Source organism: Callospermophilus lateralis, chromosome 3 (assembly GCF_048772815.1).
Source record: "Callospermophilus lateralis isolate mCalLat2 chromosome 3, mCalLat2.hap1, whole genome shotgun sequence".
Lineage (NCBI taxonomy): Eukaryota > Metazoa > Chordata > Mammalia > Rodentia > Sciuridae > Callospermophilus > Callospermophilus lateralis.
In genome coordinates, this window is record NC_135307.1 from 79,948,069 (window position 1) to 80,092,247 (window position 144,179).

The following is a 144,179-nucleotide window of genomic DNA, read 5'->3' on the forward strand; positions in this document are numbered from 1 at the left end:
TTGGATAAGAGATATAAATCTACAAATCCAAACTTTAAGAAGCTCAACAAATTCCAAAAAAAAGATTTATATAAATATTATTTTAGACCCTTATCTCAAACTATGGATAGCAAAATGAATCAAATAACTAAATATAAGAGCTAAAAGTTGAAACCTTCCAAAGAAAACATAGAGAATCACTTTGTGACCATGAACCAGGCAAAGAGTTTTAAATAAGACATCAAAATAATGATCAATATAAAAAAATGACAAAATGAACTACATCAAAACTAGAAATACTTGCGATTCAAAAAGCATCATAAACAAAGTGAAAAGAGAAGCCACTGACCTGCATAAGTATTTTTTTAAGTTATATCTACCCAGGTGCAGTGGTGCATACCTGTAATCACAGTGGCCGGGGAGACTGAGTCAGGAGGATTGTGAGTTCAATACAGCTTCAGCAACTTAATAAGGCTCTAAGTAACTCAGTGAGACCCTATCTTCAAATAAAATTTAAAAAGGGATGGGGATATGGCTCAGTAATTAAGTGCCACTGAATTTAATTCCTGGTACAAAAAAAAATGTGATATCTAAGACAGATCATGTATCAAGATACATAAAGAATGCTATAAAGGAACAAAAAATCTAATTTTTCAAATGAGCAAAAATTTCAATATGCATTTCATCAAAGAAAATATAAGAATAAAATCAATAACCCTAACAAAAGATGTTGGGCATAAATACTTATTAGGGAAATGCAAATCATGACTACAATATCACTCACAGTTTCCAGAATCAAAGATACACAATAATGATTGGTGCTGAAACTGTCAAGAAATAAGAAATCTAATTCAATGCTGATTGGAATGTAAAATGGAACAACCATTTTGGAATACAGTGACAGTTTCTTTAAAATATTAACCATAGACCAACATGAAGCTGACAATCTCCTCCCAGCCACTGGTGGCCAGAAACTAATTGGATGATGAAAGCAAACTTTGTATTTTTTATGAGAAGGATATAGCCACAGAAGTTGCTGCTGATGCTCTGGGTAAGGAATGGAAGAGTTATGTGATCTAAATTGGTGACAGAAATGACAACAGACAAGTTCTACCCATGAAGCAGGGTGTCTTGTCCCATGACCATGTTCACCTGCTACTAAGAAAGGGACATTCCCTTTATAAACCATGGAAATCTGCAGAATCTATTGTGGATGCCAATATGAGTGTTCTCTACTTAGTTATTGTAAAAAGAGATGAATATTCCTGGCTTTGCAGTCTACTGTGCCTTGTAGACTGGAATCCAAAAAAGCTAGTAAAATCCACAAACTTTTCAATCTCTCTAAGGAAGATGCTGTTTACCAACATATTGTCAGAAAACCCTTAGCAAGGAAGGTTAAAAAAAAACAGGACCACAATAGAATGAATTGCACATAACTTTCTTAGATTCACATATGAATACACCACCAGTGAAACTTCACTTCATGTAAAACCACAAGAATGGGATCCTAATTAGAATAAGTTATACTCTATGTATTTATAGTATGTCAAAATACATTCTACTATCATGTGTGCCTAAAAAGAACAAATGAAATAAAATAATCTAATTTAATTAGAAAGAAAAGAACTCCAAAGATTCAGTCCCTTGTTTCTCCACAAGTCCTGCAACACAAGTGCCCAGCCCAGTGTATTGCTCTGAATAAACCAAATACTAAGAAGGATAAGAAAGAGACTGCAGAATATGCCAAATTTTGGACCAAGAGAATGAAAGAAGCCAAAGGAAAATTCTAGGGACAGATCACCAAAATACACAGGCTTCTGAGTCCAATCAAAGATAAAAAAATTAAGAATAAGAATAAATACGTTCAGAACACTAAAAACATTAACCATAAGCTTATCATATGACCCAGCAATTCCATTGCTAAGTATACCTAAGAAAAAAATGCAAAATTAAAAATATTAACCATCTTAAACATTAATATTCATGCAGCATCATTCATAATTAATCAAAACTGGAAATATTCTAAATGCCCTCATGTGAAAAATAATAAATAAAATGAAGCATAAGATGAATGGGATACAAAGTAATAAAAATTAATGGATATCAAAAATAGGATATTAAAATTTCTTAACATTTTACCTAATTTCAACTCTTACATTCTCATTTTGCTTAGCAGAAAATTCAAGCACAATGATGGTGAAAATGTAACTCTCTAGAATGTTAGATAGTGCTGATTTCCAGGCAGCCTGGTTCTGGAGTAAACACTATTCAATCTGTGTTATTACACCTCTTATTACAAAAACAGGAAAATGGTAAGTGTAAAACTCTTCTCAAAAGTGAGAACTGGCTCTGTTGAACGTGTTAAAAACTATTGAATTGTACATTTTAAGGGATTAAACTTCTGTCTATATGAGCTATAGCTCAATAGTTACTACTTAAAAAAATTTAAAAATAGTATATTAAGTGAAACAAGCTAGTCACAGAAGATATTGCATGTTCCATTTATATGATATATAGAGAGAAAGTAAATGTATAAAGGCCAGAAATAAATTGTTTCTGCCTATTCTGGGAGTGGAAGTGAAGATTAACTACAAATAAGTACAAAGGATCTTTATGCTCCAATAAAATCGTTCTAAAATTGAATTGGATAATGGTTACCTAGTTATATAAATTTACTAAAAATTATTGAATCGTGCACTTAAAATGGATGAATTCTGTAGCATATAAATTAAATTTCCATGAAGCTATGAAAAAAATGGATAAATTCCCCCTCTAATTTTATACTACTTTTGCAGCTCCCATGATTGATTCAATAATTGATTCATTATTTCTCAAAAATGTATGGGAGACAAATAAAGTTTTCTGATACTTGGAATAACTAAGTTCACATCTAAAGTAAACCGAAATTTTTCTTTGCTTGAAAAAATATCAAAGCACAGAATGACTGATCACACTAAACTATTTAACTTCCTTATGACATTTTCTGCAAATCATGATAATTTACCATTAGGAAAATGGTGAGCACAGAAAACCTGGCTTCTTCGAGAAGCAATTATAGATTATATCCAATCCTACTCTACAGTCCTGGTAATTGGCTTCCTTCCTAACCATCTGAATTATTTACAATCATTTTTCTTAATAAACAGTGGCAATTCAAATGAAGGTGCTAATCGTTGTGTGCATCTCCATCTCTTGAAATTTTCCTTGAGTAACTCCTGAACAGGGACAGAGGAAATCTGCTCTTCGACTCTCTGGCAACTGGTTACATTGCTACCTCTCCTCTTAATTCTTTTCATTCCTAATTATCCTTTTTCTATTTCCAGTTCCCTTTTTCTAGGGCCTCCTATTTAAATCAGATATAGATAGACGGTAGGTAGGTTGATAGATGATAGATAGATAGATAGATACTATAATATATATGTATATATGTATATCCTTATGTTCTTATTTTCATAATTTCAACTCTATTATGAGATTATTATCTCTTCAAAGATCCATTATTTTTATTAAATTGAAATATGAAGTCATTTTTTCATCCTTTTCTATGAAACTACAATCATAGATATAGCAAATGATATCTAAGTCTTAGCTTTTTTATTCTGAGTACAATCTGGCAGACCAAGATATCTCTACATTCTGGACAAAATTGAATCACCCAGTGTTTTATGCCTAAAGGAAAGAGAAACAGTAAGAAACCACATCCCAGAGTTCCCTCTTGATGTCTCCCCTTCCATGGGGGTGGGGAGAAAACAGAGCAAGCCTGGGCCAGAAAATCCAGGTACATATTATCTTGAAGGACACTGTCTTTCTCTCGTGCACACTGGGAATTAAGGCAAGTTAGTATTGTCTGTGGAAAGCTACTTTCTTGCACGTGATCTATGACAGCTGCTCTTGGGGATGTTGGTCATAGAAGCAGACTAAGTAAGCTAATGCTGATTATGTCACTGCTTCTGCAACCTAACGTATAAACTCTTCCAAATTGTAAGGACCTGGACTATCTGCCAAGTACTCAGGGGTTATCTGGTTGGGCAATACTGTGATAGACAAAGTTCAAGTTTTTTAAACAGTCACAAACCTTCTTTGGATTATTGAGATGCTGGTGTTCTTCCATTCCATACTTAGCACCAATGTTAGAACTATTGTTTAACTTAGTAAAAAGAAAAGCCTGATGGAACTGGCAATATCAAGATCTCAAGGCCTTTTCTCAAGCAAAATTATCTGTGGATCAATTTCAAGCTTTGGGCATATTAGTCCAGGAGCACCTATGAATTGGATGTTGTTAGCTGCCCTGATAGGTATGAGTGGGTTCTGTTGCAACATCAGGGTGATAAACAAGTTCCCTTAGGAACATAGTTTTAGCTATGGAAGGGGACAAAGATATGAAGGCATTTGGAAACAATTGCCACATTTGGAACTGACTGTGCATTGAGTAGCAAAACATAGCCATGTTTCCCCACCAGATAATCAGGAAGCAGATGATCTAACTAAAGTTAAATGGCTGGAAGACGTGTATGCTGAAGATGTTATTGCTTGGCTACATGGGAAGACGTGTCACAAGACAAAATAGCTCTCTGGCCTACAGCAAAGCAAGGGGAGCTCCAATACACTCAGACATTGTGTGTGTGTGTGTGTGTGTGTGTGTGTGTGGTGCGCGCCTGCACATGCCTCTTACTCTGCCTGTTGAAGCAGATATGGGCAATGCCTTTTGTAGATAGCTCAGAGAGAGCAACTTGCACAATGGTAACAGGTTGACTTAATAGTACCCTTTCTCCTACCAGAAGGCTGCAAGTTTTCTTCAAATGCTTGGTACTATGGAGGGCATTCCTATGGACAAAAGACCATGACATGGAAGCACACTCTACTGGCCACATGGTAGAAAAATGGCCAAAATTTTGAACATACATTGGCACTTCCACTTGCCTTATAACTACAGAAATATTAACTGCATGAATAAATGGCCCACTATAACAAAAACTAAGTGTGGAAGGTATATCCTTGGCAGCATGAAGCTCAAGGAACATCAATGAACATGACTGCAGCACTCGCCCTAGTGTCTGTCTGGTGTTGATGCAAGAACCTGATGACATCACTTGGATACAAATGATGAAAGACCCTTGTGCTCCACAAATGCGAATTTAGGATAATTTGCTGTTACTGTTACCACAGTACCAGCCACAAGTGGGCCAGACAGTCTATTAACCATGAGAATGACAAATAGGTCTTTAACGGTGTGGTTCCTAGTCCATGGGCAAAGGGACAAGAACAAAACATAGAAATAAGAAAAAAAGTACTAATCCAGGCCTATTAATCTCTAAAGGGGAATGCTCATTTCCTCATGATCTGTAACAACCTCACTGTTATACTTTTATTTGCCAAAACCACAGGGATCACTTAGAGAAGAGATATGGGATTGCAAACCTGGGGTTGAGCCATAGGCTGGTACTATTCTCAGAATTATCAGGTTCCTTATATATTATTGAATAAGCAAGACTGGCCTGTATTAATACCAGTTAAAAATATCTTAATACCTGTTAAAAATATTCTTAAAGCTAATCTATTTACAGAATTAGCCAACACCATTGCAGAGGTGCAAAATAGAGTAACAGACTGCTGATCATACAACAAGCTGCCTCTTTCCTCCTCCTCTGGTCTCCCATGGCATTTTCAACCAGCCACCTGGATGCAACGGATGTGATGTTAAAGTAGAGAAATATCCACCACTCACAGACACAGATGAATGTCTACCCTATGGAATTGAATGTAAACTTACTTTCTCTTATAGACAGGCATCAAATATCATATCTTCCACTTTGTTCTGAAACAAATGACTATAGCTAAGCCTGTGTGTGCTGTGATACACTGTGTTTGACAGCTTGAGGTGGCTCAGTTCAACACAGGTATAAATGAGAAGGAAAGTTCCTCTCTGCATAGAATTAAATAATGCAGTAATACCTCTCTACACTCTGTATATATAGGCTGGTCCCATGTTAACGTAATTTACTCCTTAGGATGGCACAGTCAAACAGCAAGTAGGGAAGCATATTCATCCCCTTGGGGTGGTTATGGGAAAAGTGGTGCCCATGAGTGGCCATACTTGCTTTATAACTGGATTGGTCTTTCTAAAGACCTTATATACCAGCCTGCATACTCCTCACATGGTCTACAACCCCTACTAATTGGGACCTTGTAAAAAGAAATAGGCACAGAGAATTCAAACTGCCTGGGAATTTTACTCACTTTGCCATACTTTGTCAAAGAGATAAATTAAGAAAGTAACAAGTAAAAAGTTATTATACCTTAATTACTATAAAGAATATATAAGATATAACAATAGCTCATTGATTTTATTTACTCTGCTTGGGTCTTTAATGAGTATTTCAGAGAAAGTAATATTTGATTTCTTGAAGGATAAAAGGAAAAGGGAAGAAACATCTACACCAGTTTTGCTGATGTCATTCAAATACTCATCAGACGTCAGAAATAAGTTATATTTTCCCATTTTATGGACGAATAAATACCATCAGTATCATTTTGTATCTTGCCCCAGTTAATACAGCTCTGAATGGCAGAATGGTATGGTAGCCATATATTTGATATTTAGGTAGATGGATCTGAAAACAGTATAGAATAGACAGAACTTAGGTAAGATAGCTGATAGACCATTCAGAAGGCTTTTGGCCATCCACATTAAAAAGTACTAAACATAGAGTAAGAATTGATAGTGAAAATAGAAGGAAACAAACATAATAAATATTCAGGAGATATAATTATCCACCCAAGAGGACAAAAGGTGCAACATAAATTCCTGAATTGGGCAATCTAAGACAATGGTCTTTCAATTTCTTAAGGAATTTAAACAGATGATAGAATACTATCAGCCATGTGCATTCTAACATTGTACATCCATGTGGGGTGTCTATTTATGTGCTCTAGTACAGATTTGGATACAGATACAGGGATAGAGATAAAGATACAGAAGTATTCAACAAATAAGGAGCACATTTAACAATAAAGCATACTAGAAATGGAAAAAACTATTTAGAAAAGACTTCTAAGTTTCTTCAACAATCAAGGTTAAACAGGAGAAAATGAATCTGTATTTTAAAGATAAATTCATTAATGTAGATGAAAAATTAAAAAGTGTTGCTGTACAAATATTACAAATATAGCTGCAAGCAACACTGTCTCATGTACAATCTTATAAGCAAATGGAAAAAAAATTTTCTCAAGTTAGAGATTTCAGAAGGTACACCTTTGCTGACTTCAGTGAGACTTCTGAAACCTAAGGTTCTCTTGCTATCTTTTCACATTATCATCTTTAACGCAAGGGCTCTTAGAGTTCATGGTTGTTACACCATTAGACATCACATTAATACTGGTGCAGGAATAAATGGGCCAGGAAAAGATTCTTCTTCAAATGGCACTTCTTAAAGAATCTAAATAAGAAATCCTTCACAAAAGACATACTGTCTAGGTTATATGCTTTTCTTAAACTAATCCATGGCCACATGAAATTATTTTTTCATGTTTCATCCTGGGATTAAGATAAGGCTCTCCCCCAAACTGAGAGCTCTCTACCAAATGCCTAAACAGATAGGTATTCTGTTAATTGGAAGTGGTGTTGAAAAGGCTATGGGATACACAACATAGCAGCCAATGGCAGAAGAAGTTTCCAAATTAAAAAAAAATGATCAACAGTATCAAATATGAGACCCAGCGTGGAGCACAGGCAGGCTCAAGACAGCCCTGCCAACACCCACTGAGACCTGCACTGGGTCTGGAGACAGCCAACAGCCACAACACAGCTTGCCACCGAGCTGCATCATTGAACAAGTTGTTCAACGCCCAGCCCCACTCACACTGATACCTCATCGCTGAAAGCAGCTGTCTACATCTTGGGACACTTTTGTCGCCATCTTTAGTGGGCAACTCTGTAAGGATGTCCCTAGCCTAACTGTAAGGATGGTCTTAGCCTAAGCAACTCCATTTTAACTCCATTCAGTCCCATCAGGCACAAGTCTACAGAGCCCACCAGGCACAAGTCTACAGAGCCCTCAATATGTCAATCAGGCATAGCCTAATAAAAACAAATCACTTTCCACAACCCTGATAAGAGTCAGGGTGAAGTCACATGTCATTTGCCTTCACCCTCATAAGAGTCAGAGTTATAATATCAGGGCAGAAACCATCAGAAAATATATCCTCTGTAAGATGTAAGATGTCACTAAGAAACCTGGTAACAGCGAATAGAGACCTAAAGGGCGAGCAGAAGCCCAAAATGTAGTATAAATGATGGAGCGAATGAACAGACATTACAACCAGCTGATACTGATGCACTCATGCTGGAGAGCTTGATGAGAACCTAGACTGACACCCCAATTCTCCTCATCATCTGCCTGCTCCTCTGCATCATGCTCACCACTCTCAAACTCTACAGCAGTCTCTCAACTATGGTGAGAATGGCAATGTCTCCTTACAACCCTCCTCAACCTGCCATCAACTCCACATCAGGAGAATCCTACATTGGTTCCTGACCTGATCACTGCAGTCTGAGTGAATCTGCATCTGCTGGACTTAAGGTCTAAGACATGAGACTCTGGATCTGGCACTTGAACTTAGCATGCAGAGGGAACGTCTGTAATAAGTCTGTCATGATTAAGTGTGTTTGCATTGCTTAGAATTAACTTAGAATTGTTTGCTTGGATTGAATATCTCTATTGCAGTGCCCAGCATTAAGGAGTGTCATTTTATTGATTAAGAACCTATAGAGTAAAATTGTCTTGAATGATTTGAGTGAATAAAAACACTGAAAAGGGCAGAAGTGCATGGACATTCTTTATTTCTGATCCTTGACTGCATAAGTCTCACCTTTGCCCACCATGAACAAAATCCCAGCTTGGGACACTGGCTGGGCAGGAGAGGTATTGGAACCCTACAGGGCTTTATAAGCCTATAGGGTAAAAATAGTAATGACTTGGATCCTCAGTGTTAGAAGGGAAACACATGAACAACATGAAAAAAATAAAGAAAAACAGTGCCTCCACACAAATCAAGATACCACATTATTAGAATCCATGGCCAGCACAGCAGAAAAAATAACAAAGGAGGAGTTCAGGATGTACATAATTAAAATGTTCTCTGAATTAAAGGATGATGTAAGAGAGCAAATACAAGCAGCAAAAGACCATTTTGATAAAGAGCTCCATAAGCAAACACAGGAAGCAGGAGATTATTTAAATAAGGAGATAGAGGTTCTAAAAACAAAAAAGAAAACAGAAATCCTTGAAATGAAAGAAATAATAAACCAAATTAAAAGCATCGCCAACAGATTAAATCAGTTGGAATACAGAACCTCAGATAATGAAGACAAAATATATAATCTTGAAAAGAATGTTGACCACACAGTGAAGATGGTAAGAACAATGAACAGAACATTCAAGAATTATGGGATAACATAAACAGACCAAATTTAAGAGTTTTTTGGATCAAGGATAGCATAAAGTTCCAAACCAAAGGGATGAAAAATCTACCCAATGAAATAATATCAGAAAAATTTCCAAACATAAAGAATGAATTGGAAAATCAAATACAAGAGGCTTATAGGACACCACATATACAAAATCACAACAGATCCACACCAAAGCATATTATAATGAAAATGCCTAGCATACAGAAAAAGAAGAAAATCTTAAAACCCATGAGAGAAAGAAATCAGATTACATATAGTGGGAAACTGATTAGAATATTTGCAGATCTTTCAAGCCAGACCCTGAAAACTAGAAGATCCTGGAACAACATATACCAACCTTTCAAATAAAATTGATACCAACCAAGAATCTTATATCCAGCAAAATTAAGCTTTAGATTTGATGATAAAATAAAAACCTTCCATGATGAACAAAAGTTAAAAAAAATTACACCTACAAAGTCTCCATTGTAGAACATTCTTGGCAAAATATTCCATGAAGAGGAAATGAAAAGCAACAATAAAAATCAGCAAAGGGAGGTATTACATGAAAGGAAAAACTAATCAAAGGGAGAAAGCAAGTCAGGTTAAATAACAAAAATGACTGGGAATACAAATCATGTTTCAATAATAACCCTGAATTTTAATGTCCTAAACTCACCAATCAAGAGACATAGATTGGCAGATTGAATTTAAAAGAACAAAAAGACCCAACAATGTGATGCCTTGAAAAGACTTATCTCAAAGGAAAAGACATCCACAGACAGAGGGTAATAGGTTAGAAAAAAAACATACCACTCACATGGAATTCAGAAATAAGCAGGGGTTTTCACCCTCAAATCAAGTAAAGTAGACTTCAAGCCAAAGTTAATCAAAAAGGATAAAGAAGGACATTTCATAATGCTCAAAGAAACCATACACCAACAAGATATAACAGTTATAAATATATATGCCCCCAAACAATAGAGCGTCTACATTCATCAAACTCTTCTCAAGTTTAAGAGTCAAATATACCACAACACAATAATTCTGGGTGACTTTAACACAGCTCTTTCACCACTAGATAGATCTTCCAAACAAAAGCTGAATAAATAAACTATAGAACTCAATAATACAATCAATATCTTAGAGTTAACTGATATATAGAGAATATTTCATCTGAAAATGAACAAATATACTTTCTTCTCAGCAGCACATGGATTCTCCTCTAAAACAGACCATATATTATACCACAAAGCAACTCTTTGCAAATACAAACAAGTAGAGATATTACCCTGCATTCTATCAGATCATAATGGAGTGAAATTAGAAATCAATGATTAAAATAAAAAATAGAAGTTACTCCAACAACTGAAGACTAAATAATATGCTACTGAATGAACAATGGGTTGCAAAAGACATCAAGGAGGAGATTAAAAAATTTCTAGAGGTAAATGAGAACACTGACAAAACATATCAAAATCTCTGAGACACTAAAAAGACAGTAGTAAAAAGAAAGATCATTGCATGGAGTTCATTCCTTAAAAGAAGAAAAAGTCAACAAATAAATGAACTAACATTATATCTCAAAGCCCTACAAAAAGAAGAATGAATCAAAACCAAAAGCAGTAGAAGACAGGAATGACTAAAATCAGAGCTGAAATCAATAAAATTGAAACAAAAGAAACAATTGAAAAATTGACAAAACAAAGAGTTGGTTCTTTGAAAAAATAAATAAAATTGACAAACTCTTAGCCATGTTAACAAAAAGAAGAAAGAAAAAAACTCAAATTATTAACACCCATGATGAAAAAGGAAATATCACAACAGACACTAGAGAAATACAGAAGACAATTAGAAATTATTTTGAAAATTTGTACTCCAATAAAATAGAAAATATTGAAGGCATCAACAAATCTCTTGTCATATGATTTGCCCAAACTGAATCAGGATGATATACACAAGTTAAACACATCAATTTCAAGCAATGAAATAGCCATGAGAAGCCTATCAATGAAAAAAAGCCCAGGACCAGATGGATACACAGCTGAATTCTACAAGACCTTTAAAAAAGAACTAATACCAATACTCCTCGAGTTATTTTGTGAAATAGAAAAATAGGGAACACTTCCAAACTAGTTCTATGAGGCCAATATCACCCCGGTTTCAAAACCAGACAAAGACACATCAAAGAAAGAAAAATTCAGACTAATATCTCTAATGAACATAGATGAAAAATTCTCAATAAAATCCTGCCAAAACAAATAAAAAACATGCAAAAAATAGTGCACCACTATCGAGTGGGGTTCATCCCAGGGATACAGGGTTGGTACAACATATGGCAATCAATATAATTGTAATTCATCACATCAATAGACTTAAAGATAAGAATGATTTGATGCAGAAAAAGCATTTGACAAAATATAGCACCCTTCATGTTCAAAACATAGAAAAATCTAGAAATAACAGAAACATATCTCAACATTGTAAAAGCTATGTATGCTACGCCCCAGGTCAACATCATTTTAAATGGAGAAAAATTGAAAGCATTCCCTATAATAACTGGAACAAGACAGGAATGACCTCTTTCACCATTTCTATTTAACATAATTCTTGATATCTAGCCAGAGCAATTAGACAGATGAAAGAAATTAAAGGAATAGGTATAGAAAAAGAAAAACTCAAATTAGCACTATTTGCTGATGACAAGATTCTATGCATAGAAGACTCCCAAAAAAATCCGCCAGAAAATTTATAGAACTAATAAGTGAATTCAGCAAAGTAGCAGGACATAAAATCAACACCCATAAAGCAAAGACATTTCTGTACATCAGTGATAAATCCTCTGAAAGAGAAACTAGAAAAACTACCCCATTTACAATAGCTTCAAAAACATAAAATAAAATACTTGGAAACCAACTTAACAAAAGAGGTGAAAGACCTCTACAATGAAAACTACAGAACGCTAAAAAAGAAATTAAAGAAGACCTTAGAAGATGGAAAGATCTCTCTTGTTCTTGGATAGGCAGAATTAATATCATTAAAATGACCATACAATCAAAACCACTATACAGATTTAATGCAATTCCAATCAAAATCCCAATGACATTCCTCATAGAAATAGAAAAATCAGTCATGAAATTTATCTGGAAAAAGGAGAGACCCAGAACAGCTATAGCAATCCTTAGCAATAAGAGTGAATGAAGCAGGTGACACCATAATATCAGACCTTAAACTATAATACAGAGCAATTTTAACAAAAACAGCATGGTATTGGCACCAAAATAGACTTGTAGACCAAACATACAGAATAGAGGACACAGAGATAAACCCACACAAATACTGTTATCTTATATTAGACAAAGGCACCAAAAACAAATATTGGAGAAAAGATAGCCTCTTCGACAAAAATGGAAAAATGAAAATCCATATGCAGTAAAATGAAATTAAACCCCTATCTCAGACCATGCACAAAACTCACTCAAAGTAGATTAAGGACCTAGGATTTAAACCAGAGACCCTGAGTCTAAGAAGAAAAAGTAGCCTCAAATCTTCATCATGTGGGATTAGACCCTGAATTCCTTAAGACTCCTATAGTACAAAAAGTAAAATCAAGAATCAATAAATGGGATGGATTCAAACTAAAAAGCTTCTTCTCAGCAAAAGGAACAATCAGTGAGGTGCATAGAAAGCCTACATTTTGGAAACAAATTTTTACTACATGCACATCAGATAGAGCATTAATCTCAAGGATATACAAAGAACTCAAAAATCTTAACACAAAAAAGACAAATAACCCAATCAATAAATTGACCAAGGAACTGAACAGACACTTCTCAGAAGATAATATATAATCGACAAATATATGAAAAAATCTTCAACATCTCTAGTAATTAGAGAAATGCAAACCAAAACTATTCTAAGATTCCATCTCACTCCAGTCAGAATGGCAGCTATTAAGAATACAAACAAAAATAAGTGTTGGTGAGGTTGTGGGGGAAAAAGACACACTCATATATATTTGTTGGTGGGACTGCAAATTGGTGAAACCAATATGGAAAGTAGTATGGAGATTCCTTGGAAAACTTGGGATGGAACCACCATTGGCCCAGATGTCCCATTCCTCAGTTTATACCCTAAGGACTTAAAAACAACATACTACAGGGACACAGCCACATTGATGTTTATAGCAGCACAATTCACAATAGCCAAACCATGGAACCAATCTAGATGCCCTTTCATATATAAATGGATAAAGAAACTGTGGTATATATAGACAATGGAATATTATTCATAATTAAAAGACAATAAAATCATGGCATTTGCAGGTAAATGGAAGGAGTTGGAAAATATAATGCTGAATGATATAAGCCAATCCCCAAAAACCAAATGCCGAATGTTTTCTCTGACATGAGGATGCTGATCCATAATGGGGATGGTAGGAGAGCATAGCTGTAGTATAAGTAGCCCATTAGCAGGAGGAATTAACAGAAACTGTCCCTGGGGAAGCACAGAAGTTAGGATTCCTGAGGAGAAAAATAAAAACTTCAAATATTTCATTCAACAGCTGCTGAATACACATTCTTTTCATTAACATATACAAAATAGATCACATGATAGGCCACAAAAGAAGTCTCAATAATTTCTTTTCAGGCTGGGGATGTGGTTCAGGCAGTAGCGTGCTCGCCTGGCATGCGTGCGGCCCGGGTTCGATCCTCAGCACCACATACAAACAAAGATGTTGTGTCTGCCGAAAACTAAAAATAAATATTAAAAAATTCTCTCTCTCTCTCTCTCTCTCTCTCTCTCTCTCTCTCTCTCTCTCTTAAAAAAATAATTTCTTTTCTGACAACAAAGTAATACAACTGGGGATCAATAATAAGAAACACATTGGAAACTACAAATGCATGAAAATTAAACAATTTACTTCTGAAAAACCAAAAGATCCAGGAATAAATGAAGAAAGAGATTTAAAAACTCCAGAAAAAGTAAAATGGAGACATAACATAGCAAAAAACAAAAGCAGTACTTTTTAGAGTAATCATTGCTCATATCAAAAACAAGTATAAAGATTTCAAATAAAGATCATATCACTGTTCTAAAAGAACTAGAAAACAAGGATGAACTAAACCCAAAATTAGTATAAGGAAAGAAATAATAAAGATCAGAGCAGAATAAAGATTTTAAAAAACACAAAGAAACAAAAAAATGCAAAGAATTGATAAATAAACAAAATACACAAACTTTTAGCTGGATAAAGAAAAGGAAAGAGAATAATCAAATAAATAAAATTAGAAATGAAAAGGAACAGATTTTAACTGACATCACAGAAATATAAAAGTTCATTGGAAATTATTATGAACAACAATATGCCAACAAATCTGATAATCTAAAAAAGATGAGAAAATTTCCAGACACATACATTACCCAGACTGAATCATAAAGAAAATAAAAACTTTAATAGACCAATAATAATAAATGAGACTGAGTCAATAATAAAAAGTCTCCCATCAAAGAAAATCTCAGAATCAGAGGAAGTCACTAGTGAATTCTACCAAACATTTAAATTATAACAAATACAAATTTTTCTTAAGTTATTCCAAAACATGAAAAAGGAATGAATTCTTCCAAAAACATTCTATGAAGCCAGTAGTTCCCTAATACCAAACCATACCAGGAAACATAAGAAAGAAAGAAAACTACAACCCAATATCCTTCATGAACATACTTGCAAAAATCTTCAATAAAATAGAATACTTAATCCAACAGCACATTGAACAGATTATTTACCATGATCAAGTTGTATTCATCCCAGGAATGCAAGAATGGTTTGATCACATAAATTAGTAAACCATATCAACAGAATGAATGGCAAAACAATACAGTTATTACTACAGAAAAGGCATTCAATAAAAATTTAACATCCCTTCATAATGAAAAACACTGAACAAATTAGGTATGGAATGTATCTAAACATAATAAAGGCCATTTATAGGAAGACAACACTTAACATTACACTGACTGGGGAAAAGTTGAAAGCATTCTCTCTGAGATATAGAAAAAGACAAGGATACCAACTTCTACCACTTTCATTCAACATAGCCCTAGCCAGAGAAATCATACAAGAGAAAGAAATAAAGCAGGCATCCGAATTGGAAATGAAGTCAAGTAACCACAGTTTGTAGATGACATGATCTTATATACAAAAACCTGAAAAACTTCACCCAAAGACTAAGGGACCTAATAAATGAATTCATCTAAGAATACAAAATCAACATAAAAAAATCAGAGGTGTGGCTATATGTCAATAGCAAATTACTTGATGTGGAAATCAAGCAATCAATACCAGGGGCTAGGGTTGTGGCTCAGTGGTAGAGCATTTGCTTAGCACATGTGAGGCCCTGGGTTTGATCCTCAGCACCACATAAAAATGAATAAACAAATAAAGGTATTGTGTCCATCTGGAACTAAGAAAATTTTAAAAAGTAATCAATACCATTCAACAAAATAATTAAAAGATCTCTATAATATAAATTATCAAAAATTGATCAAAGAAATTGAAGAGAACACAAAAATTTGCAAGATATCCTGTGTTCAAAGATTGAAAGAATCAACATGGTTGAAGTGTACCTATTACCAAAGTGATTTATAAATTCAATGCAATCCCTATCAAAATATCAATGACATTCTTCCTGGACACAGGAGACTTCACTTCTTTAGAGCTCTTTTTGAAGATCAGAGATCTTTTCATTGATTATAATATCATTTCTTTTCCCAAATTCATGATACAGATATTTTTAACTTATATCACGGAGTTGACATGGTGTTGTGCATTGCCCTGGCATATGACTGGGACACTACAAGCTGTAATCCCTTTCATCATGAGCCCCAAAATGTGTGTATCTTTTGTAGCATCAACATGGACATTGGGGATAATCCATATTGTTTATCTGTTTGGTTTTACAATAAGCTTTCCCTTATGTGAATCTAAAAGGAAGATGATATTATACAGAGATTTTTCTTGGGCCATAAAACTTGCTTATGAAGACATTTACAGGCTAGTGTTTATATCACTGCTAAAAATGGGCTTATATCCATGGCTACCTTCTTATTTTTAATTATAAGCTATGTCTTCACTTTGATCACCATCTGGATACATTATTCAGGAGACTTCACAAGAGCATTTATCACATTGTCAGTTCACATCACATTAGTGATTTGGTTTTTATACCGTGGATATTTTTTTATGTGCAGACTTTCCTAACAGCTCAAAATAAATATTCATTTTGGACTTTGCTATTATCCCTCTCTTAAATCCTGTCATCTAGAAATTAAAAAATATATATATATAAAATTTACCATTAGAAAACTGGGCAAATAGATTGTGGATTCCAGCAGAAACTCTTAATAATAACCGCTAGTGCAAATCTAGAGTAAAAGGTTTTTCAGTTTCACCAAGAACAGTGAGAGCCATGTGACTGTTTTCACTACTATGAAAACAGTCATATAGAACCACTATATGGGGAGATAGTTCGTCAAAGGTCCACCTGTAGAAATTGATTTTTAAGTCAAAGGTGACTTCAATTTGCCAATCACAGAGGATAATTTTGTATACTTTCATTGAGAAGAGTGATAGAAAGAGAAAACAGCTGATTTTCTGGACTAAAATTGATATTTACACATCATTTTCCTGATAACATTTTCTGGAACATACTAATTATAATTACTTTTAGTTGGTAATAAATACCTGAAACTAATATATCTTATAATAAGCTTATGAACAAAATATATAACATATGAGAGTAAATAAATTATAAACCAGCAAAACATTTTTAAATTTCTATTTTAACTTTAGTTTAAAATAGTATAAGAGGAAAATCTACCATATATTACCTATATAACACCTTGAATTCAGATTTATTTCATCTTGAACTTTGTTGTTTTGGATGATATTCCATATTTGTGTTCACATTTGAGTGATTACAGATAAATAATGAATTGTTTATCAACATTTTAGGTAGAAAAAGTGTTTTTGCAATATTTTTTCTCTCTCTCTGTTATTCTTTAAAATTAGTACCTTCCAATATTCAAGCATCCCAGTTTATTCTAAAAATATTCACAGTCGAATATCATCACCCAAGTACGTGACCCTTATATTGGAGGTCCTGATTTCCTATTTCTGTGCTTTCCTGTTTCTTGCAGTTTTATATCTATGATTGACATTTTGGATCAAAGTGAAACCAAAAATGGTGAGACATATTCAGTTTTAATTTAGAATTTCTATATTTGGAATAAAAACTTTATTGAAGTTATGTATACTTTTTCATATATTGTTTCTATTACTTTGTCAATGAAAATTACTCAATTAAAAAAAACAAATATTATGTTATTTTATGCTGATTTCCAAGAAACATCCAATAATAATCTCTGTGTTTTTTTCTGTGTAAATAAATCAATTATAACTCTTTCTACATTTTTTTCTTATTTACATGTTTTGTACTTTCATCTCTTAATCATTACCCTCCATCAAGTACTCTACCAGTCTTCTGGTTTTTCCTATCTCTTGGGCAATCCCTCCCAGTGTCCTTTGTTGAGTTTCCTTTATCTGCTCCATTACTGATCCTGATATTTCTCAGAATTTCATCTTTGGTCTGTTTTGACTTGTATTCTGTCCCTAGGTGTTATCCATTCCCACGACTTTAATTACCACCTGAACACTAGGGGCTCCCAAACAGGTTTCTATTTCTTGGGTTCTTAATCCACAAATATAAGTACCTACTTACCTGGATGTCTCATAGGCACCTTCCACTCAACAGGTATAAAACTAAACTAGCCATCTCCTTCTCAAGCTTGCTCTTCTTTCAGTGTCTCCCATCACAATAAGTGGCACCAAATTTTACCTAGTTGCACAAACCAAAATCTGGAAATAATGATGGATCCCCTGAATGCCAATTAGTCAATAAATCATCAAGTCCTATTAAATCCACTTTCTGAACATCCCTTAAATAGGTTTCCTTGTGTTCATCTGAAATACTGCCATTCTTGTCTAAAATTTCACATGTCATTTGTGGAAAAGAATATTATAATCTATAAAGTCTTTCTGCTTTCAATCCTGTTTTCCTAAATTTCCATTATCAACACTGAAGTAATTAGAGATTTTTTAAACCGAAACATCTGAGTCTTTTGCTAAAGACATGCTTATATCAAAATACAAACTCCTTTTCAGGATGTATCACACTAACCAAGAACCAGCTTTTATCCCCATTTTCCAGCTTCAGAGAACAACATACAGTCTCCCTGCAATTACAGAGCAACTTAGATTTTCCCTTACTTGCTCAAAAACTTCAAACTCTCTCCTCTGAGGATTATATAGACTAATCATTCTGTAGGAAACATCTGTCCTCCTGTTTTGCCTATTGACACCTCTTCATTCTTCAGATCATCAGTTTCATCATTTTACTAGGGAAGGCTTCCCTAAACCTGAGTTCAGGAGAGCTCTTCTCATTGTGTATTACTCTAGCACTCACTATAATCACTTTTTTAACATTAATCTTAATTTCCTACTAAAAATATATCTTCCTCATTATATTTTAAGTTCCATGAGAGCAAGAACTGTGTCTGTTACTGCTATAAAATCATAGACCCAACAAAAAATTTTTAAAAATTGCAAGATGAATAATTTAGCAAATGGGCTTGGACTTTCCTTGTACATTCAATCAATGGTCATATGATTAAAGATGTTCCCTTGTCATTTTGCTTTCCTCTTTTCAGTTAAAATTCTCTACCTTTATCTTTTCAAGTTTTGAAATCCTTTTGCAAGATTAGTCTAACTCAAAATTAAACCAACCTCAGCTGAAATACTCTTCAATTATTGTTCTCTACATTCTCTGCTTCTTCTTGGCCTCATGAACTCAACATTGGCAGTTTCTGCTCCACTGTTAACACAAAAAGCCTCTGGTTCTAAGAAAATTCATGAACCATGTCCAAGGTGATAGCCTTCAAACTACAGTATGCACTGTACCTGTCTGGCAACTCTCTAAAACTTTATTTCTGCCTAGATCCTCCTTTATTCATCTTAATATGCTATTCTGTTGGGTATCCCAATCTCCCACTTAGAACAAAGACACATGAGGATAGAAGCACATTTATATGGTAGAATGATTTAAGGGGCTCTGTACTGCTCACAGTGACTTCTATAGAGTAGTTGTGCTTCCCCTGAGCAATGAAATTGTGTTACTTAATTTTACATATATAAATATACATGTAATTAAATATGCATTCTTATTTTTCTAATACATTTGCCTACATTATTCTCCACTTTTTGTCTTTCTTGTAAATTTTAAGAATGTCATTAGTTTTCTAAAATTAATTTGCTAATTTCTCCTAATTTTTCTGCTGATTTAAAGATTTCTCATTCCTCATTTCTGAACAAGAGAAAATTATATGCAGCTCTAAGGATGGGGTTGTAGCTCAATGGTAGAGTGCTTGCCTAGCATGTGTGAGGCACTGGGCTTGATCCTCAGCACCACATAAAAATAAACAAAATAAAGGTATCATGTCCATCTATTAAAAAAATTAAAGAAAATTATATACAGCTTTAAATGAATACAATTCTAAACAAAGACAGACAGTGCCTTCACATTTTCCTCCATGAAAACTTGAAGATCAGCTCTCTATATACATACATTAACGATAAAAGCTGGTCTCCAGGGAGACCCACTAGGCTTGTCTCAATGGCTTGACACAGGTCCTTATAAATGATTATCTTCCTCTCAGGTAACTATACTTCTATTGCATACAACTGAAAACAACTCTATACATATTCTTCTTTTACATTTATGTCTCTTTTCCCAAAATCACTTAAAAAATTGATCAGATTATCTACAAGATTTACTTTAATCAGTCAACTCAAAAAGGATAAAGGTTAAGCAAGAGCTTTCAAAGAGACCTTCATCCCCAACACTTTGAAATTTGAAAACAAAAGTAGGCATCCAGTAGCAACATTTACTGTTTGAAAACTGGATAAAGTTTTGTTTATTCCCCTATTATCAATTATAAACAATTAATTTACAGATTAGGAGTTTTATTTTTATTTCTTCAACTTCTTTTATTTCTTCAATTTTTGGTATCATGGGTGAGGTTATGCCTGCCCTGGATATATTTTCTATCCCTCATCTCAATGATTCTAAGCAATTCATACTCCAAGATTATCTACTCTCAGTGGGGATTATTATTTTTTAAAAGAGAGAGAGAGAGAGAAGAGAGAGAGAGAGAATTTTTTAATATTTATTTTTCAGTTTTCTGTGGACACAACATCTTTATTTTATTTTATGTGGTGCTGAGGATCAAACCCAGAGCCCCGCGCATGCCAGATGAGCGCATTACTGCTTGGGCCACATCCCCCGCCCAGTGGGGATTATTTTCTATTAGACAATATATTACCTTAAAATCATCCCATTTCCCCATTGTTCTATAACCGGGCAATTCTTTTGAGGCTTTTCTCTCGGGGAAACCAGTGTGACTCAAAGATTTAGTTCCCAGGAGACACTAATAACGAGATGAGTGTTAGCAATCTCAGCACCATCAGTGGGTCACTCTCATGTGCAGCTAATTTACTTCTTTCCCCTTATTAAAAAAAAAAAAAACTTATATATAGCTTTGTCTTTTAGGGTATTGTTTACAGTAATGTAAGCTATCTGAATTTCTCCTTTTTCTAAAAATGCATCTCCTCTGACTTGACTGGTAAGAAAGAAGCTTTAAATGACAAAATTGCCCTCTATTATCATTGCTTTCATTTCTCAATCCCTTTCAACATCCTTTCAATTTCTGTCTTTCTGTAAAATATTGGTATCAGTAATTCTCCTTTCTGAAATATTTTGTCCTTCTATTCCATACTCTCTTTCTCCTAGTTTGAAATTTCAGTCACTTAGTTGCATTGTCTTATTGAATTAATTCCATACATATTCGCTTTCGATATTTTTTATTCATGTCCTGGTATGAAGAGTTTTCCAGATTCTTGTGCTTCTGTCTTTTGTACTTTCCCACTCATTGTAAACTTGATTTTCAATTCTACAAAGCCGACATCCGGTCTCAGATGTTCCCACCCTATTGGGAGTCCAGATTCTTTTTTAAGTCAGAGGAAAATAATCTCAAGCATTGACCTCTGATATTCTGGCATGGTTCTCTCAGCTTGGGCATCACTTTCCCCATGTTCGTAGGCTCCAGACAATATCTGAACTGAAGGGCTACGCTCAGATTCAGAAATATTCTGGCCCATGCCCAGGCATGGTAGAGAGAAGCTGGTGGCCCTGGGTTCTAAAATGAAATCTTTCCAGAACAAGGCAGGTTGTTGGAGAAATAATCAAAGAAATTTGGAAAAGCAATGTTCGTGTACAGGGGTAAGGGAGTGAGGGGGGGATCAAAAATATTCATTTAGGAATGGAAGGCTAATTTTGTGTTAAACAAAATAAGAACTCAAGGAATAGGGTCTTCTCAATAAATTAGAGTAATCTATCAAATATAAATTAATCTAGCTTTTTTTATGACTGTTTCTACTGTGCAGATAAGAGCATTATTGAAAACCAACAGACTGGAGCTTAGGACATTTGACATCTGACATCTGGCTAGTCATTTAATCATACTGAATTATTTCTCTACCTTTAGAATGAAGTGATTAGATGAGTTCATTTCAAAGGTCTTTCCCACTTCTATACAATTTTGATAATCCTTTTTCTTCAATATGTGTCCACATTCCCTCCTTGAAGATATGTGTACCCAAGCCCTGAATGACTGACAAATTTTAAATCTTCAATAGGAAAAATGACAAACTCTATGGGGACTTGGCTCCTGAAGAACTCCTAGGAGCTCAACAAAACCTGCAGTGTTTCCTGAGAAGGGAGAGAAACTAAATACTGGTCTTTTCCTCCAAACAAGTTCTCCTAGACCATCAGATTCCTTCAGCAATAATATATAATATACCAGATGTTTACAAAAAAAGAGTGAAACTTTCTTGACTTACTTAAATATTCAGCTTTTTATAACTAGATTGCCATCAAGAAGTATAAGCTCGAAAAGAAGTATTATTAAATGCAATTTCCCAGACTGGAGATGTAACTCAGTGGTGAAGTGTTGCCTAACATGCATGAGACCCTGGGTTCAATCCCCAGCATTGGAAAAAAAAAAGGTAATTTCCCTCTCTATATATTTGTGGGAGCTATGATTCTGTTTGTATGAGAACAATTTTGTTGGTACTTTTAGAAATACATTCATAAACTTATTTTGTGAGCATTGTCTATATGCTTTGAACTGTTTTAGCCAAGTAATATATATCTAGACACTGCAGAGAAATCCCCTGAACTCCTGAACTTTAATTTTACATTTATGAACAGCTACAAATGTTAAAACAAGGTAAGTAAAATGTTGCCTGGAGGATAAAGGCATTATTTTGATCAGTTGCTTTCTAATGTTTTTTTAGGAGATATCTCACTGGTCATTGGGCTAAACCAGCATTGTCCAATTATCCACTCTTTTCCACCATACCTCAGAGTCACATCCAGTCACTCATATGCTTACATTTTTAACTTTTCTTCACATCAGCAAATAGTCTCCCTATAGCTAGCTATTCTATTATTTTTCAAACCTCCAGCGTAAATATACATAAACAGTATTTCAAAATCCAAGCAAATTCCACTCTCTCAGGTATTCACATTCATCAACACATATTGTTTTACACCATGACAGGCAACTACACAAAGATGTACACTGTTCCATCAGTGCTTCCTTTGATCACGGTTTTATCCTCCTTGTTTCTCCCCTGGGGATCTTTCTTATTCCTTCTCCTGCCATTCCTTTTATTCTCTAATTCCCTTTTAAGTTCACCTTACTCCTTTCTGTAGATCCTCTTCTATCTGTTCTGAAAACGTGCTATTGATTCCAACACCACTGCCATCTATCACACTCATAGTCCCATATTTTGGCTTATAATTATCCCTTTTCAGAATGATTAAATTATATGTTTATAAATGTAATTTTTGAGTCTTTAGGCTTAAAAGTTCATGTAGTTTGGGGTTTTCTTCTTTAAAAAACTTAATTATCACTTACACTCTAAAACAAATACCTCTTCAGCAGTATTAACCTAACAGTGAAATGAATTTCTAACTTACAAAATAACTCAAATACTTCCATTATTTTTAGTTGCTTTATAATTGTATTTATAAGCTGAAAGGCCACTTTCGTGATGGGAATCCTAGAGTATTTGGGTTGTATGTTGTGTCTGAGTTTAATGGAATAAAACATTTGATTTTAAGCAGTCAACATGATTCTTCAACTTTATTCCTCAAACAATACAAAATTGAACTTAATAAGTCACCAAACACATTCTGCTCAGCAGAATAGGGGTAATCAGCATGAATCCTTCCAGCAATGGTCTCTTACTCAGGGGAATCCTTTTTCCTCAAGCCCCCATGATCCCAATGATTGAAATATGGATGGGAACTCCAAGGAAAGTAGTATGAATGAACTGAAAGTGGTAAGCATAGTTTTTAAATGTACATAATACAATGAGAAAATGTTAGAAAGAGAATTTAGGAGAATATCTAGGTGGGAGAAGATAGGAAACAATACAGAAATTAAGAGGCCACAAAAAAATAATTGTGTATTGTAGAAATAGGAAAGAAAGCAAATCAATTTGCTTCCATATGTCATATTCTTACTAAAAGATTCTCTCTTCTTATTCCATTGCACCTTACTGCCTCCATTTATTTGACAAGTTAGTGTGTCTCTCTTAATATCCCCACTGCAACATCACTAACTTTCTTTACTCTCAACTTGATGAAAGTACTGGAACATCCATTATCCTTCTATTTATTTCATTATTACCAGAAGTTATTCAGAATGGCCAACTCTGGTCAAAGTAAAGGAGAGGAGAGATTTTTCCAGTGGAAGTTCCAAGAAGGTTTAAGAAGTTTAAACCCTTATTTAACTATATGTACTCACTAGATAATCTTGACTATGAAAAATGGGATTATGTAAAAGGTAGTATTAGAATCCTTTATTCTTCCATCAGTTTGTCCTCTTCTGAGTCAATCCTGATTTTTAAGAATTTTTGATAAACCATTCATTCCTTCATCTTTCCTTCCATTGGATGTGTTTGAAAAAAATTAGCATGAATATAATATAATAATTGAAAAACATTTCAAAATCTAAAAGCAGACTTTAAAACTCTTAAATAATCAAAAGCAATTACTGTTATCTGAAAAGTTGGACTATGAAATTTGTTTATCTTTATTATACTTAATATATTAAAGCAGTCTTCCTGATGCTATTGTAAATTCTTCTGTCAATAATTAGTTTAATAGATGTATTACAGTTCATCATGTGAATATATTATAACATACTTAAACCTAATGTTTGGTATTTAAATTGATTCAAGCTTTTACCACTATCAATAAAGTACAATGAATATTGTTGTCTTGAAGACATCATCTGTATAAATAGAATTCCAGAAGAAATAGTTTTGCACTAAATAAGTATGGATCAAGATTCTTGATAACTGACTTCAAAATTTTCTTCAAGGTTTGAAATCACTCTCTATCTCCTCCAACAATGTATGAAAGTGCTATTTCACTGAGCCTTTGACAGTCTTGATAATAATAATTGTAAGTTTTTTTTCTAATTAAAAAGAAAATAATAGTATTACATTTTATCATATTTCTTTGATTTATAAGATACACATACAAACATATGAACATATGTACTATATATGTGCATATATGTATATGTTTATAGCTTACATTTCTCAATTATTTCTTTGCATCATCATTCACTCATTTATTTATTAGATATTTTTATGTTTTCCTGAATGGTTTTAACTCTTTTTCATACTGTGAATATCCAACCTTTTGTCCCTTTATGGAATTCAAATTCAAGTACAAAATGATTCATGAGTTGGTTTCAGGTACATTATTTCAGGTATAGGCAGAAGTCAGTTTTTAGAAATGTCTTAGGTATTATTATGCAATTATGTTCTAATGTATAATTTTTATTTAAATTTATCATTATTGTTATATTTTTAATGTGTTTATTTTTTAATTTTTGAAAAGCATTTTTATGTGTTCATATACAATCTTCCCAATTATTTGTGATTCTATATTCATTAATGTTTATTTTCAAACTATTTTTTTCTTTTCCCTGAATTCCTTGAGTTTGTTTTATGCATTTTTCCAACCTCTTTGTTTTTCTCCTCCTTCAGTACTGGGAATTGAATTCAGGAGAACTCTACTTCTGAGCTACATATGCAGCCATTTTTATTTTTTATTTTGAGACAGGGTCTTGATAAATTTCCAAGGTCGACTTCAAATTTGTAATCCTTCTGCTTCAACTTCTGGAATTGCTAGTATTACAGGCTAAACAACCACATATGGCTTCTTTCCAGCTTCTTAAATTAACTGAGAATTTATGAATTTGAACAAATAAGAGCCTTAACAACAATAAATTTGCTCTAAGTGCAGTCTTGTCTGTGTTACATAAATCTTTTATACCCTGGGTTCCCATTATTTTGTAAATGGTCTACTATCAACTAAATAAAAATTTTGTTAGTAATCAAATTAAAATTATCAACTTTTAACACATTATTTTTAGTGCCTCTAAGTTGATTCCTTCTTTTCTTTCAGGTCATTTCATTGTCTTCCCTTCTTTCTGATTCAATGGACCAAGTAAATGCCTCTGTGATAACTGAATTTGTGTTACTAGGACTTGCACAATCCTTGGGAATGCAGTTTTTCCTTCTTTTTGTCTTTTCTTTATTTTATATGGGAATTATTCTGGGAAACCTCTTCATTGTGTTCACAGTGATTTTTGATCCTCACTTACACTCCCCCATGTATATATTTCTGGCCAACCTATCACTCATTGACTTAGGCCTTTCATCTACCACAGTTCCTAGGATGATCTCTGATCTTTTCACTGACTATAAAGTCATTTCCTTCCAAGATTGCATGATACAGATGTTCTTTATCCATGTTACGGGGGGAGTGGAGATGGTGCTGCTCATAGCCATGGCATATGACAGGTACACAGCCATCTGCAAGCCTCTGCATTACCTAACCATTATGAACTCCAAAACATGCACACTTTTGGTAATAGCTGCTTGGGTCACTGGAGTGATTCATGCTGTGTCTCAGTTTGTTTTTGTCATAAATTTACCCTTCTGTGGCCCCAATAATGTGGGGAGTTTTTATTGTGATTTGCCTAGGGTTATTAAACTTGCATGCATGGACACTTATAGACTAGAATTTGTAGTCACTGCCAACAGTGGCTTTATATCTATGGGCACCTTCTTTTTCTTAATTATTTCCTACATCTTTATTCTGGTCACTGTCCAACAACATTCTTCAAATGATTTATCCAAAGCCTTCTTCACCTTGTCAGCTCACATCACTGTAGTAGTGATGTTTTTTGTTCCATGCATGTTTCTCTATGTGTGGCCTTTCCCTACTAGGTCATTGGATAATTTTTTTGCTATTGTGGACTTTGTTGTCACCCCTGTCTTAAATCCTGTCATCTACACTTTAAGAAATAAAGATATGAAATTGGCAATGAGAAGGCTGAGTAGACGGGTTTCAAGTTCTAGGGAGAGGACATAGTACATTTCTTTGACAAGAGCACAGGATGAATATCACAGACTATCAAGATCCCCATGTAAATAATAACACTATGGAATGCATACATTTTTTTATTTCCTTTAAAACTCTTGGGAAGTTTGTAGAACAGAAGCTATTAAAATCAAAGAATTTTATTTCAGATGGAGTTGTAACAACTTTTGTTAATCATTTAAAAAACTAAGTGTTACATATTTCCATCTAACCTGCATACCTAAATTGTAGCTACCATCAATGACCATATTTAGTTTTCATATGGTTATTTTATATCTTTGTATAAATGCATATACATACACATGATTTAACTTCATCAGCATCTTTTTACTAATAATAGACATCACTGGTCATTAGTACATATTTCTCATGGAAATTATGTGGATCCAATGGATAATCTATGGGTTTATATAAACCAAGACATTTTTAAAAATAATATCTTACTTTTATCATATTTTATTTGTTCTAATTAATTATACATGACAGCAGAATGCACTTTAACACAGTGTACACATATGGAGCACAACTTTTCACTCCTCTGACTGTACATGATCCAGAGTCACACAAGTTGTGAGATACATACATGTATCTATAGTACTAATGTCCATCTCATTCCATCATCCTTCCAGCCTTCACACCTCCTCACTTCCAGCCCTCACTCACTCTCCTCTGCCCAATTCAAAGTTCCTCCATTCTTCTCTGTTCCCTGACCCCATTATGGATCAGCATTCACTTACCAGAGAAAACATTCACCCTTTGGTTTTATGGGATTAGTTTATTTCACTTAGCATGATATTCTCCCACTTCAACCATTTACCAGCAAATGCCATAATTTCATTTTTCTTTAAGGCTGAGTCATATTCTATTTTGTATATATACCCACTTTCTTTATCCGTTCATCTGTTAAAGGGCATCTAGTTTGGTTCCATAGTTTGGCTATTGTGAATTGAGCTGATATAAACATTGATGTGGCCACGTCACTGTGGTATGCTGATTTTAAGTCCTTTGGGTATAAACTGAGGAGTGAGATAGCTGGGCCAAATGATGGTTCCATCCCAAGTTTTCCAAGGAATCGCCATACTGCTTTCCATATTGGTTTCACCAATTTTCAGTCCCACAAGCAATTTCTGAATGTACCTTTTTCCCCACAGACTCGCCAACACTGATTTTTGCTTGTGTTAACCAATAAATACTTAAATTGAGGGAAAAATGATTCCTAGATAAATAGGAAGATAAACACTATGTTACAACTCTTAATTATTCTCTGCAATTTGATTTTCAGTGTGTTTTGCAGAATGTTTTTAGAATAGACTAGAACCAGGCATGATGCAAAATTTGTGAATGTTTCACATTTTTAACAGCACAAGTCTATTCTATTACTCTTAAATTATTTGATTTGAAAAAAAAAAAAAACCTCTTCTATTCTACAAGTCTTTGTAGGAACTTATTTCTAGAGAAAAAATACCACAATGAGATCTCAAAAGCTTACTAATTGTGCCTACTCTTAAGCTAGGTTGTTTAAGACAGAGAAGGTATTTGACATCTTTAAGACCAAATCTGGAGGGGATCCGAGATGGTGGGCTAGAGAGACGCTGCATTCTGTGTTGCCCTGGACCTGGAATTCAAAAAGTGGGAATACTGTTTCTCTGTGAGTGACTAGAGGACCCCCAAAAAGCTGCTTCCATGCAGGAAACATGGCTGCTATGCCACTCAGGTCTCCAGGCCTCAGCGTCAGCACAGGACTCCCAGCCACTCATCCACACAGGTCCTCTGGTGCCCAAGTAGGACCACCACCATCAGCACCAGCACAGGGACTGCTGGCCACCCACCCACACAGGATTCCCAGCCGCTGCCCACATGCAGGAACCCCAGCCGCCACTCACATGTGGACCCCAGTCTACCAACATGGGGGTCCTCTGGTCGCTTCCAACTCGGGACATTGAACTACTGTCACAGTCCCCTACACATAGTAGCCTGCACCTGGGGACACTGCACTGGATCCAGAGACTTTCACCAGTCACAATACTGCAGGCCACCAAGCTGCATCTCTGAACACACCACTCAACCCCTCAGCCCAGCCCCCGTCCCCACCCCACACCCCATCACTAAAAGAAGCTGCCTTCATCTTGGGACACCTTTGTCACCATTTTTAACTGGGGCAACACCCATCTTGGAACACTGGCTGGGGCTTATAAGCATTATAAGGTACTGAAAGTTCTCAACTTCCCTCCTCCCCGGCAGTCTCTCACCTGGCACAGCACCTGTGACTATGCAGCCAGTCCATTGCTCAGAAAACTGGGTCACAAAACTGTCTCCTGAGCTGCCCAATATAAAAGAGCTCTCCATGATGGGTGTGCAGCTCCCAGATTCAGCCCATAAGACGTCTGGAGAGAAATGTTCCTGATTGGGAAGTAGAAATGGAGGGGAAGAGCAAGATACAGTTTGGAAACTAAATTGGAGACCAGGAATTACAAGGTCTACAGGTAATGTAAGGAGATAAGACCAAGCGCCCACATCACAAGAGCAGGCCCCAAAGGAGATCCTTAGGCCAACCCTCCCACCCTAATAACCTTCACCATCCTTAGGGTGGAGATACCAGATAACAACTGACAACCTCTCCTATTGGATGAGAAGGGAAACCGGAAAGATACTTATCTCCAACAGAAATAATTCTTCTATCTTCCTCAGATTTTCTCTCTCTCTCTCTCTCTCTCTCTCTCTCTCTCTCTCTCTCTCTATTCTCCTGTCATCACTTCTATCTTTCTTAGATATTTTTTTCTCTCTCTCTTCTCCTGCTATCACATCCCCAATATTTGTAAAACTTTTCATGAATTAGATTACTAAGGACTGGGATATCTGAATCGTATTTAACAGTAGTGTTGTGTTGCAAGCCATCCATGATCTGGGTGTGTGAGCCATGAGCATTTGAGTATATGAGGGCACTGGTCTGGTATTGGGTGCTAATTGGGCTGTGCGACACAAGAGTGCCTTTCCTCTGGTTCTGCCTGTGATCTCACACAGCACCTGAGATAGGTATGAATAGCCAAGATGTCAATCAATCTCCTGCCCACAAGACATCACAAAGACTTCACCTTCAAAACCTGATTCCCTGACTTATTTGGTGAAGAACATTCCATCAACTCTCCCTTGTGTGAGTCCCCCCTATAAAATAAAAAGAATCCAGGTGCACGTTCTCTCTTTCCAGTGCTGCTCAGTATGGAACTGACCCTTGGGGTCACCAAGCAGTCCTGCCCTCCACCTTAGAAACTCATTTTCTTTTGTTGCATGGTTTCTTCACCGTTTTCTTAGTTATTGATACAGTCAGCTCCTTTGAACCCAGCTCCCCTCACCAGTCCAGCCAACTGGCGACACAGTGTTGTATATTCTTTTATCTCCTATTCTAAATTTTTTTTTACTTCTCTTAATATATATGTTTGTTTGTTTTCTGTATTCTACTGTCTTCCCACTTCCTTGTCTCCCCCTAATCATCTGTCTCTTCTTCTGCTACTAACCAACTTCTTTAGATTCCTTTTTCACGCTTTCTAAAATCTAATAATACTATATCCTCATTCCTACCCCCTCAACGTCTCATCCTACACCTTACCCCTGGTTCTTTGTCCACCAGTGGAAACTATAGACCCTTTTACAAACCTACTGTTTATATTGCAGATAATAATTGAATTAATTTCAGTATATTGTAATAAACCTACAAATATCTTAATAGCAGCTATTTGGTTTAGGCTGTATATTGTTTGCATTGTATTTGTATTTATTCACATTGTTCTCTCCCTAAAGGAGAGGTATTGTAAACCTGCAGGAACACTATAAAAATGGTAACACTTCAGAACAAAAGTGCTATAAAGGAAGACACAAACAACATGAAGAAAACAAGGGAAGAAAATGGCCCCCCAAAATAAGATATTACATTATTAGAATCCAGACAGATGGAGTTTAGGGTGTACATAATTAAAATGTTCTCTGAAATGATAATATATGAGAGCAAATACAGGCAGCAAAAGATCATTTCAATAAAGAGCTGCATGAGCAAATACAGGAAGCAAAAGATTACTTTAATAAGGAGATAGAAGTTCTGAAAAATAAAACAGAAACCCTTGAAATGAAAGAAACAAGAAATCAAATTAAAAGTTCAATAGAAAGCATCATCAACAGATTAGATCACTTGGAATACAGAACCTCAGACAATGAAGACAAAATACATAGTCTAGAAAAGAATGCTGAGCACACAGTGAAGATGGTAAGTAACAATGAGCAGAACATTCAAGAATTATAGGATAACATAAAATGACCAAATTTAAGGGTCATTAGGATCAAGGAAGGCATAGAGTTTCAAACCAAATGAATGAACAATCTATTCAATGAAAAAATATTAGAAAAATTACCAAACATAAAGAATGAATTGGAAAATCAAATATAAGAGGCTTACAGGACACAAAATGTACAAAATCACAACAGATCTATATCAAGTCACATTACAATGAAAATGCGTAGCATATAGAATAAGGAGAGAATTTTAATAGTCACAAGAGAAAGGAATCAGAATACATATGGGGGAAAAATTTAGGATCTCTGCAGATTTTTCAACCCAGACTCTGAAAGCTAGAAGATCCTGGAACAACATATACCGATCTCTGAAAGAAAATGGATGTCAACCAAGACTATTATATTCAGCAAAATTAGGCTTTAGATTTGATGATGAAATAAAAACCTTCTATGATAAATTAAAGTTAAAAGAATTTACAATTAGAAAGCCTGCACTACAAAACATCCTTGGCAAAATATCCCATGAGGAAGAAATGAAAAACAACAATGAAAATCAGCAAAGGGAAGCATACACTAAAGAAAATACTAATCAAAGGAGAAACCAAGTCAAATTAAATACCAAAATGAATACCAAAAATACCAAATATAAATAAATATGACTGGGACTACAAATCATGTCTCAATAATAATTCTGGATGTTAATGGTCTAAACTCACCAATCAAAAGACATAGACTGACAGATTGCACTTTTTTAAAAAAAAGACTCAACAATATGCTTCCTTCAAGAGATTCATCCCATAGGACAATCCATCCACAGACTGAAGGTGAGGGTTGGGAAAAACATACCACTCACATAGACAGCGGAAACAAGCAAGGATTTCCACCTTCATATCAAACAAAGTAGACTTCAAGCTAAAGTTACTCAAAAGGGATAAATAAGGACATTTCATACTGTTCAAAGGAACCATGCACTAATAAAACATAACAATTATAAATATATATGCCCCAAATAATGGAGAATATAAAATTATCAAACTCTTCTCAAGTTCAAGAGTCAAACAGACCACAACACAATAATTCTGGGTAAAAATAATAATAATAATAATAATTCTGGGTAACTTTAACACAACTCTTCACCTCTGGACATATCTTCCAAACCAAAGCTGAACAAATCAACTATAGAACTCAATAAAACGATTAATGACTTAGACTTAACTGATATATATAGAATATTTCATCCATCAATGAGCAAATACACTTTTTTCTCAGCAGCACATGAATTCTTCTCTAAAATAGATCATATATTATGCAAAAAAGCAACTCTTAACAAATACGAAAAAGTAGATATTCTACCCTGCATTCTATCAGATCATAATGGAATGAAATTAGAAATCAACAATAAAATAAAAAATAAAAACTACTCCAATACCTGGAGAATAAAGAATGCTCTACTGAATGAACAATGGATTACAAGACATCAAGGAGGAGATTAAAAAATTCCTAGAGGTAAATTTAAGAATGCTGACAAAACATATTAAAATCTCTGAGACACTATGAAGACAATAGTAAAAGTAAAGATCATTGCATGGAGTTCATTCCTTAAAAGAAAAAAATCAACAAATAAATGACCTAACATTATATCTCAAAGTCCTAGAAAAAAAATAAAAGAACAAATCAAAACCAAAAGCAGTAGAAGACAGGAAACAACTAAAATCAGAACTGAAATCAATGAAATTGAAACAAAAGAAACAATATTTACAAAACAAAAAGTTGGTTTTTTGAAAAAATAAATAAAATTGATAAACTCTTAGCCATGCTAACAAAAAGAAGGAGAGAGAAAACTCAAACTATTAACATCCATGATGAAAAAGGAAATATCAAAACAAACACTAGAGAAATATAGAAGACAATTAGAAATTATTTTGAAAATTTGTACTTCAATAAAATAGAAAATATCAAAATCATTGACCAATTTCTAGAGTCATATGATTTGACCAAACTGAATCAGGATGATATATATATATAAGTTAAACAGATCAATTTCAAGCAATGAAATAGAAGATGCCATCAGAAGCCTACCAACCAAAACAAGCCCAGGACCAGATCATACAAAGCTGAGTTCTACAAGACCTCCAAATAAGGACTAATACCAATACTCCTCAAACTATTTCATAAAATAGAAAAAGAGGAAACATTTCCAAACTTATTCTATGAGGCTAATATCACCCTGATACCAAAAGAAGACAGACATATCAAAGAAAGAAAACTTCAGACTAATATCTCTAATGAACATAGATGCAAAAATTTTCAATAAAACTCTGTCAAGTCGAATAAAAAACATATCAAAAGATAGTTCCCCATGATCAAATGGGGTTCATCTCAGGGATGCAATGTTGATTCTACATAAGGAAATCAATAAGTATAATTTATCACATCAATAGACTTAAAGAGAAAATTCATATGATCACCTTGATTCATGCAGAAAAAGCATTTGACAAAATACAACAACTCTTCATGTTCAAAACACTAGAAAAACTATGAATAATCAGAACATATTCCATTGTAAAAGCTATGTATGCTAAGCCTCAGGCCAACATCATTCTAAATAGAGAAAAATTAAAAGCATTTCCTCTAATAACTGGAACAAGACAGAGATGCCCTCTTCTATTTAACATAGTTCTTGATACTCTAGCCAGAGCAATTAGAAGAAAGAAATTAGGATAGGCAAAACTAATATCATCAAAATGGCAATATTACCAAAAGTTCTCTATAGGTTCAATGCAATGCCAATCAAAATCCCAATGGCATTTCTTGTAGAAATAGAGAAAGCAATCATGAAATTCATATGGAAAAATAAAAGACCCAGAATAGCAAAAGCAATTCTAAGCAGGAAGTGTGAATCAGGAGGTGTAGCGATACCAGATTTCAAACTGTACTACAAAGCAATAGTAACAAAAACAGCATGGTACTGGTACCAAAACAGGCGGGTGGACCAATGGTATAGAACAGAGGACACAGAAACCAATCCACAAAATTACAACTATCTTATATTCGATAAAGGGGCTAAAAGCATGCAATGGAGGAAGGATAGCATCTTCAACAAATGGTGCTGGGAAAACTGGAAATCCATATGCAACAAAATGAAACTGAATCCCCTCCTCTCGCCATGCACAAAAGTTAACTCAAAATGGATCAAGGACCTTGATATCAAATCAGAGACTATGCGTCTGATAGATGAAAAGGTTGGCTCCGATCTACATATTGTGGGGTCGGGCTCCAAATTCCTTAATAGGACACCCATAGCACACTTACTTAAACTAAAAAGTTTTTTCTCAGCAAGAGAAATAATGAGAGGTAAATAGGGAGCCTACATCATGGGAACAAATTTTTACTCCTCACACTTCAGATAGAGCCCTAATATCCAGAGTATACAAAGAACTCAAAAAATTAAACAATAAGAAAACAAATAACCCAATCAACAAATGGGCCAAAGACCTGAACAGACACTTCTCAGAGGAGGACATACAATCAATCAACAAGTACATGAAAAAATGCTCACTATCTCTAGCAGTCAGAGAAATGCAAATCAAAACCACCCTAAGATACCATCTCACTCCAGTAAGATTGGCAGCCATTATGAAGTCAAGTAACAATAAGTGCTGGCGAGGATGTGGGGAAAAGGGTACTCTTGTACATTGCTGGTGGGACTGCAAAATGTTGAGGCCAATATGGAAAGCAGTATGGAGATTCCTGGGAAAGCTGGGAATAGAACCACCATTTGACCCAGCTATTGCCCTTCTCGGACTATTCCCTGAAGACCTCAAAAGAGCGTACTACAGGGATAGTGCCACATCGATGTTCTTAGCAGCACAATTCACAATAGCTAGACTGTGGAACCAACCCCAATGCCCCTCAATAGATGAATGGATAAAAAAAAATGTGGCATTTATACACAATGGAGTACTACGCAGCACTAAGAAATGACAAAATCATGGAATTTGCAGGGAAATGGATGGCATTAGAGCAGATTATGCTAAGTGAAGCTAGCCAATCCCTAAAAAACAAATGCCAAATGTCTTCTTTGATATAATGAGAGCAACCAAGAACAGAGCAGGGAGGAAGAGCAGGAGGAAAAGATTAACATTAAGCAGAGTCATGAAGTGGGAGGGAAAGGGAGAGAAAAGGGAAATTGCATGGAAATGGAAGGAGACCCTCATTGTTATACAAAATTACATATAAGAGTTTGTGAGGGGAATGGGAAAAAATAAGGAGAGAAATGATTTACAGTAGATGGGGTAGAGAGAGAAGATGGGAGGGAAGGGGAGGGGGGATAGTAGAGGATAGGAAAGGTAGCAGAATACAACAGTTACTATTATGGTATTATGTAAAAAGTGGATGTGTAACCGATGTGATTCTGCAATCTTTGTAATGTTTTGAATAACCAATAAAAAAAGAAGAAGAAAGAAATTAAAGGGATACAGATAGGAAAAAAAGATCTCAAGTTATCACTATTTGCCAATGATATGATTCTATACATAGAAGACCAAAAAAATTCCACCAGAAAACTTCCATAACTAATAAATAAATTCAGCAAAGTAGCCTGATATAAAATCAATACCCATAAGTCAAAGGCATTTCTGTACATCAGTGATAAATCCTCTGAAAGAGAAATTAGGAAAACTAGCCAATTTACAATAGCCTCAAAAACATAAAATAAAATACTTGGGAATCAACATAACAAAAGAGGTAAAAGACCTCTACAATGAAAATTACAGAATTTTAAAGAAAGAAATTAAAGAAGACCTTAGAAGATGGAAAAATCTCTCTTATTCTTGGATAGGCAGAATTAATATTGTCAAAATGACCATACTACCAAAATCACGATTCAGATTTAATGCAATTCCAATCAAAATCACAATGACATTCCACATAGAAATAGAAAAGGCAGTTATGAAATTCATCTGGAAAAAAAGAGACAACAGCTAAAGCAATCCTTATCAAGAAGAGCAAAGCAAGTGGCATCATTATACCAGAACTTAAACTATACTATAGAGCAATAGTAACAAAAACAGCATGATACTGGCACCAAAATAGACTTATAGACCAATAGTACGGAATAGAGGACCCAGAGAGAAATCCACATAATTACAGTTATCTTATATAAGACAAAGTTTCCAAAAACATATATTGGAGAAAAGATTGCCTCTTCAATAAATAGTGCTGGGAAAAATTGAAATCCATATGCAACAAAATGAAATTAAGTCCCCTTATCTCAACTATGCACAAAACCCAATGAAAATTAGATCGAGGTCCTAGGAATTAAACCAGAGACCCTGTGCCTAATAGAAGAAAAAGTAGGCCCAAATTTCCATCATGTCAGATTAGGCCCTGACATCCTTTATAAGACTTCTATTAAAACAAAATCAAGAATCAATAAATGGGATGGATTCAAACTAAAAAGCTTCTTCTCAACAAAAGAAACAACGAGTGAGGTGAATAGAGAGCCTACATTTTGGGAACAAATTTTTACCACACACACATCAGGTAGAGCACTAATCTCTAGGATATATAAAGAACTCAAAAATCTTAACACCAAAAAAAAAATAACCCAATCAATAAATTGGCTAAGGAACTGAACAGATACTTCTCAGAAGATAATACACAATCAATCAACAAATATATAAAAAATGTACAACATCTCTAGCAATTAGAGAAATGCAAACCAAAACTACTCTAAAATTTCATCTCACTCCAGTCAGAATGGCAGCTATTAAGAATACAAACACAAATAAGTGTTGGTGATGTTGTGGGGAAAAACACACACTCGTATATTGTTGATGGGAGTACAAATTGGTGAAACCAATATGGAAAGTAGTATGGAGATTCCTTGAAAAACTTGTGATGGAACCACCATTTGGCCCACCTATCCCACTCCTCGGTTTATATCCAAAGGACTTAAAATAACATACTACAGGGACACAGCCACATCGATGTTTATAGCAGCACAATTCACAATAGCCAAACCATGGAACCAATCTAGATGCCCTTTTATATATATATGAATGGATAAAGAAACTGAGGTATATATAGACAATAGAATATTATTCATAATTAAAAGAGAATAAAATCATGGCATTTGCAGGTAAGTGGAAGGAGTTGGAATATATAATGCTAAATGATATAAGCCAATCCCAAAAATCAAGTGCTGAACGTTTTCTCTGACATGAGGATGCTGATCCATAATGGGGATGGTAGGGGAGCATGGGAGAATGGAGGAACTTTAGATAGGGCAAAGGGGAGGAAGATGGAGGGATGGGGCAGGAGATGGACATCATTACACAAGTACCTGTATGAAGACATGAATGGTGTGACTCTACTTTGTGTACAACCAGAGACATAAAAAATTCTGCCCTATATATGTACAATGAATTGAAATGCATTCTGCTGTCATATATATTAGATTAGAATAAATAATTTTAAAACAAAGATTAAATCTGAAAACCGTGGTGGTCAAGAAACACAATTGATATGTCAGTTAAATGCATTCCTAAGACAGATTTAATAAACATTAATTTTTAGATCGCCACTCGTTTTTATCTTCAATATAGTAATTAAAGTTATAAAATAAATAAAATAAGTGATAAAAAGTGACGCTTTCTATTCTTGGTCAAGGTGTTTTTCCTATATGTTCTCCACAACTTGGTCACCAATGTTCTAAGCTATTCTCTTTTTATAGAATTCAAGTGTTATTACTCATTATCTTACTAACCTATCTATATTTTAATTTCATAACTTTATCTCATTTGTTTTACTATAATTGTTTTAAAAATCACCTTTAGACTCAGTGAAATAGTAAAAATATTCATATGCACCAAGAAATTACTGTGATATCCCTTAACTCAAGAAGATTCTGTTTCCTCTAATGACCCAGGGAAAACCTGTGAGACTATAAGAATAAGTCTCAGTACTCAAAGCTCAGCCTCACTACTTTCAGATCCTTTTGGCTGATTCTGGTCACTTTCAGAAAGGGATCATAATTAACCAGGTAGTTTGCTAAGGAGAATAATTCATATAAATGGTATTCTCTTAGTAATTTTTAACAATTTGAGAGAGTACAAATAAAATGAAATTTGTACTACTCTTTTTCTGAAAAGTGCTGTACTCTCTTCCAGTTATGAAAGAGGTAGGTGGATTGATGAAACTGAAATACATTAGTATAACTAACCAAATTGTAACATTTTATTGACAATGATATACTTCTATCTGTAGAAATTCATTTTATAGAATTTAATCAGGTGTTTATTTTCAGGAAAATGGAAGGATTGTGAAGGGTTGGCTTAAATTCTTAGAAGAAATAATGTGAAAAATTTAAGAAAAGATAACACTTATTATATTTAGTGTTCTACTGGCATCAATTGTTGAGTTCTTCTCCTGAATTTTCTGGGCTATTGTATTCTACCCTCCTTACTTGGTGAACCTAGCCTTATTTTCCCCAAATATAGTGTTATATTTTGTTTTTGTTTTTGTTTTGTTTTGTTTTGTTTTGTTTTGTTTTGTTTTGTTTTGTTTTGTTTTGTTTTGTTGCCCAGCTCCTTATAATCCCAATGAAAGTTGATTTGGGACATTTCTTTCATATAAAGGTGCAAATCATACTATTAAAAGGGGAAAGATTTTGACAGCTTTTGATTGACTGAATTCATTTTTAAAACACAAAAACTAAGAATCAAAGATTTTGAATGCCCTGTCCAAGATCATGCAGTGAATTTGTTCTAGAAAACAAGTTCCTGATTTCCATCTCAATGACACCTTATAAAGACATATGGTATTTATATATAAAGAAGGGTAAAAAAATTTAAGAAAAAAAAAGTTTTAATGGGGGAAGATTTTCATTTTTAGATGTGTCTAGTGATCAACATAATCAGTGTTATTTTAAAAATTAAGATTCCAAAAACTCCTCCAATTAGCTTACCATTACAATCAGTACACTGCTTCTAAAACTGCATGACCAATGTGATTCTGCAACATGTATACTTAGAAAAATGAGAAAATATATCCTATCTGATTCAAATGTATGATATGTCAAGATCATTGTACTGTCATGTGTAACTAAGTAAAACAATTTAAAAAATAAATAAAAAATAAAACTTCATGAATCACTTTTGAAGAGTCATAAATGAGCTTTGAAAGGATTATGGTGAAGGATCTCCTACAACTGAGAGTCCCCTATTATTGCTCTAGTCGGAGCAGCATAAGCTTAGGTTATGTGATGTTTTAAATAAATAAGAAATTTCTTTTGTTAGAGAATAGCATTCCTGAATTCTTACTTACTATTATGATAGAAAATATTTTTGCCACACAGAAGAAACCTTGGGCCAACCATCCTTGGCATATCTCCCGTGGAGACATAATTTCAAGTATGCACTTTTCAATCTATTAATTGAGTTTCACATCAATAAAAACTAAAGTCAATTCTAAATTGCATATTTTGACTCTAAGAAAATCCCAAACAATTCATCACATCAGAAATGATCTCACAATCAGAAATTCTACCACTTGTATTGTCATTTAATTAGTACAATTTTATTTATAATTGTGTTAGAAGAAGGGAACTAAAATGAATATTCATGACTTATTTCATCATTAGGTTCTCTATGCTTGGGGAAATTAGAATTATTAAATCTTTATTGGACTTTGTAAACAGTAATTTGCTGTTTGAGTGAGTAGAACTAAGAAATAGAATTAAGGATAATGGAAAGTATAATTTCCAAGGACAATGGAAAACTACAAGTAAATAAATATCCAAATAAATAATAGTATTCCTCTGAGAAATTTGGCAAGTGTGACTTTGTATATCTTCACGTCTGTCCATTTACCTCTTTTACATTTTACTTCCACCCAATCCGACAAGTATTCTCAGGGCTATTTTTCACATACAGGATACATTACACTCCCTACTTTACTGCAATACTTCTTGAAACTGTATTTATTTTCTCTCCTAGGTATATAATTGAAATGACTCTCTCAAATCATGTCCAGGAATCACCATTTGACCTCTAACCTAGGAGAGAAAAACTTACAAAGATGCCCCAATAGCTCCTCTTTGTGTATAGATGACTACCATTATTCTTTACCTCATTTCCAAATTTATTTCTACTCCTAAAAGATCCTTATGTTAAACATTGCTACTTTAAAGTTATTGTAATTATTATCAAGGTGAAATCCATCACAATGCTCAAAATGAAAATATCTGAATAATATTTTATCATCTCCTACATACTGTTGACATTTTCTATTATTTTCCCTGAACAATGACTTCTATATATTGACCAGTTACTATATGATAGAAAATTTATATTCATGGCCACATCTAATCCTTTTAGCAAGCCTTGTCCAGATGACCCCAAGCATCTACATGGCTTGTCCAAGGTCATTCAGCAACATAATAGATACAGCCTGGACTGGAATCTAGGCCTCCTGGCACAGAAGCTCCCATCTTACCTACCCTGAGTATTGCTGGATGGACACTCACAAATCTTCCCACCTTGTTTCTGTTCACACAACCACAACCTGCACTTATTACCTATGATTGGGCTTAAAACAATCAGTTTTACTTCCAGTCTCCCCCCTTTCAGTTCACATTGAGAGGAGTTAATTTACTAAACAGTTGTTCATACGTCTTCAACATCTCTTCAATGTTTTCCAGAATCCCTTTTGAATGTGATCTCCCATTAAATTTCACACTTTCTCTCATGTAAACTTGGTCACATTTCCTTCTTTCTTGCTTCACCTTTGGATATCCCATCCTTTTACCCTCTCTCACTTTTAAAATTTTATATCTTGATATTTTCACTTTTTTGTTCTATTTTTCATCATGCATTTTATTTTAGCATATGTCTTTTTCTTCCAAGAGCTGTAATATCATCAAGTGATGGAAAATATGTGCTAGAGAATTTGAACAGTTTTTGAAGTTGAGAGAAAAATGAGATGAATGTAGGTAACAGTACAGACAACCTGGCAGAGAGGGTAACAGAGTCACTCGTATTTTATTAGAAATAAGCAATATGAGTAGAGATACTGTAAAGACTTAGATAACCTAACTATAAGGTATAACCAGGGAAGTGGTGTGAGATAAAGTTCTAACTTTAGATTTTAAATTATAAAACCTTTATGTAGTGAACCACTCATTCTATGAGTGAGGAGAGTGCACAGAATGAGGCTTTGGATTGAATATAACAATTCTGATTTCCTTTTCATTCTCTTCTCCAAGGGAATTGTAGAGACCATCTCCTGGAATGAATCAATAAGTGAAGCAAACCACTCTGTGGTGACTGAGTTCATTTTCCTTGGACTCTCCAATTCTCAGGAACTCCAGATTTTCCTGTTTCTGTTCTTCTTTGTTTTCTATGTAGGAATTGTGTTTGGAAACCTTCTTATTGTCGTAACGGTGGCTTCAGACTCACACCTTCACTCACCCATGTACTTCTTGCTGGCCAACCTCTCACTCATTGATCTGTCTCTGTCTTCAGTCACAGCCCCCAAGATGATTGCTGACTTTTTCAGAACACGTAAAGTCATCTCTTTCAAGGGCTGTCTGGCACAGATATTTCTCCTTCACCTCTTTGGTGGGAGTGAATTGGTGATCCTCATCGCCATGGCCTTTGACAGATACACAGCAATTTGTAAACCCCTACGCTACACTACAATTATGTGTGGCAATGTGTGTGTTGGCATTGTAACTGCTGCATGGGGGATTGGTTTCCTTCACTCAGTGAGCCAGTTGGCCTTTGCAGTGAACTTACCCTTCTGTGGTCCCAATGAGGTGGATAGCTTTTACTGTGACCTTCCTCGGGTAATCAAACTTGCCTGTACAGACACTTACAGGTTGGATATAATGGTCATTGCTAACAGTGGTGTGCTCACTGTGTGTTCTTTTGTTCTCCTAATCATCTCCTACACCATCATCCTAATGACCATCCAGCATCGCCCTTCAGATAGGTCATCCAAGGCTTTGTCCACTTTGACTGCTCACATCACAGTAGTTCTTTTGTTTTTTGGACCATGCATCTTCATTTATGCCTGGCCATTCCCTGTCAAGTCATTAGATAAATTCCTTGCTGTGTTTTATTCTGTGGTCACTCCCCTCTTGAACCCAATTATATACACGCTGAGAAACAAAGACATGAAGACTGCAATGAGACGGCTGGGAAAATGGAATGGGAATTCAGGGATAACATCTTAGGTCTTCTGTAACTGAGAGATTGATTTGATATAATGATATAATATATAGTAAATTTTGTAAGTTATTTAGAAAAGCACACGAAAATTGTTACTTCCATTCCCATATCATTTAATAATTGTTAAACACATATGCTGCATCAATTTAGCTTTCAACATCTTTGTGTGCTTGATGTTTGGATACAAATGCAAAATTAATATCATGCTATCAAAAGACATTACAAATTTTTACAACAATGGAAGGCTTAAATCCATTAGTATCTGGGAGCCTTCATGGGTAATTTTGTGTTAAACAGAGGTCAAGATGAAAACTAGCCTGGCTTATACAAAAATTTTTCAATTTTATATGTCTCATTTACACTAAAAACATCAATAAAGGAATTACCACATGACTATCTCAAAAAAGTATGCTTAGTGATACGGATTTATGTAAATTTTTAAAAGGTTAAAAAATTATAAGAGGCCTAACAATTTATATTTGCTTCCTGCCACTATAACAATCCTTACTCTATGAGTGAATTATCAGAGAGTGATAGGAAGAGTGGACTACCAACATGAAATTTACCTTGAAGGTACTTGATATCCTGTGGTATATGACAACACCTTATAAGCAACAAAAATAATTTAAAGGGATCCAGTGTCTTGGTATGTTGGCATGAAGTGTATTGCTTGAATCCACCTGTATCCTTTTTTCATGATTAGCTTTTTAAAGTAAAAAAATAAAAATAACTAGGATCAACTCTACTTACTTCTTACTAACCACGTCTTAATGTACATTATTTAGCTATTGTAGCTTTAGTTTCCATATTTTAAAACAAAAAAAATAATAATACTTGTTGCATATGGTTATTATAAGAGATAATGAGCTGGGCACAATAGCACATGCCTGTAATGTCTACATTAGTAGACATGCATGTAGACTAAGAGAGGAGAATTACAAGTTCAAAGCCAGCCTCATCAATGGTGAGGCCCTAAGCAACTCAGTGAGACCCTGTCTCTAAATAAAATATAAGGGCTGGGGATATAGCTCAGTTGGTAGAGTGCTTGCCTTGCATGCACAGGGTCCTGGGGTCCTGGGTTCAATCCCCAGCACCACACAAAGAAAGAAAGAAAGAAAGGGCTGGGAATATGGCTCAGTGGTCCAGCCAGTGCCCCTGAGTTCAATCCCCATTACTAAAAAAAAAAAAAAAAAAAAAAAAGAATGAAATAATAAATAAATAATAAATATATATCAGATAACACAATTTGTGGCATATTCATCACTCAATAAATATTAAGTAATTTTATAATTATTATATAAATGCTATATATCAACAAAGTCAAAAGTTCTCAACCATTATTTTTTCCCTGACACAACTGAGGAATGCAGTATGTTCCAGTCTTAGCAAATGTTCATTGAGAGCACAGCAGTCCTAAGAGGAAGGATGTGTGTTTATGTGTCAGGGTGTGTATTTATGTGTGCACTCCTGCACTCAGACTTTGCCATCCTCAGAAGGCACTCTAAACAATCAGGATGGAAGAAGATAAGAATACCAGTTGAAAAAAGACACTTAAATAATGATTCCGACAACTCTCTCCTCTTCCCAGTGAGAATCCTAAGGAAAAAGGAATGTATTGTCAAAGTTTGGCTTGAATTAATAGATAAGGAGAGTCAGATAATAAAAGGGTTAGATTATTTCTACTCCAGGAAAAAAAAAAGATGAGATTTATAGGCATATTTAAAACACCTAAGAAAATTAGTATATGTTAATGACAGTATTTCAAATCAGTGAGAAAAGGAAGGACCCATTAAACTGACAGTGAAAAAAAATGTATAGCAATATGGAAAAAAACAGTTCAAATATTAAAAGAAAATATGAATTAGTGTCTTTATAATCTATAAATGTGATAAAGATTAATACTATTGACTATGTAGAATTAGTTTTTAATGATTGATAAAATATCTAAAAAAATAAGAAGATAATGAGAAGGTATTTGCAATTCACATCACAAGGAGTAACAGTACTAATATGTAAAGAACTTCCAAATTTCTAACAAACTAATAGAAAAATGGACAACCAATATAAGCTTACAGCTCATACTTAAAAAGATGAACACCATCTTTAAATACATGATAAAATGTTCAAGCTCTCTTAGGTTGAGATATATGCAAAGTACAGAGATACTTAATATAAGGAATCTCAAAGAAAGGAGATACAGAGACAAGGTGCAGGGGCAGGGAAGGTGGCAGAGTAGTTCTTTGTCCAAGCAGCCACATTTATTTATACCAATAGATTACATTAGGTCATCAGCCAAAACCACAATATTATTATTGTTTAGAGTATCAGTAAAGTTGCTTATGCTGCAGTTACATTTCACAGTTACAATATGCCATGTTAGGAGCTTTGTGCAGTTCTCAAGAAAGTCCAATGTTTGAAGTTACTATTAGGCAGGCAGCTCCAGGAGCACCAGAGCTTGATGAAACATTGTAGTTATCAAGCAAGCAACTTCCTTTATTCCCAGGCGCTATGTGCCCAAGGTCAAGGTGGAAACCCTCTTGAAGAGCATTGCTACAATGGCCAGGTATCCCACGTCTTTGATAGGGAAGATTCCCAGTGGCCAGGCATTCTGCACCTTTGCACAAGCAGCCAGTCATTCTGTACCTTTGCACAGAAACTTCCTAGCCACCAAGCATGCCACAGTCACCAAGAGTATCAGAGACCCAATCCCAAACACAGAACTCCTCCAATTTAAATGTGAAATCTGGTCTACATGGTATCAAATATGACCTAAGTATAAGATAAAACAACCTGAGGATGAACCTATAAAGAGGTACTCATGCCTTGTTGGTGAAAAAAATATGGTAAAACTTCTTAGCACTACCTATAAAAATTAACATTCCATTTATTTTTTATCTGGAAATCTTCTAAGGATATATTAACAAAAATACAAAACAACCAACCATAAGACTTAAAGCATGAGATGTTGTTTTAAATAGCAAGAAATGAGAAATACCTAAGATAAGATCAGTAAAAATGAACTCCTCACAAAATTATATATTAATGCAGTTTTAAGCAACTAATATCTCCAAATACTTTTCTGGAATAATAGACAAGATATTTCATAAGTGAAAAATAATAAAGTGCCAAAGAGTGTCTCTACAATGCTGATTTCTATGTTAAAATGGAGATACATATATATTAGATTTATATGTATATGTAGATGTATAAATATTTAAGTAAGCATTTTAAATAGAACATGAAAACAGCAAAAAGTTTTCTTTTGGTAGGATGAAGAAACAAGGCAAGGCACAGGGATAAAAGCTGGGTTTTTCTGAATATATCTTATCTTATGGTTTGGCTTTGGAATCATATAACTATTTTCCATATACTTAAAATTAAATTAAATCAACAGGAAAAGAAACTTCACTCTCAAAAAGAATCACATTAAAACCAAAACAAGTAATTTAGTAGCATTTTAATTGAGTAGTATAACATCAAAGAAAATAATCATTTCATTAGACACTAAGACAAAGTCAAAGTGATGTGGAATATATTCTGAGAATGGAAAACATAAAAAGAATCAAAACTTCTTACTTGCTACTAGTAAAAATATTAGTTTTACTGTTATAGAAATATTTTGAGATAAAGTAAGTAATTGTGTTAATAGCAATAAGAGTCAAAATTGTCAGCATTAAAGAAGATACTAATTAAAACAGCCAAATAATCTTTTCTTATTTGAATTAGAAATATGAAGTATTAACTTAGTTTTCTTTTACTAATAAGTATTTCTTAACTCTATCCACTGAAAAGACCTTGAAGCAATGACAGCCTAGTAGCAATGAATTCACCTTATGGCCTTGTGCAGCATTCAAATGCTATTTTCCACTAAGAATCAGGGATTCTTAGATAAATAATTCATTATATATCTGAAGCAGAAACACACATGATTGTTCTGGAACATTTTTTTCAGGTGTCAATGAAAGGAAGCTAAATAAAACTATTGGGATCATGTCAAAAAACCACAGGAGCCAACTTCAACAGTTAATAGTTAACCAGAAATGAAACCATATGAGCATAAATAATAAAAATGATGATTTAACAGATTGAAGCCTCAGTACATAAAAATATCTATAAAAATCACAATAATTCTCAAAATAAAATATAGTATATTTCCATCCTTTGGAAGTAATTAATATGTCTACTAAATATTCTGAAACTTGATGACAAAAAAGAAAGACCCAAGTAATATATTATGTCCTTCCTATATGATAATTTTGAGAGGAGGTAAATACATTGTTGATGAAAAACTATTTGTAAAGAAATTCAAGATACTGGGGCTGGGTTTGTGGCTCAGTGGCAGAACACTTGCCTAGCACGTGTGAGGTGCTGGGTTCGATCCTCGGCACCACATAAAAATAAATAAAATAAAGCCATTTTGTCCAACTACAACTAACAAAATATTTTAAAAAAAAAAGAAATGAAGGTCATAATCTCCATGACGCAGGAGGGGAGGCAAGAGGATGGCAAATCTGAGCCAGCCTCAGTAACTTAGTGAGACCCTCTCTCAAAATAAAAGATTTTAAAAAAAAAAAAAAAGAAATTCAAGATACTCATTGCAATGAGAACTGTAGGACTAAAAAAAATCAATATTTTGCAATTCATAATAAATTAATGGATCTAAAGCAATCAATAGACACTAAGATGATTGATTAACAGTTTTCAGAAAAAAAAACTTATAAGAAAAAGATAGGCTGACAATACCTTAACACATTGGTCAATATTTATATCACATGGAGGAAATATGAAAAAATATAACACAAAGTATAAAAATGAGCCTGATTAATAAAAGCTCTCTAATGCCAGTCTATAGGAAATCTATAGCAGAGAGAAATATGTGAGAACACTACATGAATTCAATGACAGATACAAAGCATGGATTCCTCAGATCCATTTCTGGACCTCCTCTCCTACGCTCTGGAGCTTGAGGTTTCTGTGCTATACAGGTACTGAAAGAACCACGGGAGAATGCTGGGCATCCTGAAAACTAGGAAACGATATGTCTTCTCATCAAACCCAAGAATCCTCACCAGAGGAGAAAACAAAAAGTTTATTATTCCAAAAGCTGAGCTTCATTCATTTTGTTAGTACAGAGTTTGGATATTGTCAAAACCTGCTCATTCTGATTGTTGACCTTCGAAGATGTCCTACCATAACTCATTTTCTTCAAATCTGGAGTTCTCAGTCCTGAGAAATGAAGATAATAATCTTGGAGGCCATTAAAGTTATCATCCATGATTGAAAGATATTCCTGTGGACCCACAGAGCAAAGACCTAAGTCAACCTGACAAAAAGGACATTTTGTACATGTGCTCCAGCCCCTCAGAGGAAACCCAGATTTCCATCACCAGTAAAAACCATACCTACAGTTTTTGTTTATTTGTTTGTTTGTTTGGTACTGGGGATTGAATTTAGGGGCACTTGACCACTGAGCCACATCCCCAGCTTTATTTTTGTATTTTATTTAGAGACAGAGTCTCACTGAGTTGCTCAGTGCTTTGCCTTTGCTTAGGCTGGCTTTGAACTTGCAATCCTTCTGTCTCAGCCTACAGTTTTTTCCTGACAGAGATTGGTGGTGCACACCTATAATTCCAGGAAGTCAGAGGAACACAAGTTCAAAGTCACCCTCAGAAATATGTCTCTCAAACTTTTTATAAGAGGAGAAAATAGTGCAAAGAAGCACAAAAGACCCTGGGAGTTAGACCACAGAGGTAGAAAATCACAATCTATAAGCCCAGGTGAAAATACTCAGAAGAAACCCTTCCAGTTAATATCTTCATATCTGGCCTCCATAACTGATAAAATAAATGTCTGTTGTTAAAGCTACTGTCTGGTGACCTGTGGTATGACAGCCCCTATAAATTGACACAGTGACTTTCCCCAGATCATTACTGAATAAAATACAATTGAATCACATCACACTCCAGCAGCATTGAGAGGCTGAACTGCTGTAAGAAATGACCTTTGAGTGTACCTTTTTGCCCACATTCTCGTCAACACTTATTATTGCTTGTGTTCTTGATAATTGACATTCTGATGGAGTGAGATGAAATCTTAGAGTAGTTTTTATTTGCATTTCTCTAATTGCTAGTGGTGATGAATATTTTTTCATATGTTTATTGATCAGTTGTATTTCTTCTTCTGTGGAGTGTCTCTCAGTCCCTTAGCCCATCTATTGATTGCATTATTTTATTTATTTATTTGTTTGTTTGTGTTAAGATTTTTGACTTGGGGGGAAAAGGTACCCTCATACATTGCTGGTGGGACTGAAAATTGGTACAGTCACTCTGGAAACCAGTATGGAGATTCCTCAGAAAACTTGAAATCAAACCACCATTTGACCCAGCTATCTCTCTCCTCAGCTTATACACAAGGGGCTTAAAATCAGCATACTACAGTGAAACAGCCTCATCAATGTTTATAGCAGCTCAATTCACAATGGCTAAACTGTAGAACCAACCTAGATGCCCTTCAAAAGATGAATGGATTAAAAATGTGGTACATATACACAACGTAATACTACTCAACCTTAAAGAAGAATGAAATCGTGTCATTTGTAGGTAAATGGATGGAACTAGAGAATAGCATGCTAAGGGAAATGGGCCCATCCCCAAAAACAAAAGGCTAAATGTTTTCTCTGATAAGTGTATGCTTATCCACCGTGGGAGAAGGGGTAGAGAAGAATGAAGAAACTTTGGATTGTGCAGAGGGGACTGAGAGGAGGGGTGGGGCAGTGGAAATGGGAAGGACAGTAGAATGCAAGAGGCATCATTGCCCTATATACATGTATGATTACACTGCCCATGTAACTCAGCACCACATGCAGCCAGAGGAATGAGAAGTTGTGCTCCATTTGAGTACAATGTGTCCGAATGCACTCTACTGTCACATATAACTAATTAGAATCAAATTTTTTAAAAAGAAATGACCTTTGAGAGATCAGTAGAGAAAAGCAACTAAAGGGTAGGAAGCAGAGAGGAAATGAGAAGTTTTGGGGCATGATATTGGCCAAATTATATGTTGTTATGTGCATGTAAAAAAATGTAACAATAAATCCCATCATAATGCCCAATTATAATGCATCAGTGAAAATGTAGGAAAATAATAAATACAAAGCATAGAATATTCAACAGGACAAATACTCTGGATTATTCAGCAAATAAATTCATGGAGTTAAAAAGCAGAAGTGAGGAAATGAGAGAAGTCAACAGATTGAAAAGACAACACAACCAAAGCAGTGCTGACATCATCTGAACATACTCTAGCAAAAGTGTTTGACAGAACCAGGAAAAGTGAATAAGGACTAAGTATTTGATTCTCATAGAAAATGAGTGAGTGAGGGAGAGAGAGAGAGAGAGAGAGAGAGAGAGAGAGAGAGAGATTTGAAAATATCAGAAGCAGCTAGGAATTGAGAAATTAAGAAAAGAAAAGTTCACTGAGATAAGCCCAACTTTTGCATATTATTTTCTACCATTTATCAATTCTTGGTGTAGTCAAAAGGCTGAAAAATCAGTCAGAGAGAAGCTGCTGAAAGACAACACAGCAGAGCCTCTGACAACCTCATGAGCTAAAAGAGGCAAAAGTGAGAGCTGAATTCTACTGAGGCATCAAGGAAATGACAGAGTGGTTTTCTTTTTGTTTTTATTTGTTTGTTTGTTTATTTCTTCAGGGTTTTTTTTGGGGGGGAGGGTACCAGTGAGAAACAGAGTTTTCTAATTGAAACTTGTAATGGCCAGCTGAGTATTCCAATGTGTATCTCTCTGATTACTTGGCTCTTCCTTCATTTCTTTCAGTAGTGTTATATAATTTTCACTACACAATTTTGTGAAAAGATAATCCTACAACTATATGATTTTTATGAATATCATGTTCTAATAAGTTTATTAAATTCATACATTTTTTCTAGCGATTGCTTTGTAGGATTTTTAATAATGCCAAACCGGTAATGCTGTCATCTATAAGTGGAAACAATTCTAAGATTTTTTATCATTTTCTTCCTTTTACTTCTCTTATTGCAATGCCTAAGATTTCCAGTACAATGAAGAACAGATTCTTGAGAGAAGATATTTTTGCCTTGTTCCAAGAGAAAAATGCTTTTTGACAAATTTGTCAATTCCACTAAACTGTTAAATGTATTAGCATAGAATTCTTTTCAATATTACTTTATAATTTTTAACATCATTAGTATCTTCATTGATATTTCCTCTTTCATTCTAATTCAGTCACTTTTTTTCTATTTTATTGATCAACCTAACTAAGGACTTGATGAAATTTACTAAACATTTCAAAGATTTAAGCTTTGATAGAGTTGTTTGTTGTTTTTTTTTTTATATATAGTGGTTAATTTTATGGGTCAACTTAAGCTATAATACCCAGCTATTTTGGCAAATGCTAGTCTAGATAGTCCTTTTAAGGTATTCTTATTAGATGAAATTAGCATCTAAATCAATAGACTTTAAATAAAATAAAAGAACCTCTATAGGGTAGAGAGGACTCCTTCAATCACTTGAAGTCCTTAAGCAAAGAAAGAAAGAAAGAAAGAAAGAAAGAAAGAAAGAAAGAAAGAAAGAAAGAAAGAAAAAAGGAAGAAAGAAAGAAAGAAGATGAGATTCTACCTCTAGACTCTAGTCTTTCAAACTCACCAGCTGCAACATCTATTCTTTCCTGGGTCTCCAGCCTGCTGGATTTACATTTGCCAGACTCCACACTTGCTTGAGTTAATTCTTTAAAATAGAAGCACATAAAATTATCCACATGCTATTGTTTCAGTCTCTATGGAGAGCCCTAATGCATTAATTTAATATATTTTGTCTACTTTCTATTTTATTGATTTCTGCTCTTATCTGTCATGCTTCTTTCTTTCTGTTCATTTGAGTTTAATTTGCTTGTCTTTTTCTAACTTCTTTTTCATCTCTATTGATATATAATTGACAAATAAAAATTGCATGTACTTAAGCTGTATGGCTGTATGTTTCAATATACATGGACACTGTGAAATAACCTCTACAATTGAACTAATTAGCATGCATCATCTTACATAGTTACCAGTATGCATATGTATGTGCATATCACCAGTGTGACATGTAGAACACTTCAGGTCTCCCCCGAGTTTTACCACCTTAGATTCCACATGTAAGTAGATGCTGCAGTCTTCCTCCAGACTGTCACTTATAGCATAAAGCTCCAGTTTCATCCACATGTAACATGAGGCAAGATCTTCTTTTTAAGGCTGAATATTATCCTGCTTTGTGTATGTGTCATATATTTTTTATCCATTCATCTGTCAGTAGACTCTTTTGCTATTTCCATGTCTTAGCTATTGTAACTAATGCTGTAGAGAACATGGGAATGCAGATATCTCTTGGACATACTGATTTAATTTCCTTCAAATATAGACCAAGGTATAGAATCATATGATAAGTCTTATTAATTGTTTGAGATATATACTAATTCTATGATTGTTATATCAATATACAGTCCCAGCAACAGTGTACAAAGATTTCCATTTTTCTGCATCTTAACCATTTGTTATCTTTTGTCTTTTCTTGTAATAGAGACTTTTTAACAGAATTTTTGGTGTCATTGTGGTATCGATTTGAATTTTTCTGGTAATTAATGATGATGAGCATCTTTTAATATGTCTATTTGGTATTTATATCATCTTTCAAGAAATGTCTCTTCAGGTTCTATACCCATTTTATAGTTTTTGCATGTATGTACTATTAAATAGCATGATTTCCTTATAAATTTAGCATATAAGCCCCTTATCAGATGTATAATTTAAAAGTATTTTCTACAAAACCTTAAGATGTATTATTACTCTGTTAATTGTTTGCCATGCAGAATGTTTTAGTTTAACACACCTATCCTTGTCTATTTTTGCTTTGGTTCTTTATTCTTTGGGTGTCTCTTGGTCAGCTTTTCTTTATCGACACAAAACACCTGAGGTAATCAACTTTAAATGAGAAAGATTTACTTTGACTTATAGTTTTGAAGGTTTAAGTCCATGATCAATTGGTTCTATTGCTTGGAAGGCTGTGGCAATGCAGTATATCATGGTATCATGGTCAATCACTAAAACAGTGACAAAATACCAACCATGGACTCACCGTAAACTTGGAATTAGGGCACCATCTAGTGCTGAAATAGTGGAAGTCAATGCAAGTTGAAGAAATAAGAAACCTGATTAGAATTTCTGGAAAGATGGGAACAAACCAAGCCAGATTATAAACTGGAATGAATACCTAATCCTTCAGTGCACAGCCAACATTGCACACCAATAAGCATCCAGAACTTTCAGGGAACCATGACCTCATCAAACAGTCAAAATAAGGCACCAAAACTAACCAGATAGCAAACATTATGAGCAAATGCTTGGGAGGATCATTTACAACAGCTGTTTTAAGGAAACTAAGTGAACTTTAAGAGAACATAGATAAATGTTTTAATATTATAACAGAAAAACTCCACAAAAAATGGAAGCAACTAGAAAATCAAATCAAAATTTTGAAGTTGAAAATACAACAAAATTTAAAATATGATAGAAGGCGTTAGCAGCAGGATAGATGAAGAGGAAGTTACTCAAAAGTACACAGATGAAGAGGAAGTTACTCAAAAGTTACTCAAAAGCAATTCACAATAACTAAACTATGAAATCAGCCTAGGTGCCCTTAAACAGATGAATGGATAAAAAAGATGGGGCAAATATATATGATGGAATGTTACTCAGCTTTAAAAAAGAATGAAATTATGGCATTTGCTGGTAAATGGATGGAGCTGATAAATATCATGCTAAGTAAAATAAGTCAATCCCAAAAAAACAAAAGCTGAATGTTTTCTCTGATATGCAAATGATAACTCACAATGATGGCAGGGGCGGAGTGGGGGGACCCACCCACCCACCCCCTCTAGGGAAGAATAAAGTACATTTAGGTAGAGGGGAGTGAAGGGAGGGGATGGGGTATGGGGATAGGAAGGGTAATAGAATACAGACATTATTACCCTATGTACATATATAATTATACATATATAATTATGCATGTGATTCTACGTCATGTACAATCAAAGAATGAGAATTTATACTCCATTATATATGATGTATCAAAGTGCATCCTACTGTCATGTATAAATAATTAAAACAAATTTAATTTTTAAAAAAAGGTACACAGAGAAGGAAAACAAGAATGTAGAGGAATGAAAAAAGCTTTAGGAACATTAGGAGAGCATAGATGGATAACAACAGAAAACTTTCCAACCCTAAAAGAGGATACAAATACCAGGTACAGAGAGGTCTAAAGTCATTAGTCAAATTTAACTCAACCAAGTCTGCCCCAAGATAGCTTATAATAAAGAGCAGATTCTCAAAGGTGCAATGAAAAAGAAACAAACAACACATAGGGGGTCTCAACTGGTCTGACAAGTGATTTCTCAGCAGAAATCTTACAAGCCAGAAGAGTGGAATGAAATTTTCACAGTACTAAAGCGAGGGGAAGTCCACTGAGAGCTCTGTACCCAGTAAAGCTATCCTTTAGAAATAAAGAGAGAAATCATATCCAGAGAAGCAAATGCACAGAAAATGTATGTCCTCCAGATCTGTCCTATATGAAATTCTGAAGGAAGTTTTCCAAACTGAAAGGAAGAAACACTAATGGATAAGAAGAAAACATGGAAAGGCATAAAACTTGTTGGTAATAGAAAGTACACAAATTCAGAATGTCTTAAGGTAACAATGGTATACAAATCATTCACATTAAAAGGAAATGAAAACATAAAATAATTAAAGTAATAATAACTACATTAACATATTGAGATGGACAATACAGAAAGATGTAAAATGAGATATAAAAAATTCAAAAATGAAGGGATAAATGGATGCAAGTGTAGAGGTTTTCCATTAGTATATCCACGCCTTTCTCTGTCTTCTTCCCTCTATTTCATTCCCTACCTTAAAGATCATATTCTGTTGCTATCATTTCAAAATGAGGTGTTAAATCAGTCAGTAAATTTTTTGCAAAACTCATGATAACCACAAAGCAAAAATCTATAAAAGACAAAGCAAAAATAATAAGCAAAGAATCAAAACACACTACTAGAGTAAATCACTTAACTACAAAGGAAGACTATGAGAGAAGAGAAAAAGAGAAAGAAAGAAAGAAAGAAAGAAAGAAAGAAAGAAAGAAAGAGAAAGAGAGAGAGAAAGGAACAAGAGGGAGGGAGGGAGGAGGAAGGAATTAAATTTCTCCAATTAAAAGATATAGAAACACTGAATGGATAAAAATCAAAATGTAGCTTTGTTGTTTAAAAAAAAACAACTCACTTCTCTAAGATTATGCATAGACTAAAAGCAAAGGGATAGAAAAAGATACTCCATGAGAATGAAATCCAAAAGAAAGCAGGAGTAGCCATACCTATATAAAATAGACTTTAAATCAAAAGCAGTAAAAAGAGATAATGAAGGTCATTATGTAATTATAAAGGAGTTAATCCAACAATAGGAAGTAACAAATATATATTATATATTACATATTTGTGTGTATATATACATACACACACACACACACACACACACACACACACGTATATGACCAATACAGGAGCAGCCAAATATATAAAGCAAATATTAATAGACCTAAATGGAGAGATAGACTCCAATATATTAACAGTAAGGGATTTTGGCACCCCACTTTCAGCAATAGACAAATCATCCAGGCAGAATATCAATAAAGTAACAGCAGAATTAAATTGTATTCTAAACCAAGGAACTTAATAGACATCTACAGAACCATCCATCCAATAAATGCAGCATAAACACTCTTCCTAACAGCACAAGAAAATTTTATCAGAATAGATCAGATGATAGGCCACAAACAAGTCTCAACAAATTTTTAAAAATTGAGATTGTGGTATGCTATGGTTTGGATCTGGAATGACCTCTAAAAGATCCTGTGTTAAAGGCTTGTTTTTCAAGTGGCACAATTGAAAGGTGAGGAACATTTAAGACAAGGGTCCTAAGAGAGGTCTTCAAGTCAATGGAGCATATCTTTGAAAGGGATTGTTTGATCCCTGTCTCTTCCTCTTTCTTGGTCCCTAGCCATGAGGTAAGCAGTTCTGTCTGTCACACAGTCTCACCATGATGATCCACCTTACCAAATTCTAAAAGCAACAAGGCTAAATATTCGTGAACTTGAATCTCCAAAATCACAAACCAAAATGAAACTTTTCCCTTTACAAGTTGATTATTTTAGGCATTTGCTACAGTAGTGGAAAATTGACAAGAACATATTGAGTATCTTTTCTGACCACAGTGCAATCTAACTATACAACAATAAAATAAAATAAAAAATAGCAAGGACGCATTTAGAAAATATCCAAATCATATACATGGAAATTAAATAAATTCTTCTTGACAAACCAATGTCTCAATAGCATAAGAAATTCTAACAGAAAAGCTTATCAGAAAATATTTAAATCAGAAAATTCAGAAAGACTTAAAATAAATCAGTTTTTGCTGCACCTCAGTAACTAGAAAAGTAAGAAAATATCAAATCCAAAAGTAATAGGAAAAAATTAACAGAGATGAGAGAAGAAACTAAAAAAGTATAAAATATCAACAAATTTGAGTTATTTTTTAAAAGATAAACAAAAATGGCAAATCTTTAGCTAGACTAAGAAAAAAAGACTCTGATAAATAGAATTAGAGATGAAAACAGAGACATTACAACTGAAACTACAGAAATAAAAAGGAGCATTAGGGATTATTGTGAAACAAGCATATGCCAACAAATTTGAAAACATAGAAGGAATGGATAAAATTCTGAACACATATAATCTACCAAAATTGAACCATGAAGACATTGGAAACCTGAAAACTAGTAACAATGAGATTGAATCAGTAATAAAGTCTCCTAAAAAGAAAATCTGATGACCAGATAGCTTCACTACTAGATGCTACCAATCATTTAAACTAACACCAATTTTTCCTAAACTATTCCAAGATATTGAAAGGGAGAGAATTCTTCCAAACTTATCCTGTGAGGCTAGAACAACCCTGATACAAAAAACAACATAATGATAAAGCAAAAAAAAAAAAAGAAAACTATAGACTAATATGGTAAATGAATATAGATGCAAAATTTTTCATCAAAATACTGACAAATGAAATCCAACAGAACATCATAAACATCTTTCATCATAATCATATGAAATTCATCCCAAGAACACAGGGATGTTTCACTGTATGCAGATTAATAAATGCAATCCATCGTATCAACACAAGAGAAGAATCCTGATTGCCTCAATAGATGCAGGAAAAAACATTCAATAAATTTCAACATGTCTTCATGATAAAAGCTCTAGACAAACTAAGTATTGAAAGAACATACGTCAACAAAATCTATATATTACAACCCATAACCAGCCATTTGAATGGGGAAGATGAGAGTTTTTCCACTAAGATTTGGAACAATACAAGGATGTCCATTATCACCACTCTTATTCAACATAGTGATGGAAGTTTTAGCCAGAGCAATTATGCCAAAGAAAGAAACAAAAAGCTTACAAATAATAAGGGCAAAAATCAAATTATTCTGTTTGAAAATAAGTGTGAGGGGAAGAAAAAAAAGAGAGAGAGAAATGTGTCACAGTAGATTGGGTAGAGAGAGGTGATGGGAGGGGAGTGGAGGGGAGGGGAGGATAGGAAGGGTAGCAGAATACAACAGACACTAGTATGGCTGTATGTATAACGTGGCTGTATAACCAATGTAATCCTGCAATCTGTACACATGGAAAAATAAGAATTTATACCCCATTTGAATCAAATGTATGATATGTCAAGATCATTGTAATGTTTTGAGCAACTAATAAAAAATTTTAAAAGAGAAATAAAAACAATTATATATGTGCAAAAAAAAGAAACCACAAAAAAAAATATTAGAACTGATAAATTCAGTAGAGTCAAAGGACACAAAGTAAGTATACATAAATCAATAGCATTTTTATACACTAAAAATTATGTCAAAGAGAAAGAAATCATGATATTAAGTTCATCTGCAATAGCTACAAAAATAAAATACACCAGAATAAATTTAACCAAAGAAATAAACAACCACCACAATGCAAATTACAAAACACTGATGTAAGAAGATGAAAACTATGGAAAGACTTCCTGCATTCATGAATTAATATAGTCAAAAGTTCTATAGTAACCAGTGCAATTTGCAGATTTAATGAAATATTTATCAAAATACCAATGACATCTTTTTAATTTGGTACATATGACAGCAGAATGTATTATAATTCATATTACACATATAGAGCACAATTTTTCATATCTCTGGTTGTACACAAAGTAGAGACACATCATTCATGTCTTCATACATGTACATAGGGTAATGATGCCCATCTCATTCTATCATCTTTCCTACAACCATGCCTCCTCCTTTCCCCTCCCTCCCCTTTGCCCTATCTAGAGTTCATCTAATACGCCCATGCTATAAATTAGCATCCTTAAATCAGAGAAAACATTCAGCATTTGGTTTTTGGGGATTGGCTTACTTCACTTAACATTATATTCTCCAACTCCATCCATTTACCTGCGAGTGCCATGGTGTTATTCTCTTTTAATGCTGAATAATATTCCATTGTGTATATATACCACATTTTCTTTATTCATTTATCTACTGAAGGGCATCAAGATTGGTTCCACAGTTTAGCTATTGTGAATTGTGCTGCTATAAACATTGATGTGACCGTGTCCCTATAGTATGCTGTTTTTAAGTCCTTTATGTATAGACTGAGGAGAGGGATGGCTGGGTCAAATGGTGGTTCCTTTCCAAGTTTTCAAAGGATTCTCCATACTGCTTTCCATATTGGATGCACCAATTTGCAGTCCCACTGGCAATGTATGAGTGTGCCTTTTTTCCCCATATCCTTGCTAACTCTATTGTTTGTTTCCAAAATGTAGGCTCTCTATATTACTCACTGATTGTTTCTTTTGCTGAGAAGAAGCTTTCTAGTTTGAATCCATCCCATTTATTGATTCTTGATTTTTTTTCTTGCACTATAGGAGTCTTATTAAGGAAGTAGGGACCTAATCTGACATGATGGAAATTTGGGCCTACATTTTCTTCTAATAGGCGCAGTGTCTCTGATTTAATTCCTAGGTCTTTGATCCACTTTGAATTGAGTTTTGTGCATGTTGAGAGATAGGGGCTCAATTTCATATTGTTGCATATGGATTTCCAGTTTTCCCAGCACTATTTTTTTGAAAAGGCTATCTTTTCTCCAGTGTGCGTTTTTGGCACCTTTATCTAATAGAACATAACTGTAATTATGTGGGTTAGTCTCTGTGTCCTCTATTCTATACCATTGTTCTACAAATCTCTTTTGGTGCCAATACCATGCTGTTTTTGTTACTATTGCTCTGCAGTATAGTTTAAGGTCTGGTATAATGATGCCACCTGCTTCACTCTTCTTGCTAAGGATTACTTTAGCTATTCTGGTTCTCTTCTTTTTCCAGATGAATTTCATGACAGCTTTTTCTATTTTTATGAGGAATGTCATTACCAATGACATTTTAAAGAACTAGAAAAAATACTAAAAATAATATGGAAACACAAAAAAACCCTGAACAGCCACTGCAATACTGAGGGGGGGGGAGGCTAAATCAGGAGGAAGCACACTATCTGACTTCAAAATATACAAAATTATAGTAATCAAAACAGCATGACTTGGCATGAAAACAGATCCATAAACTAAAGGAACAGAATAGAGTTCCCAAGAAATTACCCCAGGCATTTTCAGCCAACTGATACTCAACAAATTTGTCAGAAATACCCACTGGAGAAAGAATTGCTTTTTAAATAAATGGTTGGTGGGGAAATTGGATTTCCATATGCAAAAGGTCTAAATTTGACATCTATCTTTCTCATCCTATATGAAAAAAATAATATCAAAATAGATCAAGTATCTAATGTAAGACCTGGTACTGGAAAACTACTGGAAGAAAATATGGGAAACATTGAAAGGAACAAGATTTTTTTTTTTTTGAGAAGACTCCGAAAGCACAGGAAACAAAAGCAAAAATAGATAAATGGGACTACATCAAAATAAGAAGTTTCTGCACATCAAAGGAACAATCAACATGAAGAGAAAACATCCAGAATGGTAAAACATTTTTCAAATTATTCATTTGACAAAAGATTCATATCCAGAATATATAAGGAACTCAGAAATCTCAATAATAAAAAAAACAAGTAACCCAAGTGTTTATGAAATAAACACTTTCCAAAAGAAGAAATTCAGTTGCCCAGCAAATTTATGAAAAATTATTGTCACAGGGAAATAAAATTTTTAAAAAATGATATATTAGGGCTGGGATTGTAGCTCAGTGGTAGAGTGCTCGCCTCGCATGTGGAAGGCACTGGTTCGATCCTCAGCACCACATAAAAATAAAATAAAGGTACTGTATCCATCTACAACTAAAAAAAATTTTAATGATATATTATGTCACCCCAATTAGAATGGTTATGATCAAAAAGACCAAAGATAACAAGTGCTGGAAAAGATATGGAGAAAAGAGAATTCTTATACACTGTTAGTGGGAATGTAAAATAGCATAGCCATTATGGAGCACAGTATGGAGGTTCCTCAAAAAAACTAAAAATAGATCTTTGATATAATCCAGCTATCCCACTCTGTAAATATATCTAAAGGAAATAATGTCAACATACCCAGAAATGCCTGCACAGACATGTTTATTGCTGTATTATTTATAAAAGCTAAGATATGGAATCAACCTAGATACCTATCAACAAATGGATAAAGAAAATGTAGTAAATATACATAATGAAATATTTTTCAGCCATTTAAAAAAGCCTATGGTTTGCAACAAAATGGATGGAGTGGCAGGATATATTGTTTAGTGAAATAATTCACATGCAGAAAGACAATTACCATATCTTCTCTTTCATGTATGGATGCTAAAGTAATCAATGTAGAACAGTGATTATCAGAGGCTGTGAGTGGTGGGTTGGAGAGCAATAGAGGGAAACTAGTAATGAATACAAAATACATTTAGATCAAGATAATAAGAGTAGTACCCTATAACACAGTAGAATGAATGTAGTTTACAATAACCTATCATATATTTTATGAACAACTAGGAAGAGCTTGAAGGTTTTGCAACCAAAAACATTTTTCTAGAAATCCATCATATGCAAATTCAAAATACAAAAAGCAAATTGAGGGCAAATATTTACAAAATATATAACAAACTAAGAACCAATTTTACTAACATAGATAGAATTCTTAAAATTAAAGAAGACCAGACACCTAACAGATTTTTTTAAATGGACAAGCAGTAACATCAATGTAAAACACAGCAAGCAAATGCCAAAGGCCCACTACTCTACAGAAACATTGAAAAAGTCAGAAAAAACTATCAGAAACAACTTTGTCAGAACTTTTAAAAACAGTGAATGTGTTTTTAACAACTAAGTAAATGTTGAATTAAGACAACAGCAACTTTAAAATGATAGTAGGGCTCTGTGTCTTTTAATACCCTAGTTCTTGACTCAAGGGGACAAACTTTTTTTTTTTGTACTTGGGATTCAACCCAGGGCACTTAACCACTGAGCCATATCCCTCACCTTTTTTATATTTTATTTTGAGACTGAGTTCTGCTAAGTTCCCTAGGGCCTCACTAAATTGTTGAATCGAGCTTCTAATTTGACATCCTCCTGCCTCAGCCTCCTCAAGCTGCTGGGATTACAGGCGTGAGCCACATGCCCTGCACAAACTTTATCCTGAAAGAATCTTCTAACCTGAATGACTGATCTAAGGTCCTTTTTTCCCACATAATGCAGAACCCAGAATGAAAGAGTGGTAAGTATTCCTTGAAAATATGGTAAGGCAAATGAATAACACACAACTCTCAGGGGTAAAAAGGTCACAGTTGAGGCAAACTACACATTACCAGAAAAATTGGAGGAATGAAAAGAAAAGAGTTCCTTTAGACAGTTAGGATATTTAAAAGAAACAACTTATCCTGAAGAACTTTGAAAGCTAAATGCCTGTCCAGGGTGCCAGACATGCTGAGAAAATGACCAAGAAGACACTAAGCTTTTGCCTTTGGTGATTTCTAGGTTCAGGTAAAATAAAAAGTCAAGACTCAAGCAAAGTTATACATAGCTTGGCTGAGTGTTGAAGGAGTACCCAGCACACACTCAATCAGCAAATATTGGGAGAGGTTTTTTGCTAGATTTTTCTTTCTTCAAGGGTTGGGTATTCAGCTCAGTGGTTGAGTGTATGCCTAGCATGCCTGAGCCCTTGGGGCCCTGTGTCCAATCCCCAGCATTACAAAACAATTTAAAAAAAAAAAACACTAAATATACACAAGCTAACTGAACAGAGCCTTCAGAGATAAAATGTGAGAAATAATACAGATAATAAGCCATGTTTGATGGCTGCTGCCTCTAACCCCAGCAGATTGGGAGGATGAGGCTGGAGAACCACAAGTTCAAGGTTAACCTCAGCAACTTAGCAAGGCTTTATGCAACTTAGTGAGACCCTATCTCAAAAAATAAATAAATAAATAAGGCTAGGGGATACAGCTCAGTGGTAAAGTTCTCCTGGGTTTAATCCCTAGTACTACTCTGCAAGAGAATACAGATAAAAGTTACTAAAAAAAAGCTTGATATGCAATAGCAAATTTAAAAAGAACTTTCTTCCAGGATCACCACACTGTAATATCTAAAATGTCAAGTTTTTAACGAAAAATTAAGATTCATGCAAAAAGAAAGAAAATATCCTTCACTCACAAATATGTATATATATATATATATATATATATATATATATATATATATATATATATATTGTCCATGAAAAACCAAAGATATTGTACAAAGACCTTAAATTAAGAGTTTTGAATAAGTTCAAGGAGCTAAATAAAACCAAGAAAATAATGCATAAACAAATCAAGAATATAAGTAAAGATACAGAAATTATTAAACAAATCCAAACAGAAATTCTAGAACAGAAAAGTACGATAACCAAATGAAAACAATCACTAGAAGGTTTTGATGGAAGATTTGAGGAGATAAAAAAAATAATCAGTGAACTTGAAGACAAATTAAATTAAGTCATTTAGTCTGGGAGCAGGAAAGAAGTAATAAGAATCAAGTAAATAAACAAAACCTAGGGACCTGTGTCACAACATCAAGATGCTGACATAAAGGACACCACAAGACAGAAGGGAGAGGGGAAAAAAATCACTTGAAGAGACATAGTAGAAAACATCCAAATTAATTAAAGACACAAACCTACACATTCAAAAAGTTCAGTAAACTCCAAAAAGGAAAAATGCAAAGATATCTACCATTAAGACATATATAATCAAATTGTCAAAAGCTGAAGACAAAGAGAATCTTTGAAAGTTGCAAGAAAGAGACAATTTATTATTTACAAAGAGTCATCAATGAGACTAATAACAGATATCCATAAGTAATGGGTGCTAACAAGTTTGGGGATGACATTTTAAAGTGAAGAAAGGAATCCACCCAGAATTCTATATCCAGAATATAGAATTACTTACTATGCTTCAAGCATAAATAAGAAATCAAACATTCCTACATGAAAGAAGAGAGATAAATCTAAAAAGTTCATATATAGTGGGTTTGCACTTCTAGATACACTAAAGAGAGGCCTTTAAATAGATATCAAAAGACACTGGAAAGTAACCCAAAGCTAAATGAAAAATAAATAACTTCAGTAAATGTAACCCATAAATAAATATGAAAGCCAGTATTTGTAACTACTGTTATGTTCTATATATCTTTATGGTTTAATGAACAAATGCATAAAATAAAAACTGTAAAAATATGCTAATAGGAACACAATTTATAAAGATGTAACTTGTGAAATTAACAACATAAAGAAGATGGCAAGGTGCAGGGAAAGAGCAGAGATTTTGTGTGTTATTGATATTAAATGAGTTTCTTTAAACTAAATTATTCTAAATTAGGAATGTTAATCTCAGTCCCTACAGAAACCACTAAGAATATGTCTTTTAAAACATATAGAAAAGGTAAATATAAGGTATATATAATATGGTTTAAAGTCTTCAATCCAGAAAAGAGAGACTTACAGAATTGGGTTTTTTAATTATTCAATTATATGGTCTGCAAAATAGTTACTTTAGATCCAAAGATACAAATGGTTTGAAAGTGAAAGTATGAGAAAAGAGATCTCATGCAAATAGTAAACAAAAGATATCTGAAATGAATTAACAAAATATATTTTAAGTGAAAAACTCTTACAAGAAACAAAGGACATTATATACTGATAATAGAAAGGATTAACCAGGAAGATATAACTGTGCCGGGCACCGTGGCGCATTCCTGTAATCCCAGCGGTTTAGGAGTCTGAGGCAGGATCGTGATTTCAAAGCCAGCCTCAGCAAAAGCAAGGCTCTAAGCAACTCAGTGAGACCCAATATCAAAAAAATAAAAAATTTTAAAAAGATAGAACAATTTAAATGACATAGAGCTCTGAAGCAAGTACTATGAAAATTAGAGAGACTGACAGTTCTAAAAAAATATTTGAGGACTACAAAAAGCAAGCTTCAATAAAAAATAGATGACAATACATGTTCAAGGAGAAAATAGAGAAGTTGAACAAAACAATAAACAAAATGAAACTAACAGTTGTATAAAGAACATTCTTTCTATCAGCAACAGAGTACATGTTCTTCTCAAGTGAGCATGGAACATCCTCCAGGATAAAAATGTTAGGCCATAAGACATGCCCAGTAAAATTTATAGGAACTCATGCAAAGTTCCTCATCACAATGAAATGAAACAAGAAATTAAAAAAAAACAGAAAGAAAACTGCAAAATTCACACAAATATTTGGAAATTAACACACTGTTATTCAATAAATGAATCAAAAAAGAAATCACAAGAGAAATTAGAAAATATTTAGACATAAATAAAAACAAAAATACAAAATACAAAAATACATATGTCAAAAGCAGTACTCAGAGGGAAATTTATAACACCTACAATAAATAAGGAAGAAAGACATGAATCAATAACCAAATTTTACTCATTGAACTCTAAAAGAAAGAACAAACTATTTGCTCATGAGCATTAAAAAATGCAAAACTAAATGCATAGCTAACAGAAGAAAAGAAATAAAAATTACAGTAGAGATCAATGAAATATAGGATAGAATAATAATAAATAGATTAAAAAAACTAAAAGTTGGTTCCTTGTAATGATCAACAAAATTGACAAACTTGTATCTAGACTACTGAAAACATCTCTGTTCAACTGATTTCTTTATAAGGGAGCCAAAATTATTCAATAGAGAATAATGATCTTTTCAACAAAATGTGCTTAGACACCTGGATAGGTACTTGTAAAAGAATAAAGGTGAACCTTTACCTCAAACTATCAGCAAAATTGAACTGAATCAATGACATATAAATATCAGAGCTAGATCCCTAAACTCTCAGAAAAAAAAACAGGAATAAATCATGATTTTGGATTGTCAATGAGTACTTCAATAAAACATCAAAAGTAAAAGCAATGAATAAAAATAAATTGATGGAGAGATTTATCGGTTGGACTTCATCCTCATTAAAAACTTATGTGCAACAAAGGACATAATCAAGTAGATTAAAACACACCTACAGAATAGAAGAAACACTTACAAAACCTCTAAGCATATAGTGTTTTATATTTGTTCTATTTAGTTATACATGATAGCAGAATGCATTTCTATTCATTGTACACAAATGGAGCACAACTTTTCATTTCTCTGGTTATGCACAATGTCACACCACATGTGCAGTCATACATGTACCTAGTGTAATGATGTTCATCTCATTCTAAGGGTATAGATTATAAAAAGAATGTTTATAATTAAACAACAAAAAGATAAGGTATCCAGTTTAATTAAAAGTAAAGAAGTTGGATAAACATTCCTTCAAAGGAAATATGCAAATTGCCAAGAAGTTCATGAAAAGATGCTGAACATCATTAGTCATCAGGGAACTATACACTAAAACCATAAGACACCACGTCATGCCCACCATGAGGCTCTAATAAAGGAAGATGGAAAATAACCAATGTTGGCAAAGCTCTGAAGGAACTGGATTCCCCACACAATGCTGGTGAGAATATAAAGGGATACAGCTACTTGGAAAACATTTTAGCAGTTCCTCAAAATATACTAAAGAAAGTGAAGATATGACACAGCAATTTTATTCTTAGGTGCCGCAGTCTGGCTGGGCACAAAATCACAAGCCACTCACAGCCTTGTAGATTCAAACAGCAATTCTTTATTCCCGAACTCACACCGGCCCTCTACAAACACGTTCAGGGGAAATCCACGTTCTCTGAATCACGGGAGAACTCAACGGGAACTCCAGGAGCGGGCACACCTGAGGCAGCAGGATACGCCCTATTCCCAGCAGGGTACACCTTAAATCTGGAACCACCCTAAACCCAAGGAGAGCCCTAAACCCTGATCCGCCCTAAACCCGGATCCACCCTGGTCCTTGAGCAAGGTCACCTTACATGCAATGTCACTGCAAATGTCCAAGGCAAGTCCATTTCCAAGAGTCCTTCCTTTAAGCACCATGGGGTACGCTGGCAAGGAAATTGTCATACCTACTTGGCTAATGGCTCTCAGCACTTAGGTATATGCAAAAGAATTGAAAAGAGATATGTTTAATTTTTTATTAGTACATTATAGTTATACATAATATTGATGTTCATTTTGACATAATTATACAAACTTGTAATATAACTTGTCTCAATTCCACCCACGGTACTTCTTTCCCCTTGCCCTCCTTTCCTCCCTCCCCATTCCCTTTTCTCTAATTTGTCAGTTCTTCTTCTATTTACTTATAGCTTTTAATTAATACACTGTAGACATACATAAAAGTGAAATTCACTGTGGTATATTTATATATGTTCATAGAATAGTTTGGTCAGTTTTATTCCATCATTCCTCCCTTTCACATCCCTCCTGCCTCCCCTTTAATCCTCTTCCTCCATTATTCTCTCTTCTATTTTCATGGGATTCTCCCCACTGCCTTTCTTCCCCTCCCTTATTTTGGTCTTGTTTCACTTATGACAGAAAACATTTGACCCTTGACTTGTTGGGTCTGGTTTATTTTACTTAGCATGCTGTTCCCAGTTGTGTCCATTTACCTACAAATGACATAAGTTCATCTCCTTTATGACTAAATAAAACTCCATTTTGTGTGTGTGTGTGTGATATATATATCACATTTTCTTTATCCATTCATCAGTTGACAAGTGCCTGGGCTGAGTCCATAACTTGGCTATTGTGAATTATGCTGCTATAAACGTTGATGCGGCTGTATCACTGCAGTATGGTGATTTTAGATATTTTAGATGAATAACAAGAAGTAGGATAGCTAGGTCATATGGTGGTTCCATTACCAGTTTTTTGAGAAACTCCCATACTGCTTTCTAGAGTGGTTGTACTAATTTGCAGTCCCACCAACAATGTATGAATAGATCTTTTCTCTGCATCCTCACCAGCACTTCTTATTATTTGTATTCTTGATGATTCCCATTCTCACTGGAGTGAGATCTAGTTCTGATTTACATATCCCTGATAGCTAGGAATGTAGAACATTTTTTAATATATTTGTTGGCCATTATGCACTTCTTCTTTTGAGAAGTGTATGTTTAGTTCTTTGGCTCATGGATTGATTGGGCTATTTGCTTTTTTGGTGTTAAGTTTTTTGAGTTCTTTATATACTCTGGATATTAATCCTGTGTCTGAAGAGTAAGTGGCAATGATCTCCCATTCTGTAGGCTCTCTCTTCTTGTTTCCCTCCACCCCCCAAAAAAGAAAAAAAAACATGTACATAGATGTCCTTAACAGCTCCATTCACAATAGCCAAAACAGTAAATTATTCAAATGTTTATCAATAGTTTAATGGAATAACAAAATGTGATATATTTGTGTGTGTGTATGTATGTATGTGTATATATATATAAAGGTTATTCAACCATTAGAAGAAAGAATGAAGTACTGATACACTCTGCAATATGGTAAATCCAGGACAGAGAGTAGATTGGTAGTTGCCAGAGGCTGGAGAAAGGGGAAGAATGGACACTATTTAATGGGTACAGTTTCCTTCCAGGATGATATGTGTTGAAACTAAAGAGACAGTGATTGTGCAACACTGTGAATGTACCAAGTGACACTGAATTGTTCACTTTAAAATGGTAAATGGTATGTGAATTCTGCCTCAAAATTAAAAATGAAGAAATTGGCAAGAGAGATATATGTACACACCCAAAATAGATATAAAATTATCTCATAAACGTAAATTTATTTCATCTTCACCATAATAAAACAAGTACAAATTAAAACCACAATGAAATACTGTTTTTCTCCTATCAGGTTGGGAAAAATCCCAAACATTTTGGTGAGACTATATAGAAACAGTTTATTTGGGAATACAAAACAGTTCAACTCTTGTGGAGGAAATTTAACAATATCTAAAAAACCATGTAAGTATCAGTCTTCGACTCATTGTTAAGAATTTACCCTGGTATTGTAAGCAGAAAATTAATCATTTCTTTGAACTATCTGACCTGGAAAGTGAGACGCTGCCATCCAAGAGTGCCAGGGAATGCCCATTTGCAAGGTGACTTCTGTTGATAGGGAGAATTCCACACTTGTCATGAATTCACTAGTTCAAAAGCCTTGATTTCAACTGCCCAAAGGTAGAAGAAATGGGCGTAAACTGCTGAGCCCCAACCAAGTGGTTTTTCTCAACTTCAACCTGTTCACTTCAAGAAGTTTTTCACACTGAAACCCTTTAATGCTTATACCTATATAATAAATGTGTGGCTTTCATTCCTTACTTAGATCCAGTCTCCATTAGAGCTTGGATCACTCACGAGATCCTGCTGCTGCTCCATTTTTGAGTCCTTTGTCTTTATTTCTTAGTATATTTCTTTGTCTTTAAATCTTATTATATTTCTTTTGACTTTTATTTTCTTAAGTTGGCTCACAGCCTGCATTCAGTTAGCATTCATCCGCAGGCCGCAGCAGACACCTTGGAGAAACACCACTAAAATACACATGCAAGAATGATTGCAATGTTGGAAACTATGTAAGTATGCCAATATTGACAATATAGGTTGAACAGTCTCTGAAACATACACACTAAAGAGTACTGTGAAGCAATGAAATATCAAAGAGAGCTATGTGAAATGATATGGGATTATTTCATAAGTGAAAAATACAAATGCAAGTGAATAGGCATAGTACTCAAATGTTTTTTAAAAAAATCAGATAACTTTAAAAAGGATTAATTTGTTCATTTGTTCAAAAATGAAATGCTGCAAAAAGTCCTAGATTTAGATAACACAATGTATCTATAAGAAGTGAGAGGGAATATAGTAGAAGTAAATAGGAGAATGGAACATACCTGTAAGAATGCCTTTATTAATAATTTTAAATTTTTAGTCCAGGTTTATATTTTACATATTCAAAATGTAATATTAAGCTAACAAACATACCTTGATAAAAACTCTTAAACTGAATGCAAAGAGATACAAATGAATCCAAATACATTTCAAATAACCCAGTGACATACCAAACTGAAGAAAAAAAATATGAACTGATCCAATTAATTTTGACTGCTCCTATTTTATTTTCCAATTAATTTTGAACATGATATTGTGAATACATACCATTTGTGTTAACTTTTCATCACTGTGACCAAAATACCTGCAAGAACAACTTCAAGAAGGAAAAGTTCATTTTGTGCTCATAGTTTTTAGAGCTTCAGCCCATGATCAGCCAACTCCACTGTTCCAGGTCTGAGGTGAGGCAGAACTTCATGATAGAAGAGTGGCAGAGGAAGGCTGCTCCTCTTACAGCCAGGAAGCACAGAGACACAGAGAGAGAGAGGGCAAGATGGGGCCAGGGCAGGGACACATACAATCCAAGGTCACACCCTCAGGGACCTACCTCCACCATTACCTACCTGCTTACAGTTACCACCTACTAGTCCAAATCACTAATCCATCAAAATCAATTAATACACTTCTGAGCTTACAAATTAAATGAACAAATTAATCACTTCCTGAAAACCCCAGCTCTGATCTTGCCATACTTAGGGGCCATATTTCCAATACATGAGTTTACCTGGACATTCAGGTTAACACAATTTCACTAAAAAATAAAATAACTACAAAAAAGTTGTCTTCATATTATGTGCTTTTCTTTTACAGTGGTACTAACATAGTAATTCTGAAACAAATGCATGTGAATCATATAATTAATCCAATAAATAAATATATGTATGTAAAGAACCCAGGTTATCACTATGAAAGGAGAGAGATACAAATATGGAATAGAAGGCAAGATGCTAACTGGGTTGAATTAGCATTGGTGTTCAAATCAAACTCTCTCTCTTTTATAATATTTATATTATATATGTGTTACCTATATAACATACTACATATATAATATATATAGGCATATGCATATATATTCACATTGAACATTAAGATCTGCTAATAACAGAGGAAAGTCATAATTATGCTTCCTGATGCATGAACACAAAACCACTTATAAACAAAAACAAACGTGTATGTCAAACCTTTGGAGCCAAGTGCCATTTGGATAAAAGTTTTCAACAAACAAATTAAGGGAAATGAAAATGGAAAGAATTCTATATATTGAAAGAGATTTTTAAAACATATCAGATGAAAAAATGAGCAAACTAAGTAATAGTGTTTTATAATGCACACTAAGAAGAATAAGCTGTAAAAATGAAAAGATGTTCTAATTGTATAGTCAGGATCATAGTTACTTTTAAGAGGAAGAGTGGTTAGATTGAACTGGGGAGAGTCACAATGAGGATTTTGGGGATGGCTAGTAAATTCTGTCTTGACTTGAATAAAGATTACAGGGGTGCTTACTTTATTAAAAATACTCATTTTTTCATGCTTTTTCTGTACTATGTTTTATTTTGCAACTTTAAAATAATAAATAAATACATAAAATCAAAATCGAAACCTGGTAAACAAGTGGCACAAAACCTCTATCCACCATTTGTCTACAGGCCAGCATTCACTCTCACTGCCAGAATCAAATCCCATCAGTGCTCTCACATTGTTAACACTGAAACACAATAAAAAGGAGAAAATTTGTTCTCTGACTCAGGGCATAGGCAACTACATCTTCAGGGATTCAGAACTCGGAAAGTTTCACTCTGTTGCATAATATTCTCCTGTGTATATAATTACACAAGATGCTGCTATTGTAAAGGTAGTTAATTAAGAGCACTAATTGAGCTTGGGTAGTGACCAAAAGGAACTTCAGAAACCTGATATTGCCAGATAGAAATCACTCTGTTGTGGGAATTATCTTCTAGAGTCTTGCTGGTTTTCCCAAGGTAACTAAGGAGAAAGGTAGTTAATGGGTCACTTGGGGATGACATCTATTTCTGTAAATTATCATTTCTTACTCCTCAGGTTTTTTGTTTTTTGTCATGAAGCCAAATAATAAGGAAAGCAAATTATAACTGAAAAAAATAACAGGAAGAAAAATTGACTGAACAATTTTATTCTTTTAAAATTAGCTCTACATTAAGAATATAAACCACAGCCTCAACTCAAGCACTTAAGTTGAAGCTGCCAAAACAATCTGTTGCTTTATATATCTACTTATCAACTATTACATGGCAAATAAGAAAAAAAAGCAAGAGATAAATAAATCAAAGTCACAAAACTCTAGATGGAAGAACTATTCATGATCAGTTTATCCACAAAAATATTAATTAGCAATGATGTAAAATATGAATATCAATGATTACACTAATATATATCTTAGAAATGTTAGTTTTAGTTTGAGCAGAGCCATCCAAATGTTAACTTTCTGTAGTTAATAGTTTTAAAGGAAAATATTGGATCCAGAAAAACTTAAAATGGTTCATGAGAATATAATGAGTGAAAAAAACACTGAGTGTAAATATAAATTAAAAGGTAACAAATATCTAATATTCAGACATACCCAAACAAGGGGAGATGACTGAATAATTATTTAAGCCTGTGGTTTACAATAAAAGCAAATATGGTGTTTAATATTTATTGACTGTGCAAAGCAGTATATTTTCCACTTAATATTTGTCCTAACTCTAAAATTGGTGAACCTGCATTTGAAAGCAGAAAATCTGATCTGGAGCCTGCACATGAAACCAGTTTTGTTCATACTTGCCCCCTGTGCATTCTTATTAACTTACATATTCACAGAGAGACAGAGACACAGTGAGCCAGACAGAGACAGGACTGCAAATAAAATGTGTAAAGATGTATGGAGTTCATTTATACTCCAGAATAATTATATAATTGTGTAATTAAAACAGGTTTTTTCTCAACCATCTATATAAAAAGAATAAACATGAGAATACTGCAGTATCAAATCAGTGCCCCCACAAATAGACATTAATTTGACAAATATCTCCTGAGCGGCTACAGGGACCCAGAAACTTTGCTGAGTGCTTAAGATACAAAGTTGAGTAAGGAGTCTCTGAGCTTCAGAAAATCTACCTAATGGAAGTTAGACATGTAAAGAGAGTAAAAAAATCTAGTAAGTGGAAAACTAAATAAAGATATAAAACTTATTGAAGACTACAGAGGAATGGGTTCTTGGAAGTCTTCCAAAGGCAATGATGGTCTAAGGTGAATCTTGAAAGTGAGAAAAATGAATGAATTGTATGAGCATTCCAAACAAAAAGAAAGAACTTGAGCACATGTAAGGGAGCAATGAATAAAAAGGTACCTAGGGGCCTAGGGGCTTAGACAGCTTTGTATCACTACCACGTGGTTTGGAGACTATTAGCAGTAATGCTTTTAGCCTTAAAATGTATTGTATCTGTTATTATGTCTAAGTGAGCATTGTGTGTGTGTGTGTGTGTGTGTGTGTGTGTGTGTGTGTTGCTGAGGTTTGAACCTCGTGTGTGCAAGATAAGCACTCTACCAACTGAGCTATATCCCCAGCCCCAAAGTGAGCATTTTTGTAGATACAAAAACTGAAGCTACTTTTGTTGCATCCCCTATATTTTGATATCTTGTGTTTCCATTTTCATTTACATCAAGAATTTTTTTATTTTCCTTTTAATTTCTTTTTTTATATAATAGTTGTCCAGGAGCATATTTGTAAATTTTTCATGATTTCTCCAATTATTGATCTTTAGTTGTATATTATCATGATTGGAAAAGTTATCAGATATGATTTCCAGCTTCTTATATTGGGTTAGGCTTCTTTGTGTCACAAATTGTGATCCACCCTGGAAAATGTCCTCTATGCTCTTATGAAAAAAAAAATGCATTCGATTGATGTTGGAAGGAATGTTCCTTACGGGTCTGATAGGTCCAGTTTGAAATCCAGTGTTTTCCTAACTGATTTTCTGTCTGGATGATATGCAATTATTGAAAATGGGATATTAAAATTCCCTATTATTGAGCTAGGCGTGGGGGCACACACCAATAATCCCAGCAGCTTGGGAGGTTGAGAGAGGATTATGAGTTCAAAGCCAGCCTCAGCAACTTATCAAGACCCTAGGAAACTCAGTGAAACCTAAATAAAACACAAAATGGGGATGTGACTCCGAGGTTAAGTGGCCCTGGATTCATTCCCCAGTTTAAAAAAAAAAAATCCCTATTATTTTTATGTTGCAGTCTATTATCCCTGGGATACAAAGTTCAATACATGCAAATTGATAAATGGATAAATATGATTCACCACATCATCAGAGTGAAAGACAAAAAAATGCTTATTTCAATAAATGCAGAATAGGCATTCGACAAAATTCAACATCCTCTCAACAAATTAGGCATAGATTAATGTACTCTAATATGATAAAGGCCACATATGACAAGCATATAACATCATAACCATTGGTGAAAAGCTGAAAGTTTGTCCTCTAAATCAGGAACAAGACAAGGGTAAGACAAGGGTACCCACTCTCCCCATTCCTATTCAACATAGTACTACAGCAATTAAATAAGAGAAATAGATAAAAGATTTCCAGTCATAAAGCATGAAGTAAGAAAGTGTCAGCTTGCTGATGACATGATCTTAAGTTTAGAAAACCTCTAAGTCTTCAACAACAAAATAAAAAGTGTTAGAACTCATAAACAAATTCAGTAAGGCTGCAGAATTCAAAAGCAACATACAGGGGCTGGAGTTGTGGCTCAGCAGTAGAGTGCTCACCTAGCACATGTGAGGCCCTGGGTTCAATCCTCAGCACCACATAAAAATAAATAAAAACAAAGGTATTGTGTCCAACTACAACTAAAGAAAAATAAAATTAAAATTAGAAAAAACAACATACAAAAAAGTAGCATTTCTTTACACTAACAATGAACTACCTGAAAAAGAACTTAAGAAATTATTGGCTTTCATTAAAACACAAAAAAATTAAATAGGAGTAAATTTAATCAAAGTAGTGCAAGATCTATATACTGAAAACTACAAAATAGGTGATTAAATAAATTATAGACAACATAAAAAAATAGCAATATATTCCATGATCATGATTAAGAATAATCAATATTCTTAGAATGCCCATGTTACCAAATATACAGTATCAGTGAAATAGCTATGAAATTTTCAATGTCATTCTTCAACAAAAGACCCTGATGAACCAAAGGAATCTCAAGCAAATAGAACAAAAGAAGAATGACCTCAAACTTATTACAAAAATATACAAATCAAAACAGCTCGATACTGTTATGAAAACAGAAAAGTCAATGAATGAAATAAAAAACAAACAACAGAGATCTCTCTCTTGAATTCACACTTTTGATTCTGAACAATGATACCAAGAATACATAGTAGAGAAAAGATAGTCTCACCCACAAATGGTGTTGGAATAGCTGGATATGCAGATGCACAAGAATGAAATTAGATCCTTAACTCATACTAGATATGGAAATAAACTCAAAATGGATTAAAGACCTAAATGCAAGCCCTGGAACTATAAAGCTTGTAGATGAAAATGTAGAGTGAACACCACAACATTTTTTGGACAATGCTTTCCTGAATATGAACCCCAAAGCACCGTCAATGAAAACAAAAACAAAATTTTATCAAACTAAAAGATTTTAAACAGCAAAAGAAACTAGAGAGTAAAGATCCAACCCAGTGTCTAAAGAAATTATTTGCAAATAACGCATCTGAAAAAAGGCTAATACCTAAAAATATATAAGAAACACACTCAATAGAAAGGAAACAAGTAACCCAATCCAAAAATGGGCAAAGAACTTAGATAGTTCTCAAAAGAAAACATACAAATGGACAATAGATATATGGAAAAATATTCTTTATCACTAAGTATCAGGATACTTTGGATTAGGCAGAGGGGAGTGAAGGGAGGAGGAGGTATATGGGGGTAGGAAGGATAGTAGACTGAATCGGACATTATTACCCTATGTGCATATGTGACTAAGGTTTGAAGACCTTGGAAGCAGTTGTAGGTTAGCAGCACTGTCTTTTCCCATTAGTTCTCTGACAGCTATAACTTACACAGCCTATGGCATGTCGGCACTACCTTAAATCTGATCAAAGGTGCTGGAAGTGTTGCTCATGAACCTTTAGAAGACCATGAAGAAGTGGAGCAACATATTCAGAACATTAAATCAAAAAGTAAAGTTGGTAGACCTTTGCCAGCACAAGATTCAAAAACAATTTGAAGAAAGGTTATGAACAGGTAGGAGAAGAGATAGGCACTTAGAATTCATTGAAAACAGCTGGTGAACAAAATTTTGTGGCACTCTGTGTTCCCTGAAGATCATCTGGAAAATATTTTTCATCTTGGTTGCTTTGCTGTTTGTCATTTTTCTCTTCCTGTCAAATTTAAATAAAGCTCTTCATTCAATTGGAATAGATTCTGATTTCAGATATTATATTACTGATAATAATAACCCAAGTAATCCATTGACTATGCTTTTGCCTTTACTCATTTCCCTCTTGATGATATTCTTATAATGATTATTTTTATGCACTTTATTTTTACTTTAATGGCAGGAATTAGAAATACTGCCAGATGGCTCTTTTTAATTATGTTATATAAAATCAGAAGAAATAAAAGTGGACCTCACGCACTCATATTTCTTGGCATTCTACTTATTGTCTTTCATATTAGATACTTAATTTATAATCTTGCTCCCCAGTATGTTGTGTAGAAAAGCCAAAGTAATTAACAGAGAGCAATGCAACTTCTAATGACCTCTGTGCCAAAGAGAGGTGATGCAGATGCCCCTGAAGATCAGTGCACTGTTACCCAGACATTCCTTAACAAGTTCTGGATTTTAAGTGCTGCATAGTATTTCAGTAGTTGGGCCTTTCTTGGGATATTTTTTATCGCACCAATTGTAATCCAGTTGTAAAGGGAAGGAGTAGATGAAGATTCAGGCCTAAGTGATGATAAGCCCTCTTTTCTGTTTGACAGTCTTCTGTCTTAAAAGTTTTATAAAGCTGATGTTTTTATAGTTTTAAAGTTATACATTAGGATAAACCAGCTTCTATCAAAAATGAAAGCATGGCCATGAAAAGGAGCTATATTTTTTATGTTTCTGAAGTAACATCATTGAATCATAGATTAACATTTAAAATTGCTAAAATAATGTGTAAATATGAAACCACTGGCTTTGTGAGGGAATGTTTGTGGGATAATTTTTTCTTTAAATATATATTAGTGGAGCTGGAATTGTGGCTTAGTGGTAGAGCGCTCACCTAGCACGGGTGGGACCTGGGTTCTATCCTCAGCACCACATAAAAATAAAGGCATTGTGTTGTGTCCATCTACACCTAATAAATAAATAAATAAATATTTATATAATAGTGTTAGATTGATTTTAAAATCTTCCAGAATTAATATTTGCTTTTGTGGCATTTTAAAAAATAATAACAAATCACTTGTGTTGTTAAAAAAATATGTATAGTGGTTAATTCCTACTATGTCCTTATTCACATCACCTAGTGGCATGTGAAGAAGACAAATGGATCTCAGAGAAAGACAGCTGAACAAGTGCTGATTTAATTGCAGCTTTGGTCCCAGATATATTTAATCTCCTTGATGTCTAGTTTGTCACTATTAACCTAGAAAATGTTTTCCCCCTATTCCTGCTAGTAAAAATCACTATAAACAACTTATTTTTAGTAACCAGAACCAAAACAACACTTTGCTGTCCTACCTTACGTATTCTAGCATTCCAGGTCCTATGTTATAATCTAATCTGCAGTGAATTAGACCCTACTCCAAAGAACACCTCGGTTATTCACTGTATTGTTAATATGGTCCTGCCAAGCAGGATGTAGTAACCACTCTAGATATCTGGTTAAGACACACACAAACACACCACAGTGTGGAAAATGATTCTCAAAAATATTCAAGGGCCTATCATCTCAGTGAAATTTCTAGAAAAGTAATGTTCTGGGGGAAGTCTAGAGGTCTAAATAAAGGACAAGTTCCTATATGTTATACCATTACATCAATCACTAAGAGGCACAATTTTCTGTGCTATTTCGTATTTGGGAAGAAAGAAGCACTTCATTTTGGCATAATATTCCAGCATAGTTACCTAGTAACTCCAATTTTGAATAAGGTACAGACCAAATAAGGATGCTCACAGCTTCCAACTGCCTTGAAAGTTGACCTAACACTTGTTCTTTGTAGCCCAGAAGATTCCATAAATCATCTGTGGCATAGAGGATATGTCAGATTCTCTTAGAAGATTCCTGAAGATCAATCATGACCTCAGACTTTTTTCAGTCTTAGCAAACATATCCCTTCTTTGGCAAATATCAAATCTACTTTTAAGAAAGAACTTTTGGCTTAGTGCTGGACCCTAATTGAGACTGAACACTTAAATAAGGACCAGCAACATATTATGCAACCTGAGCTTCCCAACATTAACTTGGTATTGTGACCAAGTTGGGCATGTCCAGTAGCACTCTATAGTCATATTGAACTGGTACATGCAAGATTGGGCTCGAGCAGATCCTGAAGACATGAGTTTCATAAACAATTGATCTACATGCTCAAGGCCCCTACTACATTGCCTTCTCTCACTACTATGCCTAGAACTTCAAGGAGATAATCCGCTGACCATCAGATAGAGAAAGAAAAAAAATGTAGCCCTTTTATAGGTGGCACAGTCTCCTAGTTCTATCAACATTTACTATAGAGTTATTTATTTAACTGTCCCTTACATTGTAAGACATCTAAGATGTCTGCATGTGTGAAGCCCTGGGTTTGATCCCCATCACCATGAATGGAAAAAAGATATCTAACATATCTGAGTCTTCAGAAAAAAAAATGCCAGTAGCTTTTGTTGTCATCCTCACCACTGAAAGCATCCACATTTAAGGAAGATCATATATCAATAGGTTATCAATATTCTTGCACTCATTGCTGTTGTCATTATCCCACCAACATCTTATTCCATAGATCAGATCCTCCATTCACATCATCTTCTTTCACAAAGCATTCTTTACACACCTCTTAATCGTGGAGGCATTGGCATTACCCTTTCCAAATTCTACACCTACTTGTTAAAATAATGAAGCACCCATAAATCACCACCAGGGGGCAGGCTACACATAGCAAAGTTTACCCATCACCTTTTCCAGCTTTGCTTAAGGGTAAACTTGGAAAAAAAATTTAAGTGCTCTCCCATTTAAGGAACAAGTCATATCCATTCTCCAACACTCTGGCAGAAAATTTAGGAGAAGTAAATACGTCCAAACTCATTATAAAAGTTCAGTATTAACCTGATATTAAAAACAAACAAAGGAAATTACAAAATTCAGCATTCATTCCTGATTTTTTTAAAAAAATCTTTCAACAAACAGTAAATAAAAAATAATTTTCAGCCTATTAGAATAACAATGAAAAAGCTATAATTTTCAGACTTAATGATGAAAGACTGAATAGTTTTATAACCACTTCTATTCAGCCTTGTAGCATATGATCTAGCAAGTACAAAAAGCCAATAATAATGAATAAAATAAATCTATATTAGAATTTGAAAACACACTAATTCACTGACATGATCATCTGTAAAGAAAATCCTACATGATCTATAAAAAAGACTAACAATAAAGTTTTGTAAATTTGCAGAATACAAAGTTAAACAAAAATCTACTATACTTCTATATACTTGCAACCAACAATAATAAACTGAAGCAAAAGTCAATATCATTTAAAAGTACAACCAAAATATAAAGTACTTAGAGATAATTTTTTAATATGCAAGATATGTTTACCCAAAACTTTGAAACATTGCCAAAAGAAATTAAAAGGAACAAAATAGATGAATGGATACAATGTATTTATGATACATTCTTCAAAAGAAATGCATATATTCATCAGATAATAATTATGTGTCTATAACATCCCAATCAATATTCTGTCTCAAATTTCCAGAATCTAAAATATCAAATAAAGAAATATAAAGTTGCATCATAGTTAATGAGACAGCTTTATCTTATCATTTATGAGATCTTTCTATAAATCACAAGCTGTCTGCATACTCTCTTCATTGCTGCCTTCATCTCTTTATTTCTGAATGTGTAAATGACTGGATTAAGAAAAGGAGTGAGAACTGCATCAAAAATAGCAAGAAATTTGTCTATCTGTGAATTAGAGTGTGGCCATGTGTAAACAAACAGTGTCGGACCAAAGAACAAAATGACTACAGTGATATGAGCTGAGAGAGTAGAGAGGGCCTTGGAGGAACCACCTGAGGAATGTTTCCAGACAGTGAACAGGATGAAGACGTACGAGATGAGAAGCATAAAGAAAGAGCCAATGCAGATAAACCCACTGTTGACAGTGACCATGAATTGCAATTTGTAGGTGTCTGCACAGGCCAATCTGAGAAGCAGAGGGAGGTCACAGTAAAAGCTGTCCAATGTATTAGGGCCACAAAAGGGTATATTAATAAGAAATGCCAGTTGGAACAGTGAGTGAATAACGCCAAGACCCCAGGCAGCAGCCAGAAACAAAATGCACATCCGTGGGCTCATGATGGTCAGGTAGTGCAGAGGCTTGCATATGGCCACATATCTGTCAAAGGCCATGGCCATGAGCAGCACCATCTCCACACCACCAATGACATGGATGAAGAATATCTGGGTGATGCAGCCTCCAAAGGAGATGACTTTGCGCTTTCTGAAAAGGTCATAAATCATCTTTGGGGAAGTGACAGAGCAGGCTCCCAAATCAATGAAGGAGAGACCTGCCAGTAAGAAGTACATGGGGGAGTGCAAGTGAGGATCAGTGGTCACAGAAAATACAATGAGGATGTTGCCAGTCATGCTTGCCACATAGAGCACAGAGGAGAACACCAGGAGGAGAAGCTGGATCTCCCACGAACGAGTGAGTCCCAGAAACACAAACTCAGACACCACGGAGTGATTCCCTCCATCCATTGATCCAGCCAACTGGGCTGTGGCTAAACTTACAAGAATTGAGAAAATGAGGAGGAAATTGTGATTATGGGGATAACAGTGTGCTAAAATCATTACAGAGTTCTCATTGGGAAACAAACAGTATAGCATAATCTAGTTATTCAAATGTACAAAAATAATAAAAGCAATATAATATCATCACAATGTGTAGGCTGCAGCGGGATATAAACATGTCACCAACCTCTCATTGTAATGTTCTCTTCTCAATTTAACAAATTGGGCAAAAACAAAAGATTAATGAATACACATGATGTTCATCAGATATTTAAATCACTGTAGTATTGACTTTTTTTCATTTTCAACATATTCCATGCTGCATTTACGCATATTCTCATAGTTCCCTTCCTTCTCCAGTTCACACTCACAATCCTCTAACAGAATATTTGGATAAGAGGGAAATATCATGATTAACAGAGGTACCTGAGTCATGAATTGAGACTGAATTAAGGTAGGCTGTAGATGGAAAGTATAGAGAGACCAGGATATGAGAAATTAGCCCTCAACTATAGGACAACAGGGGAAATATGTACACATTCACTTGCTTAAAAACATGTTTTCTCGTGTTCACTGCTATCTAGTGCCTCCTGTTTCAACATAATCTTTCATTATTATATAACCCTCAAAGGCTTCATGTCCTGTAAGATTTCATAGGAAACCTGTTCTGTCCATCATGTCTTTCTCTAGACTTAATAAATGTACATCTGGAGAATTTCACCTGAGTTTCTACTAAGAAACATGTCTAAAAAGCCTAAAGAGGATGTAGCATAGATCTTCATGAAGATGTTGAGAACTAGCTCTTGGAATAGCTATTAGTGTGAATTCCTCTGTGTCTCAGCCTCTTCTTGATACCAACTTTTAGGTCCCTTGGCATTCCTCACCTTGTGAAGTATTCAGTACTTCCACATAGTAAATAACACTTGGTATTATTTTGATTATATTGTCTAAAATTTATTCAGATACAGGTATTTTCTCTTCAAGGAAATTGGGAGCTTTATACTTTAAACTTCATGATTATAAAATGAGATGAATTTTAAATATTAATAGGTCACTTTTAAGAAGGTTCTGTGAGCTTTCTTATTGACTTTAAAGCACAGGATGATACTGGACTTAGTCCTTTAATGCATATTATATTTATGTGTGAAGTAGAGGATAAGCAAATTAAAAACTTGTTTCTCTGTATCCAAATTGATACTCACCTCAATCATTTCCTAAAGTAGAAAGCACTTCCTGAAAACACCTAATAAAGGTTATTTTTAGAAGTTTCTGAGGTACAAATAAAATAAGTACCCTGACATCCTATATTTTTGCAGCTACAATTTCAGACCTTCTCACACAAAGGGCCATCTGCCTAAAACCATCATTCATCCTGGACCCCAAGACTCAGAGACATACAACGTCTTCCCTCCGATCCTTGTCACCACCACTAGCATGAGTCTCTTTCTGGTATCATCTATACATAGTCATTACACTGTCACTTCCTGAGCTTATAGTCCACAAGCTCCATGTGTATACTCTTCAAGACTAGAACCGATAGCCTGGGGTAGGAGCAGGAACAGCCACAGGTCCTACCCGTGTGAGTAGGGTGAGTCAGCATGGGACTAACAGGATGAGCATGCATGCAGAGATTATGATCACTGGGAAGGAGGCAGGGAAATGTAGTCACTGTTGAAAAATAGCTACAGCCTTGGTGAGGGAAAACACATGTCTCCACTGCAATGAGATGAAAATGTACATGGAATGTATAAAGAACATTTTGTCCAAGCTGACCATCATTCACATGAAAAACCTGAGACCCAGAAAAGCAAGCTGAGCCTCCAAAATTCACACAATTTGCAGAATGGGTACCAGAACTCAGGTCCCATGATTCTTATTTCATAAAACATGATATGAGGGCTGAGGTTGTGGCTTAGTGGTAGAGTTGCCTCGCATGTGTGAGGCACTGGTTCAATTCTCAGCACCACATATAAATAAATGAATAAAATAAGAGTCTGTCAACAACTAAATATTTTTTAAAAATAATATGATATGACAAATCATAATAATAACCAAGTAAAATGAGAAAATATTCAAATAAAGAAATAGTCAAGTAAAAAGACAAAAACGCAAAGCACAGAAAAAGGTGTTTTTCTTGGTTAAAACCCTAACAAGAGACATTCATAAAATATATTATGAATACTAAATTATATAGCAACAATACCAAATAAATAGTATACAAAATGTGTACTTACTTAAAAATTACTTAACTTGTACAATAATAAAGCATATTTAGGAAAGTAATTGTTCATTACTATCATGATTTGTGTATTCATTCTTCTATTTTTCTGGTTGTATAACTAGTCACTACAGTTGTTAAAATCTTAAGGCCATGCTTCTAAGAAGTTCATCCTTTGAGTGTTTCTAAATTTTATTATCCTGATAGGTCAATTAAAATCCCAATCTCTTCTTGTAGTTTACTGACAATTTTCCTTCATAAATATTTGTTCTTTTTTAACTCCTGTAAATCAAAGAACCAAGAAAACAGTTAAAAAACATATAGTACATATAACAAGCACAGCCTATTGTAGCATGTAATAAATACCAAATGAATAGTAAGTTAAATGTTTGTCGAGGTTGTATGGAGGAGTGCTATAGGGACTCAAGAGCAGAAGGTAGAAATTTATTAAGAGCAGGACAGCTCTGCCAGCGACAGAGACATTGATATGGATTTTCAAGGATTTATAAAAATGAATAGGAGACAGAAGAAGTATACCAGATGTGAAAAATACCTTAAATCATATAAAATGAAAAAATTTTTGAGTATTAAATATTATTATTCTTGTATATACAACAGATTATGTATCCTCAGTTATATATAGTGAATAGCTCTTTACTGACAGGTTAGATTTATAACTCCACCCTGTATAAAGATAATGCCTTCAAGTCAATGGTATTTGTTATATCTGGTTCTCTTCTCTACATCATATTTTCTAATATGTTCAGCATTCATAAGAGAAAATGTTTCATTTAAAAATTTATAGAAGCATGACTAATAGTCTCCCAGTGAAAATATATTTTATATACACATATATAGGTGTATGTGTATATATGTATGTGTGTTATATATAATACATATATTTAATTATTTCTGAGGATAAGATAGCATTTAATTCTCAAACTTACAGCCAAGAATTAAAATGATTTTGCTGAAGTCTATGGGATAATCTGAGACACAGACAAAGTAGAATGGAGATAAAATGCAATAGAATGAAGATTAGAAATGTGAGAAAAAGGAGGAAATTAGTAAAGATATGCACAATGATAATAAAACTAAAGGAAAGACAAAGAGAAAGAACTGATAATATTCAGGTAGTATAAAATATGGAAGTGTGCATTTTTTAGAAAATAGGTTATTGAAATAGAGCCTTAATAAAATCAATCTCTCACCTTTAATGCATATTCAGAACTGCTCCTAACTTTGACATTGGGTTGCATTTAAAGGTGAGATTCTTCTGTTACCTGCCTTGTTGGGCTCATAGAGATTCTGTGAAACTTACTTAATAAATGCAAATATTTCCTTTTATACTACACAATTATATATAAGCATAATTCACTGTAAAAAAATGTATAACCGTTTTGATTTCAGAAGCCTAACATACACTAATCAGGAGAAGGATGTGAACAGAACAGCAGACCACAGGCACATGAAAGTCTCCCCAGGGTTCCTTTTCCCTGTTTTCCACCACACCAGGAGAACTCTCTGTCCAGTCAGCTTATTTTCCTGAGGGTCTCAGTAGTTATTTTCAGACTTTGGTCCTTATACACCTGTGTGCTTGTCACACAGCTGTCTGCTCCCATTCAGAAATTCAGAAACAATTTCCAGATTTTCATCTCTTTCCTCTTCAGTCCTAAAAATATAAAAATTTATAGTTGACTTTCATACATTATATTAGAAAGGCTAATAATGTGGTTCTTGAGATCAATCAGATCTGTTTTAAGTCCAGGCTCCACTTCTCAATGGCAAGATGAACACAACAAGATGAACAACAAAAAGCAAAGATACAACATTTCTCATTAATTTATTTTGTTAATTTAAGGTAAATTTGTTTAGTATGTGTCAGATATCAAAGTAAAAACAATGTTTCACAAAGCCAAAGTCATTAGACCTCTTGAGACTTCTCATTATTGAAATGGAGATAATATATCCCCGAAAAGTGTGTGTGGACTAAATGATATAAGATATATAAACATCAAATTTAGTACCTAGCACATAATACAGTAATTGGTACCATATATTGAATACTAGGTACATGAATGATGTTCAAATATAGAAAATTATCCTCATATTCTGATTTCTTAGTTATTCTAAGGTATGGAAACTAGTCCTAGCTTCGGGCAAGCTTTTGATGTCTGCGCTTGCTGCTAATCACTTATGTACATTTCCCACAAGATGATTTTGTTCCTATGTGGAGACACTAATCAAAGACTGCCTAAGGCATACAAAGAAGATTTGTCCTCTAAGTTGTACCAATTCCACAATGGTAAAAAACACAATCTAAAGTCAGAAATTTCAATTTCCTCACATGAAAAGAAAACAAAAACAGTTAAGTATTTTCTGACCACTTCAACTAACATTGGCTATTTATTTTTGTCATTAGGAATGAGAAACAGGAAAAAAGTACAAGGACCAGAATACATGCCTCAAGAGATTTCTGAAGCTATGATTATGCAGGTGTAAATTTTTGTTGGCCTTCCAAGGCAAGGAAACCAAACTATAGATACCATCTTCTCAGGAAAATAAACTTTCTGACTTTTTTGGTGTGTCATGGAATTCTTCAGTTTAAATCTCAAGTTAAATTTCAAATGTGCAGAAAATAGGTAGTTTATGCACATAAGAAAATCAGATTGCTTCTCAAGACCAAATTCTCAGTCATAGTTATGTTTCATTTACATCCTTAATTTCTCATTAACTTATTTTGTTAATTTAAGGTGAATTTGTTTAGTGTGTGTCAGATATCAAAGGAAAAACAATGTTTCACAAAGCCAATCCTTATCCAGCACACATGTGAATATACCTCAGAACTGTATGATGCATGTATAGAAGTGGAACAGACCCTTCACCATAGTAGAATTGAAGGAGAGAACTATAGTGATGACAGAAAGCAGTGTAGTGATGTGGCACTTGATTTGTACTCAAAAAAGATGGTAAAATTACTATACACAAATATATGATCTAAAGAAATCATTTCAAGAGTTGGATAAAATATTTTAAATACAGGTAAGTTCAGTGTACACTAGGTTAATGATGAAGCATACAGACTGTCTACATTATAGAAACTGTGTCTAAGAACAGAAGGAAATAAGTTGAGAAAGACGGTTGAGATTAATTTTGCCTAACATTTGGAACATCTCTAACATAGTTAAGAATTATTAAATAAATTTAGGAAGCCAATGAAGGCATGAGTGCACGGAATTGGTAATGAGACCAGTAACCAGGGAAAAATCTTCCATTTATAAGTGTGGAATCAAATGAAGGAAAGAGACTATAGAGCTAGAGGACCTTAAAAGAATGCAGAATTTGAACAGATTTGAAAGATTATGCAGACATGCACTATGACCATGGGTTTAGCCATTTGACTGTAGACACAGAAAATAGAAATAATGAAAAGTAAAAACCCAAAGGAATTGGTGGCTGATTAAAGTTGGAGTGAACACGGAGGAGAGCAAAGTCAAATGACACCAACATTTGAGCATGAATAGATAGGACAATAGTAGGTTTCTCTCTAAAAATATGAAAGTTGAACAAGAAATGTGTGGAATGGGAGAAAATAGATGCATGTGTATTATAAGCAAATTGAACTTTAGGTACTGCGAAATCTCTTGGTGGATGTATGAGATAAGATATATTGAAAGAAATAGAGTTACAAGATAAAATTGTTTATAAGTTAATATAAAAGTAAAAGAATGCTTAAGAGTGAATAAAACCCCTGAAGGAAAGAATATAGAGTAAAAAAAATTTCAAAAAGCAAAGATACAACAATAAAAAAGACCTATATTAATAATGTGAAATGAGGTAAAGGAGCAAAGGTAATAGAAAGAACAATTACAGAAGTAGAAGGATAAGCAGTGGTGGGCTAAAAACAAAGGCAAAAAAGAGCATATCAAGAATTAAAGAGTAGAAGAGAGAACAAAAAAAGGGGAAGAGAGAGATTTTGGTACAGTCAGTAAAGAAGGATGCTAGGGTACAGGAGAAGAAATATAAGAAAATTAAGATTTACAATATATTTCCATGCATTTTCTACATTGTAAATGGGTAGTTTGGACCTGGTATATTGTGGGCAGATATAAGTGTCAAATGAATTAATTAAAGAATGAGTAGTATAAGGAACATGATAAAATTATCAAAGAATGAATATATTAAAAGTTTCCATTGGAGGATGGGGTTGGAGAATATCATGCTAAGTGGAGTAAGCCAATCCCAAGGAAAAAAAGGCAGAATGTTTTCTCTAATAAGTGGATGCTGATCCATAATGGGAGTGGGGAGGGAGCATAGGAGAAATGAAGAAACTTTGTTAGGGCAAAGGGGAGGGAAGGAGAGGAAGGGGTTATGGGGGTAGAAAAGATGGTGGAATGAGATGGACATCATTACCCTAGGTACATGTATGAAGACACGAATGGTATGATTCTACTTTGTATACAACCAGAGAAATTTAAATCATGCTCTATATGTGAACTATGAATTGAAATGCATTTTGCTATAATGTATAACAAATTAGAACAAATAAATAAATAAATGTTTTTAAAATATTTTTCATTGAAGACTGATGGAAAAGTTTTCAGAGAACATACATCAGCAATCAGCAATGGTTAACAGCTTGAAATAAAGAACCCAACCATGAGTCTGATGAGGGATGAGAAGAGGAACACCAAATAAGGTGGAAAATGAAAAAGAGGTGAAATTTTTCTAGTCATTAGACAGACTAACCAGGCTGCTGAGCTGATCACTGAGTACAGGCCTCACTGAAAACCACAAGCAGCAGAAGAAAACAATGTGGGGTAAATGCTTGGGACAACTTGGGAAGAAGTATGAGTAATCAAACTCTGCTTCTTCCCTCACGCTTTTCTCTAGCTCTATTCTCATTCTTTAAGGGCTGATTTTCACTTTTACCTGCCCATACATAGTCAGCACCCCATAGTCCCTGATTCCCACCCCACCCTTTTCTGCAGCACCCGAAGCAAACAGTCACTGACATCACAGTGAGTTGAGGAAAACATTTCTCAATCCTAGAAGACAGAAAGCTTGGCTCACTGATTTACTAACCATAGGTTTTATTTATTCTTTTCACCTACCTGTTTTGGCAAGGGAACTAAGAAAACAGCATTCTTAAAGATTCATAATGATATAGTTTTGCAATATCAAAGAGATCCAAAACAAAATCACTACAAACACACACCAACAGCTATATAAACAGTAAAAGCAGCAACTCATACCAGCCCCTGAAGGTAGTGACCAAATGATGCTACAGAGATCTGGAATTTTCTGACTGAGATCACTTGGCCTGGGGAATTGTCACCTATTTAGTTGTGGTTTTCCCAGGGCAGCCAAGCAGTTATAGGTTTAATTAATGGAAGTAAGAGATATTAATTTTTTATGACAAAGAGACCTTTTCTGCCATTTTCTATGACGAACTCTTTATATTAGGATGACTAAAGGTGAATTTCAGAACAATACTGAAAAACTGCCCTACTATCTTATCAGTTTATAATAGGATTAATCTAGAAATCAACAGCAAGTGTAGAAATTATACAAACACATGGAGATTGAACAATACACTTTTGAAGGATCAGTGATTCATTGAATAAATCAAAGGGGAAGTTTAAAAATCCCTAGAATCAAATGAAAATGCAAATACAATATGCCAGAACCTGTGGGATACAGTAAAAGCAGTATTAAGAGGGAAGTTTAGAGATTTGATTGCCTATATTAGAGAGAGCTCAGATAAATGGCATACATCTCAAGATTTTGGGGAAAAAAAACAGAAAAAAACTAAACTCAAAATTAGTAAAAAAAAAAAAAAAGAAAGAAAGAATAAAGACTGGAACAAAAATAAATGGATGTGAATTAGTTCAGTCACTATGGAAAATGATATGAAGGTGCCTCAAAACACTCAAAAAAATAAAAATAGAACTATCATATGGTCCAGTAAAACCACTCCTGGGATTATACCTAAAAGAAATGAAGTCAGCAGAAAAATGAAATACCTACATATCCATGTTTATTGAAGCAATATTTATAACAGTCAACATATATAATCAGCCTATGTCCAACAACAGATTAATGGATAAAGAAAATGTGGTACATATACACAATAGATTATTATCCATACATAAAGAATAAAATTATGTCATTTTTCAGGAAAATAAGCCAGATACAGAGAGACAAATATCACATTTTATCTCACATGTGAAAAGTAAAAACAAAAAAAAAATATTAAAAATACCTGAAAGTAGAAGAGTAACTATTAGGGAAGGAAAAAGGCAGGAAAGGGGACTAGAAAGGACAGGGAGGAGAGGGAGAGGTTGACATGGTCAAAACATGACATACGTATATATGGAAATATCACAGTGATTTGTACAAGTAATATGCATTGGCAATTAAAACAAAAAACACTTGGAATCTTCAGAGTGATGTCTTTCATATGCTAATGAGATGATGGAAGCTGAGGGCCCCTGATAGCTTCAGGATGAGGGTGATCACCAGAAAGACTAAGATGATTAGAAGGTTCCAACTTGCAACCACAGATATCCAACCTCTGGGAATGAAAAAGGGGTAAATTTGAGTTGATACCAATGACCTACATGATGAATCCTCCATGGAAACTCAAAAGAGTTGGATAAAGTCCAAATTGTTGAATCTGTGGAGGTTCCTGGAGGGTGGTACACCTAGAAGAGGTTATGCATTCCCTCCCCCATACCATACAGTATGGTTTTTTTCTGGCTGCTCATTGCTATGCTTTGTAATATCCTTTAGAATAAATGGGTAAATATATGAAAAGTGTTTCCCTGAATTCTATGAGCACTGTAGCAATTAATGGAACCCAAGGATTGTGGGAATCCAATTCTGGTCAGTCAGAAATATAGATGATATTTGTGATTAGCATCTGAAGTGAAAGGGCATATTTGTAGTTGTTCATTACAGGATTGTCGCCATCTCAGGTAGACACTGTCAGAACTGAATTGAATTATAAGACTTTCTGTTGGTATTTACTGAATTGCTTGTAAAGCCCATGCACATCTGGCCACAGAAGTTTCTGTGTTGAGGGTGAAAGCACAAGAAAAAACAGTTCACTTTTTTCCCTTCACATCCCACAGGTGGTATTGCTGGATCATATGGCAGTGTTACTCAGTTTTTCATTTCAGTGACCAAAATATCTGACGAGAACAACTTAGAGGATGAAAAGTTTATTTGGATTCATCCTTTCAGAAGTTCAATCCATTGTTGGCTGGCTCCATTGCTCTGGGCTCAAGGTGAAGCAGAATAATATGGTATAAAGGGCATTGCAGACAATAGCTTATGCAGCCAGAGAGCAGAGAGAGAAAAGGTAAGGCACCAGGAACAAAATATAAACCATAAGGCATGCCCCCGGTGACCTACCCTCTGGCCATGCCCTACCTGCCTATACTTACCCAGGAATTCATTCAAATTATTCATCTGCAATCCACTGATTAGGTTACAGCTCTCATAATCTAATCACTTCACCCCTGAACATTCGTGCATTGTTTCATACATGAGCTTTTGGGAAATACCTCATATCCAAACCACAACAACAGTAGTTCTTATTTTAATTTTTTGGAGGACTTTCATTAATTTTCCATAATGGCTGTACCATGTACATTCCTACCAGCAGTGTGCAAGTGTTTCCTTTTCTCCACAACCTTTCCAACACTCATCTTTTTGATAACAGTCAGTCTTAGAGGTGTGATGTGACATTTTGTTTGTGGTTTAATTTGTATTTCTCTAGTTATTATCATTGTTGAACACCTTTTCATATGCCCACTGGCCATTTTTAGTCCATCTTTAAAAAAAATGTATTTATTGGGTTCTTTCACTCACTTTTTTTGTTGTTCTTTCGTACATATATTTATTTTTATTTACAGTTTGTGTTCAATGCAAATCAATTCCATAACATGAGAAGTTACTATGAATCAAATTATAAATACAGGGCTGGGGTTGTGGCTCAGTGGCTGAGTGCTTTCCTCACACATGTGAGGTTCTGGGTTTGATCCTCAGCACCATATAAAAATAAAGCAAATAACAAAATAAAGATATTAGTGTATATATATATATATATATATATATATATATATATATATATATAAAGAATAAACACACAAACACAATTACAATCCAAATAGATGTACAGCATACACAATAGATGTACATACACAATAGCTTTAGATCTGTTTGATCTGGTTGTTCCCATGTAGGTTTCTAAAGATGAGAAAAAATGATTTGGGTTATCAAGTCTACAGTGGGCTATATGCAAAACATTTCAGGGAGTGTCTATTTTTAAAAACGTTTATGTGTAGCAAGGCAGTTGTAAAAGATTTAGAGTATCAAGACCACTTTTAAGCTTAGGATCAGGTTCTAACTAAAAATATTGACTGATAACAAAAAGTGTTCCATTATTTTTTTTTCTTGTTTTTGTGTCTTTACTACTTTGCACTTGATTTCAGGATAATTCATTTACCCTTTTTATACTCATTTTTTGTTAAATCCAGCCTATTATTCTGATCCATAGTTTGTTTGTTTGTTTTAAGTATTTACAGAAAAACTATAATAAAAGTTTTATGAGTTTAATATGCAAGCTAGCTTCCAGTCTTCTCTTCCCAAATGCTGATTTATAAATTTGGCTTCTTCATATCTCTTCCTCACTTTTATATAGGATTACTTGGGGTTTTTGCTATTGAGTTGTACAAGTTCCTTGTATGTTTTAGATATTAACCCCTTATCACATATATGTTTAAAAGTTAGAAATATCAACATTCTTCATCAACTAAACTCCTAATGTTTTCAAAAGTCAAAACAGAAGTTCAGAGGTGCAAGCATATGTTAATATAAAAGACTTATAATAATGGAAACACAAACATGGAGTGAAAGCAGATTAGAGTAAGAATGTTCAAATTAGTAAGTAGAAAGAAGAATTTGTCAAAAAAATGTTAAAGAAACATTAATGACAGAAATTGTAAAAACAAATGGAATTTCAATAAACAAAAAGATGTACAAGAAGAAAAAACAGAGTAAGAGACAATATACAAAATTGGAGAAAATATTTGTAAATTTTGCTTTTGAAAAGAGGTTAATATTCAGGATATATGTAGAACTCAAACAACTAAATAGAAAAAAACTAAACAATCTGAATTTAAAATGGGCAAAGTACTTAAATAGACATTTCTCAAAATAAGACATACAAACAGCCAACAATTAGGAAAAATGCTCAAAGCAACTATTCATCAGGGAAACAAAAAATCAAAACTAGATTGAGATACCACTTCACCCCAATTAGAATGACTATTATCAAAAAGACTAAAAAATAATGCTGACATGGTTCTATAAAAATGAAAATTTTCACATGCTATTGTTGGAAACATAACTTGGTATAGCCATTATGGAAAACAGTATAAAGTTTCCTCAAAAAAATTAAAAATAAAACTACCATATGATCCAGCAATTCTACTACTGGATATTATCCAAATAATACAAAATCACTATGTTGAAAAGATATCTTGCCTCCCAAGTTTACTGCAGCACTATTCACAAGAGTTAAGATAAAGAATCAACTTTTGTTTCCATCGGTGGGTAAATGGATAAAGAAATTTAGTATGCATGCACAATGGAATAGTATTTGTCCATTAGTACAGTAGGATCATTATAGATAACAATATTGTAGTGCATATTTCAAAATATCTAGAATATTTTTGGAATATTTTAACCACAAAGAAATGATAAACATTTGAGGTAATATATATGTTAACTACAATGCTTTAATCATAACATCAAATTTAATGATAATGTATATAATTATTAAAACATCACATTCTATCCCATAAATATGAACAATTATTATAATATGTCAACTAAGAACAATATCAAATTTAAAGAAATCACTCAAACAAAAAAATGTAGATGACAAAAATAAACGCAAAGATATCCCATGTTCATGAATTGGAAAAATTAATACTCAAAATGTGCATACTACCCAAAGTAATATAGAGATTCAATGCCATCCCTATCAAAATTCCAATGACATTTTTCACATGAAATCCATATGTATGACAAAAGACTTTAAATAGCCAAAGCAGTGTTGAGAAAAAAGAACAAAGTTGAATGCATCATACTTCCTAACATCAAAATCTACTATACATCTACAGCAATTAACATATTACTGGCATAAAAACCAAACTCATGGGGTAAGGAGAACAGAATAGAAAGCCCAGAGATAATGCCATATATTTGGGATCAATTGATTATTGACAAAGTTGTCAAGAACAAACAATGTAGAAAGGACATTTTCTTTTGTAAATGGTGTTAGGACAACCAGATAGCCATAGGCAGAAAATGAAATCAGACTCTCATATTGTATACAACAAATAAACTCAAAATTCATTAAAGATTTAAATGTAAGGCACAAAACTTTAAAACTATTAGAAGAAAACATAGGAAAAAATCTCCATGACGTTGATCTGGGCAATGATTTTCTTATATGAACCCAAAACCACAGGCAGCAAAACAAAAATAAGGTAGTAAAAGCCATCTATATTCTTCCCACTGGAGAAATGTTACTATTAACATTTTAGTTTATATCCATACATTGTATTAAAATCAGAACAATTTTAAATCTTTTATTCCTATCTTTTTCTCTTATCAAGCTATCTTTAGCAACTCTCCATGTTATTAAATATTATTCTACAATAGCTATATTGTATGCAAATAATTCTACAGTGTGCCCATAAAATAATTTATTCAGTATATTTTACCATGAACAAGGTATTGACATAAATATAGGGGGAAAGGGATATATAGACAAATTGGCCCTAGAATAAATGTAACCTTGGGCTCACCAGCATAGATATTAAACCAATTTTATGGGAGAAAAATCACATATTGACTAGGATTCCAGGCTCTGGAACCAGATTGCCTGGGTTCAAATACAAATTTACCACTTACTAATCTTTGAAAAGTTATTTGACCTTTCTGTGCTTTGATCTATGAATCTATAAAATGAGGATGATGATAGTATTTATCTCAAAGACTGTAGTGAAAATTAAATGAGTTTACAGATGAAATTAAAAGCAATACTGATGTTTGATATATGCTCTGTAAATATTAACCTTATTATTCTTACCAATGAACTAAAGAAAAAAAGGAAATATTAAATCTTCAATTCTACAGGTGACACAAAGCAATGAAAGTGTATGCCAGAATGAAATGAAAGCCAAGATCATGGAGATATATCACATGTATGTGTGAGACAGAAAGAGTATAAAGCTAGAAGATAAAGTTAATGTGTGATACATAAATTAGAAGATAAAATGAACTTTAATTCCAAGTTGATGGACTCCAAGCAAATAATTACAACCCAGGGAAGGAAGACAAACTAATTTTTAAGTTGATAAAACCTTTCAAAAACCACTGAATTCATCATTATCATAAAACTGTGAGTTCTATTGCCACATTTTAAAGACTTTAATTTCAGAGAGGTTAAGTTAGTTAAAACAAGTTTATTTGATATTATAATGACCAAAAACTCTGTATTTAAACTGCTAATTTTGTATGATAAAACACTGCCTTTCATTTTAGACTCTTGCTGAGATCAAGACTGTGATATTTTGGAGAGTGAGTAAACCTACATATTGGCCACAATCCTACTTCAGGAGTTGATAGACCATAACCTTTGGGTTGAATCTTGTCTGTTGCTGTTTTTCTGAAGAGTTTTATTGGACTTCAGCCATTAATTTTAAGTTGTGTGTCTATATTTCCACATTACAATAACAAAATAGATTGAGTCAAACAGGTTATGTAGACCACAAAGTCAAAACTACTAACAATCTAATACTTTGCAGAGCATTTGCCAACACCTGATCTATTGGAGTAAGGATAAAATAGACCACACTCTTCAATATATAGAACAAAGGGTGGAAGCAGGATTTGTGGATTAGAATGTGTAAGTCATCACAAATCCTAAACGTGACAGCTACAGTTTGCTCATAACTAAAAGACAATAGAGCAGAACAAGTGAAAAGGAGATGTAAGATACGAGATAATAAAGCCTGGTGTTAAAAGTATACCAATTATATGGCAGGACAATAGAAAACAGTACTTCCTATTCCTGAGAAACAAACTCATTTATACCACTAATACATGAAAGCTATTATTGGCACAGTTCTTTAGGGATTAAATATAATCCTTGATATATAATATAATATTTGATTTATATGCTGTATATAAAATCCATCTTTTTCTTCAAGAGGAATGGCACCCATACTTCCATGGGAATAAAATAGACCCAATAGATAGTTGGTGAATGCTTGTGAACACTCCAATAATGCCTAGAATAAAGACTCTTCTTCAAGAAGATTGCCTGTTATAAACTTTCAACAGTCACTTAGAAATTTTGTTTCAATCAAGCCATTTAAGTGGTTTTTCTAATACCCAAGATCAGACTGAACACTCTCCTCATTGCTACCTTCATCTCTCTGTTCCTGAATGTATAGATGACTGGATTTAGAAATGGAGTCAAAACTGCATCAAATATGGCTAGAAATTTGTCCAGAGGTGTTGAAGGAGAGGGGCACACATAGAAAAATATCAGTGGACCAAAGAACAAAACCACCACCATAATATGAGCTGACAGAGTGGAAAGAGCCTTGGATGAACCTCCTGAGGAGTGTTTCTGAAGAGTAGCCAGGAGGAAGATGTAAGAGAGGATGAGCAGGAAGAACGCCCCCAAGGAAATGAACCCACTGTTAGCAGTGACCATGGACTCCAGTTTATGGGTGTCTGTGCAGGCGAGTTTGATGAGCCGAGGTATGTCACAGTAAAAGCTGTCCAGTACATTGGGGCCACAGAAGGGCAAGTTAACAACAAAAGCCAACTGGGTTGATGAGTGAATGAGACCAGTGGTCCAGGCACCCACTAAAATAAAAATGCACATTCGTGGGCTCATGATGGTGAGGTAGTGCAGAGGCTTGCATATGGCCACATATCTGTCAAAGGCCATCGCTATGAGCAGCACCATCTCAGTGCCCCCAACAGCATGACTAAAGAAGATCTGAGCTATACAGCCCCCAAAGGAGATGACTTTCTGCTTTCTGAAGAGATCACAGATCATCTTGGGTGCCGCAATAGAGCAAAATATCAGATCAATGACAGAAAGGTTGGCCAGCAAAAAATACATAGGGGAATGCAAGTAAGAGTCAGAGGTCACAGTGACAACTATGAGGAGGTTTCCTGTCAAACTGGACATATAGAAGAGACAGGAAAAGCAAAAAAGAAAAATCTGGATTTCCCAGGAATTGGAGAGTCCCAGGAACACAAATTCAGACACTACAGAGTGGTTTGGTCTATTCACAGGCTCATGTGGTAGATTTACTTTCATGTTTCCTAAAGGAAAAAATGAGAAAATTCAAATTATTAGTATTATATTATTTTCCTCTATGGAAAAGTGTATAAATTATTGGAGCCAAATATTACCTGAGCATTTCACAAAAATCTAATATTCTGTTGACCACTAAATGCTGTTGTTACATATGTCAGTAAATGTGCTTCATCAGGGCTTGCTAACACCAGGAATGTGAGCAGTCTAGTGGACTGGTACACATGTGGCCCCTGATAAAACCACATAGAGCACTGACATTAACACGCTGTGATGGTGTATGATCAATGCTAACCATTCTCTCCCTGAAGGAGTAATAACCAATTTTGTATTCCAGAAAGACAAAAACTATTACATGACAGAGATTTGTAGAATTCTATGACTGATTTTGTTGCTGAAACCAGAAATTATATTTCTCTAATTTACACCTTTGAAGATGTCACTCATGCTTTAATACTCAAATTGAATGGCAACTCATCTGTCACACCTTCCTCATGACCCTCTTAAGCACCCAAACTTATTTACCTTACTTGTTGGTCATGTATCCGTTCTTCCCATATGATTATAAACTGATCAATAATAAAATCATCATCCCTTCAAGTTTTTATTTCCAAAGTTTCCCATATAATGTCTTGCAAATACTAAGTGATCAAAAAGATATTTTGAGTTCACAAATGACTGAAATGAAATAGTTTCTATTAATGTATAAAAATCAATGTATTAAACTGAATTTAAAAAGCATGAAGGTGTTTGGGGAAAGAGCACTTTAGGCAGAGACAACCATTAGCAAGAGCAAAAGACCTGAGATAGGAGCTCACATGCCAAGTTCAAAGAACCATAAAGAGATTAAAGAGGCTGGGCCAGAGTATGTGAGGAAGGAGTGTGGATAGGGTTGAGAAGCCAGGGGAACACAGACCATGTAGGTCGTTATAGGTCTTCACATGGGCTTTTGTTATTACTCTGAAAAATTACCCAACAACTGGATTTTAAACAAAGAAACAATAAAAGTCTACCTCACATTAAGGGATTAGTCTGACTTCTACATTGTGAATACACTTCAAAGTCTCAAAGATACAGGAAGATAGGCTAAAAACACATTTTTTTATCTCAAGCAAGCAATGATACAAGAGATGATGTTACTCAGACTGTAGTGGCAGAGGTAGTGGCAGTGAAAAGTAGATCCTGGATATATTGAGATGATACATAGGGAACTGGCCTTTTGGAGACAATGAAACATTGCAGTTCACTGGAGAATTTTCATCTGGAAATAAATAAAAATCCCCAAGTCTACAAGAAAATATGCATAGTACTGATAAATGCACATTCAGTTACAAATTTAATGAGGACTCTAAAATAAGGAGATGTTTGAAGCTTTAAGAAGGAGCCTGGGTTTGTGGCTCAGTGGTAGACCACTGAACATGCACAAGGCCCTGGCTTCCACCCCAGCACCTCACCCTCCATAAAAGGGGGGAGGCTGAGTCAAACACGCTTTGCTTTCCTGGACTATTATTTTCTTTCTTTCTCTCTTCTTAACTAAAGGCCATTGAGGTTACAAACTATAATATTTAATATTTGTTCTCTAAGTACCATCCCTTGTTTTATAAATTTACATGAATTTGGTCAGCCTCCCAGAGGAGATTCTTATCCATTTTAAAGCTCATATTTATAGAATATGGAGAAAATGAATACCCTACCAGGAATGAAATGTATGAAAAAAACTTCCAATCTGGTTCATCTCAGAGGCATATCCAAATTATTTCAGCCATACTACTTGAAAACTCAACATCTCTCTTTTTTTGGTCATTCCTATGCTTTTTATAATTCTGATAGTCCAAATCTTCTTCCCTGCTCCCAGCTGGACTTTCTGGTTCTTTGTTTTAAACCTGTGTCCACTTGCTTCATTAACTGTCAAAATAAAAATATTATCAGGGACTCTCTCAGTAAATCTTTACTGTACTTGAATTAAGTAACCAATTCAGCTACCTTCCTTTCACTTTGCCTCTTAAGTCTAATTTCCATGTTCCTGAATTTATTATTTTTCCTGAAGTTCATTTACATTTATTTTGCATGGGGGTGACCAAAATTAGACGGAAGAATAAAAACATCTAAGTTCCCAACAGACAAAAGTCATAGAAGAATGATTCCCCGCCCCAATAATACCATTATAACAATTTTTCTATGTCACAGTTGAAAATGATCCTGTGGATCTGTAAATAGGCATTCAGGAAAGGCAGGTGGGGTGGGGTGGGGTGTCTGAAAAAAGACAGCTTACCAGTCAATCCTTCTCTAAATTCTGTGTGTTTTAGTTTTAGTTCCAGTAAAGGTACTAAACAGTAGTGAACTTCTCCCTTTTCAACTTTTCTGAAAAGACAGAAATAAAACAAAGCAAGTAGTCCTAACTTTGAACTTCTGTAGGTTATTAATTTCCTTTCATTCCTGTTGAAACGGTTAATGATATAAAATGAGTAAATTCTTTACTAAAGCATTTCTGGAACTCCCAAATGCCCTGTTTATGCTGAAGATGTCACATTTGCTGACCTCAAGTTTCCCTATAGCCTTGATATCACCCTTGAAACCAAGACACATTTTTAGTACAGGTTAAAAGTCAAAGTCAGTTATTTACTTTTTCCACAATATGTACACCCTAGTATGATCTGTTCCTTCTTCCTGACATTATTACTTACCTGACCATAACCAAAAAGTTATTTCACATCTGCAAATGGAGATTCTACCACTAGGCTATTTTTCTGTAACTGAATTTAATATTTCAAGTCAATTTTTTTTCTGTTGTTATCTTCACTTTCTGTCTTTGTGTCTACCTGTTCCCAGACCACAGAATCTTCAGGTAATCAGGGTCCCTGAGTAGCTGAGTTTTTGGCTTGTGTGACTGCTATTATATAAAAAACTAAAATAATCAAAAAGATGGGTAACTACTAGCATTGGAGAATAACCAAGTACTTCTGCAGAAACCTGGATTTGCCAGGTTTTCTCATGTTGCCAGGGGAATTGTCCCTGAAACTCAATTGGTTTAGGAAGAATAACCAGAAGAAAAACTTTGTAATGAGTCACTGGAGAGGAAACAAAACTGAAACTGGATATTTTAAGTATCACCTTGTGGGAACAGCAGTGCATGCCTCTAATCCTAGCAAATCTGGAGGCTGAGGGAAGAGGATCACAAATTTGAGGCTAGCCTTAGCAATTTAGTGAGACCCAGTCTCAAAAAAATGGCTGGGAATGTAGATCAGTGGTAAAGTGCCTCCTGGGTTCAATCCCCAGTACTGCAAAAAAGAAAAAGAAAAAATTATTACTTTTGGCAATTATATCTTCCAATTCTGACTTGCTTGTTTATTGCTTAAAATTAGGCAGATTATGAAATATGAACACAGCTAGTCAAATTCATGTAGATTTCACCCTAAACTTCAGCATCAATGTAAAATCTCCAAAATAACAACAATATCCGTTTTTTAAAAAGTCCACTAGATTGCAACTCTCTTAAAAGCTAGGACTAGACATGGAGTTTATTTATTCAGCTCATTCTTCTACCCATATGTAAGTCCCTGCCCAAAGAGCTTAAAGCCCCACAAGCAAAGCACCTTAACCCACTCTGGGTAATAGTTCCACTGAAGACATCATCCATGCAGTGAGTAGAAACACAGAAGCAAGAACCCTTAAATCTGCCTGTGAGCAAGTGGGCAGACCTCCCAGGGGAAGTAACACCTGAGTGGAGACTAGAGAGCTGGAGACAGGAATGAGGGTGGAAGGATGAATTCCAAGAACAGTAACAGCTTGCAGAATGAAGTATGGCAAGTTCAGCAAGTCGGAGAAACTAAGTGGTTTTGAATTAACAGGACAGTAAGTGCAGGTGGAGAGTGGTAGGAGAGTTTTTACACACCTGATCCAGACTATTTGAATCAAACTCCCTGAAGGTGGGCTAAGACTCCCAATATTTTTTGAAAGTGCCTCAGGTAATCCTCATGAACAATTCTCATTGAAAGCTGCTGTTCTGCTCTACACTTCTCTTTACAGTCCCATACTATATCTTTTGAACTGTACCAACCTTATCACATTGAAACTGTTTCTCTCTGCCCTGCAGAGTGGAAGAGTCTCAAGGGCAGCAATATTACCTTATTCATTCATTCATATTCTCTCTCTCTCTCTCTCTCTCTCTCTCTCTCTCTCTCTCCACTGCCTTGTGCATTTTCTACCATATGTTAGGCACTCTATAAATATTTGTTCAGTTGAGCAAAACTAAAATATGAAGAATAAAATTAATCTAAAGCTAAAAGTAGAATTTTAAAATAAAATCACAACAAATGATTAAAACAGAAACAAATCACGATAGAATGGTCTAAAATTATAAATTTTAAAGAGAAGACACTATAAAATAAGGTTGAAAAATAAGCAAATAACTGAATTCTTAACACTGCCTATGTTGAAACTGCTTCCTAAGAAAGACTTCCCATGACAGCAAAGCAGGAAGAACCCCTGAACCCCTTCAGTGTCTCTCCAAAGCCACTCATGTCTATGGCCCACAAAACCCTTTCAAAAAGCCTAAGAAAACAATGAGAAAATGCTTTGTGATGCACGTCTGTGTTCTGGCAGCTCAGAAGTACATGCCTCTTAACCCCAGAGTAGTCTAAAGCACAATAAATTCAAACATTATAAGCAAGCTTCATTTTAGCTGGAAAAAAAAGATAATATACTTAATATATTAGAGTTAAGAAAATCCTAACTTTAATATTAACTAATGATACTTTGAAAACTCAAAATCCAGTTTAAAGTATCACAGAATGACTTGAGAGCAGCAAAGATCACTACTTTTCATTTTTAAATCATTTTAATTGCATCAAGAGTATAAGAGCCTAATCTCATTTTTTAAATTAGAACATTATACAAAATATATGTATGAAGATGTGAATTTGGTGTCGACATACCATATATACAAACAGAGATATGATAAATTGTGGTATAAAGGTGTATTAAGAATTGTAATGCAAAAAAAGAAAATTAGAACATCGCAAATAAAACCAAAGACCCTTTGACAATGACCCCTAATCATGTCCCCTTCCTTTGTCCCTGGGGATAACAACAGATGGTCACATTATTCCAGACCTTTCTTAGCTTTACATTTATGTGTACTTAACATTGTAGACACAGAGGACTCTAGTTTCTTTTCACTGTTTTATAGATACTGCCAGGAATGAATCAAGGCCCAGACAAGAAGAGATATCACAGTTGCCATGCCCACAGCCAGTTGTGCCAGGGCAAGTGGGGAAGTAGAGTGCCCTGAGATTGCATGTGAGACATAAGGCTTCATTGGAGAAGTGCCTACAGGGAAGGTTCAGTAGTGACAGGTGAATGAATAGCACTCCGTCCATGGCAATGCTTTGCCAAGCAATGGTGGCTGGCTGAATGAGTGACACATATCTTTTGAACAGTACCCTCAGTTCTACTCTAGTCACCACTGAGAGGGGATCTATATGTTAGGCTGCAGGAGCAGTGACATCATCAGCATTAGCTTGCTTGGTTTGCTTGTATGCCCAGCATCCCAAGGGGACACGTTGTAATGTACATGCAAATAATAATAAGCAACTTTCCACAGATGAAATTAGTTTGCCCAAGTCCGAGTGTGCATGAGAGAAAGCCATTCCTTCAACATGATATGCATCTAGACATTCCAGCCCAAGTTTGATCTCAATGTTTCCTTAACTTGGCTAGATTTTTGAGAACAGAAAAAGGGTATTCAGGGACATCTTGTTTATTCTCCAGCTTTTCTTTTCAAATGACAAACTGAAGAGAACTTATTGAAGGAATTATATACAGGAGTTTGGGCAGAGTTATTAGAGCCAATAAGAGATGGAAAAGGAATACAGGGCTAGCAAAGGAAAAGAGCTCTTAGCATACATATGGTGACAGGGCTATGGGTAGGAAGGGGTTCTACAATCACAAGTAAGCTACAACTGCAGAAAAGAGTGTCCCCATAGGATCCATACATAGGAGAATAACAGCTGGCTTCTGTAGCTTATTGTAGGCTTTTACTGAATCCAAAGAAACTACTCATCATCCCAAAGTGTTGATCCCCAAATAGTATCGTCACTGAAATTTAGCAGACTATTCCACTAGTCTATGAAGTCAGTTGCTTTTAAGTGATGGGGCATGTGGGTAGATAATTAAGTTCCATGTGTTGTGACCTCATTATTATATTTCATTTCCTACATAATGTACCCCCTTGTCAGACACAATATGCATACATATCATTTGATAGCTCACATAGCTTTTGCTTTTCTACCCCAAAACATTTATTTAATAGACTCTTCTATGTGTGCTCTCAAGATTCTGACCTCATTGCACAGACTGGCAGAGTCCCAAAACAGCAAAAAGTATTTGCAAGTGATAGGAGAGAGAAAGAAGATCCAGTTCAATATCCCTTATCCCCCAGTGGAGTGCTACCAGAAATTTCTGTATGTAGGAGAGATTCTTCCTTAAAAAAAGTTCATTTATATTATTATATTATTATTAAATAGTAATAAATATTATTCCTTTGGAATTGACTTCAGGATTATTATAATCTTTGATTTATAAATAATTTATATGTAATTCCTTCTCTGTTTTCCTAAGTGATTTTTCTCCATTTTAACTAGAAGACAGAGTGGTTTCAATATCATTATAGATAATCAAATCAGAGTAGGCAAAGAAAGACTTTTCTCTGAGTTTTAACATAAAAAATGAACTCACTTTGTTGAACAAAAACACTTTGTTGTTGCACAGTGTTCACAATGCAATCACTTAAGAGATCTTCCTATAACTCACTAGCTGTCTGCATACTTTCCTCATTGCCACCTTCATTTCTTGATTTCTTAGTGTGTAGATGACAGGATTCAGAAAAGGTGTGACAAGTGCATCAAATATAGCCAGGAACTTATCCAGGTGTGTGGAGGAAAATGGCTGTACATAAATGAATATCAAAGGACCAAAGAACAAGACTACCACAGTGATGTGAGCTGACAGTGTGGACAGAGCCTTGGAGGAACCAGCAGAAGAGTGTTTCTGAACAGTGAGAATGATGACAACATAGGAAATGATCAGTATGAAGAAGGAGCCCACAGAGATGAAACCACTGTTGGCTGTGACCATGAGTTCCAGTCGATAGGTGTCTGTGCAGGCAAGTCTGATAAACTGAGGGAGGTCACAGTAAAAGCTGTCCAACACATAAGGACCACAGAAGGGCAACTTTACTACAAAAGCCAATTGAACCAGTGAGTGTGTGAGGCCAACCACCCAGGCAGCCACTAAAAAGAAGATGCACATCCTTGGTCTCATGATGGTCAGGTAGTGCAGAGGCTTACATATGGCCACATATCTGTCAAAGGCCATGGCTATGAGGAGCACCACCTCCACACCACCAATGAGATGGATGAAGAAGATCTGGGTGATGCAGCCTCTAAAGGAGATGACTTTGCGCTTCCTGAAAAGGTCATAAATCATCTTTGGGGAAGTGACAGAAGAAACACCCAGGTCAATGAAGGAGAGATTGGCCAACAGAAAGTACATGGGAGAGTGTAAGTGAGGCTCAGAAGCCACTGTGAACACAATGATGGAGTTTCCCGTCATGCTTGCCGCATAAAACATGGAGGAGAAAACAAAGAGGAGTAGTTGGATACCCCAGGAGTTGGTGAGTCCCAGGAACACAAACTCCGACACTACAGAATGATTTGCTCCATCCATTGGCTTTGTTGGAGGTGCTGCCTGAAGGAGAATAACAGAAGAAAATGCAAATTATGACAACTCTATTAATAGACCAGGAGAAGAGAAGTCAAAATCATGAAAACCTACTTTTACTTTAACGTTAAACTCAACCTGAAAGACACAACTCGTTGGCCCTCAGATTAGGCCCCCGCAGAGAGACCGCCCTCCTCACACCCAGTATGCCCTGCCAGGCTCCCTGCACCAGAACCCAGCACCTTGGTTACAGGGGTCTGACCAAGGTTGCAAGCAGAGCTGCAGAGTGTGAGGCAGACCCAGGAGAAAGCCATTGATCTGGTGACAAAAGCCACAAAAGAGAATAAAGCCAACTATACCAGGAGGCACTCCAGCTCTACCAATATGCTGCAGAGGCTTCCTCCACACTATTAAGTCTGAGGCACACAGGGACAAGGCCAATAAGAGCTTCAAGCCTAGAGTGTGCAGTTGCCTAAACAGAGATACAGCAAGAAGCCAGTTAAAGAAATCAGAGTGAGGGCAAGGGCAGTGACAGTGACAGTGAAGGGAATAATCCAAAGAAAAAGAAACTGCAAGAACAACTGAGGGCTGCTGTTGAGATGCAGAATCCCAACATAGGATGCAATGATATTGGTGGGCTGGAGGGGACCAAGGAGGCTCTCAAAGAAGCTGTCATTTTGCCAATTAAATTCCCACACTCGTTCATAGGCAGCTGTACCCTAGGTGGGCGATACTGCTCTTTAGACCCCCTGGCACAGGGAAATCCTATGTGGCCAAGGCTGTGGCAACAGAGGCCAACAATTCTACCTTCTCTGTGTCCTCTTCAGATTTGATTTCTAAGTGTTTGGGGGAGATTGAGAAGCTAGTTGAGAATCTGTCTGAGCTGGCCAGCCAGCACAAGCCCCATTGCCTTCATCCATGAGGTGGATTCCCTCTGTGGGTCCCAGAATGATAATGAGAGCAAGATCTCCCAAAGGATCAAAGGAGAGTTCTTGATCCAGGTGCAGGGGGTGGTGAATAACAATAATGGGACTCTGGTTCTTGGTGTCACAAATATCTCTGGGGTGTTGGATTCTGGTATTAGAAGGTTTGAAACGTACGTTTATATCCCACTGCCAGAAGAAGCTGCCCAGGCCCAAATGCTCCAATTGCATCTGGAGAAAGAATTCCCCACAGATACAAACATCCACAAGCTGGTCCAGAAGACAGAATGCTACTCAGGTGCATCACCATCATTCTGAGGGGCTCTTTTATGCAGCCTGTCAGAAAAATGCAGTCAGCAACACACCTTAAAAAGGTTTGTGACCCTTCCCACACCAACCCTAGCATTGTGATTGATGACCTCCTGACTCCATGCTCTGCAGGGGACCCAGGGGCCATAGAGATGACTTGGATGGATGTCCCTGGTGAAAAACTCTTCGAGCCTGTAGTTTGCATGTTGGACACTGGTCTTTGGCCACCACCCAGCTCACAGTGAATGCAGATGACCTCCTGAAAGTGAAGAGATTCTCAGAGGACTTTGAATAAAAGCTTCTTCATCATGGGTAAAGGTGCAGGTGTGAGGTTGATTGGGGCCCATCTACAGTACTCCCTACACTGGTGGCCAGACAGGGTTCCAAGGCTCGTCTTAAAGTCACTACAGTGTCTCCTCTGCCATCTGGCTGCCAGCCAGGGATCAGGAAGAAAAGGGCTTCCACAGCTGCAAATGCTCCACTGTGGTCTGGTACACCATGGATACTGGTTCTTCCTACATCTCTCTTCTGGATGCTGACCAATTCCATTCCCTGCCCCTCCAGGTTTTTATTTTTTTAATTTTGTTCGCCTAAATTAATGCTTCTTTGATTTGTCTTGTTTATAAAGATAAAATCCCCTGGAAGTGTCAAGGAATGGGAGTAGCCCCCACCCCCTGTTCCTTTAATGCCCAAGTTTGGTTCCTTGAAAACAGACTGATGAAGAGTAAGAAAAGCCGTCCCCGTATTCCTAGGATTACATCCAGAGCCCTGTGCCTTCTTGCAAGAGGAGGAGATGGTTTCTGTGAGCACAAAGCTGTTTTTATCAGAAGAGAAGACAGGCATATCTTCACTGCTGCCATCCCCCACTCCAAGTGTAAGAACACTGAACCCAGACACTGCCTTCGGTTCCTGTCCTGGAAATGGTCTAATAAATCCTTTTCCCTTCTTGAAATAAAAAAAAAAACCTAAAGGCCAAAAAGTATATGAATAAATATTAAACATCAATAATTATCAGAGAAGTAAAACACAATTATGAAAAAAATGAATAAGAAAAAAATTGAAAATAGAACTATTACATAATCCACGATATCATTTGTAGATAAATATGCAAATGAAATGACATCAATATATCCCAAAAATATCTTCCCATATTCATTGCAGCATTATTAACAATATCCAGTATATGGAAACAACTTAACTGTCCATTGACAGTTGAGTGGACCTCACACACGTGAGCACATACACACACACAATGTGACAATATGAATGAATCTAGAGGCTATTGTGCCAAGTGAAATTAAAGAGACATAGAAAGGCAAATACTGAAAGGTCTCATTTATATGTGGAAAATAAGTCATGGATGGGTGAGGAGAGGGAATGGGAAGATATTGATCAAAAGGTAAATATTCAGTTAGGATGGTTAATTTCTGAAGATTTATTGTGCAGTATGGTGACTATGGTTAACAATAATACTGTACTGTGTCCTTGAAAATCCCTAAGAAAGTAGATCTTGAATGTTCTCACCACAAGTAAGTATATGAGGTGATGAATGTGTTAGTTTGAATTAATAATTTCACTGCATATGTATATCAAAACATCACACTGTATACCATAAATATACATGACATTTTTCATTTTGGGTTTTCAAGAATGCAGGGGAAAGGCACACTAATACATTGCTGGTGGGACTGCAAATTGGTGCACCACTCTGGAAAGCAGTATGGAGATTCCTCAAAAAACTTGGAATGGATCCACCATTTGACCCAGCTACCCTACTTCTGGTATATATCCAAAGGAGTAAAATCAGTATGCTACAGTGATGCAGCCACATCAATATTTATAGCACTCAATTCACAACAGCTAAGCTATGAAGCCAACCTAGGAACCCTTCAACAGATGAATGGATAAAGGAAATGTGACATACATCCACAATGGAGTATTACTCAGCCATTAAGTAGAGTACCTTTTTTATACCATTTGCCAGTAAATGAAGGGATCCTGCTAAGTGAAATAAGCCAGTCCTAAAATGTTTTTGCTGATATGTGGAAACTAATCCACAATAAGGGTAAAGAGGGGAAGAATAGATATTATTCAGTAGATTAGACAAAGGGGAATGAAGGGAAGGGAGGTAAAAGGAAAGGCAGTGGAATGAATCCCAAATACTTTTCCTATATACCTATATGAATACACCATAGTGAATTCCACCATTGTGTACATACACACAAGAAGGGAGTCCTAATTAGAATAAGAAATATTCTATGCTTGTACAGTTATATAAAAATGAATTCTATTTTCATGTATAATTAAAAAAAACAAAAAAGTGAAAATTTAAAAATTGTCATTTTTTATATCTTAATGAAACTAGAAGGGGGAAAATCATAATTGTGCCTATAGATTTTTAAATTGTGACCAAACAGACAAATAGGTGGTTGTCATACAGAGTTCCACGCAGTACTGTCTCTGAATTTAATATCTTTCTGCTTTCTCCCAGAGTGGTTGCAGTGATGTTCCTCATAAGATAGAGGAAGCTGTGATTCAAGCCAAATTCTTTTGATTTTTCCTTCAAAACACATAGCCTTATTCAGTCACATGAGACTACTCACCTTTTCTCAGCTAGTGTACCCATCAAAACCACAAGATTATTCTGACAGATAAGCCCTTCCTTCCTACTACCCACCTCTGGAAAACACTATCTTCAAAGTTTATTAAACATTTACCATAGCTAGAAGGTCTTGCTTTTTATATTATTAGCATTTGTTTTACATCCTTTTAAGTTAGTGAACTGCTTACAAGACTAGCTCACCAGTAAACTTCTTAAAGGGATAATGACCTATTCATGTTTAGATTCTCTGAAGCCATGAAAAAGTAGTTCACAGGAAGGTGCAGGTCCATGAACCACCACCCTAGCTATAGAGATGGTGAATAAATGTTTAGAAGCTTCATTTGATTACAGTGAAGAATAAATGTCTGATTTTGCATTCTACTAAAGTATCAGCCTATGAAGCACTGGGGGGGGTGGGGAATCTAAGATAAAGTGAGAGTCATTCCCTGGGTGTGCTTAGCACAGGATCTGAAAACTTCACCCTATGAGGGGCACTGTGATGTAGCAGACAGCATTTTTTAAACCTCTATGAAAGTACTTACCACATTATATTGTAATTTTGATTTTATTTAGAGAAGTAACATAACATAGTAGACAGAATATTGACTTTGGATTCTGAAAAACAAGATTTATTTCATGGTTCAACCACTGACAAGTTAATATTAGGCAGGGTATTAAACTTTTGAGTCTCAGTTTATGTATCTATTGAACAAATTTAAAATATTGACATTTTGTTGTAGGGATGAATTAATTAAAGATCAGACTCATACATTCAGTATGTAGGTATTCCATATGTAGTTTCCAGTAAATATTAACATTACTTTCTTTTCTTTCACTTGCCCTTATAGTGCTTCATGCATGGAATATGTGAATAAATAAAAAAGAAATAACATTGATAAGCAGAAAGCATTAAAATACCATATCTAAATATTAATTGTCTCATTCTCTCCGTAATAGATTATAACATTTATTCTTTCAGTGATCAACAGTAAACTTTTAAATGTAAATTAATTTTCTCTTAAAGAACATGGTATTTCTTTTGAGTTCTGGGACTGCATCTGTCTTCTCTACAATGTTTCCCAAAACTTAGAATCACAACAGGTACACAACAGGGACAAATAAATATTTGTTGAAAGATAGAAAAAGATGTATTGGTTTCTTTGAAAACACAAGAAAATGTAACTAATTATATAATTAAAGAAGATAGGCAACAAGACCATGCAGAGTTCTGAAGTGACAGAGAAAAATAGAAAATAAAGCATTATAAAAATGAGCAAGAATTACATAAAAATAAAAAAAATTAAAAAGAAAATTCAAGAAGGACATTGGAAATTACATGTATAATTCTGAAGACAAGAAAGAAAAAGCTCACTTTAAGTCAGTTTCTAAGATATGATCTATGCTGCTTTTTGGATATATTTTTCAGAAATTGTATGATTATAAACAAATTACAGTTCTATAGCTCAGGATTCTCTTATGTACTTGGTTATTAGAAGAGTTTCTCCATCAGCTGTAAATTTACTTATCTTTGGATCTCTGATCCCATTAACTAGGTAAGAACCAAGAATTTTTTTAAAGGGCATTTAAACAAAATTAAATATAACTATGGAATTTGAATGTGCCAAATGGATGAAACTATATCCATCCAAATATCAGGGAATATAAAAACTCACAAAGTTAGAGTCATTACAGTTTGAAAGTCACTTAACACAGGGTCAAGATCCAAATTTCAATACAGAGAAAAAGTCATGTAATGGTTTCTAGATGGAGACCCAAGAACATAGCATTTATTCACAAAGAAGTCATTAATAGAGGGGGAAAAACCTGAAGAAAAGAAGTTACAATTATCTTCTCTTGTGGATTGGCTGTACTTTGAAATAATTTTTCTGAAATGTATTAATTGCATTCACTTTTAACTAATTATATATTTGTGATGCAAAGGACAAGACCTCTTTACCCTGTGCTGTAATTAATCTCTTTCCCTGAACTATTTAGCATTTGGTAATCCTCCAAAACAGATTCCCAGACATTTAATCCTTATAGGTAAAGGGAAAAATGAGTAATATGGTTTTAAATATAGAATTATCAAGTTAAATGGGACCTAAAGATATCTCTCAGATTTAAACAAGGTGCTTCATTCATGTATATTTCCTCCACCATCTAGAAATATTGCAAGTTCATTGTTTTTCTCAGTTCAAACATCTATATTTTTTCTCTTCAAATCATCTTTAAACCCAAGTAAAATCTACTCCCTTTGATTTAAGAACACCTCTACTTTTGTTTATTAATGTGGAAAATATTCATAATTCTGTATCCTTTCCAAATGAGTGCTTATATACATGAATAAACAAAGACATCCTATAATTTTCAGTTTGAAAGAAAACAAACAATACCTTTTAGTCTTTGATTTTCTTTCTCACTTACTCACAAAACCAGAAAAATTCCCATCTGTCAATACTCTTTAAACTTTTCCATTCTTCTTATAGTTCAGAGATAAAATTGATAGAAAAGCCAGGCGCCATGGCACACTCCTGGAATCTCAGCACCTCCAGGGGCTGAGGCAAAAGGATCATGAGTTCAAAGCCAACCTCAGCAATTTAGCAAGGCCCTAATCAACTTAGCAAGACCCTGAATGTAAATGGAAATATTAGAAAGGTCTGAGGATGTGGCTCAGTAATTAAGCACCCCTGTGTTTAATCCCCAGAACCAAAAAAAAAAAAAAAATGATACAAAAACTAATTCTAAACCACAAAAGCAACCAAGAAAAATTAGCCTGGTAGTTTTAAGTTTTGTTTTGAAATTTTCGACATCACATTTCAAAATTACATGGCATTGGAAAATATTTATTCAGCTTTGGGTCTTTTTCTCCATGTCAAATTTTATATCTGTTTGGGTGTCTCTGAGACTCTTTTCCATAGGGAAAACTTGAAAAGTACCTAGTAAATTTACTTCTAGTTGCAAAAGATAATCAGTTTATTCCCATCTCTTTTGAAAAATCAATATAAAGAAAAATATTACCTTTGTTTTTGGTTGGGGGGGCTTTGTTGTTGTTTGTTTCGGTTTTCATTTGTCATCATGTGCCATTTTTTGCCTATTTATGAAGTAGTACAGGATGAGATCATTGAGGTAATCATGACTTAGAAGAATTAATTGCAACCTATGTAGAATCTAAAATATTGAAAAATATCTTTAAAAACTTTCTAACATTTCCTAATATCTTTCACATTTACCTAGGTAAAATGTGGTTCAGTTCTAGCTCAACATCAGTTAGCCTTTTCCAATATGTCCATGAATTTTTTCACAACTGTTCTCCTGTACTATTCAGTTTGTTTCCTGGACAAGACTTCGCTTTAGGCTAGACTCCTTTAGGATCTGACTCGAGTTCACAGCAATTCCTACAACAGAATCATGTTTCAAAGTAAAACTACACTTCCCATTGTTAAATTTGTTTCCATACATCCAATTTACCTGTATAAAAAGAACAGCATCTTCTGGGACTCAAATTTTCCTCTGCTGTCTAACATAAAGTGCTATATAATACCCTGTCATGGGAAGATAAGGAGCTATTTTATATACCAAAAGAGGCAGTGACCAAATGATACTGCAAAAACACAATAGCTAATGGTTCGGGGACTTTTTCCCTAGAGAAACTTTTTTCTTTTTTTGTTCAATGAAATCAAAGGATGTAAAAACTCATCATAAAATGCTAAAGAGAGAAACAAAAGTGGGAATTTGGGGCACTTTTTGCTACTTCGTTGTAAATATTGATAAATTCACACTACAATCAATCTCCAAAAATAGGAAAATATTATCTCAGAAAAAAAATTACAATCAACTCCAAAAACCCCAACGTGCTAATTTTTTAGTATAATTTAAGTAATAAAAGAATATTTATAGGGCTGGGGTTGTGACTCAGCAGTAGAGCCCTCACCTCACACATGTGAGACCCTGGGTTCGATCCTCAGCATCACGTGAAAATAAATAAACAAAATAAAGATATTGTGCCCATGTATTACTAAAAAGATATATAAAAAAGAATATTTATAAATACTTCATTTTTATACAATAATATATTGTGTGATTAAGGATGTGCATGTTACTGTACAAAAGCTCATATTGAGATTTTTAGGCAAAAAATCAAGTTGATTGACTTTTGATTTTGTACCCTTGTATCAGTCAGGGCCCTGTCAGGATCAGAAATGCCACTCTTAAGTTAGGTACAAGAGAAGAGCTTCATGAAGGCACAAAGTAGGACACAAAAGCATTGTCAGTGGAATTAGAAGGACAAATAAAAGTTACTCTTTTACTCTCTGCATCTATTGTTGTCCTTTGTCCTTGGGAAAAATAAGGTTGGACAAATAAAATGAAAGCAAAAGAAATTTCACATAATGCAATAGTTATTATACAATTGCATAGTAATATAATATGTATGTTATATTATGTAGAACACCATGGAAGCTTGAGTCCACTGGACATGCAAGTTAATCTGTCCTTTCCCACAATCTCCAAAGCCTTTACTGCTCCAGAGCCACCTCAAAACTTGTAGCCTTATAATTTCCCAGTGGTATATACTGGTTACAAAATACAGTGAAATCTACAAATAACTGGGCCTCTTTCTCTGTCTTAGACATTATAAAGTGCAGAAACTTTAAAAGACACATTCTGGCATGTGCCACATCAATTAGATATGTATGGAACTGAAGAACCACACTAAGTGAAAGGAACAAAAAGAAAAAAAAAGAACACAACCCAATCATAGGAATGGACAATGGGTCTCTGAAGCAAAAAATTACTGTAATTAAGGGATAACTTGGGTGGACTAATCAACAGTATTAGGAAAGGGAACTCACGGACTTGTTGATGCTATGGACAGGGAAGGAAGGGAGAAGAGCTGGGAACTGATATTAGCCAAATTATATTGTTCTAGTGTGTGCATGTATGAATAAGTAGTAACAAGTCCCATGATTGTGTACAAACATAATTACAGACATGTACCACTGAACCTGGTTCTTATACTGCTTTTTACTGATTTGGTTATGAAGGTTATGGGATCTCATAGAATAAATTAGGGGTATATTCCCTTCTGTCATCAGGAAGATTTTGCATAGAACTAGAATTTCTTCAAAATTTGATGGAACTACTTGATTTAGCACAACTACCAGAGCTTAGGGAAATATTCTAATTATTCAGTTTCTCAAATTTATAAGATTATTTTAGGCATATTATTTTTTTCTTGAATAAATTTTGAGATATTTTACTGATTAAAAGAATTTTCTATCTCATATAAATTTTAAAATTCATTGGCATAAAAATTTTTATAGCACTTTCTCTTTAAAAACTCTGCTTTATCAAGTAGATATATATTCCTTCCTTGATTGTGTGTGTGTGTGTGTGTATGTGCGTGTGTGTGTGTGTATTTTATGGGGGTATAAACTTTTATTTTCATTGATCAAGTTAACCAGAGAATTGCCTAGTAATCAGTCTTTTCAAAAACCCAACTTCTGACTTTGTTGAACTTCTCTACTTCACTATTTTTTCCCCAGTGGTTTAGATTTTACTATCATCTGTCTTCTTTCTTTTATCTTATTTTGTTCTTTTTCTATCTCCTCATCTTGGAAAGTTGGATAATTAAATTTTTGGTTTCCTATTTTTACATATGTGCATTCACCATTGAAGTAAATGTAAGTTTTATACCCCACAAGGTCAAAGTATTTTAAAATAATCACATATACTTCATTGAAACACAAATTATTAAAACGTCCCTTTGGGCTGGGCATGGTAACACAGGCCTGTAATCCCAGTGACTCAGGAAACTGATGCCAAAGGATCACAACTTCAAGGCCAGTGTAGCAATTTAGCAAGACCCTGTGTAAAAATAAAAAATTAAAAGGGCTGTGGATATACCTTAGAGACTGAGTGCTTGCCTTACATATGTGAAGCCCTTGGTTTAATCCCTAGGGGACACACACACACACACACACACACACACACACACATACTCTCTCTCTCTCTCTCTCTCTCTCTCTCTCTCTCTCTCTCTCTCTCTCTCCCTCTCTCACATACACACACGCAAATAAAAACACTTCAAATGTATAGGAATTAAAATTACATATCTCTTTTATAAATCTTTTTGTTTATTAATATAGTAGTCAAAGACTGAGGTCTACCTGAACCTGATTCTTTGAACATGTTAAGACTTACTTTATTCTTTTACCCTGTTATATTTTGTAACTGCTCCATATGTGTTTGAGAAAAATGTGTATTCTCTCATTGTTGAGTATACAAATTCTGTATATTTCAATTATATCGTGACTACTGTTCAGTCATTAATTTTGTCCATGATTATTCTATTTCATAACATTACTATTTTTGTCTGCTTGACTTACAAATGGTGTAAGAAATGTATTGAAGTTTTCTTTTATGTTGTATTCCATCCATGTTGTAAAAATGTCACCTTTGAGCAAGTTTTTCTTCATATGTTTTGAGATTATTATATGAATTACATATGAGTTTAGAATGTTCCTGGCATTTTATCATGTAGTATACTCTCTTCTCCTAATGGCTTTTGATTTAACTTATTTATTGCCTGCTATTAATATAGCTATGCTAATTTTCTTTTTGATATATTATTTCTTTCAACTTTGTCTATCTTTGTTTTTAGGTATGTCCCTTGTTAACAGCATACAGATTGATTTGGGGGCAGAGTGGGTGCTGATATTGAACCCAAGGGCACTTAACCATTCAGCCACATCACAAGCCCTTTTATTTTTTATTTTGAGACAGGGTCTCACTAAGTTTCTTAGGGCCTCAACTAAGTTACTGAGGATGCCTTTGAACTTGCGATCCTTCTCAGCCTCTAGAGCCACTAGGATTACAGGCATGCACCACCAACCATGGCATATATATGGATTTTTTAAAGCCAATTTTAACGTTATCTATAAATATGTAATGCCCAAACTTACTCATTGAAGATCTTACGACAGCTTCCCATTGGTAGAGGCTGCATCTATAAAGGATCAACCATTTTCATACAGGTATTGATTATAAAATTATTCTAAACTATACCAGAAAAAAATAACAATGCAGATTTTTAATTCATTTTCATTTCAATTATACAAATTAATGAGTTGCAATGTGATAATTCATTACCTGTATATGTTGTCTAATGATCAGACCTGGGTTATTAACATTTCCATCTCCTTCAATATTATGTTTTTAATTTAGATTAACACAAAATAAGTGTACATATTTATGAGGTATAATGGTATAATAGTTCAATACCTATATAAAATAGAGACTGATCAAATAATGGTAATTAACATTTTCATCTCCTTGTCATTTTGCATTTGGAGACTTCAAACTCCTCTCTTCTGGTTATTCATAAAATATATAATAGGTTATAGTGAAATATAGTTACCCCATTGAGCTATAGAACACTAGAGCTTATTACTGCTAACTATGTTTTGTTATTACTTATCCAATGCTATCACTCCATTTCACCCTTTCTAGTCTCTAGCAACCCCTATTCTACATTCAAATCAAAATTTTTAGCACCTACATATGAAAGCAAATATGCAGTGTTTATCTTTCTGTGTCAGACTTATTTCACTTAAGATAACATCCTCTAGTTCAATCCATTTTCTTGCAAACGATAGAATTTCATTCTTCTTTACGGTTGTGCATATAAATCAAATTTTCTTCATCTATTCATCCACTGATGAACATCTAGGCTGATTTCACACCTTAGCTTTAAAAAATAGTACAGCAATAAACATGAGTGTTCAGGTATCTCTTTAACATGCTGATTTCATTTCCTTTAGATTTATACCCAGAAGTGGGATAGCTGGATTATATGGTAGATCCTTTTTAGTGTTTTGAAGAACCTCCATACAGTTCTGCACAGAGACTGTACTAATTTACATTCCAGCCAACACTGAGTAAGGGCTCCCTTTTCTCCACCTCCTCATCTGCATTTGTTCCTTTTTGTCTTTGTGATGATAGCTGTTCTAACAGAGCCACATATTTTTTAAATGACTGTTAAGTATTGACTATGTGTTCTGAACAGTGAGCCACTGCTTTCTTACTGGGATGGTCTTCCAGTTTATCAATAGTTGCTCTTTCTAAGTGTTAACATGAGGCAAAAATCCCTGAGGAAGGATGGCAATTACAGAATCAGAGGAAAGATCACAGGACTGTGAAAGAAAAGATTAAGACCCTTTATTAAATATGGTCAATGAAGGTGTACTGTATTTATTTGAAAACTGTATGACCTGACAATTCCTCTTCTACTCCAGTAATTAGCATGATAAGGTGCTAACATGAGGCAAAAATTCCTGAAATTCTCTGATGGAAAACTTCTTTAGTCTGAGGTTCTGGGTTTGGAGTCTTGTAGACTGCAAAGCATCTTCAAAACCAAAATTGTCAATGTGGAAGATAGCTGTATGTTCTGTGGTTTCTCATTTCCCAAATCCTCATTGAAAACACTGTTTTTGTCATGAAATCTCTAGTTCTAGAATTGATACTCTTTCTCCTTCCAGTTCTGTTTCTCAAGTATTACAAAGTGTTGGATTTCTCACCAGATACTTCTGTTGACATATTTTGAAGCAAAAATATTTCTGTCCATCCAAACACAACTACATTTCGTGCCCTAAGTTCTTTTTTTCCTTCTGTTATTTTGTCCTTTTTATTCCCTGAATGAAAAACAGTGTGGACTCTGAGGTATAATTCCCAGGAAAATCCAATCAAGGGAGGACTAACTATTCCCCAGTCTCAGTGCTATCATTTGGTCACCAATAATTAAGGTTGCTAATTAAAATATTTTTTTTACTTGAGGAAAACAACGTAGGCTCTTTGTATTAGAAAAGTTTATGATCTGTCATAATGTGAAATTATCCTCCTCTAAATCTAGAGTTCTCCGTGTAAAATGTATGTAAATCAAATGCTTCTCTATTTCTAGACGTTAAGCCAACCTGTCTTTGGAGAGTGGATCTACCTTCAACTATTGCTCAGTAATTATCTCCCTCCTTAATTTAACCCACAATTTAATTCTTATTTGGTAGATTTGTTTCACACGTGTTTTCCTCAGAAGGCATGGAGAAGAATATCAAGATGACAACTATGCCTTTTGTTAATGATACTGGAAAGTTTGTTGTTGGTTGTTTGTTTTGTTTTTGTTTTTTGAGAAGACAATACACTGGATCTTGAATGAAGGATAAAATTTCAACCAAAAAAAAAAAAAAGGCTGTTCCAGGAGGAGGAATCACCTTGATATTTTCATGTTTTCTATTCCTTTTCTAGTTCCCTCTCCTGCATTTCCTTTGAGTTTTTCATGGTAGATAAATTCTTAAATTATATTTTCAGTTTCTGTGTATTCTAAACTCACAATTTCTATTGTTTAGTTCTCAGCATCACTCAACTAATTTCTATTTTTCTTTTTAGGAATTATAGCTCTTGTATAAATAAAGTTTTTTAACTTCACCCAGATTTTTGAAAGAACTGATCTACCATCTCAAGAGAATAGATTAGGTACTTTGGTCTCACTCAGGTAAGATAGAGTTCTGGTTCTCATGCCTGTCTTTGCAAACTGAATTGAACTTTTTATATTGGAGTGTGAAGAGTTTAGATTCATCTGTTTTTTTCTTATTTTTTATGCAAACCAGGCAAAGCTGATAGTGAATATTAAGCATCAGTTCTCATAAGAAATTGCCATAGGAAGCTAGGATCGAACACAGGCAATGTTTCAGAAGCGGAGTGTTAATTTGATGGGCAATGGGGGCTAGATGAGAGACATGGCAACCCAGAATAGTCAGGAAACAGCACAATTAGGAACATACATAACAAATTTAAATATGATGAGAGTTGAACTTGCATAAGTCCAAGTAACTGCATTGAGTTCCTCCCAACACTTCACATAGAAGTGGCTCAGCATGTGAATGTTTTAACTGAAAAGAAGAATCTGGAAAGGTAGAAATCTACAGGAGACCATATCCGTGAGAAAATGACACAGTATGAGGTCTTTGGACAGCCATAGGAAGGTATGAAGGCAGAAAATAGCTAAATAGGAGTAGGTGGCCCTGTAAAGGGCGGAGGTAGAGGAGTTGGAGATGTATTGTAGATAACAAAAACCCACTTTGCTGCCTGTGAAATTCTATCAAGTACTCCAATAGTAAAAGATACTTTCTCAGGCACCTTAAAACTATCTTTGACTTTAGGCTGTCAGTGGCATAGAGTAGTATAATGAAAAACACCTGGAAACTGGAGTCAACTTGTTCTTGAATATTTTTCTTTAAAGGGAATACATATGCATATTAGAAAATTCATAAAAGTAGAAAGATGCAATTGTAGAAGTACATATGGATGTTAGAAAAATTTTAAAGTAGTAGACAGCAACTGTTAAAATTTTTGACATTTCTCTCAGAAACTTTTTTTATTCACTTCCATTTTTTTTAATTGTAAGAATTGAGCTTGAATTTAACCTCTGGGTCAGTCCTTGAGCCCTTATTGTCTAGTATGTGAAATTTGGATCTTTCCTCATTGGCTATTTTGCAATAAAAGATATGAAAGATTTTGGAGTCTATCAATGTTTAGGAACAAAGAAAATTAATTTTATAATTTTAATTTTTTTATCCTGAAAGAAATGATTACTAAAGAAGATTAAAAAAATTAAAAAGCAGCATTTATGGTAGGACAGATGTTGAAAATAATTGTCTTTATTGAAGTTATGAGGGAGAATAAGAACATTCTCAATTGAGATGAGTTCATACCTGCAAGGGATAATCGTCAGAACTAATGATATACTGAGATGCACTACCTTAATCTCCAGAAGATAAGGTACCACTACATTATAGAATCATTGTTTCCTAAACCAATATAAGAATTCACAGAAATACAAACTTCAGATTCAGGAAAAGAGAAGCCCTTATTAAAGTGTTTTAACAAATATTAATTAAGAAAATGAGGTGTAGATACTGAAGATGATCAGAGAACTACTAACATGTTAAAAAGTGCTAAGAATGAAATGCTACTAATGGTAAAAATAATTTTTTATTTTGTATATGATAAGATTAGAGAACTGGAAATAGTTTTTTAATTAGATGGCTGTGTCAGTAACCAAGAGATTTAGTTGTTGACTCCTTTGGAATTACTTCATATTAGAAATTTTAACATCTGGTGTATAATAGTAGGATTTAGCAAGTTAAATGGTCCTAAAAAATCATCCTCAGTAAATTATGTCTGAAGGTGTGAAGTGGAGTGAAGAAAACCATTAATGAAACAGGCAACAGAATGCCAAAACAAGTTTTGTCAATCAGACTTCTGCATATATTTAGAATTAAGTTGGACATTTAGGCCTAATTTGTCTTCTAACCTCCAGGCATTGATGATTTATGCCCTTCCCTGTGTTAATGACACTAGTTAGAATTTTTAGTTGAAGAGGTGTCTTCTTTAATTCCAGCCTATAGAATTAGACATTACCATGGAGAAAGATGACAATCTGTGCACATCCCTCTATTTACAGTATTTCTCAAGAAATGGGAAATAGTGAACAGTCAAAATGATGCAGAGAGATCAGAAGGATGAAGATTATGCTATTTATATTTACTGATCCTCATAAGGTTGGTTTCAGAAACATGGAGGAGGCTATCAGACTGCCAGGAGTTAAGAAGGAAGTCATGGATGCGAAATGGAGCAGACAGTATTAAAGTTGAATAAGTATTTATTAAAAATAGGAACATACAGGGAGATAACTCTGGAAATGTAACCAAATTAGAGCAGCACATTCTAGATTATGAAATTGCACGTTTCAAAACAATGAGAACCAATAAACATCTTTTTGATGGTGCTAGTTTTATAATTAAAGTATGACTTAGGAAGAGTAAAAGAGTAATCTTATAGCCATATGCATGATAAATGAGGAAAAGTAAACTTTCCGAATTATAGAATTTCAGTAATCATTTGGGAAAGCAAATGAGAGATTTGAAAGAAGCAGAATAGATGAGACGCTTATAATAATACATCTGAAGGAAAGTTATGTAGGACAGTAAAGGTATGATTTAGTGTTGTTGTAGTCATATAAAACTTTACATGAATATGATTAATATACAAGCCCATAAGTGATAATGCTTAGTGCACTGTAGTAAATAAGACTATATTGTTTAAGAAAGAATTAGGGGGGAAATTGAGTACTCATGCAGATTCAATTAGCATTAATACATTAAGGATATGACTACACCCTTCCATATACATATTCCCTTCCCACAGTAGTAAAAAGACCAAAGAGAAAGCCCCCTAGGAGAAGAGAAGAAGGCGATTTTAAATAATGTTCTTATGAAGGATGAAAATCCAGAACATGCCAAAAGGAGGAATTTGGGAACTGGAACTACCAGGAGAGTTTAGTGAAACTGATTGACAATATAAATAGCATAATCTTCATCCTTCATTCTTCTGATCTCATATATATAATGCATCATTATAGCTAACATCTATTGAGTTCTTGCTATATCAAATACTGTTTTGTTTTGTTTTAGTGTTGTTTTTGTGATTTTGTGTGGTTGGGTTGGGTTGGATTCGGTTGAATTTTCAGCATTGGAGATTGAACCCAGAGGTGCTCTACCTGAGTCATTTCTCCAGCTTTACTTCATTTTAAGACAGGGTCTTGCTAAGTTGCTGAGGATCTTGCTAAATTGTTGAGGCTCGCCTAGAGCTTGTGATCCTCATGTCTCAGCCTCCAGAGTCACTGGATTTATGGGCATGTGTCACCACATCCAGCTCAAAGGCTGTTTTAAGCTCTTTACTCATAGCAGCTTTGTTTCTTGTAGTACCTGGGATCAAACCCATGGCCTCACCTAAACTAGACAAGCACTCTACAACTGAGCTAGCTTCCTGGCCCCTCATAGCAACTTTTACGACCCAAACTATTATTAATTCCAATGTAATGGATACATATATTGAGATACAATTAGCTGAAGTAACTGGTTTTATAGGGTAGGTGGTTGAGTCACGTTTAACCCAGCAGTTCATACGGTGATTCTTCATTTTTAACAAATACATAGAGCATTGAACATAAGAAAAAATGAATAAACTACTTTATGTAAGCTACATAGTACACAAAATTTAGATTTGGATAAATGATTAAATTTTGTTTTAAATTCTAGTTTTTTGTTATCTTGAAGAAATGTCACTTGTTTTCAAGATCAGACTTCATTGTGACAAACTATTTGAAAGGAGTATGATTTTAAGTTTGTTTCCTTAAAAAGAATCGTATTCTTAAGACAGCTTTTGTTTAATCATTTAATCATGAAGCAACTAATAAGAATATTGTTATTTGAGTTATAGTTTACTTCAAACACCAATAACATGATATTTATGAATTTCACAGATCTGTATGTACTTTTCTATTGTAGAACTCAAGTTATTCCAACAATACTTAACAAGTCTACCATTGTGTTTTAAATTCGAGAGAGAAGAATGAAAACTATCCAACTGTACATGCTGAATGAATCTTTAAATCAAACAGTTGAAATGGATGACTTCCAAAATTCTTGCCAAATCCTTTATATGCATAAGGAACATACTAAAGTTTTAGTCTGATCTTTGATACAGGACTGCTGCAAGAAGCAGATACTAATTTGGATAAAGCATAATAATAGCATGTAAGGAGACTCAATGCAAGATAGACCAGACTCTACGGAGCTGAACAATTCAGAAGTAGACTTTAAAGAAAGGTGATTATCCCTGAAATTCAAACCAAGGCTAAAGTAGGAGCAATGGGTATCTTAAAGCACATAACATTAAGATAATGAGGTGAAAATGTTAAAACAAAATAGGAAGGATAGATTCAGAAAGCATAAAGTGCAAAACCAACAGTAGTTACAGAAGGATTAAAAAAAAAACAACTTGATCTGAGCTGAAGAGAGGAGGTAAGAAGGAAGAAAATAAAAGTATTCTGAAGTTCTCAATTTAGTTGATGTGAAAAGATAGGAAAGCAATAGGACATACTACTACGTGAACTAGTTGGTCTCTTATTTTAAAATAAGAAGAGGGAAATGTGTAATGAAAAAAGGATGGTAAGTATCAAAAGAACAGAAAAGTACACAGGACTTCCATGTTAGTAAGGAGATTATGAGATTAATAAAATTTTAAAGCTGCAAAAATTAGAGTTATCTTTTTCTTGACGACATGATTGCAAACCTAGAAAACCCAAAATATTTCATGAAAAACAAAACTCCAGAATGTTGTAAGGCAGCTACATATCATAAAATAAATGAGTAAATAAATAATTTTCTCCTTTTGTAGCATTATTTCCACATGGAATTAGGAAGTAAAAGTCTGTACATTCCCTGATAGATTTCTTAAAATCTTAAGTACCTTTGTTCACATTTTACCTTCCTGATGACACACTAAAGACCAAGCTAAAACTGAGGCTTCATGATTAAATGACATTAAATGACACACCAAAGACCAAGACATGGGAAAAGTTTCTGGGGCTAGCTCTCTGTGACTCAGGTACAGTGTGAACTCTTAACTGTAAAATGGCAAGGTGACCATCAGTTTTTGACATCTGGGTCATTACTCTATAGCCAGTGTGTCCTTTTCAACTTGAAAACTTTTCCTGCCTCATGTGCTCCTCAGGTAACAAGAACATCAAGGTCAATCTTGCACATGAAGTTGATGAATGGAGGAAATCACTCAGTGGTGTCTGAATTTGTGTTGCTGGGACTCACCAGTTCTTGGGAGCTTCAGATTCTCCTTTTTGTGTTCTTCACAACATTTTATGTGGCAAGTATGCTGGGAAACCTTCTCATTGTGCTCACCATCATCTCAGACCATCACTTACACTCCCCAATGTACTTCTTGCTGGCAAATCTCTCCTTCATCGATACAGGAGTGTCCAGCATCGCCACTCCAAAGATGATTTATGACCTGTTCAGAAAGCATAAAGCCATCTCCTTGAAAGGGTGCATCACACAGATGTTCTTCATTCACACTGTGGGAGGGACAGAGATGGTGCTGCTCATTGTCATGGCCTACGACAGATACGTTGCTATCTGCAAGCCCCTCCACTACCTGACCATCATGAGCCTGAGAATGTGCACTTCTCTTTTGGCTGTGGCTTGGACCATTGGGCTCGTCCACTCTGTAGTCCAACTGGCTTTTGTTGTAAACTTGCCCTTTTGTGGAAGCAACAAAATGGATAGCTTTTACTGTGATTTTCCTCGGTTTATCAAACTTGCGTGTACAGATACGTATAGATTGGAGTTTCTGGTCGCTGCCAACAGTGGTTTCATCTCCATGGGCACCTTCTTCATCTTGATTGTGTCTTATATCTCCATCCTGGTCACGGTTCGTAAACACTCCTCAGGAGGTTCCTCCAAGGCCCTCTTCACTCTCTCAGCTCACATCACTGTGGTGGTTTTTTTCTTTGGTCCTTGCATCATAGTCTATGTGTGGCCATTCCCCACCTTAGCCATAGATAAATTTTTAGCTATCTTTGATGTTCTTATCACTCCTTTTATGAATCCAGTCATCTATACATTTAGAAATAAGGAGATGAAAGTGGCAATGAGGAGATTCTTTGTTAAGGCTTTAACAAGTTATAGGAAGAGTTATTTTATGCAGTCTAAGAAGTTTGGGTTCATTTTGGCAATTCTTGGAAAGCAATATTTTAATTAAAAGATTTCAAAAATATTTTCAATTTAATTAGTGTTTTAAATATGCATTATGAACCATATCCTTCAGGACTTTATTTTGATGTAGTCAGTCCATTCTAGGGAACTCTTGCTTAAAGAATTCTGAAAACATTGAGGAGTGAATTCAGCCTTGGAATGTTTATTACTGGAAACTTTGTTTGTCAGTGACGACTTTGGGGACAGTGATTGCTGAAACCACACATACTAGGCATAGTTACCATTCCTAATGTTGGACACTCTTCTGTTTGACAATGACTCTCAAAGACATCTCTCTTTTAATATACCTATTTAACTATATTCATGCCTATGATTCTCTCATCTAGAGGAATAAAAAAATGCTGATAATTGCCTAGCCAGCTCTAACAATTTTCATATCTGAATTTGTTCCCTTCACAGATTTAGGTAGCACTAACATTTAAAAATTTAGTTAGAATTGGAATTAGAAAATGAAATTTGGGGTAAATCATGGAGACACATGAGTAAGTATTATTTGACAATAAAATTAATTCTATACTACTCAATGTTTATGACAATTTTCTACCTCAATTATTTCCTAAACAATATCCATTGTTTTTATAATTCAAAGAAAACTATGTGATGGAACATGTGAACTCTTGAACACCAAAACCTGTAATCTCTGGCCCAAATGGAGACCTTCAATAATTGATAATTCTGGAAAACAACATAGCATAGCATGGACCACAATAAATTTAAATCTCTGGTGTGATTATGGAAGACAAACACAGAAAATCAGAATCCGTTTACTGCTTGTCCTGCGACGTTTCACATTGTGCAGATTGGAGTGAGGGAGCCGCTGGTCCTCAAGTATCGAAGGAATGCAGAAAACTAGAGCAGAATTTGTGAAACTTATTCCTTTGAGCTGAGCTTGAGCTGACATATGATGTACTCTAACACCAAAGATAGACATCAGTGTCAGTAAGTCTAAGAGCCTATAAACTTTGTATTCTCTACAGTGTCCTATGACTGGAAGTCTTGCTTCTTGAAACAAATAGGAATGCCAAGTTTTTTAGTTAGTTTTTGTGTCACTGTGAGCAAAAGCTTGCAACAACAACTTAAAGGAAAACAAAGTTTATTTGGAACTCTTGGTTTCAGAGGTTCAGTCCACATACAGCCAACTTCATTGCTCCTGGGCCCACAGGGAAGAAGGTCATCATGGGGAAGGGTAAACTGGAAGAAAGCTGTTCAGATAATGGCAAGGTCAGAAAACAGGAAGAGAAGGTGGGCAAGGAGACACAGAGAATATGCCCTCCACCTCAAGCATCACCCAGTGACCCAACACCTCCAGCCACACCTGACCTGCCTGTAGTTACTTCCCAGTCAGCCCATTCAAACCAGATGGACTGATTATATTATAGCTCTCATCTAATCATTTAACCTCTGAATATTCTGGTGTTAACTGGAGCATTTGGAGGACACCATATATCCAAACCACAACATCAAGATGGCTAATGTTTTGTTGTTGTTGTTGTTTTGGTACCAAGGATTGAACTCAGGGGCACTCAAACACTGAGCCACATCCCCAGCCCTATTTTGTATTTTATTTAGAGACAGGTTCTCACTGAGTTTCTTATCACTCCACTTTTGCTGAAGCTGGCTTTGAACTCTGAATCCTTCTGCCTCAGTCTCCTGAGTCCCTGAGATTGCAGGTGTGTGCCACCAAACTCAGCCATGATAGCTAATATTTTTTAACCTCAAGTCTGAGCTTAGGCTCAAAAGATTTTTGACAAATTTTCTTATGCTTTTTTCATAGATAAGATTATAAAATGTAAATTGGATGATAGGAAAATTCAATGGAGTTCCAACTATTTTAATACATTTCAATTTTGGTCCATTTCAATTTGTATTTTGTGCATGGTCAGAGACAGAAGTCTAATTTTGTTTTTCTACATATAGCTGTCCAGTTTTCCAAGCACCATTTATTAAAAAGGCTGTATTTTCCCCAAAATAATTTTGTAATCTTTGTCAAATATCAGATGGCTATAGGTATGTGGATTTGTCTCTGTGTCTTCTCTTCTGTTCCATTGGTCTTCATGTCTATTTCAATGCCAATACCATGCTGGTTTTGTTACTACACGCTCTGTAGTAGAGTTTCAGATCAGGTATTATAATGCCTCCTGCTTTAATTTTCTTGCTTAGTGTTGCTTTAGCTATTCTGGGTCTCTTATTTTTCAAAATGAATTGAAGAATTGTTTTTTCTAATTATGTGAAGAATGTAATTGATATTTTCATGGGGGTTGCATTGAATCTGTATATTGCTTTTTGTAGTACAGCCATTTTGACAATATTAATTCTGCCTATCTAAGAACATGGGATGTTTTTGGACCTTAGAAGGTTTTCTTCAATTTTTTTCTTCAGTGTTCTATAATTTTCATTGTAGAACTCATTTACCTCCTTGGTTAGATTATTGCCCAATTTTTTTGAGATTATTATGAATAGGATGGTTTTTCAAGAGTATATTCTTATTTAACAATAATAACCTTGATCATGAATGAACTAAATTTCTCAATTAAATGGTCCAGATTGCCTGGATGATTTATATATATAAATCGTATTAGGCAACTTACAAGAAACTCACTAAGCCAGTAAAGACACACAAACTGAAATGATGAATAAGTTATTCAAAGCAAATAGAAACCAGAAATGAGCAGAAGTAACTCTGCTTTTATCAGACAAAATAGACTTTAATTCAAAATTGTAAAACGAGACAAAAATGTCATTATATACTGATAAAAAGGTTAATCTAACACAAAATAAAATGATTATAAATGGACCACACAATTATATAAAACAAATATTAAGGGATCCAATATAATGATACTATATAATAAAAATGAAGGACCCCCTTTCATGAATGGAAAGATCATCCATATTAAAAAATAAACAAATAAATATTAACTATACTGTAGATCTAATGGACCTAACAACATTTACAGAACATTTCATAACAGTTGGAGAGTACACATTCTTTTCATCAACACATGGAACATTCTCTAGAACAGATCACATATTAGACCACAAAAGATCATCAACAAATTTTTAAAAATCATAGCATGTATCATTTCCAACTACAGTGGACTAAACATACAAATCAACCAAAAAAATAAACTTCATAAATTGTCCAAATAAGGAGAGATTAAACAACATATTGTGAAGGTACATTGTGTTATCCAAGAGATCAAAAAGGAAACCTAAAACCTCTTAAAACAAATGAAAATGGAAACAAACATTCTAAAATGCGTAAGATACAACAAAAGTAGTATTAATAAGAGAGAATTTTATAGAAAAAAAGTGCTCATATTAAAAAAGTATTTCAAATAAGCAACATAGTGATGCAACCCAAGGAACTAGAAAAGATAAAGGGACAGAAGAAAGTTGGATAACAGATCCAAAATACAGTTAACTGGGAAGTATAATTTTGAATATTCTATGGCACAGTAGAGAAACTATAACTTAGAAAAATGTGATATATAGTTTATAAATAAGTAGAAGAAAAAAGTTACAAGACTCCCAACACAAAGATGTCTATTGGGCTCATGGTTCTGGAGGCTAGGAAGGTCAAGATTGAGGGATTGCGTCTGATGTGGGTCTTCTTGCCAACCCACATGGTAGGCAGTATCACATGTCAACAAAGCATGCACATGAGAGAAAAATGGGTCAAACTCCCCCCTTTTATAACTCACTCATTCCTACAATAACTAACCCACTCCCAAAATGATGGCTTTAATCCATTCATGAGGGTGACGCACAAGAACCTAATTATCTCTTCAAGTCTCACATAATCCCATTGTAAAGGCAATTAAATATATTCTATGGAGTTGGACAAATGTCCAATAACATAATAAAAACATATAACATGATTTATTACATTACTGTATGGTAGTTTGACCACTCTAAAATTCTATGTTGCGTATTTATTCCCCCTCCCCTCAACCCTTGGCAACCTCTGATCCTTTTACTATCTCTATTTTCTGGTTGATTTCTCTGACTTTGATATATGCATTTAAGCTTCCTCCACATGCCAAATAGAGCACAATTTTTCATATCTCTGGTTGTATACAAAATATATTCACACCAATTTGTGTCTTCATACCTGTACTTTGGATAATAATGATCATCACATTCCACCATCATTTATAACTCCATGCCCACTCCCTTCCCCTCCAACCCCTCTGCCCTATCTAGAGTTCATCTAATCCTCCCATGCTCCCTCTCCCTATCCTACTATGATTTTTCAGCCTCCTCATATCAGAGAAAACATTTGTCATTTGTTGTTTGGGGGATTGGCTAACTTGACTTAGCATTATCTTCTCCAATGCCATCCATTTACCTGCAAATGCCATGATTTTATTCTCTTTTGTTGCTGACTAATATTTCATTGTGTATATATGACACATTTTTTAATCCATTCATCTACTAAAGGACATCTAGCTTGGTTCCACAGTTTAAATATTGTGAATTGTGCTACTATAAACATTTATGTGGCTATGTCCATGTAGTATGCTATTTTTAAGTCCTTTGTGTATAGACCGAGGAGAGGGATAGCTGGGTCAAATGGTGGTTCCATTCCCAGTTTTCCAAGAAATCCCCATACTGCTTTCCATATTGGCTGCACCAATTTGCAGCCAATGTAATTTATGTTCCTTTGTGTATTCTTTATGAGTACTTGAAAACAAGTACCCCTAGAGATGCAAACATAAACCTCTGCTTTAGGTTTCAGAGGATGATGCCACTTAGGTTTATCTTATCATTTATATAGTTTTTAATTTTTATATCCTGACATTTTTTATCTCTGCCCCCACTCCCTCTTTTTGACTCATTTATAGCTTATCCATGGCTTGTCAGGTTCTGGATGACAATTCCCTTAGATAGATATTGGTGATCCCAAGTCTCATGTTGGTGATCCCGTCTCTGCTAAATCATATGGTCAGTATTCCCCTGTGTTCCAATTAGTTCTATCTCCCACAATAATAGCATTTTTAAAGATGTTTGTGCATAAAGTAATGCTAGATCTGACCAGGGAAATGTGTGGTTATGTTTTAGGAAGAGTTACACCACTGATCTTTAAATGAGTAGATTGGTGGCAAATACAGAAATAGCTTAGGGATATTGGAGTACAGTGTTGAAGTCCCCAAGGGCAAGTATTATTAAATAGAGGTTTCTAGTGATGGTATTATTTTGTAAAGAAATGAATTAAATATTACCTGCACAAGGGAAGCAGCTTTAGCAGAGTTTAATGAGCAAACGTCAATAAAATGAGAAGGAAAAGAACACAGAAACTGACATTTCTTTCCTGTCTTTTAAAAATCCATATCAATTAAAGGTTGAAGTCAGAGAAAGGGAATACCAACATTAAGGATAAAGTCTTGGAAGTTTGAACAGAATCTACTTGCATTAGTTCTGGAGTTCATTTTTGACACATAGACGTATTATAGGTGTGCAAAAAATGTGAAAGCCTAAGGGAAGGAATATTTTATATTTCAGTAAGTTCAAACTGTCCACTGAGCATGATGGGCATCTAGTAAATGTTTGTTGATCAAGTACAAATTATCATGATAAATTCAAATAAATGATCCAGCAAATTTGCAATGGTATGTTAATTGAGTCACAAAATGAATTGCAAAAGAGGGAGATGGCATTCTACAGGATATGGAGACAGAGTGCCTTTGCTTCTTTGTCCATTCACTAGAGAAGGTAAGAACTAAGTCTCTTCTGTGAAAAGCTAAAGGATTCTGTGGGGAACAAGACATTGGGGTCTAAAAGCACAGCATGTTTTCTATGGATTTGCATTCTCCTACCATGTTCATTTAAAAAGAAAGAATATATTATAGATACATTGGAAATGGCTTAAGAAACCCACATGCTGTGAACACTTGAGGAGAGTAGAACACGGGGCACCCAGAAAGGGTCTTGGTATGCAATCAACTGTGAAGTGAAGAGTAAAAGCCGTCTGCTCTACATGTGGGATGAGAGCAATGAGAGCATCAGTATCCGTTCTACCACTCACTCCTGGCCTGGCACCTTACTTCTCCTCCTTGGTCTTCATTTCTCTACCTGTAAAAAGGAGCCAATAATACCAATTTTCATGGTTTTCATAGATGTCAAACAGGATCGTGTCTATAAAGGAGTAATTATGGTGTTTTGCACATGGTGGTCACTGTTTTTGTTTTTGTTATCGTTATTTCCATAGAGAGCTCACCAACCACTATTGCAGACTGGTGGATGATTCAGCAGTTCTTTAAGTAATCATCCACTCCCCCCAGAATGGGGGACTCATTCAGTAATTGTTTAAGCTTAGTTATGATGCTGTATATTGAACTAGATTAGATCCATCACTTAATCTGCAGCACAGATTATGATTTTGTTCTGAAGACACCCCTAATCACCCTGATTCATGGGTGTCTTTTTTGTTTCAAAAAATCATATTATCATATTATTTATTTGACTTTCTTTTCCTAAAAAGATTGAACCCAGCAGTGCTCAGCCACTGAGCTACATTCCACAACTTTTTATTTTTTATTTTGAGACAGTGTCTCTATAGTTGCTCAGGACCTTGATAAATTGCTGAACTCTTTGAACTTTAGATCCTCCTGCTTCAACCTCCCAAATTGTTGGGATTATAGGTGTGCACCACCAAGCCTGGCCTTATTTGACGTTTTAAAATAGTTTACTTTTTACTGATTTTTACATTTTGTACATGTGTGCTAGGGTGAAAAAGCCTTAAATATACTTCATGAAGTTCAGAGTGTCCACTGGGGATGATAGACATCTAATAGATGTTTGCTGATTATTTGTTGATGATTGCGATAAATGACAAAATAAATGATACAGCAGATTTGCAATGTGGTTAATCAACTCACAGAGTGAATTAGAAAAGAGGGAGATTAATTTGAAGAGAGGGCTTTCTATGGAATATGAGATACACCCAACTGCAAACAACGGAAAAGATGCAAATATATTAGCAATTCAGTGAAGAGAATACCAATATTGTGGTGAGCTTCATTACAGAGCAACTAGCACTGAATGATAAAATAATAAAAACATTACACTTGAAAAGATTGCTTAATGTCACCTGCCTCAGCCCCTTTATTTTACAGATGATAAAACTGGGTTCAGGAAGTAAGCTGAGTTTGGAGGGATGGTAGAAAGAACCGAGTACTCAAATTCCCTCAGGACAGGGATAGGACATGTTCATTTTCTTCTGATTGAAGTGTGACGTTCTTTCTTTCTACCATTCCAGGAACCAGCGAAAGTTAATATGGCATGGATGTTGATCTGCAAATATCATTCTTGTGTAATTTTGTTTACTATCCTTTTTTTTACTCCATCCACCTTTAGATTCTGCATCATGAGTCCCTTTTATGACCTTGTACTGTGCCAGAATGCTGTCAAAGCCCAGGCTGTGTAATCCCTCTACACCCTGGACTGACCTACCAACGGGGAATTTTAGGGTTTCTCTATTATCTCCTCTCCTCATGAGGAAAAAAGTGAATATGATGTGATAAAACAGGAATAGCATGAAGCTAAACATGAGGGAGTATTAGTGAGAGTGATAGCATTACATACAGGAGTAAAGACATGAGGAAAACAAAGGTCATGAGAAATTGCTTGAAGTTTGGGGAATTCCATGAGCAGGAGTAATAAACTGTGAAGGAGAAATCAGAGTTCATTTCCATGCCCTTTCCCCTCCATCATCATATTATTCCAGAGAATTCCTACTCCTCCAGTGATCTTCTGATTCCTAATTTTATTATTTATTTATTTTATTTATTTTTCTTTGGCCTAATCTCTTTTTCAAACCCAGAAAATTTTAGAGAGTCTGGGAGTTAGAAGCAGTGGCTTACTTTTGCAGCTATAGTTGAATGGCAAAAGGGTTTGTCATTGCTCAGACAGTATTTCTAGCTTACAAGTTGAAACTCATGTAGCCAGTGATTTCCTACAAAGCTTGTTTTTTGTTTTTTGGTTTGTTTTTTTTTTGTTTGTTTTTTGTTACTTTCCTTTACCAGGTAATGCTTGAGACAGTCCTGCTCTCTGAGACAATGGATGGAGCCAACCACTCGGTGGTGTCTGAGTTTGTGTTCCTGGGACTTTCCAACTCATGGAAGATCCAGCTTCTACTTTTCCTCTTTTCTTCTGTGTTCTACTTAGCAAGTCTAATGGGAAACCTCCTCATTTTGTTCTCTGTGACTTCTGACCCTAACCTACACTCCCCCATGTACATTCTGCTGGCCAAGCTCTCATTTCTTGACCTGGGAGGTTGCTCCATTGCAACCCCCAAAATGATTTATGACCTTTTTAGAAAACACAAATCAATCTCTTTTGGGGGTTGCATAGCTCAGATCTTCTTTATTCATGCTATTGGGGGCACAGAAATGGTGCTGCTCATAGCTATGGCCTTTGACAGATATGTGGCCATATGTAAGCCCCTGCACTACCTGACTATCATGAGCCCACGAATGTGCATTTTCATTTTGGTTGTTGCCTGGATCATTGGCCTCATCCACTCAGTGGCCCAATTGGCTTTTGTTGTAGACCTGCCCTTCTGTGGCCCAAATGTACTGGACAGCTTCTACTGTGACCTCCCTCAGCTCATTAAACTTGCTTGCACAAAGACTGATAGACTGGAGTTCTTGGTCACGGCCAACAGTGGACTCATCTCTGTGGGGTCCTTCTTCATACTGATCATTTCTTACATCTTCATTCTGGTTACTGTTCAAAAACACTCCTCAGGTGGTTTATCCAAGGCCCTCTCCACTTTATCAGCTCATGTCACTGTGGTAATTTTATTCTTTGGGCCATTGATCTTCTTCTATACCTGGCCTTTCCCTTCATCACATGTGGACAAATTTCTTGCTATCTTAGATGCAGTTATCACTCCTTTTCTGAATCCAATGATCTATACATTTAGGAACAAGGAGATGAAGGCAGCAATGAGGAAACTTTTCTATCAGCTTGTGGGTTACAGGAAGATGTCCTAAACACTCTAAACCAAAATGCAACTCTACACTCAACGACGATGGGAAAAATAAAGTCATTGAAATTTTTGATCGAGTGCACTACATTACATTTAGGTATGTCAACATGCTCTTGTGTATCTCTAGTATTCTCACCAAGTAAGGAGACAGGGATCTAGTAGTGGACTTCCCATGCTACAGACCCTGCACTGGTTAATAACATAAATCATTAAATATTCATAATAATAACACAGTGAGTATTTTTACTTTGATAATTTTTAAACATAACTAAGAGATGCTTTCTGCTCATTCTCTTTTTAATTATAATGTAAAATGTTTCAAACCAAAGCCGATTTTCACCTTTAATCCACTACTTCCAATAGTCTTAAACCTGAAAAGATGCCAAGCAGTGCATTTAATAATTTAGAGTTGGAAATTAGTGTATTACTCATTTTCCCATTTTGAATTTGTTTATGTTCTTTATTCAAACTACCTAGCAAATTGCCATATTAACCAAGTACTTGGTTACCCTTTTTTTCTTCCCTCCCTTCTTTAGTATTTGCCTTCCTACCTCATCCTTTGGACAAAGAATTGTGGAATTTTAGAACTATAATTGGAGAAATCATTTTTTTAACCTATTCATTTTATAGATGGTCATAGTCAGGAATAGAGGTGTTACATAATAAATTTAAGATGAAAATCAGGTTTCCTTACTTTTAGATTTAAAAAATTAAAAATATATCTAAGCCCACTTATTGATTTGAATTCCTGAGCTTTCTGCTAACAGACTGCTCATCTGGCTTCCATTGACTTTCTGTTTCTCACCCCAACAAGAAGTTACACAAATGAGGCAATTGTTCTTTTCATTGTCATAGGTTTCTTGTGATAATATGTCATTTCCAGTTTCTTATTTATTTGCAGTGCAACAATAAATATCTGAGACTAAGATCTGGTTATTTCATAACCACATGATTATACTTTATCAATGGCTTTTTAATGTCACTTACAAAAAACCTCCACAATTGAACAGTATTCCTCTGTCCATATGCTTTTCTACTGAATGAATCCTCTAAAGGGCATTCACCATCACTTTTCTCGTTGCTACAAAGATCCGTCTGTTTTTTTATATAAGGATTCAAGAAATTGGGGTATGTATGTTACTGCATACCTTCTTATGCTTCTGTTAGTGGATCATGGTTTCCATGACTGAACACCCAGAGAAATTTAGAAATTTTGAGACCTAAAGATAACATAAAGCAAAGAGAAAATCTTTTTCATATATTAAGAGACCTATTTATTGTTTTATAAACTAATATCTCTGATATTATACTAACATCAACATTATAAGGAATCTAGAAAAATGTTACATTTGTATCCATTTCTCTGAAGGCTTGTGATTTTTTTTTCTTTCTTTTTTGGTGCTGGGGACTGAACCCAGCAATGCTTTACCATGGAGCTATATTCCCCAACCCTTTTTATTTTTTATTTTTAGACAGGGTCTCCCTAAGTTGCTTAGTGAGGGCCTTGAACTTATAATCCTCCTGCCTCAGCCTCCCAGGCTCATGAAATCACAGGTAGATCTCACCACAACCAGCAAGGTTTGTGATTTTTCATAAGTACTTGTAATGAATCCATCTGTTAAAGTATTGGCATGTCTCAGACTTCTTTTGGAAAGTTAATTTATTCTTTTACTTTTAAAGTTTATATTTTACTTTTAAAGTTAACTCATTATTTTTTCTTATCTTATTTTTGACTTTAAAAAATTGTTAATTCACTTGTAAATTATAAATACACGCTTAACCAGGTGAGAAATATTTATTTTTTGGTAAAATAGCTTCTGAGTGATGGTTGTACATATGTATATATATATATATATATATATATATATATATATATATGCAATTGTTTTCCTTCCCTTTTGGTAAACTTTTTATATTTCTGTTTCTCCTATGATTCCTGATAGATCTCATTGGATATCAGTCTAATAAAAGTTATAAGATTCTCTAATTTTTTATATGGAAATGGGAACTTAGATGTGGAATCATTGCAAATAAAATTCATATCAGTTTTATCATCATTCTGCTTGCCTTTAGCTTTTCATTTACAAACCTAATTGAAACAGTCTTGACTTTTTCGCATCTATTGATATTCTCACAATATATTTCAAGTGCATTCATTGTTCTCATAAACACCACAACCACCACCATTGTCAATGTTCGCACCACCACCACCACCACCATCAACACAACCACTACCAACATTTATTCAACACTTATGATGTGGCAGGAAATATCCTAGATTATTAATTAAATTAAATTAACTAATTTAATTCCAACAGCAGTCAGCTAGATAATATTTTCATTTTTATTCCACATATTAGGTAACTAGTAGGCACAAAAATATGTAGCAAGTAGTTTAGGGACATGCAGTTGCTAAGCGATAGAGCAAAGATACAAATCTAGACGGCCTCTGCTTCAACATCCCACTTCCAAGTCACCATATTATACAACCTCACAGGATGATGGGTCCCTTCACCAGTAGTTTTAAACTCTAAATATTTTTCTCTTTACTTAACAGCCTATAATAGTAAAGATAAAATATACATCAACTCAATACAATATGCTATTTGATTTGGGGGTTGAGAATGTACCAAGGATTGAACCCAGGGGCACTTAATCACTGAGCCACATTCCCAGAACTTTTTATCTTATTTTATTTTATTTATTTTGAGACAGGATCTCACTAAGTTGCTTAAGGACCCACTAAATCTCTAAAGCAGGCTTTAAACTTGTGATTCCCTTGCCTCAGCCTCTCAAGTTACTGGGATTACATGCATGTGTCACTGTGCTAGGCTCCAAAATATGCTATTTGAAATTTAGGTTCTGTCATTTTAATATATCATTAAAATATCCATGAATTTATTATTCAAAAGGGGTAAGGTTTAGAAGTAATTCATATAATAAAATAACTTTATAGGTTTCTCCTATCCAGACATCATTATGCATCATTATGGAGGTAGTGCACTCTCTACTCCTTGGAGACACTTAGTCCATGATAGAGTCATACTATTTGAAGAAAAGGTTGAAGCCTAAGTGGACACTTCATGGGGTTCCTTCATTCTCATAGAATCAGAATTTATATTAGTCCACTCATCAGTGGCAGAGAATGAGCCAATTTTCATGAGTTTCTGGTTCACAACTGGAATTGACTGCCAGAGGATAGCCTAGATGGAGCCTCTGGTTAGCCCATTTTCTCTCTCAAGGGACAGTGGATTTAGAAGGTTGGATTGTAATCAAAACATGAGGATTAGTCCAATAATCAATGTCTATAGGAATTAAATAGGATTCAGAATAATGTGTTGTGTGCCAGCTGGGGATGGAAATAAGAAGATGAAAAATACACAATTATTCCAGGGATATCACCGCCTAGTGAAGGAGAAGGGTAGGAAACAAATTGCTACAATACAACATATAAGTGCCATATGCAATGCATATCCCTGTATCTCTGTATCTATCTATGCATCCATAAATGTGTAAATCTATAATGAGGTGTAGGCATAAAAGAGCAGATGAACAATTCTGCTTAGAAGTCTCAGAGGAGAAAGCTGAGCTTAGTATTGAAAATTGAGGAGGAAGATAAATATGTCTTGGCTCCCAAACATTCAGAATGGTGACTATGGTTAATAGTGATGTATTATATCCTTGAAAAATTTTTAAGAGGGTAGATCTCATTTATTTCAACCAATAATAAAGATAACTATGTGAGGTGATGGATGTGGTAACTAGCTTTACTATGGTAATAATCTCATTATATAAATACTTTTATCAAAACATCCCATTGTAAACCTTGAATACATATAACTTTTTTCAACCTATTCATTTTATAGATGATCATAGTAAGGAATAGAGGTGTTACATAATAAATTTAAGATGAAAATCAGGTTTCCTTACTTTTAGATTTAAAAAAATAAAAAATATTTCTTTCTCCATTATACTTTAGTAAAGCTGGTGAAAGTAGGAAATTTGCATAGGAGGTTGCCATCTAAGTGTGAGAAGGCATTTCATGCCATGTAAACATGTAATTATAATATAAAATGTTTCAAACCAAACACAATTGTCACCTTTAATCCATTACTTCCAATTGTCTTAAACCTGAAAAGATGCAAAGCATTGCATTTAATTATTTAGAGTTGGAAATTAGTGTATTACTCCTTTTTCCATTTTGAATTTGTTTATGTTCTTTATTCAAACTACCTAGCAAATTGCCATAATAACTAAGTACTTGATTTTACTTTTTTTCCCTCCCTTCTTTAGTATCTGCCTTCCTACCTCATTCTTTGTACACTTACAAAACTCTTTGCTATATAAAAGAATTGTGGAATTTTAGAACTGTAATTGGAGAGATCATGAATGGAAAGTTCATCCATATTAAAAAATAAACAAATAAAAATTAAACTATACTATAGATCTAATGGACCTAATCAACATTTATAGAACATTTCAAAACATTTGGAGAATACACATTCTTTTCATCAACACATGGGACATTCTCTAGAACAGATCACATATTAGACCACAAAAGCTCATCAACAAATTTTAAAAAATCATAGCATGTATCATTTCCAACCACATTGGAATAAACATACAAATCAACCAAAAAAATAAACTTCATAAATTGTCCAAATAAGGAGAGACTAAGCAACATATTGTAAAGGTACATTGTGTTATCAAAGAGATCAAAAGGGAAATCTAAAAACCTCTCAAAACAAATGAAAATGGAAACAAAACATTCTAAAATGTGTAAGATACAACAAAAGTAGTATTAATAAGAGAGAACTTTATAGAAATAAGTTCCCATATTAAAAAAGGATTTCAAATAAGCAACATAGTGATACAATCCAAGGAACTAGAAAAGGGAAAGGGATAGAAGAAAGCTGGATAACAGATTCCAAAATACAGTTAATTGGGAAGTATAATTTTGAATGTTCTATGGTACAGTAGAGAAACTATAACTTAGAAAAATGTGATATATATTTTATAAATAACTAGAAGAAAGAAGTTACAAGACTCCCAACACAAGATGTCTATTGGGCTCATGGTTCTGGAGGCTAGGAAGGTCAAGATTGAGGGATTGCATCTGATGTGGGCCTTCTTGCCAACCCACATGGTAGGCAGTATCACATGTCAAGAAAGCATGCACATATGAGAGAAAAATGGGTCAAACTCCCCCCTTTAATAACTCACTCATTCCTACAACCCACTCCCATAATGATGGCTTTAATCCATTCATGAGGGTGATGCCCAAAGACCTAATTATTCTTCGAGGTCCCACATAATCCCATTGTAAAGGCAATTAAATATATTCTATGGAGTTGGACAAATGCCAATAACATAAAAAAAACATGATTTATTACATTACTGTATGGTAGTTTGACCACTCTAAAATTCTATGTTGCGTATTTATTCCCCTCCCCTCAACCCTTGGCAACCTCTGATCCTTTTACTGTCTCCATTTTCTGGTTGATTTCTCTGACTTTGATATATGCATTTAAGATTCCTCCACATGCCCCCACTCCCCGCCAGTGCTGGGGGCCTCCATACCTTTTAATGTCTTGATAGTTCATTTATTTTTGTGCTGCATAGTTTCCCATTGTCTTAATGTACCACAGTTTATTTAGTCATTCACCTACTGAAGGACATCTTGGTTACATCTAAGTTTTGGAAATCATGAATAAACCTGCAATAAACATCTATATGCAGATTTTTCTATAGACCCATTTCAACTCCTTTGGTAAATACATGGAGTTGATTGCTCAATTGCATGGTAAGAATATATTCAATTTTGCAAAAAACTGCCAAACTCTCTTCAAAGAGTTTGTATCATTTGTGTTCTCACCAGTAATGAATGAAAGTTCCTGTGGCTCCACATCCCCTCCAGCATTTGGTGATGTTAGTGCTTTTATTTTGGCCATTCTAATAGCCGTGTGGTATCACATTTTGTAATTTGCTTTTCCCTGATGACATATGCTATGGAGCATTTTCTCTTATGCTTTTTTGCCATGTTTGGTGGGATGTCAGTTAAAGTCTTTGGCTCATTTTAAAAATCTGGTTATTTTTATACTGTTGAGCGTTAAGAGTTATTTGTACATTTTGGATGACAGCCCATTACCACATGATTCTTTTGCAAACATTGTCTTTGAGCCTATGGCTTTTCATTCTCTTCACAGTGTCTTTTGCAAAGCAAATATATATATAATTTATATATGACGGTGGAATGCATTACAATTCTTAATACATATAGAGGACAATTTTTCATATCTTGGATGAATACAAAGTATATTTTCACCAATTTGTGTCTTCATACCTGTACTTTGGATAATAATGATCATCACATTCCACCATCATTTATAACCTCATGCCTGCTCCCTTCCCCTCCAACCCCTCTGCCCTATCTAGAGTTCATCTAATCCTCTCATGCTCCTTCTCCCTATCCTACTATGAATCAGCCTCCTTATATCAGAGAAAATGTTTCACATTTGTTGTTTTGGATTGGCTAACTTGACTTAGCATTATCTTCTCCAATGTCATCCATTTACCTGCAAATGCCATAATTATATTCTCTTTAAGTGCTGACTAATATTTCATTGTGTATATATCCCACATTTTTTAATCCATTCATCTACTGAAGGACATCTAGCTTGGTTCCACAGTTTAGCTATTATGAATTGTGCTGCTACAAACATTGATGTGGGTATGTCCCTGTAGTATGCTGTTTTTAAGTCCTTTGGGTATAGACTGACGAGAAGAATAGCTGAGTCAAATGGTGGTTCCATTCCCAATTTTCCAAGAAAACCCCATACTGCTTTCCATATTGGCTGCACCAATTTGCAGCCAATTCAGTAGTAGTAGTAGTAGTACTGAGGATTGAACAAAGGATTGCCTAACCACTGAGCAATATCACCAGCCCTTTTTCTTTTCTGAGACAAAGTCTCTGTAAAGTTGCTTAGTGTCTTGATAAGTTCCTAAGGCTGATCCTCCTGCCTCAGCTCCCAAATCTCAGAATCATAGGCATGCACCACCACACCTGGAAGAAATTTTAATTTTTTTTTGTTTTTAATAATTTCTTTCATTAATTATGTTTTTGGTGTTGCATTTTAAAAGTCATCACACACTTAAAGACATCTAGATTTTCTTTTATTTTACCTTCTGAAAGTTTAATTTATAGTTTCATGCTTATAACTTAGGTCTGTGATCCATTTTGAATTACCTTTTGTGAATGTAAGGTCTGTGTTTAGATTCATTGTTTGAATGTGTATGCTGAATTGTTCTAATGCCACTTACCGAAAAGATTATCTTCTTGTATTGCCTTTGTTCTTCTTTAGAATATCAGCTGATTATATTTACATGTATCTATTTTTTGGGAAATAGGCATATTGAGTTCCTTTGGCCTATTTTTGTATTCTTTTGCAATTCCACATTGTCTTGATTAGTGTGGCTTTAGAGTAAATTCTGAAATCAGATAATGTCAGTCTTTCAACTTTGTTTCTTCTGATTAAACAATATTCATTGGTTGTTAGCTGTTCTGGGTCATTTGACTCTCCATGTATTCTTTAAAGTCAGTTTGTTGACATCCATTTGGATTTCAAGTCAGTTTACCTTAAATCTATAGACTTGGATTTCAAGTCAGTTTACCTTAAATCTATAGATGAAGTTGGGAAGAACTGACATCTTGACAATATGAAGTTTTCTTATCCATGACCATGGAATATATCTCCATTTATTTAGCTGTTCTTTGATTTCTTTTTTTTTTTTTTGTGGAGTCCAGTCTCTTTTAATTCTGTTTCTTCTACTATTTGACCAATGAAATTATATTTGATTTCTCTGTTGCCTTGGTTTCCTAATATGTGAGTAGGGAAGACAATAGAAAATTTCTTCTGAATATTAACTATGATAATAGAAGTATAACACTTAGTACAGTGCCTTGAGTATAGCATTTTCTAAGTGTTAGCCATGACTTTAATTATGAGACTTAACAAAGCAAAGAATTTAACAGACAGTGCAATTTAGCTCATAGGCTGAACCTTTGGCCACTTCACCTACACAGCTGCCTGACCTAAGGAATTATTGTTATGTTTTAGAAAGTCCCTACGTTTCTTTTTTTTACCTCTTTTTTTTTCATCAGAGTTTTGTCTTTTCCTTAAACAGATCTTGCATATATTTTAATAGATCTATAACTAAGTTTTGGTTTTTTGTGTTTTATTTTTTTAGGTGTAGAGCTAAAGATCAAACCATGACCTTTCACATGCCCTGCAAGTGCTTGGTCATTGAGCTACATCGCCAGCCCAGTAGTTCAATTTTTGGAATGAAAATGATATTGTGTTTTGAATTACAAATTCTACTTGTTAATTACATGGGTATAGAAAAGTAATTGATTGACTTTTTTAATATTAGTTTTTTTGTAACCAATTATTAATTCTGGGGGTTTTTGTTGGTAGATTTCTTTAAACTGAGAGTTTCTTTCTTATTATAATTTTCAGATGTCTTCAGAGAGGATCATGTTTTTCTTTCATTTCTATGAACAGAGACCATTTTATTTCTCAATTACTATATGTTTTATTTCCTTATCTAATTGTATTCCCCAGGACTTTGAGGACACTCTAGAAAAAGAAGTAGTAAGGGGTGAAATTCTTGCCTCATTTCTGAGCTTCAAGTTTCCAGGGACATTTAACCACTAAGCCACATCCCTTCTTTTTTTATTTTTTATTTTGAAATAGGTCTCAAAATTGCTGAGGCTGACTTTGTACTTGGCATCCTCTTGCCTCAGCTTCCCAAGTTGCTGGGATTACAGGTGTGTACCACGGTTCCCAGATAGAAGACTAAGTTAAAGAGCAATTTTAGATTTACAAACAATGGAACAGAAGGCAGAGATTTCCCACATACCCAGGACTGAATGCATGACCTCCCCCATTACCAATATTCTCCACCAGAGCAGATCTATATTGACACTCCATTATCTACCAAAGTCCCTATTTTATGCTAGGGTCATTCTGGGGCATTTCATGTACATGTAAATAGAGCTGACCAATCTTTTCTTTGGGCTTCAAACTATTATGTTATGCCATGTAATTATTTGGCTACTAATTTATTGTGAATGTTTCATTCAATACTGTTGGAATTACAAATACTTTTTTCTCTCAGTCTGTTTATCATTTTTATTAATTCTTTTTAGTTACACAGAACTTTAGGATTCATTTTGACATAATTAAAAATACATTCAATATAATTTGTTCAAATTTTGTCCCCAGTATTTCTCCTTTGCCTCCCCTCTTCTTTTTCCCTGTTCCCTTCCCTCTACTCTACAGATTTTTCTGCTATTTACTCTTTTTCTTTTTTGGTACATCTTGTGGATATACATGATGGTGAGATTCACTGTGGGATATGTGCATAGCAAAGTTAGGTCAGATTAATTCTTGTCCTTTCTGCTTTCCTTCCTCCCTCCCCTTCCTCCCTTCCCTTCACCCTTCTTCATCTATTCCACTTGGCTTTCTTCTATTTTGATGGAATCCCTCCCCACCTTTTCCCTTTCTCTCTTTTCTTTTTCATCCTTATTTTGGACTAGCTTCCACATGTCAGAGAAAATATTACACCTTTGACTTTCTGTGTCTACTTTATTTCACTTAGCATGATAGTTTGCCATTCCATTCCATCAATTCACCAGAAACACCAAACTTTCCATTCTTTTTTTCTGGCACACATACACATACATACACACACACACCACATTTTATGCACCTTCCATTCATCTGTTGAAGGGCACCTTGGTTGGTTCCATAGCTTTGCTACTGTGAATTGTGCTGTTATAAACATTATTTACATGACTGTGTCACCATAGTATGCTGATTTTGGATTTTGTGCATATATTATTGAGTAGTGGGTTAGCTGGATCATATGGTGGCTCTATTCCTAGATTTTTAGAAAATTCCCTACAGCTTTCCAGAATGGTTTCACTCATCTTTAATTCTACCAACAATGTGCGAGTGTATGTTTTTCCCCACATCATCACTGACACTTAACTATTATTTGTATTCTTGAAAATTGCCATTCTGATTTGATCAAGGGGAAATCACTGTAGTTTTGATTTGAATTTCCCTGATTACTAGAGATGTACTTTTTCACATATTTGTTGGTCAATTGTATTTTTTCTTTTGAGGGGTGTCTGTTTAGTTCTTTTGCTCATTTATTAATTGGATTATTTGGTTTTTGGTGTCAAGTTTCTGAGTTCTTTGTATATCTTGGATATTAATGCCCTGAGAAGCAAGTGGCAAATATTTTTGAATCATAACTATTTTGTCTAATAAAACACATATCAAATAATTAATGTCATCTCACATACAATCCATTTTCAAATAGTCTCAATTTTTACTAGAATATCTTTGTAGTTTTTCCCCCTACTTGTTCGTAATTATTGAGAGGAATTTAAATTTTTAAAATTTAAACTTATTTTTTGACATTATTATCAAATTCAAGTTTTCTTAGATTGTGACTAGAACGTGCTAAGGAATGTACCATTTCCATTTTTGAAAATTTACTGAGACTTAATATATGTTCTTTTGTGCATTCTTTATGAGTACTTGAAAACAAGTACCCCTAGAGATGAAAACATAAACCTCTCCTTTAGGTTTCAGAGGATGATACCACTTAGGTTTACCTTATCATTTATATAGTTTTTGTCTTTTATATCCTAACATTTTTTATCTCTGCCTCCACTCCCTCTTTTGTGACTCACTTACAGCTTATCCATGGCTTGTCGGGTTCTGGATGACAATTCCCTTAGATAGACATTGGTGATCCCAAGTCTCATGTTGGTTATCCCGTCTCTGCTAAATCATTTGGTCAGTATTCCCCTGTGTTCCAATTAGTTCTATCTCCCACAATAATAGCATTTTTAAAGATGTTTGTGCATAAAGTAATGCTAGATCTGACCAGGGGAATGTGTGGTTATGTTTTGGAAAGAGTTACACCATTGATCTTTAAATGAGTAGATTGGTGGCAAATACAGAAATAGCTTAGGGATATTGGAGTACAGTGTTGAAGTCCCCAAGGGCAAGTATTATTAAATAGAGGTTTCTAGTGATGGTATTATTTTGTAAAGAAATGAATTAAATATTACCTGCACAAGGGAAGCAGCTTTAGCAGAGCTTAATGAGCAAACATCAATAAAATGAGAAGAAAAAGGACACAGAAACTGACATTTCTTTCTTGTCTTTTAAAAGTCCACATCAATCAAAGGTTGAAGTCAGAGAAAGGGAACAAGAACATTAAGGAGACAGTCTTGGAAGTTTGAACAGAATCTACTTGAACTAGTTCTGGAATTCATTTTTGACACAGAGACATGTTAGAGGTGTGCTAAAAATGTGAAAGCCTAAAGGAAGGAATATTTTATATTTCAGTAAGTTCAAACTGTCCACTGGGCATGATGGGCATCTAATAAATGTTTGTTGATCAAGTACAAATACTCATGATAAATTCAAAATAAATGATCCAGCAAATTTGCAATCGTATGTTAATTGAGTCACAAAATGAATTACAGAAGAGGGAGAAGGCATTCTACAGGATATGGAGACAGAGTGCCTTTGCTTCTTTGTCCATTCACTAGAGAAGGTAAGAACTAAGTCTCTTCTGTGAAAAGCTAAAGGATTCTGTGGGGATCAAGACATTGGGGTCTAAAAGCACAGCAAGTTTTATATGGCTTTGCATTGTCCTACTATGTTTATTTAAAAAGCCGGAATATATTACAGATACATTTGAAGTGACTTTAGAAACCTACATGCTGTGAACACTTGAAGATAAATCTGTCCTTTTTTAACTTAGATTTGCCCAGTGTGCTGAGAGTAGAACACGGGGCACCCATAAAGGATCTTGTTATACAATACGACTGTGAAGTCAAGAGAAAAAGCTGTCTGCTGTACATGTTGGATGACAGCAGCAAGAGCATCAGTATCAGTTCTACCACTCACTCCTGGCCTGGCACCTTATTTCTCCTCCTTGTTCTTCATTTCTCTACCTGTAAAAAGGAGCCAATAATACCAATTTTTATAGATATCAAACAGGATAGAGTCTGTAAAGGAGTAATTATGGTGTTTCGCACATGGTGGTCACT

General features: G+C 34.6%; 7 protein-coding genes and 2 pseudogenes across 7 annotated transcripts; 6 read left to right on the forward strand and 3 right to left on the reverse strand.

Annotated features, from left to right (window-relative positions):
• The first annotated feature begins 26,124 nt into the window (after positions 1–26,124).
• On the forward strand, positions 26,125–27,066 carry LOC143393943 (olfactory receptor 4F6-like). The gene has a single exon (XM_076848435.1). It carries the CDS (start codon positions 26,128–26,130, stop codon positions 27,064–27,066), a length of 939 nt encoding a protein of 312 aa, XP_076704550.1. The 5' UTR covers positions 26,125–26,127.
• Positions 27,067–28,769: 1,703 nt separating this feature from the next.
• On the forward strand, positions 28,770–45,007 carry LOC143394727 (olfactory receptor 4F4). Its single transcript, XM_076849379.2, has 3 exons — positions 28,770–28,994; positions 41,624–42,555; positions 44,911–45,007. Exons 1-3 carry the CDS (start codon positions 28,770–28,772, stop codon positions 45,005–45,007), a joined length of 1,254 nt encoding a protein of 417 aa, XP_076705494.2.
• Positions 45,008–47,504: 2,497 nt separating this feature from the next.
• Positions 47,505–76,165, forward strand: LOC143394728 (lysosomal cobalamin transport escort protein LMBD1 pseudogene; annotated as a pseudogene).
• A 3,034-nt stretch (positions 76,166–79,199) lies between these two features.
• Positions 79,200–80,144, reverse strand: LOC143393944 (olfactory receptor 4F3/4F16/4F29). The gene has a single exon (XM_076848436.1). The coding sequence runs from the start codon at positions 80,136–80,138 to the stop codon at positions 79,200–79,202; it is 939 nt and encodes a 312-aa protein (XP_076704551.1). The 5' UTR covers positions 80,139–80,144.
• Positions 80,145–94,846: 14,702 nt separating this feature from the next.
• Positions 94,847–95,812, reverse strand: LOC143394729 (olfactory receptor 4F15-like). Its single transcript, XM_076849380.2, has one exon. The coding sequence runs from the start codon at positions 95,810–95,812 to the stop codon at positions 94,847–94,849; it is 966 nt and encodes a 321-aa protein (XP_076705495.2).
• A 6,783-nt stretch (positions 95,813–102,595) lies between these two features.
• Positions 102,596–103,534, reverse strand: LOC143393945 (olfactory receptor 4F21-like). The gene has a single exon (XM_076848437.2). It carries the CDS (start codon positions 103,532–103,534, stop codon positions 102,596–102,598), a length of 939 nt encoding a protein of 312 aa, XP_076704552.1.
• Positions 103,535–103,630: 96 nt separating this feature from the next.
• LOC143394730 (vacuolar protein sorting-associated protein 4A pseudogene) lies at positions 103,631–105,055 on the forward strand (annotated as a pseudogene).
• Positions 105,056–122,029: 16,974 nt separating this feature from the next.
• Positions 122,030–123,031, forward strand: LOC143394731 (olfactory receptor 4F3/4F16/4F29-like). The gene has a single exon (XM_076849381.2). It carries the CDS (start codon positions 122,030–122,032, stop codon positions 123,029–123,031), a length of 1,002 nt encoding a protein of 333 aa, XP_076705496.2.
• Positions 123,032–131,093: 8,062 nt separating this feature from the next.
• On the forward strand, positions 131,094–132,044 carry LOC143393946 (olfactory receptor 4F3/4F16/4F29-like). Its single transcript, XM_076848439.2, has one exon. It carries the CDS (start codon positions 131,106–131,108, stop codon positions 132,042–132,044), a length of 939 nt encoding a protein of 312 aa, XP_076704554.2. The 5' UTR covers positions 131,094–131,105.
• The last annotated feature ends 12,135 nt before the right edge of the window (positions 132,045–144,179 follow it).

What these genes read in the sequence shown, in the direction of transcription:
- LOC143393943 (XM_076848435.1), top strand. Translation starts at nt 26,128, where the DNA reads ATGGACCAAGTAAATGCCTCTGTGATAACTGAATTTGTGTTACTAGGA.
- LOC143394727 (XM_076849379.2), top strand. Translation starts at nt 28,770, where the DNA reads ATGGCTGCTATGCCACTCAGGTCTCCAGGCCTCAGCGTCAGCACAGGA. An exon ending in ACCAACATGGGGGTCCTCTG is followed by an intron (nt 28,995 to 41,623) that starts GTCGCTTCCAAC and finishes CTCTTCTCCAAG; the next exon opens with GGAATTGTAGAGACCATCTC. An exon ending in ATGAAGACTGCAATGAGACG is followed by an intron (nt 42,556 to 44,910) that starts GCTGGGAAAATG and finishes ATTATTGTTTAG; the next exon opens with AGTATCAGTAAAGTTGCTTA.
- LOC143393944 (XM_076848436.1), bottom strand. Translation starts at nt 80,138, where the DNA reads ATGGATGGAGGGAATCACTCCGTGGTGTCTGAGTTTGTGTTTCTGGGA.
- LOC143394729 (XM_076849380.2), bottom strand. Translation starts at nt 95,812, where the DNA reads ATGAAAGTAAATCTACCACATGAGCCTGTGAATAGACCAAACCACTCT.
- LOC143393945 (XM_076848437.2), bottom strand. Translation starts at nt 103,534, where the DNA reads ATGGATGGAGCAAATCATTCTGTAGTGTCGGAGTTTGTGTTCCTGGGA.
- LOC143394731 (XM_076849381.2), top strand. Translation starts at nt 122,030, where the DNA reads ATGAATGGAGGAAATCACTCAGTGGTGTCTGAATTTGTGTTGCTGGGA.
- LOC143393946 (XM_076848439.2), top strand. Translation starts at nt 131,106, where the DNA reads ATGGATGGAGCCAACCACTCGGTGGTGTCTGAGTTTGTGTTCCTGGGA.